Consider the following 114,976-nt stretch of genomic DNA (forward strand, 5'->3'; position numbering starts at 1 on the left):
ATTTGTTTTTTATCTTATATTTTGAAAATGTACATCCAGTTGTTTTTTCCTTTACATTTTTTTGGGCCCCCCAAGAGAGTGGGGCCCTAAGCCAAAGTTTGTTTAGCTTATACGTAAATCCGGCACTGCTCTCCGGGTAAGACAGCCTAGCCAAGCTTTGTGAAGATGTTGTGAAGGAAGATGTTGTGAAGATGAAAGGTGTTGAGGGCTGCAACTTTAGAGCGACAGCAACTCCCATTAGCCAAACTGAACAGGTAGCTTTTCTCTTTGTACCATGGGCAGGTATTGACAAGACTCTTCTCACAGGCCAACGACACAAACTTGCATATGCTAATTTCCATATAAATTCAAGACAAATTTCAGAGGACAGAAAACAAACTTGCAGTTAGCGCTTCCTCTTCACAGGATGTCAGGGTACCAACTGGAGTTTCTGGACTCAGTACATTTTGTGCAGATTAGTTCTCGCTGCCTCTCCCTGCCCCTGTCCCAATCTGCCTGATTACAGACTAAAAGCAAGTCTTGTCTAATACCTAACATTCTCTCTCTCTCTCTCTCTCTCTCTCTCTCTCTCTCTCTCTCTCTCTCACACACACACACACACACACACACACACACACACACAGACAGTGTCTGTCTCCTCTCCTACCAATGGTTACTCATTGGGCAGGGAGCCCACCAGTTGGTGGCGCCAGAGCCAGCTCACCCTGCATTTGTCCCCCTCCTCCTGGTTCTATGGAGGTGTGCTCCCTCCCACCTGAACTGGTTGTAAGTGGAGAGGCAGACAGGTGGGGCAGACACAGGGGAGATGGTAGGGTAGAGCCCCTCTTTCCCCGAAGGGCGAGCCTATTGTACTCAATGCCCACCCTTTACTGCACCAGTGGGGAGAGTGGCTGGTGTTGCACTCACATGGTGCTCAGGGGCTTCCCATGGGGGTGTCTGGTTGGTCTCCGTGGGAACAAGATGCTGAACTATATGGATCAGCAGCTAGGTAGGTATTTGAGCCACACATGGGCAGAGAGAGCTGCACTGCAGGGCTGTGCTGAGGGCTTTGACATTCTGTGGAAGAGGAAGAGCCCCCTTCAGGGTGACTTTCCCCTCCTCCTCCTCTTTGCCTTCCTCTATGAAAAGGATTGCAGGGGGAACTATGCTGGTTGCAGACATGCACATTTCCAAAATCTCTCTTGGCAGCTTCTCTTAAACTCTTCTAGCCACATCGCCTGGCTAGACAGACCTGGAACAATTACCGTAAGTGTGGGAAAAGCAGGGCATCCAAAATGGTAAAGACCCTGGGAACCAAGACATATGAGGTATGGTTGAAGGAGCTGGATATGTTTAGCCTGGAGAAGAAAAGGTGGAGAGCTGAGAGGACAGCCACCTTCAAATACTGTATTTTTCGCTCTATAAGATGCACCAGACCACAAGACGCACCTAGTTTTTGGAGGAGGAAAACAAGAAAAAAAATATTCTGAATCTCAGAAGCCAGAACAGCAAGAGGGATCGCTGTGCAGTGAAAGCAGTAATCCCTCTTGCTGTTCTGGCTTCTGGGATAGCTGTGCAGCCTGCATTCGCTCCATAAGACGTACACACATTTCCCCTTACTTTTTAGGAGGGGGAAAGTGAGTCTTATAGAGCAAAAAATACAGTACCTCAAGGGAGGAAGCTTGTTTTTCCTGCTCCAGAGGGCAGCATTCAAACCAATGCATTCAAATTGCAAGACAGGAGATCCCAGCTAAACATCAGGAATAACTTATTGCCAGTAGCAGCTGTTCAACAGTGGAGCGGACTCCCTCGAAGGAGGTGGACTCTCCTTCGCCAGAGGTTTTAAAGTGGAAATTGATTCACTAGCTGTGATTCCTGCACCGCAGGGGGTTGGACCCTTGGGGCGCCTTCCAACTCTATAATGGTATGAATACAGCAGATAGAGGAGTGGAGAGGAGGAGCAAGAAAGGTGTGACTTGGGAGTTGTCCAGTGTTGATGGAAATGCACTTTGGTGCCCCTGCAGCTGGTGCTGGGCGAGCAGGGGGTGTCTCGCTCTCCTGGGGAGGTGAAGCAAGTGGTGCAGCCAAGGGCAGCTTGGGGCTCCCGGTTGCTCTGGAGTTGGTCCCCTCTGTCCTGCTGGCCTCTCCCTTCAGGGGGCTGTCCGTGCCGTGGATTAGGGGGCTGGTGGCGTGAGCCCAGGCTCCATGGGCTGCTCTTGAGCTCTCTTCTCCGGCCGAAGGCAGACTGCCAGGCGCTGGGTGACCAAGGCAGAGAGACAGACAGTGAGAGGGACAAGCCTGGAAAACACCACTCAAGTGATGGATTTTACTTGATTACAGACATTTCCCATTCCATCTTTATTTTATATAGTTCTTTTACCACTTTAAACTTACTTGTCTAAGCAATTTGCCATAAAAACAATGCGTAAAATAAAAAACAGGTTAACGTACAAAACATGGGTCCCAGTTACAGCAGCCTGGGGAATATATCTTGCAAAGGGAAGAGGGGGAGCTGATGCCAGTGGCGCTGTAGTGGTTAGAGTGCTGGGCTAGGGCCTGGGAGAGACCAGGGTTCGAATCCTCCCCCTCAGCCGTGAAGCTCACTGCCTCTCTCATCCAGCAGGCCATAAGAAGCTCTTCTATCGCTGAGTACCATCACAAGCAAACACTGTATATACATCATGAGGTCATCACCCCCCAGTTCAATTTCCTTTGAATATATTACTCACAAAGAAACACTAAGAAAAAGTATATTTTGGGGGGAGTGGTTCCCAACAATGCGCATGACTGGTTCATAGCTTAGCCTCTTTGCCGTCAGACTCCCTGAGTTGCACAGCAGGTTCACAGGTTCCATGGAGTCAGGTAAGCTCAGAATGGCAGCCTTAGTGCCCCTGAGAAGACCTAGAATTCCACCACTGCTGAGGGAAACCCCCTTTCTTGAACCCCCGCCCAGACACAGGCATCCACACAACCACAGAGTAGAGAGGATTCTAGCTCCCTGACCTGCTTAAGAGATCCCGGGGTCCAGACCAGCTTGTAGACCATGTAGACTGGGATGCAAATGAAGGATGAGGCTCCGATGAGGTAACCCACCAAGATGCTCCAGTCTGGGTACTGGTAGTCGAAGAGAGTGAGGGGAGGCTGGTCCAGGAGGGAGCTGGCAATGATGAACTGACAAGAGGAGACGGGCAAAGTCTGGGTGCCAAGAACCAGCATGGAGAGCCCTGCCCGGAGCTAGCTGGGACACCCATCACCAGTGGCTTAGTGTGTGTGACCAGCAACTGGGGCAAGGCAACCTGTGTGCCCTGATTGGCACAGGCAAGGAGTGCCACGTGCTCCAGCCAGCCGGGTGCTTCCCAGGTGGGAGAAGCAGCTTGGAGATCAGCTGGCAGAGCAGCAAGGGCAGGCAGGAGGGCAATGGGTTCCAGCCCCACCTTGTCTCCTCACACAACACTGCCAGGGGCAGCCATTGAGTGACAGGTACCAGAAATGAGGTTGCTGTGTACACACAAGCACACATACGCAGCACATGCCTGCACACATGCATCTGTGCAAGATGGAAGGCAAGCATGCTGCCCCACCACCCGCCTCAAACTCAGCTTCCAGATGTCTGGGACAGCCATATGACGCTGGGAGCCATAGTCCAAAACATCTGCAGGGTGCTAGGTTGGCAGAGGCTGTTCTACACTAAGTGGTATCAGATCTCCAGTCTCAGGCAAAGAAAGGGCTTCCATGTAACTTGCTACTGAGAATTATAGAACTGAAGACCCCCAAGGGTCATCTAGTTCAACCCCCTGTTTGCCCTGTCCTAGTTTTATTTGAGGATCCATGGGGAGGGGGGATTGAAGCAATTGCCTTGGCTGAGAGGGCTGGAGAATCACATCTGGGGGGGCCAAGCCAAAGAAGGAGAGAGCTTTTCCTCTGAGTCTGAGGAGACAAGGAAAGCCATGTCCCCTGCCTGGATGGTCCTGGAGCAGAAGAAGATGTCTTCCCAATCAACGCCTCCTCCTCCTCCATCTCTGGCATGCCATGTTCTTTGGTCACTGACCAGAGATGTTTTTAACTGGAGATGTCCAGGATGAAACTGAGAACCTTTTGCCAGCAAAGCATACATGCTTGCACTAAGTGGCAACCCTTGCTCTCAAGGGAAGGGGCCCGAGAAAGCCCCTCAGCCTCATCTCAATTCCCCAGTGGCCAGCATTTTGAGAGCCAGCAGGTGTAGTGGTTAGAGTGTTGGACTAGAATCTGGGAGACCAGATCACTGGGTGACCTTGGGCCGGTAGCAGTATTGCAGCCCAATCTCACAGGGTTGTTGTGAGGATCAGGTGAAGAGGAGGAGAACTATGTAAGCCACCTGGAGCCACTTAGAGGAACGGTGGGCTCTATATGCTGCAACAACCACATCCATCCCTTATTAGCTTGGCCTCTCTTTCCCTTCTGCTTCCTCTGTGGTCTCAAGCACATGGAAGCAGGGAAGTGTCTCTTTTCCTGAGCTGGACATTGGGGGTGAATGAGGATGATGAAGATTAGTACTTACTGCTAGAAAGGCTGGACTGACAGCAGCCCAGCAAACCTGCCAATAGATTCCTGGAGCAAACCCCAGCATTGCCTTCACGTCATTGCAAAACTGCTGGATCCCTGGAAAGAAAAGAAGGGGGCCAAGGAGGGTGGAGCTCCTGTTCATGCGGCTGTGGCAGTTGTGGGATCTGCACCACAAAAATTTCAGCCACAGTAAGTGTGTGATCCCTCTCAGCAGGTGCAGAAGTGCCATTTGTGTCACAGTGTTGCTGCAGGCTCAAGACCTTTGTATTCACTTTGATCTTTCCTGATGTCAATTCTTATGAGTTTGACTTTGTTTAAACTACTAATTCATTTGGATTATAATTGTATTGCATATTGTATTTGCATTGTAACATTTCATATCATATTTTGTTTTGCTGTTGTACATTGCCTGGAGATGCTTGCATGACAAGTGGCATATAAATATATTAAAATAAATAGTCTAATTAAAAAAAAAACTCCCCACAGCCCCCACAACAATGGATGAATGGCACAGGAACATTTGGCATATAGGGATAATGATGAAACATCCAGAGCAGCTGTGGTGCAATGGCTGTTGGAAGCAAGGCCTTCTGAGGTGTGGCCCCACCTCTATAGAGTCCTTTCCCTATGGAAACCCACTGGACACAATCCCTCCCCCCGACTTCTAGGCAATAGCATGTACAGGGGGTTGTTTCAGAAGGCAGGGAAGGCTGAGAATCTCTCCGGGGCTCATAGTAAACCTAGTAAATGGGAGATGGTGTTTCTCCCCTTACCGTAAAACCAGGAGACTGCAATGGACTCCAGGAACACCACTGCTAAGATGGAGCAGCCGGCACCAAACTCTTCCAAGAGTTTCACGATGTATGACCCGCCCTAAAATGGGAAGATCCAAGCTTAGTAGCTTTTCAGCTGGGGTGACAGATACGGCCATTGCTTCTCTGTTGAGATCTTGGTCATGTTACCATTATTGCTATGAGTGGTTTAACATGCCAGCCATAGCTGGTCTCTAAGGTGCTACTGGAAGGAATTTTTTTATTTTGTTTCGACTATGGCAGACCAACACGGCTACCTACCTGTAACTATGCCAGCCATATGTTAAACCATGCCAGTGGTTTAACAATGGCTGTGGGAACAGTTGAAAGAGTTGAGAATGTTTTGCTGGGGAAAGAGAAGAAGAAGAGGAGACATGATAGCCGTCTTCAAAAAATCGAAAGGACCATCACACAGAAGTCAGGGCAGGTTTGTTCAGGAAAGGGCAAGCAAAATGATCACTGGGATGGAGTGACTATTTCCTATCAGGAAAGGTTTTTTGGTTTTAGATAAAAGGTGAGTAAGAGGAAACATGACAGAAGCTGATTAAATTATGCATGGCATGGAGAGAGAAGTGGAGAAAGAAGTTTTTCTCCCTCTCTCGTAACCCTCAAAGCTGGATGTTGGAAGATTCATGGAACCCACTCTCAAAGGAGGCAGAGTTGGCCATCAACCTGGATGGCTTTAAAAGGCAATTAGACAAATCCATAGAGGAGGAGAGGGCTAGTCATGACTTCACAATCACAGGCAGCAAGGCTTCTCAATACCAGTTGTTGGAAAGCGCAGGAAGGGAGAAGGCTCTTGGGCACAGGTCCTGCTTACTGGCTTCCCATCTAGTTGGCCACTGCGAGCACAGGATGCTGGACTAGATGGGTCCCTTTGGGCCTGATCCAGCAAGCTCTTCTTATGTCTTTTATGTGCCAGTCCCACCAATGGGGGGAAATGGCTGGGAAGCAGTTTCTGGCTAAACATGAGGAGAGATGTCCAAATGGGAAGGGTGGCTTGGCACTCTGCCTCAGAGGACAGCAGGCACCCCCTTCTGGAGATATTTAAGCCAAGTCTGAATGGGCTTCATTCACAGATGAAGTAGTTGCAAGGACCTGTACTGATCAGGGGGTGGACAAGTTGGCCTCCTGCATCTATGATTCTATTAAAAATGCTGGTGAAAAAACCCCAAACCACAACTCTTTGTCCTGGCTATTCTTCTGTTACTTGCTTCTCTCTCAGTCTTGTGTCTCCACACTTGTAAACCAGGGCATTAACAAGATCCCTTTGATCAGGTCTTTACTGAGCTCTGTTGGCCAGTTTGTTGGGGCTCTGATGTAGATTTGTCCTTGTATACAAAAACTTTCCCAGCTGATGCCCTTGGGGGCAAGAGGCTCTGCCCCTTTTCTCAACATTTTGATTCTAGACACCTATATTTTGCACCTCCCTCAAGATTCTAGCAGAAAATGAAGTGGATCCCGAAAAGTCCACTTGTTGTAGGCTGTTGGACAAGATGCCCCTTGGGATCCCTTCCGACTCTACTGTTCTAGGATTCTGTTATTCTAAGTCTGAAGGCTGTCAACAAGCAAAAGACAACCAAGCCCCCTCCTACCCTCCCACATATGGCTCCACTTTTTGGCAACTCACACTGGTCAGAGTGGCTACAGAGCCCAGGAAGCAGGTTGTGATGAGCCCCAGGACAAACAGCTCCCGTTGCTTGGCCAGGAGGTGGGGGTACTCGTCCATTATTGCTGTGATCATAGCCTCCAGGCCCCCAAACTGCAAATACACCCCCCAAAAGAGTTGTCAGCCTGAGTCAGCAAAAGGACACTCTGTGTGTGTGTGTGTGTGTGTGTGTGTGTGTGTGACAGAGACAAGAGACAAGAGACAAGAGACAAGAGACAAGAGACAAGAGACAAGAGACAGAGAGAGTTATGTGGAAGGCTCAGTCAAAATATGGGATAATTCTTCCACATGGCACTATGGTGGTGCAGCAATGCTTCTGAATGCCAGTTGCTGGAAGCCACAGGAGCAGAGAGTGTTGCTCCTGTGTTGAAATCCTGCTTGGAGGGCTTCCCTTGGGGGCATCTGGGGGCCACTGCAGCGTATCCTCATTTGTTCTTGTCCACTGCTTTTCCCTGAGGAAAACCACTCTTTGGCACTCCGTCGGAGCAAACAGCAATTTGGGTTGATGTTTGCTCTGATTTAGAGCTAAAGTTTTCCCTGGGAAAGGAGCAGGGCAGGGGGCAAAGCACTCAGAAGCACAGGTTAAGTGGAAAGGTGCATCGGTGCCAGCTGCCTGGGCCCTGGGTACTCCATCCCCCACAACATTCCCCATGAAGGCACCCACAAATTTTGCACCAGGGGCATGTGTGCCCAATGTCAGCAGGTACATCAGCATGTGCGTGCAATGTCAGCACACCCACTGACTTGTGCGTGTGGCATCAGACACACGTGTGCCCATGCTTGGGGACCCACAGTCCTGGGGCCAAGCCAGAGGGCCTGGAAGTGTGGACAGGATGCTGGACTAGAGGAGCCCCTTTGGCCTGATCCAGCCAGGCTCTTCTCTGAAGGTGCACACTTGCAGAATTTGGAAATATTTCAATTCGCAGTAGCCTTTTTCTCCAAAGAAACAAATGAAAAAGGAATGATGTGCTACATTGGAGGAGTATCCTCTTGCGGGTGAAATCAAACTAAAAACATGGTGAAAAGAATCCTGTAATCTTCCCTATTGCCTGACCACAAAGCAGGGTCACTGTTAGGGGTGGCTTAGGGGGCCTGAGCCCCAGGGCCCTGGATCCCCTGCTCCAGTTATATGTCGGGGGGGGTACATTTCCATAGCAGTTTCCCTGCCTCACCCTGCATCTATGTTAGCACAAGCAAAGTTTGCCCAGGTTTGTGGAGAGCTATGCCCTGAGCCTTTTAAAATCTAGCAATGCATGATTTGGGGTATAAGGCAGAGTTCTCCCTACCGTGCTGTCCAGTCCCAGTGTTATCATCATGAGGAAGAAGATTATGGCGAAGAAAGTGGAGCCGACCATGTTGGCGATGGCTTCAGGGTAAGTGATGAAGAGGAGGCTGGGCCCTAAAGAAGAGAATATGCCAAAGAGCTGTGGCTCTGTGGGGAGAGCACCTGTCCCAGGTTCCATCCCTGCAGCATCACCAGGTGGGGCTGGGAGAGACTCATGTCTGAAACCTCAGAGAGCCATTGCTGGCAGTCAGTGTAGGCAGTACTGAGCCAGATGGACCAATAGCCGGGCTCAGAATAAGGCAGCTTCCTAGCATACCATGAATGGCCAAGCATTTCCAAAGGCCAAGGTCAAATGGAAGGGATGGGACTGCTGCAATGATTGGAGGATGGCTGGCGGCTAACAGATGGAGGTTGAATCCTGACAAGAGTGAAGTACTGTTTTAGGGGGATGTGGCAGGTGGGTGTGGGGGGCTCCCTGGTCCTGAATGGAGTAACTGTGCCCCTGAAGGACCAGGTGTGCAGCCTCGGAGTCATTTTGGACTCACAGCTGTCCATGGAGGCACAGGTCAAATCTGTATCCAGGGCAGCTGTTTACCAGCTCCATCTGGTACGCAGGATGAGACCCTACCTGCCTGCAGACTGTCTGGCTAGAGTGGTGCATGCTCTGATTATCTCCCGCTTGGACTACTGCAATGCGCTCTACGTGGGGCTACCTTTGAAGGTGACCCGGAAACTGCAATTAATCCAGAATGTGGCAGCTAGACTGGTGACTGGGAGTGGCCGCCGGGACCACATAACACTGCATTGGCTCCCGGTACGTTTCCGAGCACAATTGAAAGTGGTGGTGCTGACATTTAAAGCCCTAAACGGCCTCGGCCCAGTATACCTGAAGGAGCATCTGCACCCCCATCGTTCTGCCCGGACACTGAGGTCCAGCTCCGAGGGCCTTCTGGCGGTTCCCTCATTGCGAGAAGCAAAGTTACAGGGAACCAGACGGAGGGCCTTCTTGGTAGTGGCACCTGCCCTGTGGAACGCCCTCCCATCAGATGTCAACTGACAACTACCTGACATTTAGAAGACATCTGAAGGAAGTTCAGGGAAGTTTTTAATATTTAATGCTGTATGTTTTTAACACTCGATTGGGAGCCGCCCAGAGTGGCTGGGGAAACTTAGCCAGATGGGCGGGGCATAAAGAATAAATTATTATTATTATTATTATTATTATTATTATTATTATTATTATTATTATCATCATCATCATCATCATCATCATCATTATTATTATTATTATTATTCCTCTCTTGTGGGTCTGCAGATTTTGGATTATAAGCCTAAGAGCAACTCACAGCATTTTAAACATCTTGGGGACTCTTGCCTAAATATACATGAAGATGTTCTCTCAGGGTTTCACTAACTGGAACCCCTGAGCTTTGTAAAGGCCAAAATGCCACATTCAAAGAGTGTGTAAATCAAGTGTACTCTCTACGCCTGCATGGCCACAGCTTGCCCTTGTGTTCAACATTGCATGGGCAGAAACCTCCTCTAACTGGATGTGGCAGGGACATAAGCACCAAGCAGGGTATGGAGGGTTGTCCACATCTCAGGTGTCACAGACTAACGGAGGGAGTTTAAGGACTGGGTGAACTCTATGGCAGACTCTCCTTCCTTGGGGGTTTTGAAGCAGAGGTTGGAGGGCCACCCATTAGGGATTCTTCAGTTGTGATTCCTGCATTGCAGGTGATTGGACCCTTGGGGGTCCCTTCCAACTCTACAATGCTAGGATTCTGTGTTATGGAGTGTGGAGCATGAGGCCACAATCAGATGCACCACGTGGAAGAATTTTTAGCACTGCAGTTTTGACGCACATGACACGCAGAACACAAACCTTTGTCTCTTGCCACATCCTCGACTTCCACATCCCTCATTTCTGCCATGTATCCCAAGACGGTGAAAATGACGAATCCTGACAGGAAGCTGGTGAGGCAGTTGACCACGCTGGTGATGATGGCATCCCTGGAAGACAAAATAAATTAGTCTCTGGACAGGCCACAGGCCTCACAACAAGGTGACCTTGACTGTCATTGAGAGGATGCAGCAACAACCTGGTTCTACAGCACCAACTCAGGGCTAGCGGAAGACATTTTGCTCCCTGCAGCAAAAGGACAAGAGGATTTCCTCCCCATCCCAACCTCCAGAAGCCCACTGGGCTGGCAGCTGAATCTTAATTCTACCATGACAATGTGATGGTGTGCCTCTCCTCTCCTCAGGGTAGCCATCCTGGTAGGGCCTCCCGCACTTACCCTCTCTGCTCGCTGCTCTGCCTGGGAATGGCATCCTCCCTGCAAGCTCAAATAAATGCTGCAGTGCACCAGTGGTAGCACCAGCATGCACCATCAAAGGAGAGCAATGTCTGCATGTGCACAAGGCCTTCTGGAGAGGCCAACCCTGTGACCTGTTCCACCAAACAAAAACCAAGTCTATATGGTCAGCCCACATTAAGCCTTGAAATGAGGGAAGACTGTAGGGTTACCAAAGGCATACTCACTCCTTCCCACAGGAGGAATGGCAGTTCCCTGGGAGTTGAGCACAGCTTACTGGCACACCAGCAAGGCGTCACTCAAGGACATGGTGCAGGGAAAGCCATTCAAATCATGGTGCTGCAGAGAGAAGGTTGTTAGCCCTGTCTCACTCATCTGCAGTGGAGGCATGGGGGGAGGGGGCAAAGGGAGAATTTGGATTTGGCCTCAGGCCCTTACCGGTAGCAATTGTTGTGGAATGGATTGTAACTGGACAGAGCGAGGAGGACGCCAAATCCTGGCCCCAGGGAGAAGAAGATCTGGGCGGCAGCATCGACCCAAACCTGCACAGACCCAAATACAACAGGCCTCTGGCTCAGAGGAACAAAATAGAACCCCAGACAGAGGCTAAACCTCCAGAATCATCCCCTCCACCACAGGAAGTCATCCTGTTGTTCAGTTGGGTCACACCATGTTGCTCCTCAGGAAGGAGCAAAGACTCCAGTTGTGGGTGTAGTCAAGCTGTCTAATGTTTGGGAAGAGCTGTTGCCGGGATACATGGTGAGGGACTGAAAAGACGGCATGTGGGGCCATAGAGACAAATCTGCAAATGCAATTTTATATGTGGAGATGTATGTTTGGACTTCAATGTCACAGAAAGGAAGCCAACTCATCTCCCACTCCAAATCACCCCAAATAAGTCCTTCAATGAATGTGTGCCCCACCTCAAGTTCCCCCGCAAATAATTTCCTTTCCAATTAATTTGCCCTCAGTTACCTTCCCAACAGATCTTGCTCCAGAACAATTCAATTTCTCTTCAATTATCCCCATTACTCCTGACACACCACTAGGTGAAATTGTTGGGCCTTTCCTTCTTTCCTGAAATTAATATTGTGCCCAGAAGCCAAGATCACCTCTGTCTTCAGTTCCCCCCATCATTTATTACCCAGCTAGAAGCACTTGGGGGCACCTAGGAAAGGGCTTGAGGCTCACCCTCCCTCCTTGCTCCCTGCAGTGCCCCTGGATGGTTGCCCTCATGGCTGGCAGGTGGTGATGGTGGCAGTGACCACAGGTGAAGCGTTTGGCAAACAGATTGTTGGGCTGGGGGAGTCTTTGGACAGATCCTGGTCCTTATTAGTTCCTCAGAGCAGGAGAACCGAAGTCTTGGCCCACCTGTCTGTAGGGGCCAACCCCCCATGCCCACCTGGATTCCCACAAGGGGAATGTGTGTGACTATAAAGGCGGGGGGGGGGGAGAGAGAGACTATAAAGGCAGCAGCACTTCTTGGTTCTGATTCCTTTGCTTTTTCTCCTCTCCACCTGATTAGCTTTAATCAAAATTCGCCAGGGCAACTCAGTGGTAATTACAGGCAGGAAGTGTATTGTCAGTCCTGCTTTGCAAAGACAGTGAGAGGGAAGCTGGCCAACTAAATCCCCAGCAGATGCAAATGAGATGAGTGATTCAATTAGTGATTTACATTTCCAAGGGCTGCTTTTGATTATTGCTTTCTGAAACAATAATCAACCTAATACTCTCCCTCCTGACAATCCATCCTCTGATCTTCTCTGGAGTGCAAAGGCAGGTGGAGGGATGGTCAGGAACCCCACAGCTAGGCTTTAAAGATAGCCTGCCACTGTGCTCCCCCAACCTCTCCCCTGATTCTGTCCACTGCAAGCCTCTCCTCCCTGTTGCTCCATGGGGTGGGAGTGTGCTGCTAGAGCATCAGATGCAACCTGGGAAAGGGACCAGCCTTGGTGTTGTCACATTCTGGTAATCATTAGCATAACACTGCATTATGCAATGCTCTCATATCAGTATGGAATACTTAAGGCTGGCTTTGAAATGGCAGATGGGACGCCAGCAGCCAGCTTGCTCAGAGGCTCGGGCAGGGCAGCTGGCCTGGCAGTGCAAGGTGCCCCTTGGGATTGCCATAGTAGCTCATTTGCAACCTGCTTCTGGTTATTTAAAGGAAAAGGCTCAGGCCCAGTCATGCCTAGAACAGGCTGAGAGAAACCTCTATGCCGTTTTCCTGGTGCTTGTTCTGGGGTGGGAGGAACACATCTTGGAAAGCTGCCTTAAGGCCCCAAGGAGCTTCAGTACTGCATCAGGTGGGCCACCTCTGCATACAAAGTCACTTTGCTGCTTCTTGCTGATGGCCGACCTGACGCACATCTGGTCAAGGCATAGGAGCCCAGCCAGCAAGCAAAAGTGGCAGCCTTCACTATGTTGTGCAGCTGTGCAAGAAGCATAAGACCATAAGAAGAGCCGGCTGGATCAGGCGCAAAGGGGCGCATCTAGTCAAGCATCCAGTTCTCAAGTGCCTGTGGGAAACCAGCAAGTGGGACCTGAGCACAAGAGCCTTCTCCCCTCCTGTGGCTTCTAGCAACTGGGATTCAGAAGCATTGCTGCCACAAACCATGAGGACAGAGCACAGTCATTCTGGCTAGTAGCCATCAATAGCCCTCTCCTCCTCCATGAATTTGTCTAATCCTCTTTTAAGTCAAGCAGGTTGGTAGCCATCATGGTCTTCTGTGGCAGGGAGTTCCATAGCTTAACTCTGCACTACATGAAGTAAAAAAAGGTAGTAAAGTCCAGTCATGAATGACTCTGGGGTTGCAGCGCTCATCTTGCTTTACTGGCCGAGGAAGCCAACGTTTGTCCAAAGACAGTTTTTCCAGGTCGTGTGGCCTGCACGACTAAGCCGCTTCTGGCGAACCAGAGCAGCGCATGGAAATGCTGTTTACCTTCCCGCCAGAGTGGTACCTATTTATTTACTTGCACTTTGAAGTGCTTTCAAACTGCTAGGTTGGCAGGAGCAGGGACCGAGCAACAGGAGCTCACCCCATTGTCATGGGGATTCAAACAACTGACCTTCCGATCAGCAAGCCCTAGGCTCAGTGGTTTAGACCACAGTGCCATCCTTTGCCTTTTATCTCTCCCCAATCTTCCAGCTTTCAGCTTCATTGGAGGACCCTGGTTCTAGTGCTCTGAGATTGGGAGAAAACCTTTTCTCCATGTTTTGCCTAATTTTATAAACCTCTGTCAGTTGCCCTTTTCTGAACCTTTTCTAGCTCTACAACATCCCTTTGGAGGTGAGGTGACCAGAACTGGACACAGTATTCCAAAGGTGGCTGCACCATCAATTTCTATCATGGCCTTATGAGGCAGCCATCATGCTGGCTTACGGCTGTGCTGGTGAGCTTCTCCCAGTTGGGTCGCAGGTAGAAGACGATCCCTCTCCAGGCTCCTGGCAGAGTCGCTCCACGAATCAGCAGGATGAGCAGGACAGCGTAGGGCAGGGTGGCTGTCACCCAGACCACCTGGAAGGCAGCAAAGGGGCTGCAGTGGGCAGGGCCATGGTGATCAACAGCTCCCCATCCACTTCCCCTCCGGGGTGGGCTGTGCATCCCTTCCTTGTTTCCCCAAAATGTCAAGTTCCCAGATTTTCTAAGTGAATCTCCTGCTCCCTCCCCCTCACTTGTGGTTTATGGCCAATCCATCAGAGTGGTCAAGTTACCATAGCTCTCCCTTGGAGTAATTCCTACATATCTCCCCAGTAGGATGTTTATCATCATAATCATCATTGCAACTATTGTTTTTATTTTGAAAAGGGGGTTTTGGCATCCTGGATCAAGCACAACTGAATGCTGTAATTGGTCAAATTATTCCAATTGGCTTGTTTTGCACCATTTATTTGGATCCCTCCTGCCAATCCAGGAGCCAGGCAGGGCGCCCTGAGTGCCTCCCTCCCTCTTCTCTGGGGATCCTGCTCAGCCCCTTCTCCTTTGGGCTCTGGACTCTTTCATCGGGGGTTATTGCAAATGTTTCAAACTTAAGGGCTAGGAAGCTATTTGTTTGCTTTCAAAATGAAAATGAAGATGCTTAACAGTGCAGAATTTGGTACCCACATGCCCACTGTGGAATTGCAGGAAACACACAGATTCAGGCAGATCTATTGAAATCTGTCCAGCCAATCTCCTCTCTTTGCATGCCCCATGTAACTATCCTTGGAGCAGTGAGCAAATCATTAAAAATAAAACAAAAGATTATTATAAATCAGATTATTATAAATTTTTTAAAGCAAAACAGTTCCTCATAAAACAAGAACTAGCCAGAGAACAAAGCAAAATTGATTCAAAAGCTTGACGGTTGGGGTAGAAGAGGAGGAAAGGTTTGCACTACCTCCTAAATCTCAGCTGGTGGTGAGGTCTTGGCACCTCAGCAAGTGGAAGGTCCCAGAGTTTGGGAGCCGTGAGCACCGTGAAGGCTTTGCTGCTAGCTGCTCCTGTTCCCACTTGGCACATTGCCCCTCTCTAATCCTCACCTCTCCCACCACTGTTGTCAGCCACAGGGGATTGGAGAAACACATCAGAAGTGGTGCAGGTCAGCTGGGGGGTCAAATATTTGCTGCCATGGGGGGGTGCTAATTGCAGGTAGGACAATGTCCCTTCAGAGGCCAGTGCAGAATGTATAGCTGAGACATTTTCCCCTCCTTGATCTGCCCACCTCCAGGAGCCTGGACAGAAGGGAGTCAAAGCATCTGTTACCTTCCCAGAGGTCTTTACCCCTTTCCAAAGGCTGAAGTAGACAATGGTGAAGATGAGGAAGAGGCAGAGGAGCAGCTGCCAACGGATGCCTCCCACGTTGGACAGGCCCTGCGAGTTCTGGAGCTCCAGAACCTTCCTCCTGAGGCAGACAGAAAGAGAGAAACAAGTGGAAACATCAGAGTGCCATCGCCCTGAGCGCCTCACTTGTCACCAGAGCAGGCTCTCCTTGTACACACAATGGTCAAGGGTGCAATCGTAAGCGCCACTGAAGCCAATGGGACTTAGCTCAGAGCAAACATGGTTGCAGAGGCTCTGAAGGAGGAACTGGGAACCCTGGTGGGTGGCCCTCCAGATCTTAAGAGCATCAGAAGAGCCTGCTGGATAAGGCCAATGGCCCACCTAGCCCAGCATCCTGTTCTCAGGGTGGCCAGTCAGATGCCTTCAAGGGAGACAGACAAGCAGGACCTGAGCCCAAGAGTCCTCTCCCCTCCGGTGGCTTTCCACCCAGTGGGTTCCATGTAACTCTGATTCTTGCACTGCAGGGCGTTGGAACAGATGACCCTTAGGGTCCTCTTTGCCTCGACAATGCTATGGTTCTATGTTGTTGGATTCCAGCTCCCATCAGTCCCTTGCGCCAGTCTAACATGGTCAGGGATGATAGGAACTGTGGTCCATTGATACCTGCAAGGCCACAAGCTTGAGAGATGCAAGAGAGGGCAGGCTACTGTGCCTACGGTGCCTTTGATAGCCCTGCAGAGGATATTTTGAAGGGTCATGGAGAGGAAACAAGAGAAGCGTCCTACTATTATTGTACCTTTGCAACATTTCTAACCACTGAAAAGACAAAATAACATTTAATAAAAGCAGGAAAAACTAGTGAATGAGAGATAGGAAGTGAGGGAGGGAGAGGGTTCAGGCAGAATTTGCAAATGTTGACAAAACCACATAAATGCAGGAGATGACACAAACTTACACGTAAAACTCCTCGGCTGGCGACTTGGAGTGGTTGGTCCAGGTGACGTTGCTCTTCCCAAAATAGCTGGTGCAGTTGGGCGTATTCCAGGGGTTGTCACAGCTGGTCCAGGGCAAGGTGTGGGTGAATGATGAATAGAAGTAATACAGGGCCCAGGCAATGATGGTGTTGTAGTAGAATGAGACATACAGGCCAATGATGCAGATGGCAAAACCGATACCTGCGTGGAGAGCAAAACAGCACCTTGGAGGGCAGGGATTGGGGGGACTCCCTGGTTCTGAACGGGGTAACTGTGCCCCTGAAGGACCAAGTGTGCAGCCTGGGGGTCATTCTGGACTCACAGCTGTCCATGGAGGCGCAAGTCAATTCTGTGTCCAGGGCAGCTGTCTACCAGCTCCATCTGGTATTCAAGAGGAGACCCTCCCTGCCTGCAGACTGTCTTGCCAGAGTGGTACATGCTCTGATTATCTCCTGCTTGGACTACTGCAATGCGCTCTACGTGGGGCTACCTTTGAAGGTGACCCGGAAACTACAACTAATGCAGAATGTGGCAGCTAGACTGGTGACTGGGAGCGGCCGCCGAGACCATATAACACTGGTCCTAAAAGATCTTCACTGGCTCCCAGTACATTTCCAAGTACAATTCAAAATGTGTGTCATGGGCCAGTCGGCTTCACCTGCTGAGTAGCAGCCTAAAGGAGCAGAAGGCAAAGTGATTCCACCTGCTGCTGATCATCCCTCTTGCTCCTGACGAGAACTAGCTCGCTCCAGCTTTCTTAAGCATGGTTTCTAGTCTCAGTCATTTGCTGGAAACAACATTTGTCTTCCTGGCCATATCTTGCTGCTTCTTGCTTCTCAAGACCTTGGACCCTCGACTTTCTTGACCCCCGGATTGTCTGACTATGTAAACTGAGATATTCCTGACCTTAGGACTGAACTGAAGCTTGCATATGGACTCTGCCTCCAGGCAAGTACTCCCCTGAGATATGGCTGGTTTCCCCCTCCACTGAGCTCTACTATGACAATGTTGGTGCTTTAAAGTCCTAAATGACATTGTCATTCAGCTTGGACACTGAGGTCCAGCTCCAAGGATCTTCTGGTGGTGATGCCCATCAGATGTTAAGGAGATAAATAGCTATAGAACTTTTAGAAGACATCTGAAGGCAGCCCTGTATCAAGAGGTTTTAATCCTTTGATATTTTATTATGATTTTATATGTGTTGGAAGCTGGACAGGGTATAAAAAACTTGAATGACTTGAATCCCACACCATCCACCCCCCCATGGGGATTGGGTGTGATGTGAATCTAAGATTAGTGTATTACACGTGAAAGCTCATACCTTGAAAGCTTATATTTAGATTATCTTTAAGGTGCCACTGGAATGATTAAAACAGATTTTTTCATCTTTCATCTTGTTATTTATTATGACTAAGATGAGTGGCTAACCACTTTCCTCTGGGACCGAAGGTCAAGAGCTCCCTCTCCTCCTGCAGTTTCCAGCAACTGCTATCCCAAAGCACTTACTGCCCTCCAACAGTGGAACCAGAACAGAGCCATCCTGGCTAGCAGCCATCCATAGCCCCCTCCTTCTCTTTGAAAGCAATTCAAGCTGGTGGACATCACTGCCTCCTGTTGCGAGTTCCATAGTTTAACTATGTGCTGTCCAAAGAAGAGCTTTCTTTTGTCTGTCCTGAATCTTCCAATATTCAGCTTCAATTGATGTCTGAAACTTCTAGTGCCATGAGAGAGGAAGGAAAACCTTTTGCTCTGTTCTTTCCAGGATATGCATCATTCCACATACTTTTGTCGTGTCCCTTTTAGGTAAGTTGCTCCAACCCACTGATCATTTTGGTTACCCTTTTCCAGCTCAACAATATCCTATTCTGAACCAGTGGAATCAGAACTGAACACACTATTCCAAGTGTGAACAGCTGCAAGGAGACATGATAATGGCTGATTTATTTTCAATCTCATTCCTAATGATCACTCAAATGGAAATTTCTTTTCTCGTGCCTCCTGTGGGTTGGGCCCAACATTCTAGGGAAGCATTTAAAGCTTAACATCTTTTTTTTTTAAAGAAATTAATCTTTTTACTGTTTTGAGTAAAAGTAGCCTCTGAATATTGAAAGCTAGATTCTTTTAAGATGTCCTAAGTCTAGAGACATAAACATTGGGTGAGTTGAGGGAGACAGATGGCTCCTTTCTTGAGACATAGATTTTAATTTTAAAACTTAAAGCATTTTTTTACCCCACTCTTTAGCCAAAAAGGCTCCCAGGGCAGCTTCCAAAAACATTAGTAGTAAATAAGGGTGACAGTATTACCCTCATCATTACAATCTAAAAGACACGGCACACAATGAAAGAGGGAAGGGAGGGAGGAGAAAAAAAGGAAGCCCATAGCTCATAGAATCTTATAATTTTCATCCTTGCTTGTTTGGCTGGTTTTTACCTTTAAAGATGGGGCAGATGTGCTTCCAAATGGGTATAGCTCCTACCCGATGAAATTGTCCGAGAGCCAGCTCCATGTAAAAGAGAGGCACTCCTCCGAAAACGGCCATCAAGATGTACGGGATGAGAAAAGCTCCTGTGAGAAGAGAACAGAAAGGCCTCCATTATCCTGCCTGCACATTCAGACTGTTTGAGGGGGTCTGGGCAGGGCAGGGCCTTAACAGGTTTTTCCTCCTGTGCTGCTGGATCCAGGGCCACCAGGAAAGACCTGGCCTCCATCTCCCCACAAGCAAAAAAGTCTTGGCTGCGAGACAGTCAAGTCAGCTGTGGACTGGGTGAAATTATAAAAATGTTGTGAGTGGGTGCAAGGCAGCCAGCACCCCAGGCAAGAATTCCTGCAGCCCAGTGGGGATGGAGGGACAGCTGAGAGGAGAGAGTTTCATGAATATGCTTTGCCCCCTCCCAGTGATATGAATAACTCATGGTCTGAATGAAAGACCCGGGGTGGGCAGTGGGTCTCCTGTGATAAAGCCTCCTCTTCCCTATAAAGGGTGGGTCACTCTGAGACTGCAATCCTAAGGAGCAACATTCACTGCATTGTTGGTACACCAGTGCTTGTGTAGAAAGACATACCTGTTGTGCTGGGGAGAAATGCACACCCCACAACACAGGGGATAGTTGATGGATGCACCCAGAGGAAGCACCATTAGGTGTGACTGTCATGGGCAAGTCGGCTGTGCATGTGTGGGGATGGGTGTCACTCATCTACATCTCTGCGAGGGTAAAGGGCTTAAAAGGTGCCCGGAGAACTCAACCAAATGTTAAAAGACGGCCATCCAACTCTGCTTAGAAACCTCCAAGGAAGGAGAATCCACCACCTTCCAAGGGAGACAGTTCCACGGTCAAGCAGCTCTTACTGTCAGAAAGTTGTTCCTGATGTTTAATTGGAATCTCCTTCCTTGTAAGCTGGAGAAAACAAGCTTCCTCCATCTTCCATGTGATAGCCCTTGAAACATACCACCTCATACTGAGTCAGACCACCATCCATCGAGCTCAGTAGTGTCAACATTGAGTGGCAGATGCTCCCCAGGGTTTCAGAGAGGGAGTCTCTGCCAGTCTTTCCTAGAGATGCTGTTGGGGATTGAACTGGGGACTGTCCGCCTGCATTGCGGATGCTCTGCCACTGAGTCTTGGTCCTTCCCAAGGTTTGCTGACCAGATCATGTTGGTTCCCTCCCCCCGACTCAGTTCCATTTTTTTTTTTTTTGTATTTTAAATAGCTTGATTGCATAAAAAATGGAAGCCATGCTAGGAGGCATTAATAATTAGAGGGATAAGGAGAGAGAGCATGTTCTTTATTGCAAGATCTGTAGCATGAGAATACCTTGTATTAGGCATAAAATGTCACTGAGTCATGAGCAGGTTTACTCACTATCTTGCAACATTTGTGTAGATTTTGGATTATTTTTCTAATTAGCCAACACAGCTTTCTACATTCTTGTGTGCTAGTTATTCCAGGAATGCCTAATACCACTGACAGCTCCTTGGATTTTTTTTTAAAACCACACATTTCTTTAAAAAACAAACAAACTAATCTCCTGCATTATATTGACTTGTAGAACAGCTGCAAAGCCAGGAAGAATGTGGCATTTGGAGCCTGTCATTTGGAGCCCTCCAAAAGACAAAGCCTCAGGCTTCGCAATAAAAGGAGAAAAATTGGCTGCTTTTCAGTGCCTCTGTTTTAACACCATTTTCAACAAAAACTATCCCTATCTGTCAACCAAACCAGTGTATTCTTTGTGTATCTGAATGTTCCAAACAAAGCCATGTATGCCATGTCTGAAGGTCACTTACCTTTTTCCAAGGAGCTCAAGGTGGCATACATGGTCCTTCTTCTCTGCATTTAATCTGTAAAGTAAGCTCGGCTTGGCCAAGTGGGGATTTGAACCCTGGTCTCTCCCAGGTCCTAGTCTGACACTCTATCTATCATACCACACTGGCTCTCAGATATGGTCTCTGACATGGACGCATCAATCTCCTTCCCTGAACCAGTTTTATTATCATGGAATGTCACAGTACCTTTTTGAAACACTTTTCAAAGAAGAAAAAAGTTATAAAGGGTAAGTGGCTGAAATTAGGGAAGTTGGCTTAGAATCATGTAACTGGCACAACCCTAGATGGGCTACTTCAATGTAAACTATGCAATGAAAAGAACTCCGGGGGCAGATTTTATACCCATTTTTTGTAAGAGGTTTTTTTTTAATGCTGCACCCGGCTCCTTAAGAGCGGTTCCTTCCACATTCAGAAACCCGAAACTTCTGATTCAGCCAGGAGTTGCAAGAAGCTGTCAAGCAGGAAAGGATAAAAAAAAATGATGGGGAATCAAGAAGGATTCTGCAAAGTTAAGACAAGTATTGAAACCCTAGTTAAAAACAGAAAATGTGGGATCCCAGGCAAGGCATTAATAAGACTCCCACAATTAAAGTGGAAAGCAGTTAACTGTTTAGAAGGGGATGGGGTAGGAGAGAGCCCAAAATCACACCCCGTCTCCTTACCACCTCCATTCTGGTAGCAGATATAAGGGAACCTCCAGACGTTGCCCAGATCCACGGCAAATCCTATCACTGACAAAAGGAAATCCATCTTTTTCCTCCACTTGTCCCTGGAGTCTGCCTGGGTGAGGAGGAGTGCTGGGCTAGGGTTTGCCAGAGCAGCCTGCCCGGTGATGAGGAACTCAGCTGGAGGAGCAGACATCCTCCTGCTGCGTCTCCTGAACGCCCCTGCAGGATTTCAGCTGAAGAAGTTGGTGAAGGGGAAGGCAGACCCCAGAAGGGGAGGGCCAGATGGGGTGGGCACCCCCCACCTGCCACAGAGCAGCCACTGGGAAGAGATGCGGTGGATCAAAGGAAGGCGGGAGCTGCCTTTCAAAGGAGGCACGTCCGTGGCCACAAGAGCTGGTGTGGCTTCAGTGGCAAAGAGGAAGCCCCAGCCCAAACTGCCTGCGCCACAGACTCCCTCCCAGGCCCTAGGTGCCGCTGCCAACACCATTTCTCCTCATTATTATTATTACATTTATATCCCCTCCTCCCTTCTCTACAAGGAGCTCAAGGCAGCATTCACAGTTCTCCTCCTCCCCATCTTGTCCTCACAACATTCCTGTGAGGTAGGTCAGGCTGAGAGATGGCACTGCCTCTCCAATCCAAACCCAGCCCCATAGCCTCAACCTTTATCTGCAGGGAAGGAATTGCTGGATGTTGTGCAGGAATTGCTGTGTGTGCAAAGTTTCAGACCCAGCTAAGAATTTTAGTGATTACCGGAGAATGAGAGGAAATTGGCATTGCAAGTGTCCTGGTGGCAGAAGCAGGGCGCTCTGCTCTCCCGCCTCCCTTTCTTCCAGGCAGACCTTAACGCAAAGGTTCTGGGCGTCTGGCCTACCAGGGAGTTGCAATCTGTGACGTGGGAGGAGGGAGTTGCAATCTGTGACGTGGGAGGATGGTCCCAGTGAATGGCTGCTGTGAGTTGCAACCAGGGACATACCCTGGAATCTTCCACACTCCTTCAACCTGGGTGAAGTCCTGTTGAACTTTGTGAGGCTCTTCTTGCGCAGGGACTGGATTGTGGGGCCTCTCCATCCACCCTACTGAGAGACCAGCGACTCAGGACACCTTCTCTCCTTGAAATATTTCCATCCATCTGTAATTGCAATAACCCTGCAAGTAAGAAAGAGTGACTGGGTTTTCCTTTTTCCTCCTCCCTCCCAAATCCTTTTCCTTTTGTGATGTGCTTTCCTTCCTTCATTTGCTGTGGTCTGCCTCTTTGGCTCAGACCAGCCCCCTGATTCTGAGGGGCTCTTTGCTCCCACAGAAAGTGGGATGTTACACTGGAAGCTGGGGTTGTCATATTTCAAACAATGAAAATCCTGACAGAAAAGTTGTTTTTTTGCAAAATTTCAAAAATGCTGTTTTTGATCTACTTTTATGGAAAATCAGGGGGGAAATGACACTGCCGACATGGGCTGCTGACTGCAGTATTCCAGGAAATTCCTGAAGTATGGCAACTCTGCCAGAAGCGATACTCCAAGAGACTGATACTGTATCTGAGGGACAGCAGCAAAGATGTACTGCTGGCATATGTGGGAAGGCACTTGAGCCTGGAAGTAAGGAACACAGGAGGCATAATGAGGGCCAACCAGGGCAAGTCCAAAAGGAGCCCTGGTGGGACGGAGACCAGCTCAGGCCCAGTCCCTACAAGGACTGGTTCTTCTTGTGCTTGGGGGTTCATGCTGTGAGCCCTGTATCCTGTGCTCAGGTTGCAGCTATGTGCAAATAACTCAACACCTCCTAAAGACACCACAGTCTTGCCAATCGGAGAATGGCGTGCACACAGCATTATCTTCTGCTCAGCGGTACTGGTCTCAGAAACTCAGCCAGGGAAGCGTAGTCTCTATAGTTGCCTATCTGTTCTGTCAGTGTGATGTTCACATCTCCTGTCATCTTTGGCTCTAGGTTGTCAATCAAAGAAGCAAAGGAATTCGCAAGGTGGAGGTGGAGAACTCGGAGCGAGAGACCAGGCCCTCATGAGCACTGAACCAGTCAGGCATGCTATTGTGGGCCACCTGCAGGCTGGGCTACAGCATCTTCTGCCTCCAGGCATATTGGCCTCAGGTCCCGTCCCCCCCCCCCCAACATCAGGTTAGCGGTGAAAGGTCAACACTGGAAATTTAAAATCATGGCAAAGAGGATCAGGCTGAATGGCAGTGCTGAGTAAGTGGCACAAGCTGCAGAAAGGTATAGACAAATAGTCTGATCCATTCAGAGCTTCTCCTGCAGAAGCCCACTGGCAATGCTTGGAAACAGGAAGATAAGACTACCAGGGGCTCCTACCAGCCATGGTGGGTAGGCTCCTGAAGGCCAGTTGCTGGGAATCACAAGTGCAGAGAATGTTGCTGCCCTGAGGTGCAGCTTCCCAGTGGGCCTCTGGGGACAAGCACAGTTGAACTCTGGAACTCACTCCCACAGGAGGCAGTGATTGCCCCCAGCTTGTTGTTGTTTAGTCGTTTAGTCGTGTCCGACCCTTTGTGACCCCCTGGACCAGAGCACGCCAGGCCCTCCTGTTTTCCACTGCCTCCCACAGTTTGGTCAAACTCATGCTGGTAGCTTCAAGAACACTGTCCAACCATCTCATCCTCTGTCGTCCCCTTCTCCTTGTGCTCTCAAGCTTTCCCAGCATCAGGGTCTTTTCCACCAGCTTGGATGGCTTAAAAAGAGGATTAGAGAGAAGAGGGCTATCGGTGACTACTAGCCACAACGGCTATGCTCTGCCTCCACAGCTGGAGACAGCAGGTACTTCTGAATGCCAGTTGCTGGAAGCCACAGGAGGAGAGAGTTGCTCTTGTGCTTGGATCCTGCTTGTGGGTCTCCCAGAGGCATCTGGTTGGCCACCAGGAGAACAAGATGCGGGACTAGATGGGCTATTGGCCTGATCCAGCAGGCACTTCATATTTTATTATGTTCTTAAAAGAACTTGCAGAACGTCTTCAGGCTGCAGAATTTGGATAGTATTTTTGAAGCCTAGACCAGGAGTTGGCCCTTCAGATGTTGGTGGAACCCCAACACCTGCAATCTCAAACTCTTGGTGGCTTGGGCAGATGGAAGTTTGGGTTCAACAAGATCTGTTGGGCCACAGGTCCTGCCCCAGCCAAATCAGTATTCTTTTCCCAACAGGCGCCAGAGAGATGCCTCTTAGGAGCCCTTGAGCAGGCCATCCAGGCAGTGTGTCTTCTCCAGTTCCTTAATTTCCAGCATCTGGTCTCTGGAGGTAGACCTGCCTCTGAACATGGAGACTTCATAGCTCAACATTTGTTCTAATAACATAAGCAAATGCTTTGCCAGATCAGACAAAATGTTTGTCTAGGTCTGCCTTTACACAGCACCTATCACATTTTCAGGGCATTTCCCGAACTGTTTGTTTGTTTGTTTTTCATACCCCACCCATCTGGCTGGGTTTACCAGCCACTATGGGTGGCTTCCAACAAAATATTAAAATACAATAATTCAATTAAAAACTTCCCTGAACAGGGCTGCCTTCAGATGTCTTCTAAAAGTCAGATAGTTGTTTATTTCTTTGACATCTGGTGGGAGGGCATTCCACAGGGTGGGTGCCACTACCAAGAATGCCCTCTGCCTGGTTCCCTGTAACTTCACTTCTCGCAATGAGGGAACTGCCAGAAGGCCCTCGGAGCTGGACTTCAGTGCCCAGGTTGAACAATGGGGGTGGAGACACTCCTTTAGGTATACTCCTTTAGGCTGAGGCCATTTAGGGCTTTGAGGGTCTGTATTATAATCTGAGTTTTCATTCCACATAAAAGTCTCTTCCAAAGACGTAGTGAAATATAAGTTTAGTGCTTGCTTCTGTGTTATTTGCTTCCAGGAAAAAAATCCATTTGCAAACAACACATTTGCTAAGATTGCACTATATTCCCCAACATTTCTAGCAGTGGCTTTTATGTCATGTGAAAGCTCAAATAAAGCACAGAAATTAACAGTTAGGGAAACATTGTGAACATGGAATAAACTGTCCTATGAAAGCAGTCAGCAGGCTGTTGCAAAAGATAGTGACACCTACCTGCTTCTCTTGCCTGCTCCCCCCGGCTTCTGAAACGCAGAGGTAAATAAATTAATTTAAGATCCATTTATCTAGAAATGATCTAGTGAATCAGAGTTATGAAAAAAAATTCCATCAATTTGGAGCAGGATCCATTGGGAAATCAATAGGCAGTCAATGATTAAATTGCCTTCTGTGATATTCAAATTCTAAATTTGCATATGCACACATGCAATCTGAGCATATTTGCCCAGGGGCCTGCACCCTAGTTCTTTTTGTTACATAGCAACACCCCTGGTCACTGGACATGGAGGTTTTACATCGCTGTTAAACAGTTGTCATGGGCCACCCAAGCAGGGGCCACGTCCTAAGACAGTATGTGCTCAGGCTCAAGGTTGCCTCCCAGGCTGGTCCCTTCCAAGTCAGGAATCCCTGCATCACCTCCATTTGAATGGAAATTATTTGGAAACTGCTGGAGAGTTGCAATTTGGAAGGGTGAAGCTGTCCCCATCTCTTCCCATTGGCATTTCCATGTCAAGAATTTCAACATGCCACTAAATTCTCCTTTTTTCAGTATAGTGCCAATCCTTCAAGAGGGAGAGCGTGTGTGTTTCAGTGTTGCGCCTTCACCTGGTGAGCATTGGGTGGCAGTGGCAGACCATGACAAAGTGGGGCTTTGTGGAAAATGTCAGTGAGACTGCAAAGGATTCTCCATTTTGCATGCCATTTCAAGTTGAGGTAGAATTTTAAACTCCCTTAGCTTTCCTCTTTAAACAAAAGTGTTTGGATCCTAGAATCTCGGGAGTGTGTCTAGTTGTGCTGAGATGTGTATATTCAGAGCCACTTTCATCTTAGAACTTTATATGTCTCTGTGATGAGCCCTGGATTTCTATGCCGATTAAACAGGCTGAGCTCTAGTGAGCGTCAGATATGAAATGAATGCAGCTTTTGCTAATCTGGTACTCTCTGGATGTCTTGGCCTGCAGGTCCCATTGATAGAGCCTGAATTAAGAAGCCCTTGGTTGGGATTTAAACCTTGGAGACAGCTATGTCTATCCATCTAGGCCAGTCATGCCTCTTTGTAGTGGCAGTGGCTCTCCAGAGCCTCAGACAGAGACCTTTCCCAGGTCTGCCCTCTGGCCTCTTCGTTGGGAAATGTCAAGGACTGAACCTGGGACCTTTTGCCCTTGTTAGGAGACTGTGAAGGAGATGGAACCAAAAGGCTGAAGGTGACTCATGTAAAGCTTTGGAAGAAGTTGACCCCCGGGAGGGGGCGAAGTCGTGGCCATGGTCAGGAGGACCCTTGCCTGGGCTGCTCCTCTGCCTTTAAGACCAGCTCAATATGCAGGCAAAGCTTTTCACTGCAGGCAGATGAGCACTAGAAGCCCCCAGATGATGTGTGTAGATCAAGCTACTGGTGAGAGGCATAGGAGCAGGGTTTAGCATGAAAGCTGGCCACCTCAGAAGCAGCATTTGGCGCTCCTCTCAGCTTCATCTTCCCTGGAAAAGAGGCGTGGGACACGGAGAGAAACAACACGGAGCATGTTATTGAGCTGCCAGCCCAGGAAGGTGGTGAGGCCCAGCTCCCTTTTGGGCTCCTGCCCACAGTTCAGAAGTTGCTCTGTGAAGCTGACCTTGATGGGAAGTGACAGGCCAGGCTAAGCTGATGTTCATCTGCCTGCAAGGGGTGCAGGAAGATTGACAGGAGTGGAGATTTCAGTGGGGGGTGGGGAGAAACATCCAAAGCCTTGGTGGGCAAAGGGCAAGGAAGCCTTTATCTCCTTCATCCTGGGGCCTCTCCTGTACCTGGTGCTTTTCCAGCTACATGAGGAAGCGCAGGCAGGGCTCCCTCTGGGAGGAGGGCAACTGCGAGTCAGGAGCCCCCCCAAGAGGGCAGGATGGCCCTTCCCCAAAAAGGACTAAAAAATGAGCTCTAACTACCAGTGAGAGAGGAGGAGTCTTCCCATACTAGGACTGCTTATTGCATATTCATTCCATATCCAAGCATGTGTTTCTTTATTCATTACATTTATATATTGGGGTGTTAGGGTAGAACATCTGGTAGGGGAAACATCATGCTCCTTCTGGGGTAGTTTGTCCACCTTTGCTCCTCCCCGCCTGCCTGCCCACCCGCCGCCCACTGCCCTTCGGCTCTCACCTGTGGCTCCTAGAAGTGTTAGCATGCCACAGCAGCCACAATCTTGGGAACGGCTTTGACTGGCCAGCTAAACCAGGGCAGGAGAGCCGATGGGTCTCAAATCCTTGGGAAGTTAGAGACTTCCCTGCATGCAAAGACAGGCTCTGGCAGATGGATCTGAGGAGAGAGACCAAAAGTAGGTCCAACAGTCAGGAAGGTACCGTATTTTTCGCACCATAGGACGCACTTTTTCCCCTCCAAAAATGAAGGGGAAATGTGTGTGCGTCCTATGGTGCGAATGCAGGCTTTCGCTGAAGCCTGGAGAGTGAGAGGGGTCGGTGCGCTCCGGCTCCTTGCGGGGAGTTGCCAGCATGCCGAAGCCTGCGCGCGCTGAGCTCAGCGCGCCCAGGCTTCGCGGACCTCTCTGCAAGGAGCCGGAGCGCTCCGGCTCCTTGCGGGGAGTTGCCAGCATGCCGAAGCCTGCGCGCGCTGAGCTCAGCGCGCCCAGGCTTCGCGGACCTCTCCGCAAGGAGCCGGAGCGCTCCGGCTCCTTGCGGGGAGTTGCCAGCATGCCGAAGCCTGCACGCGCTGAGCTCAGCGCGCCCAGGCTTCGCGGACCTCTCCGCAAGGAGCCGGAGCGCTCCGGCTCCTTGCGGGGAGTTGCCAGCATGCCGAAGCCTGCGCGCGCTGAGCTCAGCGCGCCCAGGCTTCGCGGACCTCTCCACAAGCAGCGGGAATGCTCCCACGGCTTGCAGAGAACTGCCTGTTTGCGGGCTGGGGTCGGGGGAAGCTCGAGCTTCCCCCGCCCCAGCCCCGCGCCTGGGGGGGGGGAAAATAATTTTTCCCCTTTATTTCCCCCCCAAAAAATGGGTGCGCCCTATGGTCCGGTGCGCCCTATGGTGCGAAAAATACGGTAATTCTAATACTCTTTTGGTACTAGTGTCTGGCTGTTGCAAAGTTAACACTAAGTCATCTGCAAATGCCCTTAACTTGTAATTTTTGACTCCGACCTGAATACCTTTAACCAACTGGTCCCTTCTAATCATATTTAACAAAACCTCCAGGACTGATATAAAAAGCAAAGGGGATATTGGGCATCCCTGTCGTGTACCTTTTTCTATGGGTATTTCCTCCGTTACCACATTGTTTACAATTAATTTTGCTTTTTGTTTAAAGTATATTGCACCTATACCGTTTTCAAAACCTTGGCCTACCCCCATCCCTTGGAGATTCTTCTTCATAAAACTCCAGCAAATGTTGTCAAAGGCTTTCTCCGCATCCACAAAAATCAAAACAGCTTTCCTGTTAATGTCCACCTCTAATAACTCCAAAATGTCTATAATGTTCCTCACATTGTCTGACATCTGTCTCCCTGGGAGAAAGCCTGTCTGGTCCTTGTGAATCTTCCCTAACAGCACTCTCTTGAGTCTTTTTGCCAGAATGTCTGCAAAAATTTTGTAATCCACATTCAGTAAAGATATAGGGCGGTAGTTCCTGACCTGGTTCTTTTCAGTCTCTGTTTTTGGTATAAGTGAGATAAATGCCTCTTCCCACGATTCGGGAGCCTTTTTCCCCTCCAAAATTTCATTGCATACTTCCTTCAGTGGTTGTATTAATAATTTTTCCCAATCATCCATTTGTATGGTGTGTCCTATATCTTGTGCCCATTTAATTGTTACAGATTTGACCTCTTCATCTTTAGTCTCCCATTCTAATAATAAATTACACATTTTCTTTAAGAGTTTATTATTATCATCTACAATTTCTCTTTGAAATCTAGATATGATCTATCCAAATCCTCTCTTACTATCTTCTTTAAAAACCTCATTTAATTGACGATGCTGCAGCCAATCATGAATGTGTTCTCTTATCTCATCATAATCCTTAAGTTTTAATTTCCCTTCTCTTTCTATCTGCAAATCTTTATATGTCGGCCATTTCCCTTCCATATTTATCTTTTTAATTGAAATTGCTTCTGTTGGGGCGACCCACCACAGAGTTTTTTGTTCTAATAAATCTTTATATTTCCCCCATACTTTTATCAATGATTTCCTGATTATATGATTATGAAAAGCTTTATGTACTTTTGCTTAATTATACCATAAGTACACATACCAACCAAATCTATTATCATCTCCTTCCAGATCCAGTAAATCGGTATTTTCTAATTTAATCCAATCCCGGATCCAAGTAGCACAGCTCACTTCATAATAAAGTTTGAAATCTGGAAGGGAGAAACCTCCTCTATCTTTAGTATCTGTTAATATTTTATGTTTTATCCTTGGTTTCTTCCCTTTCCAGATAAATTTAGAAATATATTTGTCACGGCCACCCAGGACGGGTCCCAGCTCACAAGAGACCTCACTCCGTTGCAGTTTATTTACAGGAAAAGTTTATTGAAGATTTCTGCTTCTCGTACAGTTCAGCATCGTGGCCGTACGTCTGTCACGTTAGACCGCTGAAGTCCCCTCTGACTCCTCCCCTCTTCCACACCAACTTAATAGCCTGGCTCTAGACCACCTCTTCCTCTCCTTTCTTTTCCGCAGGGTCTTCCTGCCCCCCTGGGTTCCCTCTCTCCGTGACTCGCCTGAGGCTGAATCCTCTGCCGCCTCTTCCCCCCTCCTTCTGGCTTTAGGGCCGGGCTCCTCCCCTGAGCTCTCTCCACTTCCGCGCGCCTCTACGTTTGAACTTGGCGCGCGTACGTTGCTGCTGACCTTTCTTTCGACCGCTACACCACCCCTTGTTCTGCTCTCCACCCTTTCCGGCTGAACACCTTGCTCCAACCCCCTTTCTCTGTTCTCTCCTAATCCTGCTCCCTCCGAGAGGCTGACGACTCCACCCCCTTTACTCCGTTCCGGCTGAGACGCCTCTTGCTGCGTCTGTCTTCCACTGGGCTCCTCTCCGCTTCTCCCTTCTCCTCCCTTTTGCTTGATTAAGGTAACCCCCTTTTGAGAATCCTCTGACTCGCTGCTCAGACTCGTGGATTCCCTCAGAATTCCGTCATCTTCTTCCTCATCCTTCTGCCCCTCCTCCCACTCGCTCTCCGTCTCCTCTGTCATCTCCTCCTCTCTCCCAGAAACCCTGACATCCATCCCCCCCTCGAAGCCCCCCCTTCCCCCCTCCCGCTCGCCGGGTGCAGGTTGAGGAAAACGTGGTTCTTCCGGGGTCGGTTCAGGATACAAGTTGTCCACTTCAACGTTCTCCTCTGTCATCTCCGTATATGTGTGTTCGAACTCGGGTTCCCCACCCACAGACCTCACAGTCTCTTCCTCCATCACTGCTTCTCCTGGCGCTGCCTGCCAAGGACCTACCATCCATCTCTGACTCCATGCCTCCCTTGGCTGATCCACCCACCAACAAGGGCCTGTCTCCTCCCCCCCCCAGTCTCGGATCCCTGGTCGGGCTTGTTTCGGGCGTATGGCCCTCGGGTGAGGAGAAACCCTCGAACGTGCTGTCTGACAAAGTGGGTGTGAAAAGCCAATCATCAAAATACTCCTCGGGCATGGGCTTGTGCGGAAAAAGTGCATGGAACTCCTCCTTCAACAGGGGTTCGTCCAACGCGTAACCCGGCACCCAGCTATTGGCAGAGGCCGGAGTGCCTTCCCTGGCTAGAAAATATTCAACTCCCTCCTCCCCCCATCTCGAGTCCAGTATCTCTGTGACCTCGTTAAGAGGTTCTGGTCTTGGCGATTCCCCCCCCTCAGGCGCCCTCCTACGTGGCTCTGGGAGTGCTCCTGACTCTTGAAACCTGTGTGGGGTTTTGTAGGGAGTGAGCACCGACCTATGAAAGACCGGGTGCACCCTGGAACCCTCCGGAAGGGCTAGACGAAAAGCCACCGGATTGATCTTAGCCTCAACTTGATATGGCCCTAGCTGCCTGTGTCCTAACTTCTTCTTGGCCAATGACCTGGCCGGCATCGCGTGGGCTGCTAACCACACCCAGTCCCCAATCTGGATGTCCTCTCCCGCCCTCCTGTGCTTATCGGCCTGCACCTTATACGCCTGTTTTGCCAGCTCCAAATGTCTCCGCAGCTCCTCGTGCACCTCTTGCAACTCCGCTGCAAACTGGTCGGCATCTTGAGGCCCCCCCCCTCCTGGTGCCGCAAATCTCGGGAAGGTTCTGGGATGACGGCCATTGTTCGCGAAGAAAGGCGTCACCCCGGTGGATGCGTGTTTCGTGTTGTTGTAGGCGAATTCAGCCATCGGCAGATAGTCCACCCACGCCGCAGGTCGCTGGTTGGCGTAGCACCGCAGGTACTGCTGCATGATCGCGTTGACCCTCTCCGCTTGACCGTTGGTTTGTGGATGTCTCGCCGATGTCAGGTTGATTTTGACGTGCAAGATGCCCAGAAGCTTTCGCCAGAAAGTGGAAACAAACTGGCGCCCCCTGTCGGACAAGACGGACTGCGGAAGTCCATGCACTCTGAAGACGTGATCGATGAAGAGCTTTGCGGTCTGTTCTGCCGTCGCCACCTTGGCACAAGGGATGAAATGCGCCATCTTGGTGAACAAGTCCACCACCACTAACACCGCCGTCTTACCTCTGGAGCTGGGCAGGTCCGTAACAAAGTCCAACGCTACCCTCTCCCACGGTTGCTGCGGTGTCTCCAGCGGTTCTAGCAATCCCGCCTGCTTCTGGTGCACTGGTTTGGACCTCTGGCAGATATCACACCTGGCGACGTAGTCCGCCACCTCTCCTCTCATCTGGGGCCACCAAAAGTCTCTAGCCACCAACTCCATCGTCTTCTCTTTGCCGAAATGGCCTGCACTAGGGGCGTCATGCAATTGTTGCAGAACCTTGGCTCGAAGATCGTCGGTGGGCACGTAAAGGGCACCCTTACGAGTCAAAAGTCCATCTTGCAATTGGAACTCATCGTTGTCTCGCGACCCTCCGCGTAGCTCCTCCATCTTGGACTGTGCAAACTGATCCCTTTGCAACGCGCGTCGCACCGCGTCCAGGTCGACTGCGATGGTAGCGCACGTCCACGCCTGCGGTGCGAAAATGTGCTTTGCTGCGATTGGAGCTGCTTCCTCCAAGTATTGCGGCTTTCGGGACAGCGCGTCTGCAATAACATTGGAGTCTCCTGGGATGTATTCTATTTTGAAGTCGAAATCCGCAAAGAACTCCGCCCAGCGCATGTGTCGCTGGGTCTGTAACTTAGCCGTCCGCCAATACTCTAAGTTCTTGTGATCCGTGCGGACTTGCACCGTGTGCTTGGCTCCTATTAAGAAGTGTCGCCACGCTTTGAAAGCTGCATGAATGGCCAACAACTCCCTGTCCCATATGGTATAATTGCGCTCCGTCTTGCTGAGCTTCCGGGAGTAGAACGCACCCGGTCTCCAGTTGCCTTGTGAATCCTCTTGCAAAAGAACGGCCCCAACCGCTCTGTCTGACGCATCGGTCTCTACCCGCATGGGTCTGCCGGGATTCACGTGGAGCAGCTGCTCTTCGGAGGCGAAAAGACCTTTAAGCGTCCGGAAGGACCGCTCCGCTTGTTCGGTCCAGACGAACTTCTTCTTCTTGGAACTGAGGGTGTCAGTGATAGCCGCCGTCGCGTTCGCAAAACCTTTAATAAACTTGCGGTAAAAATTGGCAAAGCCGATGAACCTCTGGACCTCTTTCCGATTTCGAGGGCTCTTCCAGTCCAACAGCGCTTGAACCTTAGCCCTGTCCATGGCCAGTCCCTCGTCGGACAACTTGTAGCCAAGGAAATCAACCTCTCTGACATCAAACTGGCATTTTTCCAACTTGGCGTACAGCCTGTGGTCCTTCAGCCTCTGCAGGACCTCCCTCACGTCCTTATCGTGATCCTCCGGCGATTCCGAGAAAATCAGGATATCGTCGAGAAAGCAGACACACTTCTTGTAGAGGAGACCTGCTAGCACGTGGTGCATAAATGCTTGAAAAACGTGGCTGCCATTTTGGAGACCGAAAGGCATGACTCTGTATTCGTATGTGCCCAGAGGGGTGAACATGGCGGTCTTCCACTCATCTCCTTTCCGGATGCGGATGAGATTGTAAGCTCCACGTAGGTCCAGCTTGGTGAAAATCTTGCCCCTCCTGACGGTCGCTAAAAGGTCGTCAATCTTGGGCATGGGGAAAGCTTTGGGCTTAGTCAAGCTGTTTATGAACCTGTAATCCACTATAAGCCTTTTTTGGGGCGTGTTTTTCTTCTTCACAAAGAACACAGGGCTGCCACCCGCTGCTTTAGATTCCTGGATGAAACCTCGCTTGAGGTTATGGTCTATGAACTCCCGAAGCTCTTGCATCTCGTCTTCCAACATGGAGTACAGCTTGGCAGCAGGCAGTTGCGCCCCTGGCACTAAATCAATCGCGCAGTCGTAAGGTCTGTGAGGCGGCAACTTGTCAGCTTCCTTCTCACAGAAAACCTCCAAGAAGTCCTGGTACTTGTGAGGCACTGTTTGCACCATACCCAGATGCAACTGCTGCTCGGCTTCTCCTCCTTGATCGGTCTGAAAGCAATGCTGAGCACAATACGATGAACAAAAGGTGATCTGCCGCTGGTACCACGCAACCGCGGGACTGTGCCTCTCCAGCCAACTCATGCCTAACACGATGGGTGTGTCCGATAAGTGGGTGACATTGAAACTAATAAGTTCTCGATGGTTGCCAATCTGCATCATCATGGGAGGGGTTTGCTGCACCACTTGCCCCCCCAGCAACTTCCTGCCGTCTACCGTGACCACGTTTAGAGGCGTCGTTGCAGGCAGGAGCGCCATGTTGTGCTGCTTAACGAACTGCAGTCCCACGAAGTCGGCGTTGCTTCCCGAATCGATCGTTATTGGAACCTCGAGGAGTCTCCCATCAGGCAACTGGAGTGTTGCTGTGAGCAGAACTGCCGGTCTGGGAGGCAAAGGGTCCACGCTCTGCAGTGATGCTGGGGGCTTGTCTACAGATCCGCCTGGCTGAGCCCCAGTAGCTCTGCTTCCAGCCAGGCACTGTCGTTTCCCTGAAGCTGCTCCCCTGGTTGCACCTCTGCTGTTACAGTTGCCAGTGCTGCAGTGTGCTTCTGGAGCCTCTGGGGGCACTCTTTCGCCATATGGTGCGCACTGTCACAGATGTAACACTTCCTGGTTCCTCTAGGAGGCTTCGCTTTGGCTGCACCAGGGACAGGGCTCTGGGATGGCTTCTGAGCCCTAGCACCACCAATCTCCATTGGCTCCTCGCTGTCCTTCCCCATTGGCGAGGGGTGCGCACGGCTGAAATCCCTGTGCACAAAAGGGAGAGTCCTCGCTTGCGCACGCGCTTGGGGCCCGTCCTCCTCGTGCCACGGACGTCCCTCATGTCGAATTCCAATAGCTAAAGCCCGTTGCACCACGTCTTCTAGGGTCTGGGGTCTGTCCCCCCTAGCGATCTCATCCTTGATGGGGGGGCTCAATCCCTCCCAAAAAAGATCTCTGACCGGCTTACTGTCCTTTGGCCAATCTAAGGCGGTGAGCAATGCAAAAAATTTAGAGTGGTATTGGCGCACAGTCGCTTTCCCCTGCCTCAGCCCGTGCATTTGACGGCGCGCAATGTCCACATCCACAGAGGATTGAAAACAAGAATCCATCGCTTTGATGAGCGCAGTTGAATTGCGACGGGCCGGTCCATCTTCGCGCCACAGATTGCGTAGCCAAGCCCTGGCCTCCCCATGCAGGTGCGAAACAATGAACCCCACTTTCTCCTCCTCATCTTTAAAATCGTGACGGAGTAAATGCAGTGCATATACGACGTCCGCTCTGAAATTGGGATAGTCTTGCAAGTTGCCATTAAAATGCGGAACCAGGGCACCCCCCCTCCGTCCAAGCGCAATGCCCTCCGCTCTGGAACCTGGGGCCCCCGCCCTGTCCGCGTGTTCCCACCTTGCCTGCAAATCCTGGCACGTCTTCTCCAAGTCGTCATTCTTCTTCTGCGAAGCAATGACTGCCGATGTGAGAGCGGTAACCTGATCCCGCAGTGCAACCAGCTGCTCCTCAGCGCTCATGGCTGCTCCCGTTCGTGAGCTTCGCAAAAAAAATTTTTTGCTTTCTGAGAGGGGACTTACTGTCACGGCCACCCAGGACGGGTCCCAGCTCACAAGAGACCTCACTCCGTTGCAGTTTATTTACAGGAAAAGTTTATTGAAGATTTCTGCTTCTCGTACAGTTCAGCATCGTGGCCGTACGTCTGTCACGTTAGACCGCTGAAGTCCCCTCTGACTCCTCCCCTCTTCCACACCAACTTAATAGCCTGGCTCTAGACCACCTCTTCCTCTCCTTTCTTTTCCGCAGGGTCTTCCTGCCCCCCTGGGTTCCCTCTCTCCGTGACTCGCCTGAGGCTGAATCCTCTGCCGCCTCTTCCCCCCTCCTTCTGGCTTTAGGGCCGGGCTCCTCCCCTGAGCTCTCTCCACTTCCGCGCGCCTCTACGTTTGAACTTGGCGCGCGTACGTTGCTGCTGACCTTTCTTTCGACCGCTACACCACCCCTTGTTCTGCTCTCCACCCTTTCCGGCTGAACACCTTGCTCCAACCCCCTTTCTCTGTTCTCTCCTAATCCTGCTCCCTCCGAGAGGCTGACGACTCCACCCCCTTTACTCCGTTCCGGCTGAGACGCCTCTTGCTGCGTCTGTCTTCCACTGGGCTCCTCTCCGCTTCTCCCTTCTCCTCCCTTTTGCTTGATTAAGGTAACCCCCTTTTGAGAATCCTCTGACTCGCTGCTCAGACTCGTGGATTCCCTCAGAATTCCGTCATCTTCTTCCTCATCCTTCTGCCCCTCCTCCCACTCGCTCTCCGTCTCCTCTGTCATCTCCTCCTCTCTCCCAGAAACCCTGACAATATTTTTGCCATTTCTTGAAGTAGACTGTGTTGCTTATTACCAGTATTGTCTGGAATAAAAACAACATTTTTGGCAATGTGTTCATTTTAATTGCTGCAATTATTCCTAATAATGATAAATTCATTCTGCCCCATATTTATAGATTCCTTTTTAACTCATTCCAACATTTTCATAATTATAAATATTGATACTTCTGGTTGTTAGCCAAATTCCTAAATATTTAAGCTTTTTATGGGTTTCTATTTCTATGGTTTGAGATAATTCCTTTTTATCTGCTTCTGTTAGATTTTTAACTAATAATTTGGTCTTACTTTTGTTTAATGTAAATCCTGCTACTTGCCCAAACTCTTGAATTCTTTCTAACACTGTCAGAAGAGTGTTTTGGGGATCTTCAACTGTAATTACCAGATCGTCTGCATAGGCTTTCAATTTATATGACTTTTCCCCTACTTTAATTCCTTTAATGTTTTCATCTGCCCTTATGTTTCTCGCCAGGACTTCCAGGACTAAAATAAATAATAAAAGTGATAGCAGACATCCTTGTCTTGTTCCTTTTTGTATTTTACATTCTTCTGTTACCACCTGATTGACAATTAATTTCGCTTTTTGATCTGAATACAGTGGTACCTCGGGTTAAGTACTTAATTTGTTCCGGAGGTCCGTGCTTAACCTGAAACTGTTCTTAACCTGAAGCACCACTTTAGCTAATGGGGCCTCCTGCTGCTGCTGCCGCCGCGCTGCCAGAGCACAATTTCTGTTCTCATCCTGAAGCAAAGTTCTTAACCTGAAGCACTATTTCTGGGTTAGCAGAGTCTGTAACCTGAAGCGTATGTAACCTGAGGTACCACTGTATATAGCTTGGATTCCTTTTCTAAAATTTTCTCTGAAATTCATTTCTTCAAGTACTTTTTTTCATAAATTCCCAAGAGACATTGTCAAATGCTTTTTCAGTGTCACAGGTACGACACTTCTGCAGGTATGCACACGAAAGCTCATACCAATAACAAACTTACCGTAGTTGGTCTCTAACGTGTTACTGGAAGGATTTTAAAAATTTTGTTATAAACATCAATGCTGCTTGTTTTTCATTTCTCATTTCCAGGTATTCTATAATATCTATAATATTTCTTATATTATCCTTAATTTGTCTACCTGGAAGAAATCCTGCCTGATCATGGTGTATGTACTCTTCCAATACTGTTTTCACTCTATTGGCCATTATGTTAGCAAACAATTTATAATCATTATTTAATAATGAAATCGGTCTATAATTTTTTTATGGAAGCCACATCAGTATCTTGTTTTGGAATTAATGTTATATATGCCTCTTTCCAAGTCTCTGAGACTATTAACATTTCATTCATTATATCCTGTAGGTAAATGTTTTAGCAGTTGATTATTGAATTTCATATCATTTCGCGTTTCCTGGCTGGGTGGAGGCGCCAGCGGAGCCCCTCCCCTTCGCGGTGCCAAGCGGCTAGTCCGCTGGAAGGCGGCCGGCGGAGGCCGTAGGCGGAGGCGGCTGGGGAGCTGGGAGGGGCGGCGCGTCGGGCTCGCCCAGCCCCGCGCAGCGCAGCGCAGCCACCCGCCCTCGGCGGCCAGCGGCTCCCTGCGCTCGGGCAGAAGGAGGAAGCGCGCGATGGCGGCGGCGGCGGCGACCTCCTCCTCGTCTCCGGCCGGGGGCCGGCGGGGGCCGGGCGCGTCGGGGGGCGGCAGCCGGGGGGCGTCGGGGGGCTCGGCGGCCGCCCTGCGCGCCTTGACGCCCTCGTCGCTGCTGCTGCTGCCCGCCGAGGCCGAGACGCGGCAGCGCCTCCTGCGCAGCGCCAAGAAGGAGGTGGGTGCGCGCTGCTGGGACAGCGGGGGGGGGGACACCACGGGGGGGGCCGGGCTCGTTCGGTAGCTTTGCATTTGCGCGCTGGGGGGGGATGTTGGGGCTTGGGGGGGGTGCGACTTAAGAGTCTCCTGCCTTTGGCTCCATGCGCTTGACTCATCCTATTCAAGGCGGGGGGGCGGGGGAGAGTAAAGCACCGTTTCCCATGTCCCACCTTTTTGGGGGCTCTAGACTGAGCGAGGAGATTTCCTCCCTCCTCTCAGGAAGAAGAGACCTGACCAGCTGCAAATGGACATGGGGAGGGGGTTGTTACCCCAAACAGCAGATCAGTTTGTTTAAAAAAGGAAAGCGAGGCAATGCAGGAAGGGATGCAAAACTCTCCAGATTTTGAGGGGGGGCATGTCACTCCTTCCCCATTTTGTCCTGCATGTGCAGGGTTACCCTGTCATAGTGGTCCTTGCAGTCTTCACATGCTCAGAGACCTTGCTCCTGTCTCCCATGCTCCCCTTATTTGGGGCAGGCCATGGCAGCAAGGTCACCATGGAGGTGCACAGATGAGAGGTGGCGTGGAGAGGCGACCAGTTGTTGGGCATCGCAGGCGGTGCTGGGGCCCGTGGGGGGCTTCCTGCAGGTATCTGGCTGGCCACTGTTAAAGTCGGGTGCTGGACATCTCTTCCTGATCCAACAGGACTTAAGTTTAAGACGACACTAGTCCCTGGGGCAAGATGAGATAGTAGAGGTTATTGGAACATGAAGAATTTCTCAAGGTCTCTGGCAGCATGACATCTGGACCTGTCTGCCTAGCTGATGAACATCCCTAAGGGTTCAAGACCCTTTCATCCTCCCCCTCATCCCTCCCCCAAGGATCAGAACTGAGATGGCTCTGATTTTGATCCCCGCCCCCCTGCTCCTCCAATCTTTCCCATGTGGTGCTAAAAGAGTTGCTGCTTATGTAAGTCTAGTTCTGGATTGTGCAGCGGCCACAGCCTGGGAGGTGTGTGTGGCTGGTACTGGGCTACCCCTTTGCAGCTCCCTCTCACTGCACATTCACTTGCGCTGCTCTTGGGAGGGGAGCTGCAGGCTGGCTGGCGTGACCCCATGGGGAAGTTTGGCTCCGTTGCGCCCATTAATTGAATTCTGGCATCATCTGTTGCTGCGTCCTGACAGACCCATCAAGGGCAAGATGAACAAGAAGAGGTCACTGCATTCGTTTGCCAAGGCCTGATGCTTCTCCACTTCAAAGCCTCTCCTGTGTTTTCTTTTGTCACGGACTGGAGCAAAGCCAGGGGGCTAGAGAGACCAGGGGCTCCTGCTGCCTCTCATCAGAATCCAGAGAGCCCACTGGTCCATCTAGCTCAGGACGGTCCATGCCAGGGATGGGGAACCTCTGCATGAGGTCTACCTGGCCAACCCTCTTTGCAGGCTGTGCCCCTCACCAGCCCGGCTCCATGCCCACCATCCTTTGGCCCGATTGGGATGTGTCCCCTTCAACTGGGAGCCTGGATGGAGAGGTGCGTGTAGGGAAACCTCCGTGCAGATCCACATGAGGCACATTTTAAAAAGTGACTTCCCCCAAAGAATTCTGGGACCTGTAGTTTGTTAAGAGTACTGGGAATTGTAGCTCTGGTGGGGAGACACAGCACTTTCCAGGATACTTTGCAAGGAAGTCATGTGCTTTAAATATATACTGTGGATTTGTCCTTAGATTTTGGCTTGGCTGGGATGAAATCTCCTGTGTAAAGGTGAGGCCCATGTCAACTACTAGGCCCATTTTTCTTTCTGGCCTCTGCTCAACATGGTGGTCTCCCATGGGGCAGGGTGGTCTTTGGGGCTGCTCCACCCTTTCCAGCTGACACAAGGAGCAGCTGCTCTCCAGGCTCTGAGGCAGGGATTGAACCTGGGACCTTTTGCTTGTGAGGCAGGCACTCTGTCCCTGAGCCACAATGCTGCCTGCTCCTTCTACAGCCTCCCCCTCCAGCCATGTACCAAGCCATAGGTGCTGTGCGCCTCTTCCTGTGAGCCTGGGAGAGCTGGAGTCTGCATAGGGCTTTTAATCAGCAAGCCACCGTGATGATGGTTATGTAAGTTCCAGAGATGAGTTTCATTCAGGCTGCCTCACAGGGAGGGACCAGGATGTGAAAGGCAAATTGGGCTGGGATGTAAACTGTGGCACGTGTCACAAACCTTGGATGGTGATGTTCTCCAGGCTGGACTGCTTTGTATCTCCTGTGTTGGGGTGTAAGTTGTGCAAGAAATAAGAAATATGAGCACGTGTCCTCATTGGCCTGGGAGTTTTATTTCTGTTTGCAGTTGTGAGCTGGCAATTCCTCTGTTAGTCAAATAAATTGTGCTTCTCTGCTTGCATGTAATTTGCAAGAGAGAGAGAGAGAGAGAGAGAGAGAGAGAGAGAGAGCATGCCTGCCCACTTTATGATCTCTGGGATGAAGGAGTTAGATGGCCCGAAAAAACGTTCCTCCTCCTTCTCTGAGCTCCTCTCAAGGAATCTGGTGGTGGTGGGGGCTAATATGAAAGTGCCCCCCACTGTAAATGTAAAACACTAGCAAGCCACTTTAAACTATCATAGCCTTTCCCCCAAAGAATCCTGGGAACTGTAGTTTGTTCTTTGGTGCTGAGAGGCCCTAACAGAACTATTTGTCTCACAAAACTTCAATTCTCAGTGTGGTTTAATGGTCAGTCCCTCTTCTCAGGGAACTGTAGCTCTGTGAGGGGGATAGGGGGTCTCCCAACAATGCTCCCCACACTTAACACTACAATTCCCAGGATTCTTTGGGGAAAGCCATGGCTGCTTAAAGTGGTGCGATACCACTTTACATCTAGAGTGCAGATGGGGCCCATCGTCTTGTGAGATAGTTTTATAGTGACAAGTGCTGGGGAAATGATGCTTTGCCAAAAAGCATCACATTCACACGCACACACACACAGACGAATTGTGTCCCAAAGGTGAAACACACTGAAAAAACACCCATGGTTTGAGTGAAGAGGGGTGCGAAGCAAGCAAAAAATTATGTCAGCATCTTTTTCTCTTTCTGGCTGACTCTAAATGCTCTCAAGGAATAGAAAGGGAACCAGTTCATGCAGTCCCAATTTATTTATTGATGGTGAGAAAGCAGAATGAAGTTCTTTTGGTTGCCTTGGCAACCCCACCAATATTGGAGGGATGGTGGTTACTTAACCCGGGTTGGGGGGGGCACAGTGGCAGCGAGGGTAGCATCCTGCTGACCCAGAAGGCATCCTCCTCAGCTGTGTGTCTTCCCTTTGATTTTTAAATGGGGCTCCCAGGGCACAAGGTGGAGGTCTTCCCTTTGATTTTTAAATGGGGCTCCCAGGGCACAAGGTGGAGGTCGTCTCCAGCACCTTTTAATTGCTCTGCCGGCAATGAGCTTAAGATGTACTGTTTTGGGGGGACAGGAGGCGGGCAGGTGTGGAGGATTCCCTGGTCCTGAATGGGGTAACTGTGCCCCTGAAGGACCAGGTGCGCAGCCTCAGAGTCATTTTGGACTCACAGCTGTCCATGGAGGCACAGGTCAAATCTGTATCCAGGGCAGCTGTTTACCAGCTCCATCTGGTACGTAGGCTGAGACCCTATCTGCCTGCAGACTGTCTCGCCAGAGTGGTGCATGCTCTGGTTATCTCCCGCTTGGACTACTGCAATGCGCTCTACGTGGGGCAACCTTTGAAGGTGACCCGGAAACTACAACTAATCCAGAATGCGGCAGCTAGACTGGTGACTGGGAGCGGCCGCCGAGACCATATAACACCGGTCTTGAAAGACCTACATTGGCTCCCAGTATGTTCCCGAGCACAATTCAAAGTGTTGGTGCTGACCTTTAAAGCCCTAAACGGCCTCGGTCCAGTATATCTGAAGGAGTGTCTCTTCCCCCATCGTTCTGCCCGGACACTGAGGTCCAGCTCCGAGGGCCTTCTGGCGGTTCCCTCACTGTGAGAGGCCAAGTTACAGGGAACCAGGCAGAGGGCCTTCTCGGTAGTGGCGCCCGCCCTGTGGAACGCCCTCCCATCAGATGTCAAAGAAATAAACATCTACCTGACATTCAGAAGACATCTCAAGGCAGCCCTGTTCAGGGAAGTTTTTAATATGTGACATTTTAGTGTATCTTTCATCTTTGTTGGAAGCCGCCCAGAGTGGCTGGGGAGACCCAGCCAGATGGGCGGGGTACAAATAATAAATTATTATTATTATTATTATTATTATTATTATTATTATTATTATTATTATTATTATTATTATTTCCTTAGTGCTGAACACTCTTAAGGTCTATTCTTGGATAGCTTTTTCTGGAGAGTTATTGATTGTGTGGCGTTGGTGGTGGTTCTCAGAATGGCCTGCAATCAGTGAGAGCCGTTTCCTCATGGACATCCAATGAACTGAACGTTGGAGGATTCAGGACAGAAAGGCCTTCCTTGTGCAGTGCATAGTGGAACTCGCTCCCACCAGAGGCAGTGATGGCCCCCAACTAGGAGGGCCTTAAAAGAGGATCGGCCACATGGGCTGTCCTCTGTCTCCACACTCTGAATGCCAGTTGCTTCCACAAGGCCCCTGGCTGCCCACGGTGAGAACAGGAGGCTGGACGGCATGGATCCCACAGCCAAGCACTTCCTATGTTCTGCCTCCACTGGTGGAGCCAGGATACCTCTGAAGACCACTTACTGGGAATTGCAATTGGGGAGTCCTAATGGTGGGCTTCCCATGGGGGCCTCTGGGTGGCTGGACTACAGGGGCCCCCATTTGGCTTGATCCCACAGCCAGTCTTCTTACCCTCTCCCTCTCCTGTTAAAGAAGGCATGCATACCCCTGAATACCCCTTGCAGGGAATTGCACGTGGGAGAGCGCTGGTGTGCCCTGGCCTTGCTTGTGGGCCTCTGGGTGGCTGCTGTGAGAACAGGATGCTGGACTAGGTGGGCCATTGACTCCGCCACCTCCTCACTTAATTTTTGTAAAAGCAGAGCCCCCTCCTGCAACCTGGTGCCTCCGCATGGTGCTGGGTTACGACTCCTACCTTCCCACCACCCAGCGACACAAGTTGGGGCATTACAACTTGTGGGGGTGTTACAAGCCATTTCCTCTGTTGGATGGTCCACAGAACACAGAATTGTTGGTGAAGCTGATGCGAATCTACATCTCTTCTGATTAGGAGAATTGCAGTATCTTATTCTGTAAATAGGTTAGAAATTGTTTGATCAACTAAAAACTTCCATTGGAAGGCAGGTTGAGAAAACACACTTATATATACTATGAGTTGCTCTTTTTTAAAAAAATGTAGAGGGCAAACATGTCTGTGAGAAGGGAGCCAATGTGGTGCAAGGTTAGAGTGTGGGACTGGCGCCTGGGATTCATAGCCCGGCTTGGACATGAAGCGCACTGGGCCTGTCACTGCTTTTCTCAGCCTTACCTGCCTCGCAGGGTTGTTGTGAAGACAAAAGAGGGAGAAAGTTGCGTATGCCACTTTGAGCTTCTTAAAGAAGGCTGCTCCCTGCAAGGCCCTTTCCACCGGGCCTAGGGGGGCAGGGCCAGACTCCCCCAGCCCTACTGTGCTAAGTATGCATTCTGTAGTTGACCTCCTTTGTAATGCTTTATTTTGAAATCTTTAAGATAATATTTTAGTTTTCTGCTATGTTGCTTTGACTGTATACTCTATATTTGACTTTCTTCAGATTGCTTTAATTATGTTTTATTGATTTAATATGTTGTAAACTGCTTTGAGATTTTACTTAAAAATATAAAGCAGTATAGAAATTAATAAAATAAATGAATAAAATAAATATTAAGTTAAATAAATAAACAAAAATAAGTAAAAATATGTGAGAGTTCGGAGAATGTATCTTTTAAGATGAACCATCCTTTAAGAGCTGGATACATGAACCATCCTTTAAGAGCTGGAGTTATTTTATTTCTGCTCATATGTGGGTTTGGGACCAAACTAGCCATGGGCTCAATTAGCAATTGTGTGTTTCATTTTATTTTAAAGTCAGTTGCTGGTGCCCCCCCCCGAAATACCTGGGAGGGGGGAGCTTTCTGCTGTGAGTTGGCTGAGGAAGAGTCTCCTCGGCCATTTCCTTTCTCTTTGAAGGTCATAGCCTCTGCTTTCTCCTGCTCAAGGTGCTTTTTGTGCCCCCTCCCCCAGGAGCTCCCTTCCTCTGCCTCTGCTGCTTTGAAAATGTTCCAGGGAAAGATCCATGCCCCCCCCCCCCCCGCTCTTTGGAGCTGACTCTCCCGCTCCTCTCCCAGCTTTGCCAGCTCATCTTCCAGCATTGATTACTTCAGTTTGTTTCCGTGGCAACAGCTGCTGCCATGATTTTAAAATCTTCAGTGGCTTTGGGAGTGAAGCAGTTAGAAGGGGATGGAATTTGGAAATGTGCGTCAGCTCAGCATCACCTTTCTTTCTTTCTCTTTGTAGCATCATATGATCTGAAAGGGCTTCCTGGGGGCACATTTTACAGCTCCCCACTGATTATGGCAGAAACAGATGGCACCCCTGTTGTTGTGCACACTACGTTTTCCAAGGGTGCAAAAGCATAGGAACATGGGGGGAGGGCTGCCTTATCTGCTCTTGGTCCATGTATCTCAGTATTGTCTACACTGACTGGAAGCAGCTCTCCAGAGTTTCAAACAGGGTGACGCTGCCAGGGATTGAACCAGGGACCTTTTGAATGCCAAGCAGGCAGACCTGGAACCAGCTAGGCATTCCTGCATTGCAGGGGTTTGGACTAGATGACCTGTGGGGGTCCCTTTCAACTCCACAATTCTATGATTCTGTTCAACTATTTGTATACGGGTCTGCAGAAAAGCATTTTGGCAGGAGGAGGGTTACCAACAATAAAGGCAGAAATAAGAGTTTTTGCACCTGGTTGGTATGAAGAAACCTTACATGGCTGTAGGAACTTGTATGCTTTAGCGGGGAAATGGATTTAGCTTTCAAGATGCACACTACCTTCCAGGTCTCTGCTTGCCTTCCCCCACCTCCATCTCAACAGAAACAGTGCAATTCTCCAGTTCTTTCCTTGTTGGGAAATGTAGCTCTGCAGAAGGCTCCCTTGTGGCATTTCCTTTGGTTCTGGGAAGTGTGGAGCCCAAACTGAATTCTGCATATGGTGAAGGTGGGAAAGGCTGCACCTGGCTCTACAGATGTGTTGCAACCCTGGTGCTTAGGAGCGGTACCTGGGTGCAATGTGTGTGTGATCCGAGAAACATTTTGATCCCTACCTTCTTAAGATTGAAGGCTAACGCCAGGCACCTAAAGTCATTGTCCCACTTTGCACCCTCAGGTATCTGTTGAAAATCAGTTCTTGCCATGATTGTTTTTTGTCTCCCTAAATGAAACTTTGTGTGTGTGCAGGGGGTGGAGAGAGAACAGTTGTGCTTCTTCCATGCGTATCAGACTTCTCAGCTATGTTATCATCTGTATAACCCAAAGCAAACAGTCATTGAACGCACAGGAATAATGCAAGCAGTGTGTTTTTCTTCTTCATTATTAGGATGTTGCTTTATCTGCAGGATAGTTTTTTCCACTTGTCCCTGCGGGATATTGGAATTACAGGCTGGTGACAGCAGGTGGACAAATTGGAGGGGGGTACAGGGTGGGAGGGAGTTGTGTTTTGTTAAGACGATAGTCAATGTGCAAACCAAAAGGCTCTCCTGGTTTACACCTGTGCAAATTCAAAATGAGAGAACATGTTTTTCAGTGCTGACACGGCCAAGGTCAGGCCAGCCTTCCCTGGTTTACTTTTAATGTGGATGGGTACTGGCACTGCTGTCTAAAAACTTCTCTCTGAGCCTTGATTTGCAAAGCAGTGAGGAGGCAGTTTGACTGCTGGGGAAAATGTGTGTTGTTGGAGCCTTAAGAGTTGAGTGTAGCAAGCTGCCTTGGACTCTACTAAAAACATCAGAAGCACCAGCTGGATCAGGCCCATGGGAGGCCACCGAGTCCAGCATCCTGCTCTCACAGTGGCTGACCAGATGCCCATTATGGGAAACCTACAAGCGGGATCCAAGCACTCCAGCGCTCTCCCCTCCTACAACTCTCCCTTCCAGCAACTGGTATTCAGCAGCATTTCTGTCTCCAACCGCGGAACTAGAGCAAAGGCAGCAGAGCCACCATGGCCATTGATGGCGTCTCCTCCATGAAAAGAGCCTTAATGCAGGGCTGGGTGGAGACGCCCAGGTCAGTGCCCTTTGGAGGATGTCATCCCGGTCTCTCCCTTGAAGGTGTGGTCAGCTGTGGTGGTGTGTGCACACCTACGTGTGGAAGTGTGCTGGGTGACACGCACTGCTGACAGGCATGCCCCTTGCAAGGCAGGCCAAGCGCAATGCCAGCCTGGGGCCTGCTGTAAAAGAAAAGTGAAGTGGGATAAAAAGGGGAGTTCTCCCCACAGGCTTGTATTTATTTCATTTATAAATGGCTGCCCTTGAGGCATCCCAAAGCAATTTAGAATGTAAAAACATTTATAAATCAGTTACATACAGTATATAAAAACAGATAAAACAATGGCCACCCCCCACTCTTTTTGCTCCCACTGAAAACATTTTCATTTAGGCAAGCCAGTCTGGATATGTAGAACGTTGACAGTGCACTTTTGTTGATTGCTGATCTTATCTTTTGAATGTTTTGAAGAGTTGTTTTTACAGTTTTTTCTGATACTTTTATTGCTTCCTTCTCTCTGAGCATTTACCATCACACAGTGTGTAAATTTTATGAAGTAAATAACAATAGTTTTAAACAACAATTATAAATACAGAAACAGTTTAAAACAACAACAATACATACGTAAAAGGAATTCCGATCTGAGACTGTGGTCAACTGTGACAAAGACATTTTGAAAGAGGCCTTGATGCAAGAAAGGAGTGCTTTGGGGTGGGGTGGGGGGAGAGAGAGAGAGGAAGTCCCAGTGCCCCAAAGAAGTCTCAGAGAGCTCCCATAGGAATCATTGCCTGTGCTTCCTGGATATGCCTTTGGGGACTGAGCTGGGAGCTCTTCCACCAAGCTATGGGCCTCCCATGATTCTTTTTAAATGGAAGAGGACTGGCAAATGTCAGATACCAGAGAGGGGAGGGGCAGAAAGCACAGTCTGGCAGCCTGCCTCAGGTCTCGTCTTGAGGGTTGCCCTCCTCCAGCTGCAGAACCAGGTGGAAAATGCAGCTCAACCAGTTTGCCTTCTGTGGGGTTGGGTTTGCAGGGGTCATTGCTGTTCTGGAGGGACAGCCAGCAGTCCACTTGCTCTCTTGTTGTGGATAGCAGTCCCCTCCCCCACTTTCTAGCCGGAAACATCTGAGCTTCTTGGGAGGGAAAGGCAAGTTGATGGTTCCCAAAAGCAAAGCTTTGTTTGTACAGAGCAGCATTGGGGGCGGGGGGCGGGGGGGGGGCTGCTGCTCTGTGAAGGAATGCAAGGACACTTCTGTTATGGGCTCAGCACTCAAGAGGGTTGAAATCCCCCCCACACAAACCTCAAAGATAACTGGCTACTTGCTAAAAGGCCATCCTGTTCATCCTGGCATTGAGTCGACTCCACGGCCAGGTTTTTGCCATTGTGAATTCCCTCCAGCTCTGAGAGCCCCAACAAAGATCTCCTATTCACCAACACCCAGTGAGGAGTTGAACCAGTTCCTGGACTGAACCACTGCAGGCTTCACAGGTGGGTTGGGTTTATCCCTGCCAAGAAGAAAAAGCAAACTCCCTGCACTTTGAAAACCAGCATAGAAGTGTGAGGCTGGGCTAGCACCATTCTCCCTGAGCTGCTGATTTTCTGTGTGCAGGGATTTAATTATTCTTTCCTGTGAGCTCCCTATCTTCCACCTGGAATGGTGCCATGCAGAAATAGGCTTCCCTCCTCGTCTGCTGTTTGGGGGAATTGAGCACAGGATCCCCTCTGCAATCAGGTCCTATTTCACTGCTTGAACAGACTCAGTTGGGGAATTTATGCATGCTGAGGAATGGGGTGGGGGAGCAGGCAAATCCCACCTTGGATGTGTGGCAGAGGGCCATGGGTACTAATTTAGTGCCAGCTGAGAGGCACTCTGCACATGGTTAGAGGCCCCTTCTGCTTCTTCATTTCTCAATCTGTTTGCAATACAAACACTCACTGGACTGATCTCTGCTTCAGCTTCAAACCCCGCTTCCTGTCCCACAGCAAGGCAAGGATAGGGAAAGCACCAACCCTGCACAGGAAATTGTGACTCTGAATGCCATTATTTTATTATCATCCTAAGGACACATTGGGGGCAGGAAGCGCAGCTGGCAGGTGAGGCTGCAGAAAGGAGCTGGGAGGGATTGTCGGCTGAATGGGGTTAGTCATTGGCCTGGTGCATCCGCTGTAAAGCTCACACTGTCCTGTGAAAAGAGGCAGCAGCTGCACACCGGGAACGGAGCACAGCGGCAGGAGCAAAGCCTGGGCTTGTCAGCACTGCAGAGACAAACAGAGCTGGATGTTGGCAATGCAAGTGAGGAGGAGGCCAGCCTGGTCACTTCCTGTTTCATGTGCTTTCAAAGGATAAGCCAGTTCCATGTTTGTAAGGCAGCACAAGCTTTTCAAGAGCTCAGCTGTTAGATCTGCATTACCCTCGCCTGAGAGGTCACATCCCACACTTCTCTACTAGCTAACTAGCAACTAGCCAGCTAGCCAAAAATTCCCCCTTAAAAGCAGCTTTTAATTTTTCTTTTTAAAGAAATCATGTGGCAGTTCAGCCAGTAAGTCCACAAAAGCCTAGCTCTGCAAGCAAAACGGAACACAAATTACAGAGGATATAAATATTCTAAAATCTGACTCTTTGAGTTTTACCAACTTGGGATTTTCTTCCAAGTGTGTGATACCTTGCAGGTGCATAATAGAACATGCACGGCTCTCCCAAGTGCACAAGAAGACACATTTAAGACATTTAAAAAAGCAAGTCTATGCTCAGAGCTGCTTGAGCTGGAGCTCTTCAGCTGCCATCACCTTTTCGATTTCCTTCTTCTCATAAGAGGACAGAGATCACAACTGTTTTTCTCTCAGGGCAGCTTTCTCTAAGGGCTGCTTGCCATCACATTCCCTGCAGAACATAGGAAGCTCATTAAAAGCAGTTTTCTTCAGGAAAGGATTGGTGCAGATGCAGGACCTCTCCTGATTCCTGGGAAAGGAACAATCCCTGCTTGTTGGGCCCCTTTGCCTCCCAGAATGGCTGGCTGGTTGCCAGGAATCTTCTGACATGAGAGGGGTGACTAAGTTAGTTTTCCCCATCCTATCCTCCCTATCAGACCCTTGATCTGATCCAGCAGGGGTGCTTCTTAGGTTCTTGGATTTCATCGAATCAAAGAATTGCAGAGTTGGAAGGGATCCTCAAGGGTAATTTAGTTGTCTTCTTCTTTGGCGATCCCTCATAGCCGAGTAAGATTGTCTACCCTCAATATGGTCTTAACAGGGAGGCTATAACTGACTGTGGGGGCCAATTCTGGATCCACACGTCCTTCCACAGTGGGGACATGGGTTTCCGGGTGGGAGTTGATCCCAGTGAGAGTTTGCCAGGCCTGCCTTCCTCTTAGCTCGTTTCTCCCTTTCGTCCTGAGTTCAAGCATCTTCAAAGTCCATGACACCTTTGGTAAAGGCTGTTCTCCAATTGGAGCGCTTGCAGGCTGGTACAACCCCCTCCAGTGCAGAAATCTTAGCTAAAGAATGACAGAGATGTTCCTGGAAGGAGCAGCTGCCACCCCAAGACAGATTTACAATCTCTCCCTTTCCCACCTGTCTGCTCTCAACACCATTATTTTAAAATCCTGGGGAGTTGTGCACAGGCATCTGCTGTGTGCAAGTAAAACCTTTCTTTCATAATGTGCAGCAGGAGGAAGGGGAGGATGGCTGATGGGATGGTGGAGGGGGAAGCTTCATCCTCTCCTCACCTTCTCAGACAGCTGCTCTTGCAAGGTGCCCACTCATTTTGTGCCTCACTTTTCATGTTGCTCCAGCTGGAATAGGGGTGAATAAGCGGAGCTTTGTGGGTGGGGCAGCAGCCCCAGGGGAGAATCCATAGCCCAGGGACTGGGAGGAGCACCTTCTGTAACCCACTGATCTTCACTTGCCCGGTGACCCCTTGTACCCTTCCATCACATTCCTGTTGCCATTACAGGAACAAAGCACTCAGTGTGGCCTGTGTGCTTCATTCCTTTAAGAGCAATTTTTAAAACTGCTGTAAATGGATTTCATTTTGATGCAGGCACTTTTAATCCAACTGCTCTCTACTCTCCAGGGCTTAATTTTCAGCCTTTTGCTCTACTTGCATCTGAGTTCAGCTTCTAGGCATAGTCACAAAAATCCTTCTACTTCTTGTGTGTGTGTTTTGGAGGGGCTCTCAGGAGCTCTTTGAACTTGGTCCCTGCAGCCTCAAAGCTTCAAACTCTGGAATGATCTCTGTCCTGGGAGCAATCCAGTCTGCTAGCAAGGGGACTGGAACCTAATACTTTAATTTTACCTTCACAAACTAAAAAACTCACCTTTCTTTTGTTTTGTCTCTACTGTTTTGCAGGTGAAACAGATAATGGAGGAATCCGTCACCAGGAAGTTTGTACATGAAGACAGCAGCCACATCATTTCCTTTTGTGGTAAGTCTGCCAGCCGGACATCTCCCGTCTGGTGTGCAGTTTCCCCTTTGTGCTCCATCGGTCATGCCTGGCCACCAATATCTGAGCTGTGAGCCTCAGTAGCTTCTTAAAGGCAGTTGCACACTGCCCTTTCGGATGACATCTAGTCAGGGATGAGGTGGGGCTTAAGAATAAACATGGAAAATTGATCCGAACTGGAAATAGACTGTTCCATCTATCTGTTTTGCCTTACCAACTTTGGATTTTTTTCCTGATCCCATACCAAGACTCCTTGGAGGCTGCAGCAGCCCCAAGGTGGAGAAGGATCTGGCCCTGGTTCATCCTGTATGGGTCCATGGAGCTCACCTTCCCTTCTCTGAGCCCCAAAATATCAGTTCCACTGCTAGGCCTTCTTATTGGACTCATTGGAGAATCAGGAGATCCCAGAGGAGAGATCCCAAGAGCTGTAAACCCCGTTACCTTGAAGAAGGTACTTAGCTGCAGAAGACGGCACCAGTCCTTTAGTTAGGAGGCAGTTCGGGGGGGGTCAAGCATCTACTCAGTGGCCACACAACCCTGCTATAAAACTCGGTGGTTGCTGAGACATCATTAGTGGTTGGGCTCAGCTGCAGAAACACTGGTCGCCGATCTGAACTCAGCCTTTACCTCTCTCCAAGGTGCTGACTCTTGCTTTGCGCACATCAGCTTGGCTGTCTTGCTAGCCTGGGGAAAACTGGAGCTACTGACCTTCCCTTGCTCGGGCCATCATCCATCTTCAAGGGTGGCTCTCTCCATGGACCAAATTTATGGAGGAGAGGGCTATCAATGGCAATAAGACATTGCCGCCATGCTCTGTTGCTGGAAACCACAGGAGGAGAGAGGGCTCTTGGGCTTGAATTGAGCTTGTGAGTTTCCCACAGCCACCTGGTTGGCCACTTTGAGAACAGAATACAGTGATACCTCGGGTTACAGATGCTTCAGGTTACGGAGGCTTCAGGTTACAGACTCTGCTAATCCAGAAATAATACCTCGGGTTAAGAACGTTGCTTCAGGATGAGAAAAGAAATCGTGCAGTGGCAGCACAGTGGCAGCAGGAGGCTCCATTAGCTAAAGTGGTACCTCAGGTTAAGAACAGTTTCAGGTTAAGAATGGACCTCCAGAACAAATTAAGTTCTTAACCCGAGGTACCACTGTAGTGGACTAGATGGGCCATTGGCCTGATCCAGCACAATCTTTTTATGATCTTAGGTTCTTATCAGAACAGCTTCAATACGTCTTACAATACAAAGTTTTCAAAAGTGTCCCTAAATTTGTATGCTTCCATGGAACTGCCCCCCTCTCTACTTGCCACCTAACTTCTGATATAGGGGGGATGTAGTGAAGAGCCTTTGAATCATTCTCAACTGGTGGGCAGGATCGTGTCAGAGAAGCTGGTCTGTCATGGAAGATGAGGCTATCAATGGCTGCTAGTCACAATGGCCATGCTCTGCATCCAAGCCATGCTTCTGAATGTCAGTTGCTGGAAGCCACAGGAGGGGAGAGTATTGCTTTTGTGCCCAAAAATTGCTTGTGGCTTTCCACTGGAGCATCTGGTTGGCCACTGTGGGGACAGGAGACTGGACTAGATGGGCCATTAGCCTCATCCAGCAGGCCCTTCTTATGTCCTTTGGCTAAGCCATCCATTTACAAGTGATGCCTGTTGACCATTACCTCAACCTGACTCTTTGGTTAAGGTAGGCCAGCTGTGTGAGTGGGGAGAGAATTAAGATAGGGTGATCCAGACACCACCTCCTCTTCCTTGGAGCAGCTGTAGCCTGAATCACCAAATGAACAGAGCAAATCTGGAGCTGGCTGGCTCCCTATGGGCTTCACATTGTTTATAGCGCTGTTCCTCACCACCCACAAGGCAGGGCAGGCAGGAGTGCTTGGCAATTCTCATCCCAGCCTCTTAAGTCTGCTGTTGCATTTCTCCTTGGCCTCAGGGCAGCTCTGGAGCACCATCTGGGGATGATGGGAATTTAATTTGAGTTGCCTGCCTGCCTCCCTCAGCCTCCATGGGGAGGATCAGGCTCTTAAATAACCCTTATTAGCATGATAAGTGGCAGAGGAGGGGGAAGGGAGAATGGCGCCAGGATAGGGCAGCTTTCAGTTCCATCCCTCTGCCTTGTTCTCCTCCAGGCCTTTAAGAAGCCAAGGCTGCAACCTTTCTGCTTTGTTCTTCCTTTAATGCAGACACGTCCAACAGGTAGATCGTGAACGTCTGGTAGATCATTGGCTCCCCCCAAAGAAGCTCAACCCCCCCAAAATAGGTCTTTCCTTCCTTAAAAAAGCTCAACAAGTTTGATCACTGTCTCTTGGGAGTTGGCCACTCCTGCTTTAATGGAAAGGTTGCAGCGGATTCCACTCAAAGGACTTCTCCAATGTGGGTGCCTGAAGTTTGGCGGGATTGACTGCATGGGGGTTAGGGTTAGGGGGTTGAATAACTCAGAGAAGCTATGAGCTATGCCGTGCAGGGCCACCCAAGATGGACAGGTCATAGTGGAGAGTTTTGACGAAACGTGATCCACCTGGAGCAGGAACCGGCAAGCCACTCCAGTATCCCTGCCAAGAAAACTCCATGGACAAAGACAACAGGCATATAAAAGTTATGGCGCTGGAAGATGAGCCCCTCAGGTCGGAAGGCGTCCAACATGCTACTGAGGAAGAGCGGAGGACAAGTACAAGTAGATTCAGAGCTGATGAAGCGGCTGGGCCAAAGCCGAAAGGACACTCAGTTGCGGTTATGCCTGGAAGCGAAAGGAAAGTCCAATGCTGTAAAGAAAAATATTGCATAGGAACCTGGAATGTAAGAACCATGAACCTTGGTAAGTTGGATGTAGTCAAAAATGAGAAGGCAAGAATAAATATTGACATCCTGGGCATCAGTGAAGTAAAATGGACGGGAATGGGTGAATTCAGTTCGGATGACCATCATATCTACTACTGTGGGCAAGAAACCCGTAAAAGAAATGGAGTGGCCCTCATAGTCAACAAAAGAGTGGAGAAAGCTGTACTGGGATGCAATCTCAAAAATGACAGAATGATCTCGATACGAATCCAAGACAGACCGTTAAACATCACAGTAATCCAAGTTTATGCACCAACCACTGGTGCTGAAGAAACTGAAATTGACCAATTCTATGAAGCCTTACAACACCTTCTAGAAATGACACCAAAGAAGGATGTTCTTCTCATTATAGGGGATTGTAGGGAGTCAAGAGATAAAAGGAACAACTGGCAAGTTTGGCCTTGGAGTTCAAAACGATGCAGGGCAAAGGCTAATATTTTTTTTAAAAAAAGATTTTTATTAAGTTTTCAAAAGTTGTATAAAAACAAAACAAAACAATAATAAAAACAGACAAAAATAAAAAACAAGTATAATTTCAATCCCTTTTTTTCTTATAACTTACTTTCCCGACTTCCTCATACCTCCCCTCTCTGTATTCCAATTTCTAATTTATTAATTCAGCAAATCCTTTCCCTTGTTTTTCATTTAATTTTTAGCCTTTCTTTTCATTTTACTTATCCATTACCGCTGGAAACCACGTAATTTCTAAACCAACGTCATTCTAACATTAATTTTACAATGTTTCTTAAGATAGTCCTTAAATTTCTTCCAATCTTCTTCCTCTGTCTCTCTCCCCTGGTCTCGGATTCTGCCAGTCATTTCTGCCAGTCCCATATAATCTATCACCTTCATCTGCCATTCTTCCAAGGTGGGTAGATCTTGTGTCTTCCAATACTTTGCGATGAGTATTCTTGCTGCTGTTGTGGCGTACATAAAGAATGTTCTATCCTTCTTTGGCACCAATTGACCGACAATACCCAAGAGAAAGGCCTCTGGTTTCTTAGGAAAGGTATATTTAAATACCTTTTTCAGTTCATTATATATCATTTCCCAGAACGCCTTAATCTTTGGACACGTCCACCACAGGTGAAAGAACGTACCTTCATTTTCTTTACATTTCCAACATTTATTATCAGGCAAGTGGTAAGTTTTTGCAAGCTTGACTGGGGTCATGTACCACCTATAAATCATTTTCATAATATTCTCTATTAGGGCATTACATGCCGTAAATTTCATTCCGGTGGTCCACAACTTTTCCCAGTCAGCAAACATAATGTTATGACCAATGTCTTGTGCCCACTTAATCATGACTGATTTCACCGTTTCATCCTGCGTATTCCATTTCAACAGCAAGTTATACATTTTTGACAATTTTTTTGTATTGGATTCTAACAATTCTGTTTCCAATTTTGATTTTTCCACCTGGAAGCCAATTTTCCTGTCCAACTTGTAGACCTCTATTATTTGATGAAGCCAGCCTCGCACTTTATCTTTTAATTTCTCAAAACTCTGCAATTTCAGTTTGTCCCCTTCTTGTTCCAAAAATTCCCAATATTTTGGCCATTTGGACTCCATATTAAGCTTTTTCACAGCCTTCGCCTCCATTGGCGACAACCACCTTGGGGTTTTATTTTCCAACAAGTTTTTATATCTAATCCAGACATTATACAGTGCTTTCCTGACAATATGATTTTTAAAGGCTTTGTGTGCTTTAACCTTGTCATACCACAGATATGCATGCCACCCAAAAGTATTATTAAACCCTTCTAAATCCAAAATGTCTGTGTTCTCAAGAAGCAGCCAGTCTTTCAACCAGCAGAAAGCTGCCGATTCATAGTATAGTTTAAAGTCTGGCAGGGCAAATCCCCCCCTTTCCTTTGCATCAGTTAAAATCTTAAATTTAATTCTGGGTTTCTTGCCCTGCCAGACAAATTTCGAAATATCTTTCTGCCACTTCTTGAAACATTCCATTTTGTCCACAATTTGCAATGTTTGGAACAAAAACAACATTCTGGGCAATACATTCATCTTTATAACCGCAATTCGACCAGACAAGGAAAGCTTCAAATTAGACCAAATTTCTAAATCTTTTTTTCACTTCTGTCCAAGATTCTCATAATTATCTTTAAATAAATTCACACTTTTAGCTGTCATATTAATCCCCAAATATTTCACATTCTTAACCACAGTTAAACCTGTCTCATTCTCGAAGCAGGGTAAAGGCTAATAGAGTTCTGCCAAGAGAACAAGCTGGTCATCACAAACACTCTTTTCCAACAACACAAGAGACGACTCTACACATGGACATCACCAGATGGGCAGCATCGAAATCAGATTGAGAAAGTGAGGAGGAATTAAAGAACCTTTTAATGAGGGTGAAAGAGGAGAGCGCAAAATATGGTCTGAAGCTCAACATCAAAAAAACGAAGATCATGGCCACTGTTCCCTTCACCTCCTGGCAAATAGAAGGGGAAGAAATGGAGGCAGTAAGAGATTTTACTTTCTTGGGCTCCATGATCACTACAGATGGTGATAGCAGTCACGAAATTAAAAGATGCCTGCTCCTTGGGAGAAAGGCGATGGCAAACCTAGACAGCATCTTAAAAAGCAGAGACATCACCTTGCCAACAAAGGTCCGTATAGTTAAAGCCATGGTTTTCCCAGTAGTGATGTATGGAAGTGAGAGCTGGACCATAAAGAAGGCTGATCGCCGAAGAATTGATGCTTTTGAATTATGATGCTGGAGGAGACTCTTGAGAGTCTCATGGACTGCAAGAAGATCAAACGCATCCATTCTTAAGGAAATTAGCCCTGAGTGCTCACTGGAAGGATAGATCGTGAAGCTGAGGCTCCAATACTTTGGCTACCTCATGAGAAGAGAAGACTCCCTGGAAAAGACCCTGATGTTGGGAAAGATTGAGGGCACAAGGAGAATGGGACGGCAGAGGACGAGATAGTGGGACAGTGTTCTCGAAGCTACTAGCATGAGTTTGACCAAACCGCGGGAGGCAGTGGAAGACAGGAGTGCCTGGCGTGCTCTGGTCCAGGGGGGGTCACGAAGAGTTGGACACGACTAAACGACTAAACGACTAAACAACAAGAATGCTCTAGCCTTTTTGCACGTCCACCAAATGTGGTAGAACATGCCTTCATTCTCTTTACACTTCCAACATATGTTGGTAGTGTGCTTGTACATTTTTGCTAATCTTGTAGGAGTCAAATACCATCGGTACATCATTTTCATATAATTTTCTTTTTTTTCTTTTTTTAAATGATATTTATTCAAAATTTCAAAAGTACATATATAAAAGAAAACAGAAAAATACAACAGAAAAAACAAAAAGATAGTACAAAAAAGAAAAAGAAAACACAAATCTCAAATTACATCTTTTCATCTGCTTGTTTCTTGACCTCCTCACACCTCCCTTTTTGTATTCTAACTTAATTCATTGTTTCAGCAAATTCTTCCCATATTTCTCAATTCTCATTTAAATCTTTTGTCTTAACAGTCTGTGTTATTTAATTAACTCAACAAATCCTTTCCATCATTTACCATATTCTGTTATTCAGTTCACTTTAATTTGTTTAACTTTATCTTACCTTAAAAACTTTAAAATTCAAAATTTAAACCATATTTATACATAACTCCTTAAATCCTTAAATCCTTTTTACTAAAGCCAAATAATTCCTTTCCAACATTTTCCCTAATATTTCATTAGTATTACACTAATTCCAAAAATAAAAAGAAATTCCCTTTTTATAAACTCCCCCCCCCCCCCAGTTTTTGTCCAACGTCCCTTCTTCCTGGTCTCGGGTTATGTCAGTCCTTTCTGTCCACATCCACTCCATCAACCTGGTGACCTTATGTCCGAGGCCCTTAAGTCTCTTCTATGCCCCTTCTGCAGATTTTCTTCTTGTTGTTTGTACTTACACTCTTCCTTGCCCTTTGTTGGTTTCTTTCTTAATTTCTTCCCTTTCTCCTTGAAGAGTAGGTCTCTGGGGAGTTCCAACCGGTAATAATCTCCATTTTCCTTCATCAAACTAGCCCATTTCCCACAGTCCCACTCCCCATCATCGTCGTTATAATCCAAAAGGTAGTCATCCAAAAAATAATTGTCAACATGTTTCATAGTCCCACCAGAGTTAGGAGCCTCCTTAACTCCAGGCACTTCCAAGCCCACTCCAAGTTCAATCTTCCAATACAGCGGCTTTTGCTCCTGCAGGGCTTCAGCTCTCTCCATTTGTGTTGCTTGGGATACGGTCACAGCCTCCTCCATCTTCAACTGCCCTTGGACTTGCCCAGTCGAACCAGTTTCCTGAATTGGTCCCTGTATAATTTCTTTATCCTTATTTCCCGTTAATTCACTGGCTACGGCAGTCATCAAGTCCAACTTCTCATTCATCAGATTTATCCTCTCATGCAACTGCTCCAGCGAAGCATTTGTCTTGCCAAGAGCAAACACCAAAACTTCCTCCCAGCACATTTCTATTCAAGGTCAACCGAATGGTCCCACAATCTCAATCTCGCAGCTGTAAGGTCTCCAAATAAACTGCAGCAACAAACTGACAAGTTCCCTCTAGGGGACACAATTTCTATTTGTATCCATCTTTGAAACGTATCCAACAAAGGAAAGTTACTTTCGATTTTCAAATACTTTGTTTCTTTAAAATGCAGAAAGCAGCGTTGAAGTTAATTTGTTTCTCTTTCTTGACTGTCTGTCAAAATGCTCCACTTTCAATCAATGGACGTCTCCATAAGTTTCTGTCCTGACACCCCGTTCCCAGGTTTGGGGCGATGGAAACTTATTTTCCTTTACTCTCTCTCCTGCAGGCTTAAACAGTCAAATTTTCCCCCTGCCTTTTCTCCTGCTTCCTGGGGGGTTTTATTAGTTGTAAATGCAGGAAATTTCAATCTTTAAAACAGCTTTCCCAGCTATTAGATTGCAAGGTTTTTGCTTCAGTCTATTTACAGAAAGCGGAAGGCGGACTTCCTGTTTAGACCTTCCCGCTTCGGTGCCTAATTCAAGAATTTCTTGGTCCAATTTTCCGTTTTTACTCACGGGTACTTGTTTAAAGTCCAATTGTCAACAGGAAAAAGTCAGCGCTCTCCGGCGATGGCTGTGCGGCTTCCCTCCGTGGAAGGAGCAATCAGTTCGCAGCACCGCGCTGCTCACCCCACTTTGCTCCGGGACCCCAAAATGGGTTTCCCCGTGAGTAGGAGAGGCGCTTTTGGTGCTCTGCCGAACCCCACGTTCCCAGGCTCCTCCGCCTGGGATTTCTAGCGGGCCCCCGCCTTCGCCGCGGCGGGAAGACCCAAATTCCACGGAGCCCGTTCCTCCGATCAGAGGAACTCCGCCATTCGCCGATGGCGCTAACCCGGAAGTCCCATTTTCATATAATTTTCTGTCAGCGAACAGCATGTGGTGAACTTCAAATCCTCCCTCCATAATCTTTCGCAATCGGCAAGTTGTATATTATACCAACATCTTTTGCCCAATGAATCATTACTGCTTTTACCTCTTCATCTTTAGTTTCCCATTCCAACAGCAATTTATACATATTTGACAATAGTTTCTCATTATTTCCCAACAACTCTCTTGCAAACCTTGACAGTTCTTTACTGAAACCCAATCCTTTGTCCAACCTAAATAGATCATTTAGTTGGTGGTATTGTAACCAATCTGTTAGTAATTGTCTTATATCCTCAAATTTTTCACCTTTAATTGGTTTCCTACAGTTAAGAGCTCTTTGTAAGTTGCGCATTCACCTTCCATGTTGTTTTTTTCAACTGATATTGCTTCTAATGGTGATAACCACCATGGAGTGGGAATTTTTATAATTTTCCCATACAGCATGTATTGATTTTCTTACAACATGGTTCAGGAATCCCTTATGTACTTATGTTTTCCATACCAAAGATATGCATGACATCCAAATATGTTATCATAACCTTCCAGATCTAATATATCTGAATTCTTTAATGTTATACCTTCATGAAGCCAGCAGAGGCAGGACACCTCATAATATAACTTTAAATCTGGCAAGGAGAATCTTTAGTAACTTATATTTACCGTAATCCTTGGCTCCCCCCCCCCCCGCCAGTTAGTTTTAGATATGTCCTTTTGCCATTGTTTGAAGTGTCCTGCTCCACTAACTATCGGTATGGATTGGAATAAAAATAACATTCTAGGCAATACATTCATTTTTATTACCGAGATCCTTCCCCATTAGCATAATTTTTTTCTTCCCCATACCTCCATATTCCTTTTTATTTCATTCCAAACTTGTCCCTGCCACAGACTGGTTTTCCAAGTTCCACCATTGGTGTCCTGGGTCTAAGTCGTCTTCTTCTGTGTCATCTCTGGGGGGTTCTTGGGCAAGTGCCTCCCACCACTCTTCATCATCCAGCCAGGCCCCTGAAACGAACTTCGAACATGCCTGAACAGTGGTACCTCGGGTTACATACGCTTCAGGTTACAGACTCTGCTAGCCCAGAAATATTACCTCGTGTTAAGAACTTTGCTTCAGGATGAGAACAGAAATCATGCTCTGGCGGCGCGGTGGCAGCGGGAGGCCCCATTAGCTAAAGTGGTGCTTCAGGTTAAGTGCGGACCTGAAACTGTTCTTAATCTGAAGCACCACTTTAGCTAATGGGGCCTCCTGCTGCTGCCGCGCTGCTGGAGCACGATTTCTGTTCTCATCCTGAAGCAAAGTTCTTAACCTGAAGCACTATTTCTGGGTTAGCGGAGTCTGTAACCTGAAGCGTATGTGTAATGGTTCTAGGGGTTGCTCATGCATAAGCCGGTGCAAACACCTGGCTGGGTTGCCTGAGTGAACCTTTTCTGTCCGGACAGCCACTCACCCGTGGCTGTCTCAATCGCTGGCAGAATCCGTCAGTGGGCGTTTCTTAAACTTATTCCAGCAAAGAAGCTCTTTGATGCCTAGTCTCCTCCTACCCTCTCTGCGCGAAAGCCTTCTGCGCAAGGAGGCCGTAGGCAGCGGAGGACCCCTACTTTCCCCGCTGGTCCCCGGCAAGGAGTCATGGAACCGCCTCGCCCCCCTTCTCCACTGGTGCTACGCTGATTCTCTTCCCCAGAAGATGGGCTGCCTCTCCCAATCCCGGGACGCTCTCTGGAATCCCTCTGGATTTTGCTCTCTCCCTCCGGCACTGATGGCAGTTCCCTAACAGTATGTAACCTGAAGCGTATGTAACCCAAGGTACCACTGTACTAGATATTTTGGGAAGGGGTTTGTCTGTCTGTTCCACCCACCTATCAAACTTGACCTGTGAGTGGTGGGTCAGGGAGCTCCACCCCAGACTTGTCACCAAAACAGCAATGTCAGTGCCCCCTTTTTAGATAACTAACAATGACTTTTCCTTGTTTGAAGAAGCACTCTCTTTGAGCACTAACCCCTTGAATATGTTCTCGTTCATTCCCAACTGACAGTAACACACCAGAAGCAAAGTAGCCTAAGAAAATGAACCAGTGTTCCCTGAGTTTGCAAGTTGCCCTCACAAATTTTACTGAGCTTCTGTCAGTTAATCAGCAAAAATTATTTGATTTGTCATTTTGAAGCCTTATGAAATGGGCTGTAACAGAGGAAGCATGTTTTTTCTTCAGAGGAGGGTAAGTGGGGGTTGGGCCGGATGGCCTTTGGGGTTCCCTTCCAAGTCTACAATTCTATGATTCTAGGTAGCTTCTGCCGTTTCTTCCCCCCGCTATGCTGTGGGCTGCCATGCCGTCTGCTGATAAGGGAGCTTGCTGGCAGCTGAGTGGGTTGGAAACACTGCAGCCTGCCAAAGCTGAAAATAATTCAGACCCAAAATGCTAATTTACTCTGTCTGGCTCCCCCTGCCCCCCCCCATTGGACTCCAGAGAGACGGAGCCGCACTGTCACCCACAGCAGGGAAGGCAAATGAATTCACAACAGCATTGGAAAGACTTGGGGGCCTGCAAGGCAAGTGCTCTTCCTGGCTCACGCTGTGGACCTCTGCTACCCAAGGGCAAGAGTGCTAGTAGGGAAGATGCCTCTGTCCTGGTTCTGGGCAATGTCAGCCTTGGGTGATAATTGGAGACATCAGCATCTCCTTCACTCATGGACATCCAAGGAAGCTGGGTGTTGGAAGATTCAGAACAGACAAATGGACAGACTTCTTCACCCTGCGCGTAGTTAAACTATGGAACTCACTCCCACAGGAGGCAGTGATGGCCGCCGACTTAGATGTCTTTAAAGGAGGATGAGACAAATTCATGGAGGAGGAGAGGGCTATCGATGGCTACCAGCCACAACGGCCATGCTCTGACCGCCACAGTTGGAGGTAGCAATGCTTCTGAATCCCAGTTGCTGGAAGCTACAGGAGGAGAGGGTATTACTTTTGTGTCCCAAAACTGCTTGTGGCTTCCTACTGGGGCATCTGCTTGGCCACTGTGAGAACTGGATGCTGGGCTGTAGGCCTGTTAGAGCCGGCTCTTCCCAAGTTCTTATGTTCTGAGAAGGATCAAAGTGGAGTTAGAGTCCCCCCAGCAGCAGGTGGTAAATGGTCTTTGGGTACCTGGTTGAGGTCACAGGTAGAAGAAGAGTTTGGATTTGATATCCCTCCTTTCACTCCCCTTCAGGAGTCTCAAAGCGGCTGACATTCTCCTTTCCCTTCCCCCTCACAACAAACACTTTGTGAGGTGAGTGGGGCTGAGAGACTTCAAATGTGACTGGCCCAAGGTCACCCAGCAGCTGCATGTGGAGGAGCGGAGACGCGAACCCGGTTCCCCAGATTACCTGACTACCGCTCTTAACCACTATACCACACTGGCACAGGTTGCGCCAAGCTGGTGGGTCCAAGCTGGCATTGGTATCCGGGGACTGACAATGTTGTGGCAAAGATGGGCTTGGACAGCTTAGGGAGGAGCTTTTCTGAACTTCCAATTGTTGAAGTCAATCTCTAGAGCGTTGCTGTTTATTTTACTTTTTTACAGTGTTTGCTCTTTGCACTTCAGCCAAAACAGCTACCAGAGCAGCTTGCGTACAATTGCTCAGAAACATGGCAATCCCAGCGGTCAGACTCAAAGATTAAAGACAGGACACAAAAGAAGAAAGGGGCAGGGAGGGAAGAGGAGGGAAATCTCAACTCTGGCACCAAACGCTAAAGTGGAATAGTGCTTTCTTATAAGGATAATCTGGAATGGAGGTCATTTCAGGGCATCAGGAGGTGTTTGTTGGAGCTGATCTCTCTGCAGAACTGATAAGAGTGCGAACAGGTGGTAAGATGAACATAGGATGGACCACTTCCGCCACAGCCGCCATGGCGACCAGCTGTTCCCGCAGTAATGGATGCCAGCCATGCAGTTAGTTAAGGATAATTTGGGAGTAATTATCCTTGCAAACCCCGCCCCCCAGGTTGGGGGGAGAGCTTTCCCTCGTGGATCGTCCGATAACTGCTTCTCGCTCCGATGGAATGCAGGGGCAGGGACGCAGAGTGCATAGCACTGCACGTATTGGAAACTCCCCAAGGCAGTTGCCATGAACGGCGGTATCTCTGTTTTTTGTAAAATGTATCTGATTTTGGACATAAGAAACATTGTTTTGGAAGAAGAAGAAAGATAACCTGCTAAATGAATCAGCCACTGGGTGCCAAGGTTTTGATCTGGAGAGGACTTTCGTTATCATAATTGGAATGCTATGTAAGTGAGGAGGAGCCTTTGTTCTCTTTGTGTATTTGTTGTGCTATGATCTGGCAAGTCTTCACTGAAGAAGAGTCAATTATTAATGGAATGAAATTATTAATGAATTACAACTATATATGGAATGCTAGAGGGATTCAACAAGAACCTATAATTTTCTTCGTTGTTGTTTAGTAGAGTAGTCGTGCCCGACTCTTCATGACCCCATGGACCAGAGCACACCAGGCACTCCTGTTTTCCACTGCCTCCCACAGTTTCGTCAAATTCATGTTGGTTGTTTCTATAACACTGTCCAACCATCTCTTCCTCCGTTGTTCCTTCTCCTTGTGCCCTCAATCTTACCCAACATCAGAGTTTTTTCCAGAGAGTCTTCTCTTCTCATGAGGTGGCCAGAGCCTCAGCTTCACGATCTGCCCTTCCAGTGAGCACTCAGGGTCGATTTCCTTCAGAATGGATAGGTTTAAGCTTTTTGCAGTCCATGGGACTCTTTTCTTTATGGAGTACTTAAAAGAATAGACTGTGTGAAATACTGTGATGATTTGTGACATTGCCCGTTGAAGAGAGCTCTGATTCTGATTTATTATGGTTTTGGCAAGGCACCAGCTTGTTAGAAGGAACAGGGAGATAAACACTGGAAGTAGGCCAGGCCAGAAGCCGTGGCCGGGCTCTGGAATGCTTTCGGATGGGACAAAATGGAGACGTGTCGCACGTAGAAATCAGTTCTCGAAGGAGGGGCAATGTTGAAGAAAACTGACTGATTACAACAGGAGGGGGGGGGAAAGAAGGTAAATAAATATTTTACACAGCTACAGGATATAAAACTCCCTCTGCAATTGAATGGATATGGATTTATTAAATACGTTTGAAAGTGGTCACATCAATGGCTGCAAAAATCCCCACAAAGGATTAAGATCGGAATTGTGGAACTTGGACTAATTAAGAGAATTGGCGCAGGATCAAGGAATAACATCGATAACGTCAACTCCTGATAGCCAGAACATGGGAAGCCATCCAAAAATGTTGATTTCGGAACTGATTAATTGGTTCTTTTGATTGTATTGTGATTTGGCATGATTTGGTATTGTATTAATGTGGCCTCCATTGGATTGTTATTAATGAAAAATTAATAAAAATTATCATAATAAAAGAACATAAGAAGGATCTTGTGGATTTTGTCCCGCATCCTGTTCTCACAGTGGCCTGTGGTATGAGAGAGGGAGAAACAGTTTTCTCTGTCCACTTTCTGTTCATCATTTTATGAACTTCAATCCTGTCTCCTCTTACTCGCCTTTTCTCTCAACTAAAAAGTCCCAAACTCTGCAACCTTTATTTATAGAGGAGTCCTTCTTTTCCTTGGATCATTCTGGTTGCCTTTTTCTGAACCTTTTCCAACAATGTCCTTTTTGAGGCAAGGTGACCAGAACTGGACACAGGATTCAAAGTTGCAGTTGCACCACAGTTTTCAGCATTATGATGCCAGCAGTTTTATTTTCAATTCCTTTCCTAATGATCCCTAGCATGGAATTTGCCTTTTTCACAGCCATTGCACTTTGGAGTGACATCTTCATTGAGACCCAAGGTCTCGCTCCTGGTCAGTCATCGCTAGTTCAGACCCCATGCACATGTACGGGCAATTAAGACATTTTGGTCCCACATGTATCACTTTACACATTTCACTGAATATCATTTGCCAGTTTTACCACCCATTTTCTCACTTTGGAAGCATTCTTTTGGAGCTCTTTGCAATCTCTTTTTTAACAACTTCCCATCATCAGTGAACTTGACTGCCTCACTGCTCCCTCCTAATGCACCACCTGGCCCCTCTCTCTTGTCTCCTTCCAGCTGCCGTTGAAGCCTGTGTCCTCCATGGCCTCAAGCGGCGGGCGGCGGGCTTCCTGCGCAGCAACAAGATTGCCGCCCTGTTCATGAAGGTGGGGAAGAGCTTTCCTCCTGCTGAGGAATTGTCCCGGAAGGTGCAGGACCTGGAGCAGCTCATTGAGAATGTGTAAGTCTATGCTCTGAGCCTGGGTGTGCGCATGGGGCTGAGACATGGCCAGACATCAGCTGGAATGGGGCTTCAAGCAGCAGAAGGAGAGCTTTGGCCCTTGCATCTAATCCCCAGCGTCAGGCCCCTGGAGAAGTCTGGAGGGCCATTGGACCTGGGTTGCTAGTGCAAGACTTATGTGATTTTATGGTGGTATTTTTATTTACTGTAAGAGGATTGTTTGATTTTATTCATTATTTCTTCATGGGTGTTCTCATTAATTGTTCATTGTTTAAATTTTGTTATATTTTGTAACTTGGTAAATTATGTAATTATTTTTTTATTTGTGAGCCTCCTTGAACATAGTTTGTTCTGGAATGGCAGCATCCAAATAAACAATGACGATGCTGAGACTCCTGGACCAATAATTTTTGTGACATGAAAAAGTAGCCTCTGATTTAGCCCCAAACTGGTCTGTGCAGATTAGGCCTTCTTTTGCTGCAATTTTCCTTCCACATTCTTAAAAACCCGGGTTATATCCTTTTGTAAGCAAATATGTCCAGTAAATAGATGAGTGCATCAACTTTGTGCATGTCTTTCTGGGAGATTTTGGCCGGCCACAGATGTGGGTGAATGTGGAACTTGTTCTCCCTTCTCCCCTAAGGCGAAACCAGAGCCCGGGTGTCCAGGAGAGCACACGCAAGGCTTCCAAGCTCCCCAGCCTCTCCCCGCAGGCCATTAAGCACCTCTGGATCCGGACGGCACTTTTCGAAAAGGTCCTGGACAAAATAGTGCTCCACTTGGTGGAAAACAGCAGGTAAAGAGAGACAATGAGTGGCAGCAGTTTCCTTTGCCTACCTCCGCTCCTGAGGGAGACATCCGTAAGGTTCGTTTGCACAGTGAAACTTTGGTCTTTTCAGCATCTGGGTTCATTGGACTTCACATGGGAAGTAGGTGTTGTGATGAATTCCCCATGTGCCTGATCAATTTGTGGAGATCCAGAGGTTGTTTTAGGCCATTTGGAAAGCATGTCTGAAACTGTGTTCTGTTGAACAAGAAGAGCCTGCAGCAAAATGTTGCAGTGGCCTCCCCCCCCCTGCAAAGCAGGAATGTTTTTTGAGGTTATGATATTATAAGTTGCTGGAGGTTTGAGTAGTTTTCAATTTTTACTTCCCAACTGATGCACAACATTTTGTTTCTGAGCATGTCCGGTTGAGCTGGGGAGAGATACTTTAGCCCCTTAGGTTTTAAAATATAAAAATAAATAAAATAAGTCACCTTGGAATCTCTCTGGCTTAGAAGGTGGAGTAGAAATCAAATAAACAAACAAATTAATAAATAAATAAAGGGCAAAACTTTAATAGTATCTAGTGATATTCAAAACCATTATGAACATAGCTATAAACTATACAATGTACAGAAGCCAACACAATTCTATTAAGGATAAAAATATGTCTCTGTGTGGTTAACACCAGACTGCAAGTACTGCAGAACAGCTTGTTGCCCTTGGGCTGAAGGCAATTTGCCTAAATTTTAGGTGCTGCAATTGAGTATTGTATCATGTCTTCTGATGGGGGCTCAACATTCTCAGCTGCTGGTCAAAGCTAGCCAGCAAGGGATATGGTCTAGTGGGGTGCTGGATTCTCCCTGGCTGGGGCCAGGTGGGTGGAGCTCTGTCTCTGGGTCTCCTTGGGCAAACACAGATCAGGAGGAGAATTGGGCAGCGCAAGATAATTTGTGATTTTGGAAGCGAGTGGAGTGGGCTTCTTGTAGTGGGAAAGCTTCTTAGCTTTCTGTTGTGATGTGGGGTTTGTGATTTCAGCTCTCTTGACATAATATGCTGGAGACAGTTCTCTAGTAACACTTCTTTATTAAAGCAAACAAGACTCAGACCTGAGGAGGGGAGAGCTACATTTATAGGGACAGGGAACTAACTAGAAAGGATACATTTTGGAGGGAACAATATCAGGCAATCACAGTCCTGCCTTTTGGAGGAAACCAATAAGACAGAGGATCCAAATACAGCAGCTTAAATGAACCAATAGCAGCTGTACCCTCTGGAACCAAAAGGCAAATGCAAATACAGACAATAATAATACAGATATAAAATCCTTTGACTCAATACACACACCCCTCTCCCCCTAGTGAGCACAGCAGACATAATCTCTCAGGTACTGTGGGGTCCTACAACTTCTACTTGATCTCCTGACAACAGGTGTTGCCGGTTCTGGATTGGGTGTCACCTGTGGTAGGGGGGCTGCTATAGGGGTTTCGTCAGGAACAGATGGAGTCCCAGACATCTCAGGGTCCCCTACCTGTACCTCGTCATCCTGAGGACTAGCAGACCCTGGTTCATTTGCTGAACCCCCTGGTGACTGCACCTCTGGGCCATTTTCACTCTGGTCTTGCAGGTCTGCGTCGTTAGCCAGGGATGAATTATCAGACTCCTCCCTGCTGAGCGCCCGGCGCCTCAGCTGATCTATATGTCTCTTCCAAACTTGCCCATTTTCCAAGGTCACATAATAGGACACAGGTCCACTAGTCCGGGTGACCACACCAGCCACCCACCGCGAACCTCGTGAATAGTTCCTCACCCAGACCAGATCTTCAGGGGCGAGATACCTTGTTGTGTCAGTCTCAGCCTGGGGGGGCTGCTCTTGAATTACGGTTTGGCATTTTATCCGGGTGGACATAATCCAGCACCGTTACCAGTCTTCTACCCAAGAGCAGCTCAGCTGGCGACTTGCCCGTCGCAGTACACGGTGTCGCATGCTGCAAAAATAACATTCGCGCGATGCGAGCTGACCAGTTACCCTCCATTAAGTGCGCAATGGATTCTTTGGCTGTTCTTACCATGCGCTCAGCCTGCCCATTGGAGGATGGGTGAAAGGGCGCGGATGTGACCCCTCTTATGAAGTTATCAGCCAAGAATGCCCTGAATTCTTGGGATACAAAAGCTGCCCCATTATCTGATACAATGGTCTCAGGTAACCCGTGGGTTGCAAACAGCTGCCTCAACACCTTGATTACAGCAGCTGATGCCATGCTAGGGACCATCGCCACTTCTAACCATTTGGAATATGCATCGGCGATAACCAAAAAGACCTTCCCCTGGAATGGCCCAGCAAAATCTAAGTGCAGCCGGCTCCAGGGAGATCTGGACTGCTCCCACCAGTGAACTGGTGCTCTGGCCACTTCTGGCCACACTTCTTGGCATGCCTTGCATGTTCGTACCCATTGTTCTATGTTCTGGTCCATTCCAGGCCACCACACATAACATCGGGCTAGCGACTTCATCCTGACCATTCCCGGGTGTCCCATGTGAAGCGTCTCAAGAACCCTGTTTCTAAGTGGTGCTGGGATGATCACCCTATCTCCCCACAGGAGACAACCCTTATGCATGGACAACTCGTGCTGCCTTGTCGCATAAGGCCTGAATTTGTCTTCATGCGGACCACCTGGCCACCCCCTCCCCACCCAAGTGAGCACATGGGAGAGAACAGCATCTTTCCTCGTTTTCTCAGCTATATCAGTAGCCGTTACAGGAGCCCCCGGAAGTGTTTCCAGCATCATTATGTGCTCCGCTGGAGCAGGATCGTCATTGCTCCCGCCAGGAAGGGGCAATAGACTCAGCGCATCAGCGTGGCACAACCGTTTCCCCGGCACATGGGTCAAGGTGTACTGGAACCCATTCAGGAATATAGACCAACGCAACATTCTGGGGGAGAGAATTTGTGGCGTTTGTTTGTTCGGGTTGAACAACCCTAACAGTGGTTTGTGGTCCGTTTCAATGGAGAATTGGCGACCGTACACATAATCATGGAACTTTTTGATTCCTGCCACAATTGCAAGCGCCTCTTTGTCAATTTGAGCATAGTTGCGCTCCGTGGGCGACAACGTACGGGAATAGAAAGAGATGGGCTTTTCCGACCCATCCGGTTCCCTATGACTCAGCACCGCCCCCAGGCCGTATTGAGAGGCATCACATGCCAGGACCAGCGGCTTCGACTCATCATAATGAGCAAGGACGCTCTTGCTACTCAGCATTCCTCGCAAGGAGTCAAAAGCCTTCTGCTGCCCCTGCCCCCATCGCCACACATTCTTTTTCTGCAACAGTCTATGTAATGGTTCAGCTACCATGGAGATTCTTCTTCAAAAAGGTCCAAGAAATGTTGTCAAAGGCTTTCTCCGCATCCACAAATATCAGAACAGCTTTTGTATTTATATTTACTTCTAGCATTTCCAAAATGTCTATTATACTCCTTACATTATCTGATAGATGCCTTCTCGGGAGAAAGCCCGATTGATCCTTATGAATCTCCCCCATCAAAACTTTTTTCAGTCTCTTAGCTAAAATGTCAGCAAATATTTTGTAAACCACATTTAATAGGGAAATTGGGCGGTAGTTTTTAAGTTGAGTCTTTTCAGTCTCTGTCTTTGGTATAAGCGTGATAAAAGCCTCTTTCCACGTTTCAGGTGCTTCTTTCCCCTCCAAAATTTCATTACAGACCTCCTTCAAAGGTTGTATTAACCAGTCTTTTAAAGTCTTATAATATTTGGAAGTCAACCCATCAGGCCCCGGAGATTTGCCTATTTCTTGTTCCGTTATTTTCTGATTTAAAATTGCTTTATTTTCACTTGAAATTTCCTTCATCCCTTTTTTCTCCAGAAATTGTTCTATATCGGTGTCTTTTTGTGGCCCCTGTGCATATAATTGTTTAAAGTATCTCTGGAAGCAACTTCTAATTTCAGCTGGGTTGTTAATGTTCTTTCCATCCACTTCTAAGTTTGTCACTGTATTTAATTTCTGTCTTTTCTTCAGTTGCCAAGCCAACAGTTTCCCACATTTATCCGCTGATTCAAATGTTTTCTGTCTCATTTGTTTGATTTTCCATTCTATTTCTTGATTCATCAATTCCATATATTGGGTTTGATATAATTTAATTTCTCTCAAAATCTCCTGAGACTTCGGTTTGGATCTTAATTTCTTTTCTCCTTCTTTGTTTTTTTTCCAAAATTTTATCTTTTTTCTCATTTTGGCTTCTCTTTTTTATTGCATTTTGCTGTATCAAGAAACCTCTCATAACGGCTTTACTTGCGTCCCAGATTACTCTTTTTTCCACATTGGTCCTCATGTTTATCTCAAAATAGCCTTTTAGTGTTTTTTGGGCCTTTTTACAAAATTCTTTATCTCTAAATAGTGTGTCATTCATCCTCCATCTAAAGGTGCCAGCAGTTGTTTGGTTCATCTCCATCTTCACGGCGTTGTGGTCGGAGCAAGTTTTTGGGCAGATTTCCACTTTTTTTATCTTTGATGCCAGTCCTCTAGTAACCCAAATTTGGTCGATTCTAGTCCAGGTCATTTTAGCTTCAGAAAAAAAGGTTCCTTGTCTTTCTAGAGGGTTTTTTACTCTCCAAATGTCCACCAAGTCCATATTGTCAGTCATTTCAAAAAAGGTTTTTGGCAATCTTCCATCTTTAGTAATCACTTGTCTTTGTGCTTTGTCCATATTTGTAGAGACAACTCCATTCATATCTCCCATTAAGATTACATTAATGTCCAAATAATCCAAGAGGATCTCGTGTAGCTTCTTAAAGAATTCAGATTTGCCTTCATTCGGCGCATAAATTCCTAGAATCAAAAATTTCTGTCCTTGAATTTGAATTTCAATTGCCAAATATCTTCCTTGCTCATCTTTAAATATTTGTTTCGGTGACAATTTATCCTTTGCATATATAACCATTCCTCTTTTTTTCACTCTGTCTGATGAAATAAATGCCTGTCCTAATTTTTTATTAATAAGCAGCTTTCTATGTTTTCTTGTCACATGTGTCTCTTGCAGGCAAATCAGATCCAATTGTTGTTTCTGTAAAATATGAAAAACATTCTTCCTCTTTCGAGGGATGTTCAAGCCATTACAGTTCCAACTCAATAATCGCAAGGCCATGATGGGGTTATTTACTTGTTCCTCCTACTGCTCCCAGTCGTTGTTCTTCATCCGTTGGTGGCTGTAATCCAAAAGATAAATTTGCTAAGTCCAGTATTCCCTTTCCTAAAGATGTTGGCTCCTCTCCAGTTTCAGCTTCCTTAACCAGATTTTCTTCATGGTCTCTCAGAAATTTGTCTTTATCGGTCAATGTCTTAATTCTGATTTTCTTTCCTCTGTACTTGAAGGATAGGCCTTGGGGGAATTCCCACCTGAAGAAGATTTTGTTATTTTTCAATAATAAAACCAGGTCCTTGTAATCCCCTCTTGCATCTAAAATAGGCTTCAGGATATCTTTAAAGATCTCCACAAAAGAATCTTCAATTTGTAGTGTATTTTGATAGTGCAAATTCAAAATTTTGTCTCTTTCCTCCTTTGAACCCAGAGTGATCAAACGGTCTCTTGCCTTGTTCTTTTTTTGTCTTATTCCAAGTCTGATTGCACTCACAATCTTAATCTCCTCCCCCTGAAGGCCTTCCTGCCAAAATTCAGAAAATTCTTTTATAAGAAAGTCCACCAAGTTGTCTTGTTCCCTTTCCGGCACAAATCTCAGTCTCAAGTTACGTTCCCTCCGTTGCAGGTCTATCAGAGCAAAAGATAGGTCATGATCCACCAGTTTCCTCTCAACCGGAGGTATTTTTCCTTGTGCTTCAATTGCAATCTCCTTAGCCTCCTTTGCAATCTTTCGTGTAGTAGCTGATTCTTCAAGAAGTTTTCCAATATTCTGAGCATTTGCGTTGACTTGAGATCCCAATTCTTTTAGGCTAGAAGTGTTCAAATCCAGTTTTTTTGAGATCTCAGCTACTTGTTTACTTGTGTCCGTTCCTTGTTTCGTTAGGAGTTCTAGAGATTCATTTATTTTTCCAAGAGCTTTAGCCAAAGCATCTTCTGTAGACATAGTTTTACTTTTTGTTTGCGAGACCACAGCTGTTCCTGTCACTGAAACCCTTCTTTGTTTTGTAGTACTATAGGTTTTGCCAGATCTAAGATTTTTCTCCTGAGCCGGCTCTATTTTCCCTTTGCCATCTGCCATGCCACTATCATACCAAGCCAAGGTCAGTCTCACACTCCAGGATTTGTTTTTGCTAGTAAGTTTCCAGTGGCTCAGCTTCCAGCTATTTAGTTATTTTCCACAAAGTAACAAAGTCTCCTCTAGGGGGGAAACTTCCCAACTTAGTTTCAGAGCTTTGCAACAAATATAGGGTTTCAAAGTCCCCCCCATCTCCAAGTCCTGAACTCCAGGTCTCAGCTCTTTTTCCAAGTGGTTACAAATGTATAACAGTTCTAAATAGATATCTTTCAAAACTGTATCCTTCAAAATCTTTCAAAACTGTATCTTTCAAAGTTGTTCTCAGTTTCTCTCTTTAGCCGTTCAAAATTCTATCTCCTTACTTATAGGGCAGCCCGTCTCCAGGACGTCAAAGACAGTGGGTAAAATTCAATCCTTTCCTTTCATGCAGGATATTTAATTCATTAACAGTTCTCCCCCACCGCCCCTGCCAGCAAAGTGGGGGGGGGGGTTCAGTCTTGCTTTAAACAAAGGGGTTATTATTCCAAAAGCAGTCTTCAAAGGTTTCAGTTTATAAGTTTCTTTGCTTTCTTCTATATACAAACGCGGGGAGGCAGACTTCCTTTTTATGCCTTTCCCGTGGGGATAAATCTTTTATCAATTTAGAGTCCAAATTTAAATCTTTGTTCCTACTCACGAGTAGATGCTTTCAGTTCCAATTCACCAGAAGAAATAAGCGCTCTCCGATAATGGCGACGCGGCTTCACTCCACGGACTGGGTAACAGCTCTCAGCACCACGTTCTCCCCGACACCGCTCCGGAGCCTTTAAAAAGGCTCTTTCGCAGTTCGGGGGGGCCTCAAAGGTGCCCGCCGAGCCTCCTTGCTTACAGGCTTCCGCGCCTGCAATTTTAAAGGGTCCCCGCTTCGCCGTAGCGACAGGACCCGAACCCGTGGAGCAGGCTTCTCCCGGAGCTCCAGGAAAAGTCCGCCATTAATCGCTGGCGCCGACCGGAAGTCGGCTACCTATCTGTATTTGAGAGATGTCTCACTTAGCTTCGCTGGAGCAAGCAATGCCTTGGCCAGCTTGAAGATCTCAGGCCCACAGTAGCTCAGGAATGTGGCCCTTCTTTTGCTGGCATCGGTGATCCCTTGAGCCACTGCAAAGAACTCGAAGCGTTCGACGTAGTCTTCCCACGTGTGGGGCTCTGATGGCTGGAAGGGCTCCAATACCCTTGGACTCTCCATGGTCCTGTGGGCAGGGTCGTCTTCTCAGCTGGCCAGTGAGTCTTGTGAGTCTCTGAGGCAGGGCTGCGTTTAACCGCTCCTCAGCATTCCGGATCCCATCCTCGTCGCCAGTTGTTGTGACGTGGGGTTTGTGATTTCAGCTCTCTTGACATAATATGCTGGAGACAGTTCTCTAGTAACACTTCTTTATTCAAGCAAACAAGACTGAGACTGAGGAGGGGAAAGCTACATTTATAGGGACAGGGAACTAACCAGAAAGGATACATTTTGGAGGGAACAATATCAGGCAATCACAGTCCTGCCTTTTGGAGGAAACCAATAAGACAGAGGATCCAAATACAGCAGCTTAAATGAACCAATAGTAGCTGTACCCTCTGGAACCAAAAGGCAAATGCAAATACAGACAATAATAATACAGATATAAAATCCTTTGACTCAATACACAACACTTTCCCCCTTTTTTTCTCTCTCTTTAACTTCTTAAAAGGTGCTGTCATTTAAAAAGAATATAAAAAGGAAGAAGGCGTTGGGTGGTGGGGAAGGAGATAGAGAAAAGTCAGAAGCTCCCACTTCTGTCATGGTAGCCTCTAAAACTGCCCCCATCCCAAACTGTGTCAGGGCCTGCATGATCACTGAAAAAGTCTCCTCCGATTAGCGCCCTTCAAATAAGGTGGTGTATTCAGGACAGCCATTTAGATCTACCTCTGCAAAGAAATCTATGCCTTCCTTTTGGGCATGGATGTGGTAGAGAAGGACATCACTGCCTTTAACCTGTGTGCTTTAAAAGCATTATAGCTACAGGGAAAGGCAGGAGGGAGCCTCACTGATGTTGCATCATGCTGAATTTTAGTCCCCTGCAGGCCAGACTGAAAGGAGGCTCTGGAAACAGCATAATTTAAATCCTGTCATTTGTGTTAATTCAAGCCTGTTTCCTTCTCAGTTTCTTTTCCAACAGACTGATAAAATGGTATCCTAGCTTAAGCCAAGCTCATAATTTTTCAGTGAGCAGATTAATGGTCATACAATAGCCTAGTTCAGTGCTGGAGAATTTTCACTTTTACTGGCATACAGTGGCAACTGGAGGATTACCCAGTGGTATGTTAAATGCAGTGCTGTGCTAAAAAAAAAGCCCTCACCCCATTATTTCCCTCCAACCATGCTCCATCAATTAATGAGAGAAATTACATTTGGAAGTTAACAAGGGGGAGAGGAAATTTTGGTGAGATTCTCATGGGTTTTGGGGGTGCTGACCTTATTGGTAAATTGGCCCAGGGGTGGCTGTGAGGGTCCTTACCCTTATCCTGCAGCTGGCAGCCTTACTGGGTGCCCCCAATGAAAGTGATGATGTCATTGGGTCCCTCCTCCCACAGGGCATTTTTGGACGGGGAGGTGTGGGCAGCCAGGGAAGCTGTAGAGCGCTGGAGAAATGTTTCCTGGGAGGAACATGCACACACCATACCCTTCCTGGGGTTATTAAAGCCTTTCTCTCTCTCGCCTTGTTTTCTGTCTGTACAGCAAATACTATGAGAAGGAAGCCCTGCTGATGGATCCAGTTGATGGGCCAATCCTTGCCTCTTTGCTGGGTAATGTGGCTTCACTTGCTTCTGCGCTGACACCCTATGTGCTTTTCTGAAGTGCTGTTGAGTGGTAAAACCTGACTGTTTTGGAGCAATACTTTGCTTGTGTTCGAGATGCTGGGAGTGAATTTTCAAGTTATACAGATAAAGTCTTTTAGAGTAGGTACTTGCAGTTGGGCAGGACCAGAGGTAGAAGTGCATGGGGCACAGAGCCAAGGGTGAAACTCCTGCCTGGCTACATTTCAGCAAAAGTCAGAGGTTTCCATGCAAGCAAACAGAATAATTATTGCAGTTCCAGGATACCTTCCAGTGGAGCAGGAACACCTGAGAAGGGGGTGGAGATGGGGTGGGGCATTCGTTGTCTGGAGTGGGAGCATGGTCTGGGGAGAGTCTCAGGTCCCCTGCCCTTGCTCTAGATCAGTTGGAGACTCAGGTTTGGGAAACCCTGCTCTAGGCAATAAGAGCCCCTACTCCTCAGTATATCTTATTGGAGGGAGGGGAACCTGTATCAGCTAGGTTTCCCCCTTGGCTGTTTTCTGCTTCCTCTAATGAATGGAGAGAAGAGATGGGGATGCCTTCAGGGAAATGGGGGGGGCATACCTGCCCCCCAGTGCCCCCAACTGGAACCCTGGAGAAAGTGGGTAGAGAAAAGTTTTTCTTCCTGTCTCATAACACTAGAACATGTGGACATCCCTTGAAGATGAATGTGGGGAGATTGAGGAGAGATGCAAGAAAGTCCTTCTTCACGCAGCGCGTGGTTAAACTATGGAACTCCCTCCCACAGGAGGCAGTGATGGCCACCAACTGGGATTGGGCAGATTCATGGAGACAAGGGCTATCAGTGGCTCCTAGCCGCAATGGCTCTGCTCTGCCTTCACAGCTGGAGGCAGTAAATGCATCTGAATCCCAGTTGCTGGAAGCTGCAGGAGGGAGAGAGAACTTGTGCTCAGGCACTGCTTGTGGGTTTCACTTTGGGGCGTCTGGCCTATGGCGAACAGAATGCTGAGCTCAGTGGGCCATTGGCTTGATTCAGCAGGCTCTCCTTGTGTTCTCATGTTCTTCATTATGGTGTCTCAAGGTTTGGGGTTCTTGCATCAAGGGCATGCTGCACACACTGGTACTCCGACCTTCTGGGATTCTCCTGATTAATTCAGTGCTCTGGAATTTGGTCCAGCTGTTGAGCTGGACCAAAGCGGGGGGGAGGGGTTGTATGTTTGGGGAGCAGCGGCAAATGGGGGACGGCCGCCTACCAGCTTGCTCTCCTTGTTTCCTCTGCCTGCCCTGCCTATTGCCTCCTTCCACAGTGGGACCTTGTGCACTGGAGTACACCAAGATGAAGACCGCCGACCATTTCTGGACCGACCCCTCGGCTGACGAGCTGGTCCAGCGCCACCGAATCCACAGCTCTCACTGCCGCCAAGACTCGCCCACCAAACGCCCAGCTCTCTGTGTAGGTTTCAGAAGCTTCAGGGAAGCAGCTAGGAGTGTGGGGCATGTGTGCACATGCACATGGGAGGTTATTGATGTCTTTGTGTCATGCATGTTGTGGGGAAGGTTCATGACCAAGACATTAAAATCATCATTAAAGACAGCACTCTAAAACATTCAAAAGATAAAATCAGCAACCAGCTAAAACCCGATTAAAACATCCATCAACATTCTACATGTCTGGGTAGCCTTGTCTAAACAAAAACATTTTTAGCATGCGCTGAAAAGAGTACGGTGGAGGTGCCTGCCTGATGTCAATAGGCATGGACTTCCAAAGGGTTCGGGTGCTGCCGTACTAAAATATTGATTCTTACAAAAGCAGAACAAGTATTACGTGGTGCCAGTCGCAGTGCCAGTTCTGCAGATCAAAGTGGTTACGTGGGTGCATATGGCAGGTAAGGCAACCTAACAGGTAAACTGGTTCCAAGTTGATTTCCTGGCTGGATTCTCCTAGATTCAGAAGAGGCATTCCAGCGGAAGCATGGACGACCGGCTGTCTCTCTCAGCCAGAGACTACGTTGAGTCGCTGCACCAGAACTCCAGAGCCACACTCTTGTACGGCAAAAATAATGTCTTGGTGCAGCCGGTGAGTAGAGCAAAGCCAGTAGCCTCTCTGGGTCAGAAAGGGCTTGCTTTGAAACCAAATCTAGTAGCCACTAGCAAAGGGGGGGAGCACCATAAATCTTTTACCATGGTCAAATGATCACTGCTGAAACACTGAGCATGCATACAGTTATGCTAGCTGTGAGGAGAACTCAGGAAATTTGCAGAATGCTGGCAATTTCTCTCCCCACCCCCAACCATGGAGTGAGTAGAAATCTCTCTTTGTAACCCTCTGGGCTCTGTAATGTCATGGCCCCTCAGTCATACGAGCTGGAAACTGGCCTCTTAATTTTTTAACAGAGATTTTCAAGATGCAGAACAGACCCCCAGAGGGTGTTTGACTCTTGGCTATAACAGTATAACATTAGCTAGGCTGTCACAGGTTCCCCTGTACACATCTAGCAGATCCTGGAATGGGCATGTCTAGTAGGATTGTGCTGTAAGCCATTCAGCTTGAGTTGACTCCCAGAGTGCGGTCCGGGGGGCACTTTCCCGAAGCTAAGCAGGGCCAGGTCTCGCCCGTGCCTGGATGGGAGGCTTGCCTGGCAATGACATTGCTAGGTACTTAAAGAACGGCACATAGGTCAAATTTGCATAAAATCTACATATGTTAAGCTTTGTGTACAGAAGTCCCAGATTCAATCCCCAGCATCTCCAGGTTCAGCTGGGAGATCCCCTGCTAGTCAGTGTAGACCAAGCTTCCTCAAACTTGGCCCTCCAGATGCTTTTGGCCTACAACTCCCATGATCCCTAGCTAGCAGGGCCAGTGGTCAGGGATGATGGGAATTGTAGTCTCTGGAGGGCCGAGGTTGCGGAAGCCTGGTGTAGACAATACTGAGCTAGATGGACCCAGGGTCACCTGGCAGCAGCTGTTCCATCAGGTGGCAGGAGAGGAGCGGAGAGAAGGGCCAGGGCCGTCAGACCAGCCTTGTTGGGCATGTCCTTCCATGGCATTTTTCTGGCCCAGCTGCCCATTAGAAGAATTCATAAATAAGCACGTCTACCTGAATTAGCTGATTTCCTCCTCCCTCCTGTTCCATTTTCTTTTTGTTCCATGTCTTTATAGATTATCAGGCTCTGGGAATCAGGATGGGCTGTAACTCAGTGGCAGAGCATCTGCTTTGCATACAGAAGGTCCCAAGTTCAAATCTCGGTATCTCCAGGCAGGGCTGGGAGAGAAGGACCCCCGTCTGAAACACGGAGGAGCTGCTGCCAGTCAGTGCAGACAGTACTGAGCTAGACGGACCAAGGGACTGACTCCGTAGATGGCTGCTTGCTTTGCTAATCCTTTCTTTGCCGTATGGCAGAATAATTAAAGAAAAAGCACCAAATAGATATTTAAATAATAAAGTAATTAAAAAGCAAACAACTCTTCTTCCTTTTCCTCTTTTCTTAGCGGGACGATATGGAGTCCATCCCAGGATATTTGTCCCTTCACCAGACTGCTGACGTCATGACTCTCAAGTGGACCCCAAACCAACTGATGAATGGCTCTGTGGGTGATCTGGACTATGAGAAAAGGTGAGCAGCACAGAGAATAGATTATCCTAATGCACATAACAGGATAAAAAAGCAGCATAAAAAGAAACTAAAGTAAGCAGCAACATTATAAGCTCAGTCAGTAGAGCATGAGCATCTCAGGGTTGTGGGCTTGAGCCCCATGTTGGGCAAAAGGGGTTGGACTGGATGACCCTCATGGTCCCTTCCAACACTTCAGTTCTATGATTCCATGAAAAAGTATAGTCATGTCACCCACTCCAAAAGAAGAAAATTAACAAAAGGCTAGTCCCTGCAGCGGTTAAGTTGCTGCAGCACAGAATTTATCCACGTTGAAAACAATTGATCAGCCTCCCTCAACCTGATGCCTTGCAGATGCTGTGGACAGCAACCCCCATTAGCGCTAGCTGGGGCTGATGGGAGTTGTAGTTGAAAACACCTGGAAGGCACCAGGCTGGGGGAGGCTGCAATGGCTGCATTTTGACCTGACAGGAGTATTTTGACCTGAAAGGATGTCATATGCTTTGGAGCTTCCTGGCAGATTTAATTAGAGGAGTTTGATAAAGATTTCTGTGTAGATCTTGGCAAAAGGAGCCCTACAGGGGAGCCCAGAACAGCTGTGGGCACCTGGAGGAAGGAGGCTGGACTACATAGGGGTGGGAGGGTGGGGGAGCTTTCTTTGCTTCTTGGACAAATTCATCGCTAGGAGAGAGCTCCTGGCCACCATGGCTCTGCTCTGCCTCCACAGTCAGAGGCAGCTGTGCTTCTGAATCCCAGCTGCTCCAAACTGAAGGTGAGGAGACGACTCTAGTGCACAGGTCCTGCACAGACATCTGGTTGGCCCCTGTGAGAACAGGATGCTGGCTGAGATGGGCCCCTGGCCGGATCCAGCAGGCTTTGCTTATCAGCAGCTGTGCTTGTCCAGATTCCTGCTGGCTCCTCCTTCCGCTGTGTGGGGCTCCGTATTCTGGCCTCAAGCACGTTGTCCCCGCTGCTGCATTTCCCCAAAGGTCAAGGGAAAAACGCCTGCTTTCCTGTGTTTGCTTTTGCAAGGCCTCAGGTAGCATGGCTGCACTTTTTTAAGCCTGGGCAAAGAGAAGTGAAAGGCAAATGAAACCCCAAAAGGTTCAGTCACCGCCTTTTGAAGAAGGATATGAAGGGTCAGAGCTTTTCCTGCCCACTCAGGCTCCTCCAGTGGTACCTCGGGTTAAGTACTTAATTTGTTCCGGAGGTCCGTTCTTAACCTGAAACTGTTCTTAAACTGAAGCACCACTTTAGCTAGTGGGGCCTCCTGCTGCTGCTGCGCCGCCGGAGCCCAATTTCTGTTCTTATCCTGAAGCAAAGTTCTTAACCTGAAGCACTATTTCTGGGTTAGTGGAGTGTGTAACCTGAAGCGTATGTAATCCGAGGTACCACTGTACAACTCAACTTGAAAGAATCATGGCGTACCCCCAAAGAATTCTGGGAAGTGTAGTTTGGGAAGGGTGCTGAGAGTTGCAGAGGGTCTCCTCTTCCCCTCCCAGAGTTACAATTTTCAGAGTGGCTTAACAGTCAATCCCTTTTCAGCAGAAACTGAAAGAGGAATGTGGGGTGTCTGTCTCCTAATATCTCTCAGGGGCCTTAACATTTGGAATAATTGTGTGAATGAGGATTCTAACATTTAAGTCACTTAAACGTTCCAATAAAGCTGAAACGCAACAAACAGCAATTCAGGTTTTATGCAGATTTCTATTCACTGTGATTTAACACTCAGGAGCACTTTTCACGGAGGGGGCGGAGGAAGAAAGAGCACTCGGACACAGAGCTTTCAAGTGCGAATCATGCCTGGGAAGGGAGGAGGAAAAGGCGAATAAGTCCTTAGTTGTGCTGGTCAAGGGTTAGGAGGAGAGGAGGGCTGCCCAGTGGCAGAGCCAGTGCACCCTCTGCTGGGTTGAGGCAGAATGGCCGGCACTCTTCATACTGCTTTGTGCCAGTTGTCAGCAGGGATTTTCTGAGCGAAAGCCTGGACCTTCCGCCAAAGCCAAACACACACAGAGGGAGAGAGAGAAAGTGCCATCCTTGCTCATGTTGCTTGTCAACCTCCCCCCCACCCCACTCCTTCTACTCCCCGGCCGCCACCCTCCTCCCCATTGGGCAGGTGCTGCCTAGCTAGCCTCTAAGTTTGTCATCACACTTTTTTTCACAGTGCTACCTGCTGGTGGTTGCGTGAACTGCAGAGCATGACAACAGCCTTAGATGTTTATGTATACAGTGGTACCTTGGGTTACAGACGCTTCAGGTTACAGACTCCGCTAACCCAGAAATATTACCTCGGGTTAAGAACTTTGCCTCAGGAGGAGAACAGAAATCACGCGGCCGCAGCGATTAACCTCAGGTTAAAAACAGTTTCAGGTTAAGAACGGACCTCCAGAACGAATTAAGTTCTTAACCTGAGGTACCACTGTATAAGAAGATATATCTAGATAATGGTCAATGGTGGTGTCTTAACAGGTTTAGAATCCTAGAACTGTAGTGTTCGAAGGGACCACGAGGGTCATCTAGTCCACTCCTCTGCAATGCAGGAATCTTTCACCCAATGTGGTGCTTGAACCCACAACCCTGAGATTAAAAGTCTCCTGCTCTACAGACTGAGTTATCCCAGGTTTCCTGCTGAAATGTAATTGTGCAGAGCTGCACCAGCCATACTGGTAGCTTAAATGATAGCTTCAGCTGCCAATCAGCAATGCTGCCATCATCTCTACAGGTGAGCTAAATTTTCATAACCAGCTCTTGCAATTTCAGTGGTCCAACAAGTGGGAGCCAGTCTGAAAGATGATGCGTCAATTGCATGTTAACTCAGTATTATTGCATGTTAACTTCAGTATTATTCACTAAATTGGTACAAAAACTGGTAGCATAGATGTAGTGAAAATTGCAGCTTCATTTTTTAAAGTGAGAGAACTCACTGTGGAAGTATTCTCTAATATTGTGGAACTTACTGCCACAGAATTTGGGATGGGTCTCTTTTTTCGTTGAGCATTTGCCAGGAGTTTAGTTTTGCTTATTCCCACTCCATTTTCTTCCTGTTAGAGGTGGATGTGGGGCTGACCCTTCAGGGAGTTTTCTGAGGGTGACCCCGATGGGCTTTGTTCTTCCCTCTCACAGCATCTACTGGGACTACGCCATGACCATCCGCCTGGAGGACATTGTTTACCTCCACTGCCACCAGCAAGGTAAGAGAGGGGCTGGTTCCGCTACAGAATCTGCTTTGGTCGCCCTGTCTGGTGGTCAGTCCACTTTGGGCTCTGGCTCCACCCACGACTGACCTAGAGGGGAAGCAGGAGAGACGCACCCCCTTCTCTGGAAAGAGAATAGAAGCTTCTCCACATCAAAACCAGAAACCTCTTGTATGTACGAGGGGCTTTGCGCACGAGGGGTGCCTTGTCGACATTAAGCAGAGGTGTGGGCGGCCCTAGGCCATTTGGGGGTGGGGGCAAGAAAATGCTTCTGGCTCCCCCTGGAGCCCAGTGGGGTTTCTTTGGACAGAATCTGGTTCTCACCTCTTCCCTCTTTTCCGTCTCTCTCCCCCCACCCGCTTTCTCTTGCCAATAGTAGACAGTGGGGGCACAGTTGTCCTGGTAAGCCAAGACGGCATCCAGCGCCCACCACTGCGATTCCCGAAAGGTGGGCACCTCCTGCAGTTCCTCTCCTGCCTAGAAAATGGGCTCCTGCCCCATGGCCAGCTGGACCCCCCTCTGTGGTCACAGAGGGGGAAGGTAAGGCTGGCTGCAGCCGGGGGGGGGGGTTGAGGGTGGCCTCTCATGGGTTGGCCTCTCACAGCTTGGGACTGGTAATCTCCACTCAAAAATGACTTTGTAGAGCTGGAAAAGGACAACTGAGGTGATCAAGGGGGGTGGAGAACCCTCCTACAAGGAAAGGCAGCAGGGCTTTGGACATTATAGTTTAGAGAAAAGGCAAATCATGGCTTATCGACACCCTTTTGCCCTGATCTTTGCAGCCGCAGTCCACGCTTAAAAGCTCCATGTCCAAACATTTATTCTTCTTTCTTTGGCTCCAAGCTGTCCCCACAAAAACCCATTCTTTAAAGCTCAATCGGAGCAAACGTCAATTTGGGTTTTCTGCCGAATGACATTTGCTCTGATTGAGCTTCAAAGAATGGGGTTTTGTGGGAAAAGCTCTGAGCAAAAAAAGCACAACCCCAACCCCTGCTCAGACCTGGAGCTTTTAAGTGCAGTCTGTGTCTGGAGACAGTGGAGGAAAGGCAAATGTGCATAAGGCCTAAGAGGAAACCTGATGGAAGTTTATGAAGTCATGCATGGCATGGAGAAAGTGGAGAGGGAAATGTTTTTCTCCTTCTGTCATTACATTAGAACTCATGGGCATCCAATGAAGTTGAAGATTTTAAGGTATATAGACAACAGAAAGGCCTTCTTCACATAGTAAAACTCTGGAACTCCCTCCCACAGGAGGCAGTAATGGCCTCCAACTGAGATGGCTTTAAAAGAGGACTAGACAAATTCATATAGGACGAGAGGCCTATCGATGGCTACTGGCTATGATGGCTGCACTCTGCCTACAAGGTCAAAGGCAGCAGTGCTTCTGAATGCCAGTTGCTGGAAACCACTGGAAGGGAGAGGACTCTTGCGTTTGATTCCTGCTTGTGGGCTTGGCAGAAGAGGCATCTGGTTGGCCACTCTCTGGACAGGATGCTGGACCAGATGGGCCTCACTGGATGGATCCAGCAGGCTCTTCTGAGGTTCTTATGAACTGTTCATGGGCTCTGGAAGTGGCAGGCGCAAGAAGGGCTTTGTGGGTCTTCTGTTCTTCTGCTTTGCTTTTAGAGGGGCTGAGGAAGGTATAGGCCTCAGGAGCCCATCAAGGGCACCTGCTGAAGCTCAAGGTCTGTCAAAGAGCTCCTGCTTTGCATGGGGAAGCCCCTCGGCTCAGACTCCAGTGGCATCTCCAGGGAGGACTGAGCATGAGGCTCTGGGTGTATTCTATCTGGAGTCAAATCGTGTGGTTCTAATCCTGCATATAGGTTTTTAAAAATATTAATATTCTTCTGAATATCAGTACTGTAGCTAGAAATCACAGGAGGAGAACGTGATCTTGTGCATGGGTCCTGCTTGTGGGTTTCCCATTGGAGCATCTGGTTGGCCACTGTGAGAACAGGATTCTGGACTGGACAGGCGCTGGCCTGATCCAGAGGCTCTTCTGATGTTCTTTCCGGAATGAACCCTTGTGGTGAAATATTGTTTTAATCAAATTTAAAAACTGTTGGAAGAAAATCAGACTTGAAAAGCAACGAGGGAAAGCTGTGCTAGGGAGGGAAACCTCTGTGATAAGGGGAGACTGTTCTCACCCCCACCCCTTCTCCCCCATGGAAATGTGAGCTTGGCCTTAGACATTCAGGAAGTTGTGTTAGATTGAGTCAAATAGTAGATCCATCAAGTTTCGTATTGGTTTCACAGACTGGCAGTGGTTCTCCACAGTTTCAGACGGGATAGTTCCTCACATTGGATGGGAATGCTATGGAAGTCTGAGCCTGGGACTGAGCCTGCTCTAGCCTTGGCTCGGTCGTTGTTCTGCACTAAATGAGGCAGCCGCATTTCTGAAGATCTTTGTTTCCTCCAAGTCTGGTCCTGACTGAAAGGATGCTGGAATCAACAAGGCAGACCCACATGACCTGAAGGTGCTGCTGTGCAATGCCCGGTCAATGATCCACAAGACCACCGCCATGCATGACTTGATTGTGGATGGAGAAATGAGGTTGGATGAAGCAGTTGGGCCTGTCCTTGCCGCTGCTTGTCCACCAGGTTTCTCTTACGCACAGCAGCCCAGGTTATTTGGGTGGGGAGGGGGGTTGCAGTGATCTTTAGAAAGTCATTAGCCTGCACCAGGTGTCCTATTGGGACACCAGTTTTCTGAGTGCATGTTCTGGAGCTTGGGCAATAAAGGCAGTGCAGGATTCCTATTACTGTACTAACATCCCTACTACATCAAGGATTCCTTGCCTCAGCTGCTTCAGGTTGTGGTGGATTTTAACATCCACGCTGACACAACCTTACAAGGAACCGCTTGGGACTTCATGGAAAGCATGGCCTCCATGGGGCCGTTCCTGAATAAGTTTGGCCCAACTCATAGTCACGGACATGCCTTAGACCTGGTGTTCACCTCCATGGACTGGGGTGATCTGACAATTAAGTAAAACTGAAACAAAAGAAGTGCCATGGTCAGATCACTTCCTGGTGCAACTGGACTTCTCTGCGACTCTTCCTCTCTGCAGGGAGGTGGGACCGATTCAGATGGTCTGCCCCCACCACTTAATGAATCCAAATAGTTTCCAGAGAGTGGTAGGGGATGTTTTATCCCATGTTGATGGCCTTTCAGCTGATTCCTTGGTGGCCCCCTGGAATGTGGAGTTAACCAGGGCTATCAACTGTCTGGATCTGAAGCGCCCTCTCCGATTGCATGGAGCCTGGACAACCCCATGGTTTTCCCTGGAGCTGAGGGCGATGAAACAATCGCTGAGATGGCTAGAGCACCAGTGGCAGAAAACTCGTTCTGAATCTGACCAGAAACGGGTTACAGCTCAACGTCGAGCCTACCAAGTGGCGATAGCAATGGCGAAGAGAACCTTCTTCACCACCTCTATTGCATCTGCAGAAAACAGCAGCAGGAGACTCTTTCAGGTGGTTCACAATCTAATGGAACCACCTTCACCATGGGGGCCTGGTGACAACCCAATATCTTCTGCAATGGTTTTGCAAAGTCTTTTGCAGATGAAAGTCACTCAGACACCACCGTAGGAGCAGGGCCAGGGCAGGAGAGTGCTAGAGTCCTGTCTCGACAAGTTGCATAGGATCAGTTCCAATCTGTTACCTCTGAGGATGTGGACAGGCTGCTTGGACAAGTGAAACTGACCAAAACATCCTCAGTCGCACTGGTCAAGGATCTCCAGTGTGCCGGGGATTGAGGTGATAGCTGTTTCCTAGTTCTGCTGGATCTCTCAGTGGCTTTGATACCATCGAACCATGACATCCTTCTGGACCATCTAGAGGAGCTGGGAGCTGGGGGCATTGTCAAACAGTGGTTCCACTCCTGGGTTGTGTCCAGAAAGTGGTGTTGGGGGATGAGTGTTCAGACCCCTGGGCTCTCACTTGTGGGGTGCCTCAGGGTTCTGTCCTCTCTCCCATGCTCATATAGAAGCCACTGGGAGAGATCATCAGGGGGGGGGGTTTGAGTGCGGATGATACCCAGCTCTATCTCTCCTTTCATTCAGAACCAATGAAGGCAGGGAAGGTCCTGTGTGAGTGTCTGGAGGCAGTTGGAGGATGGATGGCGGCTAATGGATTGAAGTTGAATCCTGACAAGACAGAAGTACTGTTTTTAGGGGACGGGACAGGCAGGTGTGGGGGACTTCCCGATCCTGAATGGGGTAACTGTGCCCCTGAAGGACCAGGTGTGCAGCCTGGGAGTCATTTTGGACTCGCAGCTGTCCATGGAGGCGCAGGTCAATTCTGTGTCCAGGGCAGCTGTTTACCAGCTTCATCTAGTACGCAGGCTGAGACCCTACCTGCCCACAGACTGTCTCGCCAGAGTGGTGCATGCTCTAGTTATCTCCCGCTTGGACTACTGCAATGCACTCTATGTGGGGCTACCTTTGAAGGGACCTGGAAATTACAACTAATCCAGAATGCGGCAACTAGACTGGTGACTGGGAGTGGCTCCGAGACCATATAAAGCAGGCTTCTTCAACCTTGGCCCTCCAGATCTTTTGAGACTACAATTCCCATCATCCCTAGCTAGGTATCATGGGAGTTGAGTTTCTGAGCACAGTTCAAAGTGTTGGTACTGACCTTTAAAGCCCTAAACTGCCTCAGCCCTACATACCTGAAGGAGCTTTTTTCGTTCCCATCGTTCAGCCCGGACACTGAGATCCTCCTCCAAGGGTCTTCCGCTGGTTCCCTCACTGTAAGAAGCGAGGTTACAGGGAACCTGGCACAGGGCCTTCTCAGTAGTGGCACCCTCCCTGTGGAACACCCTCCCTTCAGATGTCAAGGAAATAAACAACTATCTGACTTTTAGAAGAAATCTGAAGGCAACCCTATTCAGGGAAGTTTTAAATGTTTGATGTTTTAGTATGTTCTGATATATGCTGTGAGCCGCCCAGGGAAACCCAGCCAGATGGGGGGGTATAAATAATAAAATTATTATTAATAATAATAATTTTGTTTTACTCCTCAAAGGGGAAGGTGTTTCCAAAGCTGAAGAAGCGAAGCCCCCAGGGGTCCTCAGAGTCGGCATCAGACAAGGAGGAGGAGGAGGCAACCGATTATGTTTTCCGGATTCTCTATCCTGGCCTTCAGTCAGAGTTTGGTAAGGTTGCTCGCCTGGTAGAAACTGAGAAAGCTGACATAGTTATCTTAAATAAGATTTTTTTCCACCTTAGGCTAACTTTTAATTTTACTACATGTTATAAACATATAGGAGTGTATTCCATTCATATTTCATAAGCCATATTTATTATGCCATTGTAGCCTGCCTTCCATGCCCTGAGGAATATCAAGGAATGCTCAGAGGTGTGCGTGATCCAGTTTGGATACATTAAAATTCTACACCAAGGAATGTTCATGTCCACCACCAGTATAAATTATGGAACTTTGCTTACTTTGTGTCAGGAATGGAGAGTCCTCCCCTCCCTTTGGTAACTTCACAGATAAGAATTAATGAGCAGCTGATAGATCTATAGTCCTTTTTTTAAAAGCATCATGTTGCAAGCACAAATACACAGCTCTCCACAAGGAAGACAGTTGGCTAGTCTAATCCTCCTTCCGGCTTCCGCAGCATTTTGGGCGCCAACGGGAAGTTCCTCCCTCTGACTCCTTTGTTCCCTGATACGTTTGGACCTCCAAGTCCGAGGGGAGGTCCCTCACGCTTTCAAGTGACGAGACAACTAGCTGCCCCCTCCCTTCTGGTTCTGTCATCATTATCTCATAACTGAGTAACTCCCCCAAGCTGTTCAGCTTCTGCCTGTCTCTGCTTCTGAACACGCTGTGGGCAAGGGGGGGCGACTCTTCCCCCTCCAGCACTCCATCGGAGAGAAGCTGGTCTGCCATAGAATGCATTCCCCAGTCCTCGTCTTCAAGCCATTCCCTGACAACTTTGCATAATGTATTATACAGTCCTTACCTTTTTAACATCTACATGAAGCCACTGGGAGATCATCAGGAGGTTTGGGCAGGGTGTCCATCAATATGCGGATGATACCCAGCTCTACTTCTCTTTCAAATCAGAACCAGTGAAGGCGGTGAAGGTCCTGTGTGAGTGTCTGGAGGGGGTTGGAGGATGGATGGCGGCTAATGGATTGAGGTTGAATCCTGACAAGACGGAAGTACTGTTCTTGGGGGACGAGGGACGCGTGGGTGTGGGGGACTCCCTGGTCCTGAATGGGGTAACTGTGCCCCTGAAGGACCACGTGCGCAGCCTTGGAGTCATTTTGGACTCACAGCTGTCTATGGAGGCGCAGGTCAATTCTGTGTCCAGGGCAGCTGTTTACCAACTCCATCTGGTACGCAGGCCTATCTGCCCGCAGACTGTCTCGCCAGAGTGGTGCATGCTCTAGTTATCTCCCCCTTGGACTACTGCAATGCGCTCTACATGGGGCTACCTTTGAAGGTGACTCAGAAACTACAACTAATCCAGAATGCGGCAGCTAGACTGGTGACTGGGGGCAGCCGCCAAGACCATATAACACCGGTCCTGAAAGATCTACTGGTACATTGGTTCCCAGTACATTTCTGAGCACAATTCAAAGTGTTGGTGCTGACCTTTAAAGCCCTAAATGGCCTCGGCCCAGTATACCTGAAGGAGCGTCTCCACCCCCATCGTTCTGCCTGGATGCTGAGGTCCAGCACCGAGGGCCTTCTGGCGGTTCCCTCACTGCGAGAAGCAAAGCTACAGGGAACCAGGCAGAGGGCCTTCTCGGTGGTGGCACCCGCCCTGTGGAATGCCCTCCCATCAGATGTCAAAGAGAAAAACACTACCTGACATTTAGAAGACATCTGAAGGCAGCCCTGTTCAGGGAAGTTTTTAATGTGTGACATTTTAATGTATTTTTAATCTTTGTTGGAAGCTGCCCAGAGTGGCTGGGGAAACCCAGGCAGATGGGCGGGGTACAAATAATAAATTACTATTACTACTATTACTATTACTGATTTGCATATTTTATTCATGGTTTGCTCACTTGGAGCTGTGTAAGGTGCTGGCGTCCCAGCCAGTCTCTGGCTTCTGAAGTTTCAGCCAGTGTCGCCCACACTTTGGGAGCTTGCTTTCATAAGGATTAGAAATCTGTACTTGTATTTAAATATATTAATAAATGAAAGCTGGGGAAACTGAATCCTCCATCAAACATCAAAGGGTGTGTATTTGCTCTGCTCTCTCTAGATGTTGACTGACTCCCAACTCCTATCGTGTTAGTGATCTTAATTATTGTTCTTTTCATTTATATCCAACCTTTTCATCCAAGGAGCTCAAGTTGGCATACATAATTCTCCTCCCCGTTTTATCCTCACAACACCCCTGGGAGGTAGGTTAGGCTGAGAGGCAGTGACTGGCACCCAAGGCCACTCATTGAACTTCATGGCTGAGTGAGGATTTGAATCCTTTCCTCCCAAGTCCTAAGCCCAACACTCTAACCACTAGGCCACACTGGCTCTCTTTTGCTTTCCCATAGGGGGATTTCTGGCCAATGATGGATTTTTCTACTGTTCCTAGAATCGTAGAGTTGGAACCAACCCTCAGCAATGTGGGAATCACAGCTAGTGAGTTCCTAGTGTGTTTTTCCTGTTTCCAGGCTTGAGGAAGCGGCATGGACTGTGCCCGCCTTCATGTTTTGCCCTTTCTCTCCCTTCCTCTTTAGTGGTTGTTAACCACCCTTCTTGCCTTCCCTCCACCTCGACTGCCGCTGGGAAAGAAAAGGCCTGGATGCGTCGGACCTCTGGCAGAGTGGTGGTGATGCCCAAATGGTCTCTGAGTCTTCCTGAGGCAACGCCTCCCCTTCTGGTCACGTTGGGGTCCAGCCCACACCTGTGTAATGTTGTTGTTGGCCCATGGAGGGTGCTTCTTGCTTTTGGCTTGGCAGCTGGGGCAGATGCTGGCATTTATGAATCTGGGCAGGGCAGACAGCTGGGATCCTCCTCTTCCCCATCTTTTTCCTTGGCTCATTCCCTTGGGCTGCTTTGCCTGGAGGCACACAAGCAGAAGAAGCAAGTTCATTTAATTCATAACATTTATATACACCTTGGTTGTGAGGAAAAAAAGTGGTTTACAAGAAGAATAAAACAATAAAATTATTTTTTAAAAACCCTATGTAAAACATTTTTTAAAAATTGACGTTAATGAGCTAAAAACAGATTTAAACATACATCAATTGTCTGCATGTCTGGACAGGCTTGTCTAAATTTTTTTTAGCAGGTACCGAAAATGGTACAGCAATTCCACCTGCCTGATGTCAACAGGCAAGGAGTTCCAAAGTGTGCAGGTGCTGCCAAACTAAAACATTGCTTTCTTACAAATGCAGAACAGTATTATGTGGCACCTGTAAGAGTGACTGTGATTAGGGCTGCTGCCCAGTTTAAAGAAATCTTAATAGATTGATCATACAATGCTTTTTAAACCAATGAACTGATTAGACCTGCATGTCCATAAAATACTCACAGCTGTGAAGGAAAAGCGGCCTATTTCTTCCCTCTGTAATGGTGTGCTGCATGTGTCGCAGCTGCTATAACAATTAACATTTTAAAAAATGAAAACTGTGAAATCTATTGTCCAATTAAATCAGAGGCATGTTTTAATGGATCTAATCGCTTTTAGTAGTGATATAATGTTGCTGTCATACTTCTTGTTGGTTATAATCTGAGGCAGATGAAAGGAAGGAGGCAACGGAGCTCAAATGAAAAATGTCCTTTAACAGATCAGCAGCTGCAGCCACCTCTGCAGAGATGGAGCCATCCCTCTTGCTGCCCTCTTGATGATCTGGGGAAGACTTTGTCCTCTCCAGGTTCCTGTTGGGTCAGCCCCTCTCCCTTTTGGATCTCAGGCTGGAGGGGACAAGGGCTGGGTTGGCTTTGCTCTGCACCCAAGAATTGGCCCAGCAGACCTCAGCCTGACTTTCCCCAGTGTCACTACGGGGACATTATTGTTGTTAATGCTTGGGTCCTTCCTTTCCACCAAATGATACGTGAGGCATCTGATAGTAACATGGAAAACTGTCAATCAGCTGACCTTTGAAAAACATGGTACCGTTTTTTCATTTCTCCTAGAAAGCAATAGAATCTGCTTTGTGCCTTCATTTTTAAATTGATTAGTTAAAAGCCCAGGCAGTTCACCTGCTAAATACCTGAACAGGTTGGTTGATGTAGGATTTAGCAAATGCCAGCAGACACAAAGCCTGCTTCTCTGTGCAGAGTGACCTTCCTGCTGTGATCTGAATCAAAATGCTCCTCCCACCCTCCTTGAATTCACATTCCCCATTTCCCCTGCATAGAGTTTAGAGAGCAAGATTTGGCTTTTGCGTCCTCCTGTGGTCCAGTTCTTGTTTGGTGGAGGAAGGCTCCATTGCCCCGTCCCTCAAGAACAATCTGCTCCAGGGATGCTCTTTCTTCTTGTATCAAAGCATTTGGCATCCTTTCCAAAACTCATTTAGCCCATGGTGCTCCAGTGGGACATGTAGGGGTGATTCATGGAAATTTCCCTTCAATCATTTTGGTGTGGTAAAATTGTTTCAAAGTGACTCTGCTGCAGATTTGGAGTCAGCATGTCATTGCAGGGCTCTTGCAAGCCAGTTAGAGGAGAGCTTGTGATTGGAAGGCACACCAGAGCCTTTGCTCTGATGTGAAACCAGCCAGGGATTATTTTGAAAGTTTTGCTGTGAATTGTAACTTAGCTGCCTCACAGCTCTTAAGTGCTTAGCCAGTTCTCCATGAAGTTTACTGTGAGATGGTGAGCACTTAAGGTTAGTTGTTTCTGGGATAGCCAACATGGCCGCCGGATGTTGCTGGACTACAACCTCCCAACACGCACACCCAGTTTAGCCCAATGGTCCTGGACAATGGGAGTTGTAGTCCAACATCATCTGGGCAGCACAAGGTTGGCTACCCTGAGAAAGGGTTTGTATCTTTCCCTGCATCAAAGATCCCACAGTGATTTGCAAGATTTCAAAAATACAACATATATTTTATAACAAGACAGAAAATATGAACTGGATTCTGGAAAAAGTACCATATTTTTTGCTCTATAAGACTCACTTTCCCCCTCCTAAATAGTAAGGGGAAATGTGTGTGCATCTTATGGAGCGAATGCAGGCTGTGCAACTATCCCAGAAGCCAGAACAGCAAGAGGGATTGCTGCTTTCACTGCACAGTGATCCCTCTTGCTGTTCTGACTTCTGAGATTCAGAATATTTTTTTTCTTGTTTTCCACCTCCAAAAACTAGGTGCGTCTTGTGGTCTGGTGCGTCTTATAGAGCGAAAAATACGGTATATAGATAGGTAAAAGGTAAAGGTAAAGTTAAGTCCAGTCGTGAACAACTCTGGGGTTGCGGCGCTCATCTCGCTTTATTGGCTGAGGGAGCCAGCGTACAGCTTCCGGGTCATGTGGCCAGCATGACTAAGCCGCTTCTGGCAAACCAGAGCAGCGCACGGAAATGCCGTTTACCTTCCCACCGGAGCAGTACCTATTTATCTACTTTGACGTGCTTTCGAACTGCTAGGTTGGCAGGAGCAGGGACCAAGCAACGGGAGCTCACCCCGTCATGGGGATTCGAACCGCCAACCTTCTGATCAGCAAGCCCTAGACTCTGTGGTTTAACCCACAGCGCCACCCACATCCCTTATATAGATAAGTAGAGGGTTTTAAAAGAGGATTGGACAAATTCATGGAGAATAAGGCTATCAATGGATTCTAGCCCTTGAACTCTAGTTTTTGAACTCTGAACAGCATCCTCTGTACTCAGCCCAGCTCCTGCTTTACCTACACATCCAGAGGAGGTAAAAGCTGTGGCTAAAAATAACTGAGACTTGGCCAGCTCCAGAGAATGCTTCTGAGGCTGCCTAGAGACAAGCAAAAGCCCAGGTATCTCTGCTGTCCTACTATGTATGGAGGACCCAAGAAAGTTAAAGGCTAGGTGAGAGGATCCTGTTTTCCTGCCTCAGCTCATCCGGATGACCCTGTCTCACTGGTGGGGGTGGGGGCTTTCCAGAGGACTCCCCTCCACTCCAAACATCTTGGATGGAACCATTCTTCCCAGCAATAGAGCTCTTGATTCTTTTCCCTTTCATCACAGGAAAAGGGACCCTGCAAACACCAGAGGCAAGGTTTCTCTCTCCTCTGACCGCAGGGTTCCCAGTTCCCTTGAGGCACACAGTCCCTTGCAAATGACCCCAAGTTAGTCAGCAAGGAATAGGAGGTGCACAGCTTGATGGCTGAGCACCTGTGCTGCATGCAAGGGGTCCCTGGTTCAATCTCCAGCACCTCTGGGGAGGGCTGGGAAAGTCTCACTGCCTGAGACTGCTGCCATCCAATGCTGACAGTACTAGCTAGATGGGCTGGGTACAAGGCAGCTTCCCTTGTGCTCCCTGCAAATTCATGCATTTTCCTTGGAGACTGGGGTGGTTATCTTGAGAAAAGCCTCCTTAGGTGCCGCCTTTGGTTGTGCCAATGAGCCCAGTTTGTGGATGCTGGTGCAGTTGACCTTTTCTCTCTTTTTAATTGATAGCCTTCCTGTGATTGGGTGAAGATCATGCAATTGGTTTAATCGATGTAGCCCTCCAAATATTGTGTGTCTGATTTTTCCCATCTAGCTTTCCCTCTCTCTCTGCTCCTGGGGTAAGCTGCTTCAAACCTTATCCTGATGTTGTGCTATTCTCTTTCTGCATTTCTAGCCCCGCAGGATCTGGTCGACACCCAGACGAGCACTCTCCCTTCCATGTGGCAGCCAGGCACCCGCAAGTCCTCCTGCTCGTCCTGCTCTCAGAGCGGATCCACGGAGAGTGGCCCCTCCAATGGCTGCAACCATGAAAGGCAAGGCGACAGAGGCTGGCTTGGGGGTGAGATGGGGCTGCTCTCTGCCAGGGAGCCCAGGTGGCCTCACAGAGGCAAAAGGGCTGACTTGAGGGCTGGCGGGGTGAGGTCTGGAAGGACAATTAAAGCACGTGACTCTCCCCAGAGAATCCTGGGAGCTGTAGTTCAGGAACATAGGGAGTCAGACCCATCTAGGGCAGTACTGTCCACACCAACTGGCAGAGGCTCTCTGGGCTCTGTAGCCCTGACTAGAGAGGCGGTTGGGGATTGGCTCTTGGAGCTTCTTTGTGCAAGGCAGATGCTCTGCCTGTGAGCTACGACCCTTCTCTCCCAAGGGCTACTAGCCACGAGGGCTGTACTCTGTCTCCACGGCTGGAGGCCATCCTGCTTCGCTAGAGCAGTTGCTGGAAACCTCAGGAGGCGAGGGAGCTCTTGAGCTCAAATCCTGCTTCAGTGTTTCTCAACATCTGGGTGGCCACAGTGAGACCAGGCTGTTGGGCTAGAGGGGCCGTTAGCCTCATGCAGCAGGATCTCTTTGTGTTCTTAATTCCCAGCACCCTTAACAAACTACAGCTCCTATGATTCTTTGGGGGGAGGCTCTCACTGTACGGTGTGGCTCAGCCCACAGCCAGGTGCAGTAGCACATACATTCTTCATTATTATTAGCATTTTGAGTTTTATTGTGTTATTATCTTGTGTTATTATTATGCTATTTTGTATAATGCCTTTTATAGACTGGGGGCTCTGGGCATGAGTTTATGGAACCAAGGGGGCGGGAGTCTGGAAAAGTTCAGGAACCCCTGGGTGGGACGCTTTTAAATTGCTTTTAATCTTGTGAGTCACTAAGGAGGGAAATGCTATGCTTTGAATGGCAGCTAATGTGTTTTTGAAAAGTACATCTTGAAAAATTGGATTATTGCTTGTGGTGTATCCATTTGCAACAATCCATCTGGTTCCTTAAGGACTGTAGCTATACCCCCCTTCCCTCTCTCTTCCCAGGGCTCCTCTGAAGCTGCTGTGTGATAACATGAAGTACCAGATACTATCGCGAGCGTTTTATGGCTGTGAGTTTTCACTTCATCCCATTTTTAGTCACCACTTGGGAGCCAGGGGAACAGCCTGCTTAACCCTTCCCCCACCATTTCTTTGAAATTTGCTCCCCACCCCCCATCTGCTGCATCTCCTGATGAAAAAGCATTTGGGGGCAGGAGATGGAATTACGATTTTGGGTGTAGAAATAACCATGGGGGAGAAAGGGTTAAGCAGCCTTTTCTGTCTTCTGCTGCTTTTCATTTTAAAAGGTCATGACAAAGAAGTACTTTTATATCCCCTATGGCCTTGCAATTAAGTGTGATGTGGAGTTTGCCCCAGTATTGTGAACTGAAGGGCAGAACTACCTTGGTTCTACTACTGTGACACCAAAACTGCAAGAATGTTTTGTTTATCCCAGACTTCCCCTGGCTCTTAAGCCAAAAAGACTTGCAGCTCAATAAAGATCAAGATGATCTTGGCCCTCAGGATTATGATCTATCAGACATGGCATTAAAGAAAAGAGATGGGAAGGGAGAAGGAAAAATCAAAGTCTGGCACCGGTTCTTAAAAGTGACAACGTTCTTAATAAGGAACAGGTGGGATAGAACTGGTGCAGGTAGCCTGTGGAATGGCTGCCAGTTGGTGATGGCTGATGGAGGCAGCTGGCCTCTCATCCCCTTGCCAGGGGACTAGCTCTGCTTCCCTTCTCTCCCTCTGCCATCAGTCTATAGCAGATCTTTGGAACTACAACTCCATCACCCCAGTGAGCATGGTCATTTGGACTACAGCGCATTGAATCGTAGAATAGTCGAGGTGAAAGGGACCGCCGGGCTCATCTAGTCCAACCCCTTGCAATGCAGGAATGTTTTGCTCAACATGGGGCTTGAACTGCGGCCTTGAGATTAAGAGGCTCATGCTCTACCAACTGAGTCGGCACAGTTGGGTTGACTGGGATTTGCAGTTTAGAGCGCCTGGAGGGCACCCAGTTCAGATTTTCTTTCCTCTAAGTGACACCATGGGTCAGTGGACATGGAATCACAGAACTGTAGAGTTGGAAGGGGACCGAAGGGGCTCCTTGGGTCCTGACATGGTCCTACAGTCCCTCCTCCAAGTCAGGCGGGTGGTGGGGGTCCTTCTTGTGCCAGTATTGCCCCTCCCTGGGGGAGCAATCGGCAGTGGTGCTTTAGCCGCCTCCCTTACCTGCCCTTCCCGCTGTTGAGGGCTGGTCTCTCTGGGATTGCCCGCTGTGCAGCCTCTTTCTCTCTGCTTTCCATGGCTTAGGGCTGGCCTACTGCCGGCACCTCTCCACGGTGAGAACCCACCTCTCGGCGCTGGTGAACCACGACATTGTGTCACCCAGCGTGCCCTGCAGCGCCAGCCAGGGGCTGACCGCTGAGGTCTGGGAGATGTTCCTGCAAGACAGTACGGTAAGGGGGACCCCCAATTTGCCCTGGCCAGCCCTGGGGCACCGTCGGCTCTGGCCCTGCTTTTGAAGGCGGGTGGTTGAGGGCTGGCGGGGGAGGAAAAGTCATTTTCTCTTTACTTGGCCTCAGTTTTCAGTGAACTTTCCCCACAGAGCTATGAGGAGAAAGAGCTTTTGCGGCTAGTTTACTTCGGAGGGGTCCAACACGAGATCCGGAAAGCAGTCTGGCCTTTCCTGCTGGGACATTACCGGTTTGGGATGTCAGAAGCTGAGAGAAAGCAGGTGAGATAAGTAAAATTGCTCATCAGTATGCCATGAAGTCTGCAGTGCTTGTGTTACTGAATCTGTATTTAAATGCTAAACAAGACGAACGATTAGTGGATAAACCACTAATTGGATTTCTCTTAGTGGCAGAGCACATGTGGTTACAGTCACATTCTGGAAGGGCTTAAAAGGTACAGAATTGAACGCATGGTACAAAAGAGGGTGAATCATTGCCTAAACGGCCTCGGCCCAGTATACCTGAAGGAGCGTCTCCACCCCATCATTCAGTCCGGACACTGAGGTCCAGCTCCGAGGACCTTCTGGTGGTTCCCTAACTGCGAGAAGCCAAGTTACAGGGAACCAGGCAGAGGGCCTTCTCGGTGGTGGCGCCCGCCCTGTGGAACGCCCTCCCATCAGCTGTCAAGGAAATTAACAACTATCTGATGTTTAGAAGACATCTGAAGGCAGCCCTGTTTAGGGAAGTTTTTAAATGACTGATGTTTTAATGTATTTTTAATCTCCCTTTGGAAGCTGTCCAGAGTGGCTGGGGAAACCCAGCCAGATGGACGGGATATAAATATATTTTATTATTATTATTATTATTATTATTATTATTATTATTATTATTATTATTACCTTATGGAAAAATTGACCCACACATGAAGACACCTTTGCTGACCTCTTCCTGACCTCTTCCTGACAAGAGGAAGGGAGCACAAAGACACCTTTGCAGGAGAATGGTGGAGCTTCATTCCATTCAAAAATTATCCAGAAAACCAAAAGTTTATACTAACTAGTGGATCACTTAATAAGAATGTGTTTTATAGATATACGTACCTCTTTGCTGCTATTTTAGTATTATGTTGGGCTGATTAAAACTTCCATTTGCTCTCTTTGCATAAGTCCTGCCTCAAAAATTGACTTTGCCCAGTGGAAGAGGGCTCCATTTTTCTGCCTCATACTCAGGGCACTTTAGAGCTTCCAGAAGGACTTCCAGAACTACTCCTTGGCCACCTTAAAAATAAGGCAGGCAGGACAAAATCCTGCACCCCACTCATGAGAAGCTCACTGAATTTTTCTTGATAATATTCAAATCAATTGATGGCAAATGATTTTGCGGGATGGGGGGATTGAGGAAGAGCCGTGGATCAGGTTCAAACTCTGTAGAAAGTGGTCAGGCCTGGTATTGTTCTGTGCTGTGCAGTCTAAGGTATCACACTGCTTAAGGCAGCGCTGCGAGTGGTTTTAGGTTCTGGATTTAGGCTCAAATCTCTCCGGAGGCACGGGTTCAAATTCCCCTGCTGCCAAGTGTTCTTTTCCCTTGCTATCCTTTTCAAACTATCTGCACCACTTATCCTCTCTTGTGTGAGAGTCAGTGTGCTTTAGTGCTTTAGTGGTTAGAGTGTCAGACAAGGACCTTGGGAGACCAGGATTCAAATCCCCACTCGGCCATGAAGCTCACGGAGTGGCTGCCTTCTCGCAACCTAACCTCCCTCACAGGGTAGCTTCGGGGATTAAATGAAGAGGGAGGGAAACCATGTTTGTTGTTTTGTTTATTACATCTATATACCATCTTTTTCTTCCAAGAAGCTCAAGGTACATGGTTCTCTCCCTCCTCATTTAATCCCCACAACAACCCTGTGGGGTAAGTTAGGCTGAGGGGCAGTGACTGGCCCAAGGTCACCCAGGGAGCTTCATGGCTGGATGGGGATTCGAATCCTGGTCTCCCAGGTTCTAGTCTGACACTCTGACCATTATGCCACTTTTGAGCTACTTGGAGGAAAAGGTGTGACATAAATCCAGCAAACGAATAAATGAAACTGGGTTCAATTCTGCTCCAGGGTGCTGTGGGGGATGCAAGGGCCTCTCCTAGCTTCTCTCTTGGCTTCAGGTCGACAGCCAGACTCGCGCCTGCTATGAGCAAACCATGGCAGAGTGGCTGGGCTGCGAGGCGATTGTCCGACAACGGGAGAAGGAGTCTCACGCGGCCGCCCTGGCCAAGTGCTCCTCAGGGGCCAGCCTGGACTCCCACATGGAACACGTGATGCACCGAGATTCGACCATCAGCAACGAGGTGAGTGGGGGGGGGGGAGATCAAGGTCCATTGGAATTGAGTCAGTTCCCAGATGGCTTCAGAATGCGTAAAAATAATTTAAATCTCTCAATTTCTCCCCTCCACTGCTCCCTTTCCTGCAGCACTCCCTGGAGCATGTTCGCATTAAAGGCACTAGGATACCACTTGGAACAGCCATGACCCCCTCCATAGAATCCTGGGAGCTGTAGTTTCTTCAGGGTTATGAGAGGAGAGTCTCCCTAGTCCCCCCCCCCAACTGATTGTTAAATCACCTTGTGAGTGGAAGGGGGCGAGCAATTTAAAAAGAGGGGGCACTGTTGGTTCTTGCCCCCCCCAAGCTGGCCTCCTCCCATGATTCCTGGCATCAGCGCATTCTGCCCCCACTGCAGACACCTTGACTTGTCCCCCTGGCCTGGTTCTCCCATGCGCCTCCTCTCTTCCCACAGTCTTCCCAGAGTGGCAGTTCCGGCCCACAGAACCTGACACGGCTTCAGAGCGACTCCAGTGGCAGTACCCAGGTGAGGTGTCCAGCCTGTTGGATCCTCGGGGGGGGGACGGGGGACTCCAAATTCTGAGCTGCTGTGCAAGCCTGAGAGACAGCACTGTGTAATGGTTAGAGTGTTGGCTGAGGGCCTGGGGAACCAAAGTTCAAATCTCCACTCAGCCATGCAGCTCACTGGGTGGCCTTGGCTGCCAGTCACTGCCTTCTCACAGCCTAGCCTACCTCACAGGGTTGTTGCGGGGATTAAAGGAGGGTGGGGGAGAAGCACGTGCACCAAACTGAGCTCCTTGGAGGAAAGGACAGGATAAAAATGTGATTGTATGTTTTTAATAGATTGTCTAGATAGATGGATCGTTTTAATTCTATTAATGCTACCTTGTTTTTTAATCACTGTTCCCCCCGTCATGTTTTTAGTTGTTCTTATTTTACCTGTAAGCTACCTGGAGTGCAGTTCAATCCTCACTGGTCTCCCCAGCCGAAGGCAGGCTGGGAAAGACCCCCAAGGCAGAGATTCAGGAGAGGCCCTGGCGAAGCTGGGTGAGCCAGTAGTCAGATCTGGCAGGTAGATAAAGTTTGCTGTAGATCAGTGGTCCCCAAACTTTTGGGGGCCACTGCTCCCTGGGCTCCATCATTCCATCTCTAGAGAGAGCATTGTTCAGAACTGCTTTTGGCCTGGCCCACTACAGTAAGAAAGATAACAACACAACAACTAATTGCACCTTTATTCAGAATCCAATTTAAACTATTTAGTTTAATTAATTCAAGAAAACTGATTAACTTGATCCAGTAATACCAGCTTTTCAAAGTCTGATAGTCATTTATACCTCCAGTGCCCCCTGCTTCCCCCTAGGTAATCCCACCCCTCGGGGTGCTTCCACCCACTTGGGAACACAGCTTCAGATCTTTGCAGAATGCTACATTTTTATATTTTAATGTTCCATTATTTTAATGTTGTATTTTATTGTTGTTTTTAAGTTGTAATCATTCATCTTGTTTTTATTATTGCTTGTAAGCCGCTCTGAGCCTGGCCTTGGCTGGGGAGGGCGGGGTATAAATAAAAAAATATTATTATTATTATTATATAATAAATTAATCTTTGTTTTATGACTCACTGTAAAATATCTGCCTATCTTTATAAACTCATTTTGGTATTTGTGTGGTGCCTTTCAGGGCTAGGCAGCCCACTCAATTCACACACAAATTTCACAGTAACGATCAAAATTTACATAACAAAAAATCAGCAGTGAAATGATAAAATAGGGTAGAAAAATAGTTGCAGCATTTTAAAATTGCACTTAAAAGCTTAGACCAGCCTTGAATGAATTGGATAAAAGCAGGTTTGAAAAGAGAGATCTTCAGAGCCAGTTCAGAAACCGTCAAAGGGGCCAAGTGCAGTTCCAAGGTGGGGGACCCACCACTGCAAAGGACCTGCCTCACTAGACTGGTGCACCTTCCTGATGGGAACCTCTACAGCCAATCTTAAGAGCCAGGCAGCTTTGTGTGGGTGCTGGAAATCCTTGGAATAACCTGGCTCCAAGCAGTTTGTGGCTTTCAAGATGGCAGCCAGCACTTTTAATTGGGCTGGCAACCAATGCTGTGATCACTTGGCCAGAAAAAGCAACAGAGCATTTTGCACTGGCTGAGGCTCCTCGGTGGACTCAGTCATACAGCTGCAAATAAAACGTTTTAAATGTGTTGTAAAGTGCCATATACAAATGTGACTCTAGAAGGCGACAGTGAGCTATGCAAAATTCAATGTATTTTTCAAAACTTTTAACAAAGGTTTTTCACAGCATTTTTTATACGTGTGTAGATTCCACCGATATCTTGAAAGGCAGCTCCATGCAGAGGCCATTGCAGTAGTCAGACAATCTGATCCATTCCTGTTCTCTTTTGGCCTCTCCTTCTTTGCCCAGGTGTTTGAGTCGGTCGATGAGGTAGAACAGCCCGAGGCAGATGCTAAACCTGAAGACGGCAAACGGCCCAAACTCTCCAACGGGATGATCCCTGATGGCGCCTCCTCCCCCGACCCTTGCTATCCCTCTTCCCAGAACTTTTTGGTCACCTCCCCATGCTCAGAGCAGATCTTCAGCACGAAGGACAGTATGGTGGAGACCGCAAAAGCCGCGGTGTGCCACTCTGCCCAGGCGAGCATGGCTGTCGGCCAGGGACCTCTCAGTGTGGACAATGCCCTTGTGGGTGGCACACAAACAGGGGAAGGTTTGCAGGGCCAGGACAGCCTGGAGGAGCCCCCCACCACCAGCAGCTTAGAGGAGTTTATCCTCATGGGCAAGGAGCACCCTGATAAAGAGGGGGCATCTCTGTCTATAGTGGATGTGACAGGCAGCTGGCCAGACCACAGTGTGGGGCAGCAGAACTCCATGGGGAGTGAAGATGACCTCTCAGAAGAGCCAGAGATGGAGAGCCTGTACCCACAGCTGGATTCACACTCCCTGGCTGTCACTGACTTGACCATTAGCGAAGTCTCGCCTGTCTCCTCGTCGGGGGTCACCTACTCTGTGAGTGTGTGTCAGGGTCCCTGGTCCCTGGTTCCTCCTGATCTTTGGGAACGGTACTTTGTTTTGCTTTAAAACCCAAAAGGGGCAAACATTTTAGGCAGGGTGAATTTTTTGCTTTGATTGCACTAGAGCATTTATCTATTCACTTGCTAACTGTTACTAACTACTACAGTGGTACCTCTGGTTATGTACTTAATTCGTTCCGGAGGTCCGTTCTTAACCTGAAACTAACCTGAAGCACCACTTTAGCTAATGGGGCCTCCCACTGCCACCATGCCGCCGGAGCACGATTTCTGTTCTCATCCTGAAGCAAAGTTCTTAACTCAAGGTAATATTTCTGGGTTAGCGGAGTCTGTAACCTGAAGCGTATGTAACCTGAAGCGTATGTAACCCAAGGTACCACTGTACAGCTAATTTACTTGCTAGCTACTACTAATGTACTACAGCCTTGCCTTTCTGGCAGTGTTCTCAAGACAGTTTAGTTTTTTAAATGATGGCCCACAGTTGTTGTTGGTGTTAAAATTTCTATACTGCCCTTCTTCTGAGGATCACAGGATGGTTTACAATATTAAAAAAACCGAGTTTGTTTTGGGTTCCACACACCAAGCAGGCCACACGCTGGATTTGATTTTTGCTGTGGGTATAGATGTGATCATGTCCTCCCTTGTGAGAGTGCCATGGACTGAAAGCCAGGTTTGACTCCCTCCTCCTTCCCGGGTGGCGAGCCGATTTGGGCTCACCCGTGAAGGCTGATGGATCCTGATGGATTTCGTCAAGACTTGCGGGACCCTGCTTCCCCTGGCGGCTCACTAGATGAGCTTGTCAAGAACTGGAATAACCAGCTCTTGGCGGCCACCAATGAGATCACACTGAAGCGCCCTCTGCGACCCCACCAAAACTGGGCCCCCTGGTTTACCGAGGAGCTCCGGGAAATGAAGCGGGACCTCAGATGGCTAGAGCGAGTATGGCGGCGTGCTCGTGGTGGAGCCTCAAGAACATCTTATAGGACGTTTATGAAAGCCTATGAGATGGCAGTGAAAATGTAAAGAAGTTTTACTTCTCAGCTCCTATTGCTTCCGCTAGCTCTCGCCCAGCGCAACTTTTAAGAATAATTAGGTCTTTAACAACTCTAGAGGAACAGCCAAATTTAAATATGAATTTGACCCATAGCTGTGAGGCATTTGCTAGCTTTTTTGCGGAGAAAGTCTTGCTGCTCTGCTGTGACCTCCCTGCCAGTTTGGATACAGTAACAGAACTGGAGGCCCCTTGACTCTCCTTGGGTCCAGTATTGGACCACTTCGATCGGATACTCCCTGCCAATGTAGACAGATTCCTCCAAGCTGGAAGGCCCACCACTTGCCCCCTTGACCCGTGCCCGTCTTGGCTGATTAGAGCATGTGCAGACGAGGTGTGGGCCACCCTGGGTGAGATCATCAATCACTCCCTTGGCACGGGGACTTTCCCAGGGGAGTTGAAGGAAGCAGTGTTGCATCCGCTCTTAAAGAAAACATCCTTAGATCCTTTAGATCTATCCAATTACCACCTGGTTTCGAATCTTCCGTACCTGGGTAAGGTAACTGAGAGAGTGATTGCCAAACAGCTTGGTAGGTTTCTGGATGAAACATCGGCTTTGGATCCATTCCAGTCCGGCTTTCGCCCTGGTTACGGGACCGAGACGCCTTTGGTCGCCCTAACAGATGATCTCCGTAGACAGCTGGATCAAGGCGAGTTGGGACTGCTGATTCTTTTAGATCTGTCAGCAGCCTTCGACATGGTCGATCACGAACTTTTGTACCACTGCCTTGCCGACATGGAGATTCAGGGCACAGTCCGACAATGGCTGCGCTCCTTTATCGCAGGTTGGGGACAGAGGATAGCACTAATGAGGGAGCTACCGTGGCACTCCTTGGTGGGTGGCGTGCCACAGGGTGCAATCCTTTCCCCAATACTTTTCAATATCTTTATGTGCCCCCTTGCCCAGATTGTCTGGTGCTTTGGGCTGGGTTGTCATCAATATGCTGATGACACCCAGCTTTATCTGTTGATGGACGGCCGTCCTGACTCGGCCCCAGACACATTGACCATATGCTTGGAAGCTGTGGCTGGATGGCTGCGTGGGAGCCGGTTGAAGTTAAATCCTTCCAAGACAGAGGTCCTCTGTCTGGGTCAGGATGACATGGGGTTGGGGCGCCAACTCCCATCTTTTGCGGGGGCTCAATTAGTGCCAGCGCCTTCTGTCAGGATCTTGGGTGTAACGTTCAATGTCTCCCTTTCCATGGAGGCGCAGGTTGCAGCCACAGCAAAGGTGGCATTTTTCCATCTTCGCCGTATTAAGCAGTTGGTCCCTTACCTTTCTTGCCCTGATCTGGCCACAGTGATGCGATGATCACCTCCAGGGTTGATTATTGTAACTCGCTCTATGCGGGGCTGCCCTTGAAACTGACCCAGAAACTCCAGCGGGTGCAGAATGCCGCGGCGAGGCTCCTTACAGGGTCCTTGCCGTGGGATCACATTCATCCAGTGCTTTACCAACTGCACTGGCTCCCGGTGGAGTATAGGGTCAGGTTTAAAGTGCTGGTTTTAACCTTTAAAGCCCTATGTGGCCTAGGACCCACGTACCTACGGGACTGCCTCTCCTGGTATGCCCCGTGGAGGACCTTAAGGTCCACAAATGACAACACTTTGGAGGTCACAAGGTGGTTAGATTGGTCTCAACTAGGGCCTGGGCCTTTTCAGTACTGGCCCCGACTTGGTGGAATGCTCTGTCACAAGAGACTAGGGCCCTGAGGGACTTGACATCTTTCCGCAGGGCCTGCAAGACAGAGCTGTTCTGCCTGGCCTTTGGTTTGGACTTAGTCTGACCCTTATGTTTCCCTCCCCTTATGGTTTTGATCTATGGGCTACTATTAAAATGAGGCTGCATTTTAAATTGTATTTTAACCTGTATTTTAAATTGGTTGGTTTTTTCCTTCCCCGACGTTTTTATTGTGATTTTACTGGTGTTAGCTGCCCTGAACCCATCTCTGGCTGGGGAGGGCGGGGTATAAATAAAAAATTATTATTATTAAAAAATATCATAGTAACAAAGTCAATACCCCCCAGTTTTAAGGCCAGAGATTATGGGATAGATTGAGAGGAAGTAATCATATTTTAGTCCCCTTGACATCAATGGGATGTTAAAATTGATTTACTAATATCAACAGCTCAGTTTTGAGTTTGTGTGAATAGTTTTGTAAATAACGAAACTATCACCACATGTACTTTTCTACATTTCATTCCTTTATTGCCCCATTTGAGGCAGGACTGGCCCACCTGCCTCGGGCAGCAGGATCCGCCTGTCATTTTGCTGTGATCCAGATGGCCCTCTGGGTCCCTTCTAACTCTGCACTTCTATGACTTTTAAAACCAGCTGTTAAGTTTGTGGCATGGACAGGCCCTTGCATGTACCTTAGCAGAAGTTGTGCTGAAAGTTAACTGGGATGTGTTTCCTTGCCCTTTCTGCTTCCGCAGCCAGAGCTGCTTGACATGTACACTGTGAACCTGCACCGCATTGAGAAGGATGTCCAGAGGTGCGACCGGAACTACTGGTATTTCTCACCAGCCAACCTGGAGAAGCTGCGCAACATCATGTGCAGGTAGCTGCCCAGTGGGATGGGGGCGGGACTGGCTGTGTCGTTCCTTGCAGGCGACTCTGTCACTCTTTGGGCCAGGAACCATGGGAGCAGAGGATGCTTGGCGCAAGGAGCAGCCCATGTACTGACCACAGAGGGCCCTTTGCAGGCTGAGCGAAGGCTGGAACCCTGGCCCTTCCCGTGAAAAATAAAGTGAGATTCCAGTCTTCATAATTCAGAATAAAGGATCTCCCTTATACCACGTCAGGCCATTGGCACACCCAGCTCAGTACTGGTTAGAGGAAGCTGGTTATCCCACAGACCCAATGAAGCCTCAGCTTATTAAACAGAGGATTTGCCACTGATTGATTTATTAAGCCAACATTTTTAGAGGGGAACCAACCACCCCCAAAGGCTATTTGGGGCTTTGAGATTATGCATTTCTGCATTGCAGCAGCCCCCCCCCCCAATCTTAGAAGAGGCATTCTGCATTCCCTGTCTTGCTGGTGCCTCTTCTAAGACAGCACATGCCATCTTAAAAAAAAGAAAAGAAAAGAATCTGGGTGGTTTAATCAATGACACCATTTTTGTTGATCAAATTGCTTTTGTTTGTTTAAAATTATTTATTGATTAATTGGTTTAATCAGCTGTGGTTTCATTACCTATGGGTTAATTAGCAGTGATCCCTGCATTGCAAGCGCTTGGACTAGATGACCCTTGGGTCTCTTCCAGCTCTATGATTGTATGGTCAAATGTTGCAATCCTCCTATACGAAAGCAAAATGAACTGGCAGCTGAAATACAGTGGTGCCCCGCAAGACGAACACCTCGCAAGACGAAAAACCCGCTAGACGAAAGGGTTTTCCGTTTTGGAGGCGTTTCGCAAAACCAATTCCCCTATGGGGTTGCTTCGCAAGACGAAAAAAATCTTGCATCCCCCCCGCGGGGTTTTTTCGCTTTTTTCGCCCTTTTCCTAAGCCGCTAAGCCGCTTATCAGCTGTTCCGCTGATAAGCCGCTTAACAGCTGGTCGCTGGAAGCCGCTTGACAGCTGTAGCGCTAATCCGCTAAGCTGTCAATGGGCTTGCTTCGCAAGACGAAAAAACCGCTATACAAAGAGCCTCACGGAACGGATTAATTTCGTCTTGCGAGGCACCACTGTATAGGTCTGCAGACATGCATGGTTTATGGGAGGGACACAGGTTTGGGATGTTTCCACACAGATTTTGCTCCTTTTTTCTGCTGGGTCTGCTGCTGACCCCTTGAAATCAGGGCCTTGGCAGCTGTTTTGCAGGACCTCTGGCACCTCACCCAGCCTCCTGTCTCTCTGCAGCTACGTCTGGCACCACATTGACATTGGCTATGTCCAGGGGATGTGTGACTTGCTGGCTCCTTTGCTTGTGATTCTGGATGATGGTGAGTTCTCTCTATTTGCCACTATGCCAGCCTTAACAGTCTGGGGAATTCTGGCTCTGATGGATCCCCTCGCTGGACTATTCATTTATTGGTTCATTTATAACATTTTTGCCCTGACTCTATGGTGCAAAAGCACCATTCATGATAGTTTACAGACAGAATGGACTACCTGGGGAGGTGATGGGCTCTCCTTTGTTGGAGGTTTTTAAACACAGATTGGATTGCCTCTGTCAGGGACTCTTTAACTATGATTCCTGCATTCCTTGGGGTCACTTCTGACTCTACAGTTCTGTGATTCATAAAAAGACCCAATGGAATAAGTCCACCAACCAAGGAAACAGGATCAGCAAATGTAAAAACATGATCAGCCATGTGCAAGGAGAGCCTGCTTGAATGAAATGGCTCTGAGCAACTGATGTGGGCTTCTCATAGGCATCTGCTTGTTCATAGTGAGAACAGAATGGATGGGCCTGTTGGTCTGATCCAACTCTTCATGTGCAGGAGGGGGCCAAGTGCACTTCCCAAGGCAAGGTGCTCTCTCATCCCACTCAGATGTGCTTCCATTGTGGGTGGGAGATTGTAGAATATGGGCCTCACCCTCTTGCACCTCTCCAAATCCAGATGAGACAGGCTTGCCCACTCATATTTCACAGCTTGAAGCAGGGACATGTCTGATGTTTAAAAAAACAAATTCAGAGCCAGCTCCATGGCACATGGGAGGCAGCTGGATCATCAGGATGCAGAAAGCTCTGATGTGTGCTGATCCCCAAAGATCCACATGACTGTCAGACCAATGTGAACAGCCTAATTGGTGTGGCTTCCAGGCCATGGCTGGAATGTGGGTCTGCAGTTGGAGGAGGAGTATCCTGCGCAGGAGAAGAAATAGCACTTTTGCGATTTTCCCCAAGCCAGGATGTGTAAAACTGTCACCTGGACATGCATGCCTTTGGCAGCCAACACACAGAGAGCTCCTGGTTGTGTCCTTGGGTGGCCTGGGTCCTCTTCCTTCTGGGCAAAAGCAGGTGAGATCCAGGTTTACAGGGCACTGATTCCCCCGTTCTCTCTCTCTCACCCCCCCCGCCCCGCCCTTGTTCAGAGGCCATTGCCTTCAGTTGTTTCACAGAGCTTATGAAGCGGATGAACCAGAACTTCCCCCATGGAGGCGCCATGGACACTCACTTTGCCAACATGAGATCCCTCATCCAGGTAAAGAACAGGAACTCTTCCAGTTCACCCTTTCCATGGAGTGTTCACCATGATCTGCTTGTCAGAGGCTTATGCAGAGGTTAGATCAGTGGTTCCCAAATTAGGAGGCAACCTCCCACCCATCTGGCCTAGGGAATCCCCCACTAACAGAGCCTCCATATTATCTGGATTGAGCTTCAGTTTGTTGACTCTCATCCAGTCCATGACCGAGGCAAGACACTGGTCCAGCACTTCCACTGCCTCACCTGCAGATGTAATGGAGAAGTAGAGTTGTGTGTCGCCAGCATACTCCATAACGCCGGAAAACCCAACTCAGTAGTTTCACCTTCCCGTTAGTCATTCATTTACCCCACACTTTCCAGTCCATTTCCACACAGCTTTCTAAACCAGAAAATTCCATAACATGAAATTGTTGGGCCACGCTGACAGCTCATTTTCTGACTTCTACAGTGTCTCACATCGTCTTTGGATAGACACTTCTTCACAGTCTCTCCATCGCTTTCTGTTGTTTGCTTCCTGCATCCACATGAGTCCTACTGTTAGTTTTAGATTGTCCATTCACCGCACAGGTGGTCTTCTGAAATTGTATGGCCTCTGTGTTTGCTTTATTCCATTTTCCTGAGCCATCTCTTGCTACATGTCCAGTGCATGTGCATTTTAACTGCAACATTTCCTCCCATATCCATAAATTTGGATCTTTGCTGTATCCTGTTTTTAGTTTTTCTGGCTTTTAAAAATATTTCTAACTTTGCACATTCCATGGCATGTTGAACACTTTCAAATCCAAGGAAATATTTTCATTTTTCACTATGAAGCTCTTCTTAGTCTACTTTAATTATGCAAACCTCAATTTGCACTGGAATCCCACCCTTGGTTACTGTTTGGGGTAACAAGCTCCTTGGTTTTTGCCTTGGGGCCCTAAGGAGGGGTGCCATGCCCTCCACATGCACACCCCTGGAAAGAACCCAGTGCCTTTAATCAGTAGAAATTCAGTTGTTGAAAGCTCCTCTCAGAGACACATTCTGCCTGCTGTTAGGCACAATACCTGTGCAAGGAAAAGAAAGGGTGGCAGTGTTGCTTAGGTTCTCTGCTTGATACTTCCATGTCCTGTGAAGCTCTTTGAAAAGAGGTCAAGGGAGTATTGAGCACCTTGCTGCATGTAGGATGTGGGGGTTTTGTGGCGGAGGGGGGGGCAAATGTGGTTTTCTTGCAGAAACAAGATCCTGAAGCTTTTGCTTTTCTGGTAGATTTTAGACTCTGAGCTGTTTGAGCTGATGCATCAAAATGGCGATTACACGCATTTTTACTTCTGCTACCGCTGGTTTCTCCTGGATTTTAAGCGAGGTGCGTTGGGGGTATGGGGTCTGCATCTGCATTTTGACTTAAACACATCTTTTAACACTAGCTGGAGCAGCATGAGTTGCCCTGGTAGCATCCTGAGGACAGGAGTTGGGAGAAGGTAAAATATAATTGCCCTTCTTTGTCCCTCCCCCCAATTTTTTCCTGGTGTCCTCTTTGAGGTTTGCTGCACAACACTGTTTGCTGCAGAGAATTCTGGGATGGGGGTCACTTCTGCATTTTAGGGTTGCCATATTTTAAAGAGGAAAAAAGAGGACACATTTGCTGACTTCTACTTTTAACTATGGATCATTATGATGACTCTCATTTTACATACCCATGAAAAAGAGGACGTGTCCTGGAAAAAGAGGGCATATGACAACCCTAGCTTTGGTCGCTTCAGATGGCTTCAATGACTGTTCTTTTTTTGTTCCTGTTTTCTAACAGAGCTAGTTTACAATGATGTCTTCTCTGTCTGGGAAACGATCTGGGCAGCAGCACAGATCTCCTCGTCTCATTATGTCCTCTTCATTGCTCTTGCCTTGGTGGAGGTTTATCGGGACATCATCCTGGAGAACAACATGGACTTCACAGATATCATCAAGTTCTTCAACGGTACAGATTGTAATGGGCTAGGGCTGAAGTTGAGGACACTTTTCTGTCCCAAATGACTGCACTGCAAAATCTGTGCCCCTCAGGAATAGGCACCAAGCCAGCCTCCAGGAGTCCTGAGCCAGGGACTTTGAGGTTGAGCTGCCTTCTGACCTCTGTGCAGGCAGAGAGAAATGTTGGCTTGTTCTCTGCTGCACTGCAGTACCACCACCAAAGCAGCCCAAAAGGTACTCTTTAGGGATCCGTTGCTGCCGGGAGGGACTTCCATCAAGCTGTAGACTTTGGCCTTAGTCTGAGCAATCTTTCACTTACATGCAGACTGAGCTACAGTGGTACCTCGGGTTAAGTACTTAATTCGTTCCAGAGGTCCGTACTTAACCTGAAACTGTTCTTAACCTGAAGCACCACTTTAGCTAATGGGGCCTCCTGCTGCTGCCGCGCCGCCAGAGCCCAATTTGTGTTCTCATCCTGAAGCAAAGTTCTTAACCTGAAGCACTATTTCTGGGTTAGCGGAGTCTGTAACCTGAAGCGTATGTAACCCGAGGTACCACTGTATTTGACTTCTTGCTGAGCTCTTTTTTGCACCATCTTCTTGCTTTCCTGCCCAACTGATATGCATGTGTGTTGTGAATGTCCTCTGTATCTTGCACATGACATACAGATCCTTTTTTTTTAACTAGAGATGCTGGGGATGGAACTTGCGGTGTGCTGAGCATGGCCTCTCCCACATAGTTGTGGTCCCTTCCCAAAGGTGTCCCTGCAGGATGCCTGAGTGTGGGGATAGAGACAAGGGCAGAGACCTCACCTTGTTTTCTTTGAACCTACCCTCTCTTCTTCCTCCATTTTGCTTGACCCTTCCTTCCTTCCATTCCAGAAATGGCAGAGCGGCACAACACTCAACAGGTCCTGAAGCTGGCGCGGGACCTTGTCTACAAAGTCCAGACACTCATTGAGAACAAGTGATTTGAGAGAACATCTGCCCTGGAGGAGGAAGGGAGACTGAAGCAACCCTTGTGTACATTTGGAGGCTGGACTAGCGCATAAGGCAGAGTGCTAGAGAGGGAGCATGCCTCTCCCCATCAACGTGAGCCAGTCCCTGGAGAGGCAGTCTCCCAGCCAGTCATTCCACCGTTTGCATGGGCTGGGTGTTTTCAGCCACTGCCTGCTGGCTCTTCTGTTTCCGTGATGACAATTAACCAAAGAACTCACAAGCTCTGCCTCCTTTCTCATTCAGGTAGGATGGAGCTTGACTGGCACAAACCTTGCCTTGAGGACAGAGGTCAGTTGTTAGGTGGGTGGAAAGGGTGTGGCTGTTTATTGGGATGTTTGGTTTTATTACCTTCTGTTCCTGTTTGGAAAGGTCAAGGTGACAGCTTTGAAAAGGGGTGGCTGGGATCTGTCAAGATCTTCCTTCAGAGAGAATATTTTAAACAGCCAGCATTTTTCCTTCCCCTATCACCTCCAAAATGTGCAGGTCGGGATCTAACTCTTGGCCCTTTAATCAAAAGGTGAGGCTTTGCCGAGGTCATCCTTTTATGGGGAAGCTTTCTCACCTTCTGAAGGGTGCCAGTTGAGGCCATCTCGCCACTGAGGTTTCTGTTCTCTTCCTGATTTTCCTGAAATTTTCTGTAGTGCCCCAGATCGCTGTCACCATATTTCTTTAGGAAACCGTATAGCAGACTGAGACCAGGCTGGCCTATTCCATCCTGCTCTGTGGGGATGCTTGCCATTCTTTGGCCTTGACCAGGGCCTGACAAAAAAAACATGTTCTCCAACCCAGCACATTTTTTGCTGGACTGAGGACTTAAGCATCCTGCTTTTCTATCATGAGGTTGCAAAGCCATCATGTATGTCCAGGGCCTTGATGGCATCTCGTTGAAATTTTTCTCTCGCTTCTCTCTTTCTGCCCTAGATGGCTCCTTTGTTTCAAAGCAGAAAGCACCCGATGGTTGCTCTGGTCCAGCCTCAGGAGTTTCCTCTCTTCAACACTGAACCTTGGAGGTTGGGCTCGGCCTATTAACACACACACATACACACACACACACACACACACACACACACTTTGCACCTCTCCTTCACATTGTCCTTCTGAATGATGTGGTAGTACAGGATACAGGATACTTCTTGGAGAAAGTCTATAAACACTTACTAGAGGAGGTAAGCCATCCTTCCCCAACCTAGTGCCCTCCAGATGCTGTTGCGCTCCAACTTCCAATATCCCCCGTCTGCCTGGCCAATGGTCAAGGATGATGGGAGTTGTAGTCCAACACCACTTGGTGAGCCCCATGTTGGGAAAGGCTGATGGAAATGGCAGTCCATGGAGCTGATCCTGTGACTCCTCTGAAGTTCTGCCTCTGTGTTGTCTCTGCTCAGCACCAGATTAACCAGTCTTCTTAGCACTCTAGTGTGAAGTAACAGTGAGGACAAATATTTGAATTGGTCTGTGTTAAAAATTCAGGTGTTCTTTTTAAAAGAGAAGGAGAAAGAAACAGAGTGAAATTAAATGGGTTTCCTGATTTTAAAAAATCTCCTGAAAAGGTTGCCATCATCTCTAAGTGAGTGGCTATATTTTGTTTGGTTGTTGTTGTCATGAAAAGGCCTTCCTCGTAGCCAGTAAATGCTCCTCCCTCTCACTCCAGAGGACTAGTCTCTTAAACAGTGCTGCAAAATCCATCCCACCCACCCTGCTGGGTCTCTGTGCTGGCTACTCGTACTTCCATGCTAAGCCCTTCCTATTCTTCTTTCAGGAGAGTGTGGTCAAAGAGCACCGCTTCCAAAGTGAGTAACCCTTAATGACCTCCATCCTTAAATTGGGAACGGGGGTTCAGTCCTTGGCAGCTGCACTTCAAAGCAGGGAGCTCTGTCTCAACAGTACACTCAAACTGGTTTAACTGTCCTGGCTTCCCTATGCAAAGCCCTGGGGATTTGAGTTTGGAGAGGGAGCTGCTGACCTCGCCCAAGCCCATTAATTTTGCCCTTCCCATTTGGCGCCCAAGCTGTAAGTCCCATGCTTCCATCACTGGCTGTGCAAGGAGGCCATGCCAAGTGGACCAGTAGTGCAAACTGGATTCCTTGCCCCAAACAAGTTCAGCTTGGAGTTCCCATGGCCTTTGGTGGCTGGTTGGACTTCCACAAAGTGGTAGGGCACTCCCTTTTTCTGGCAAGTGTTAAAGAATCAGGCACCGCCCTCCAAAGCAGACATAGGCACATCCCAGGCTCAGCCAGATACTAAAGCACAAGAGAATCGTGCCCCTGGGCAGTGGTGCCAAGTGGGCTTTTGCCCCTTTGTCCCCATAAGGAAGGGGAACAGTTACAAAACAAGTTACTTCCTCCTGTTCTGGAGCTGATCTGCCTTACTACTTCTACCCCCTGAGCTTTTTCTGGGAGATGGCAGGGCAATGTGGTATTTTAAGGATAAAGTTTGGGACTGAAGGATCCATGCAGTCCATGGGGTGGGTGGGTGTACGTACATGTTGCTTGTGCTGGGCTTTTTGACTGTGGATGCTAGTGTTTCCACCCTCCTTTCTTAAAAGCACAAACTTGATCTAGTGACCTGTTTCTGAAAGATAAACCTTTCCACTTTGGAAAACTCCAAACAAGAGAATTAAGCAGGCTGACTAGCCCTTTTCTACAGGGCAGTGTCCTTGCCAAGCAAGTTGTGAGGAGCCAGCTGCCCTGGAGATGGCAGCGAGAAATGGTATGATGCAGTGGAAAGAGCATGGGACCTTGACTTGCTTTGAATTTTCGCTCACCCTTGAAGCTGTTGGTTGGTCACTTCCTGCCCCTCCAGCCTACTTCACAGAGTGACCGTGAGGACAACATGGTCCATCTTCTCTATTTATTGGAGGAAGGGTGAGATGCAGTGCGTAGGCTGCATCTGCAGGGGATTTTTGATGTTGTCTTTGTTTTTGACACTATGAGAAGCTGTATCTAAATTTTGAGAAGTAGTTTCTAGTATATAACTTTGCAATTGTTAGCACAAGGGTTTTCCACTCCCATGTCACACTCTTGTTTTCAGAGCAATGCTACATCACCATGAACTCATTGCACTCACCCCTTGGGGTGACCTTTTAGTTTTTCTGAAATCCCTTTTAAAAAATGGTTTTGTTTTAAAAGCTAGCCGAGTAATCAAGCCAAGCACTTTCTGCCTATGCTATCAGAGAGAGCATATTTTGGCCATTTGATAGCAGTCTTGCTTTGTGTGTGTGTGTGTGTGTGTGTGCGCGCGCGCATGTGTTTTAAGGGGAGCACTTTTAAATGCAAAGAAAATGTTATTTATTTACAGGTCTTTATTGATTCTCTCTGTGCGTCCTGAACTCTGTGTACGTGAAGCATTATGCAAACAAATACATTATTTTCTCAATGTCGCCAAACATATCTTTTAAATGTTGATCAGGAAATTGTTTGTGTGTGTGTGTCTATATCTATATATTATAAAGATACAAATATTATATGTACAGTATAGAAAATATATATGTGAGTTAGGCAGGGCACTAAGAAATCATTGCTTTTAAGAAAAGCGTTTTGCTGCTCCTCAGATGCCAAAATTCTTTGAGTGTATTGGGAGTAGTAGTGGAGGTTTGTTGCTGTTCTGTTGCACGTCAGAGGATAAAGACAGATAATAGTTTGCAAGAAAAAGTGGCTTCATTTCCTATGGGGTGTAAAGTGATATGTCTCTCTCATCCCATCACCTTGCCAAAGAGACTTGGCAGGTTTCTGAATCCCTATGAAAAAAATTGTCTAGTAGCATCTTAAGGTAAAGGTAAAGGGACTCCTGACCATTAGGTCCAGTCGTGGCCGACTCTGGGGTTGCAGCGCTCGTCTTGCTTTACTGGCGGAGGGAGCCGGCGTACAGTTTCCGGGTCATGTGGCCAGCATGACTAAGCCGCTTCTGGCAAACCAGAGCAGCGCACAGAAACGCTGTTTACCTTCCTGCTGGAGTGGTACCTATTTATCTACTTGCACTTTGACGTGCTTTCGAACTGCTAGGTTGGCAGGAGCAGAAGGGTCGGCAGTTCGAATACCCGTGACGGGGTGAGCTCCCGTTGCTCGGTCCCTGCTCCTGTACCTACCACAGCACCACCCACATCCCTTATATAGATAAGTAGAGGGTTTTAAAGGAGGATTGGACAAATTCATGGAGAATAAGGCTATCAATGGTGTTTGCATAGTTCCTATATGTCCCTCCTTTTCAACTGGGACTTAA

The 114,976-nt window shown here is 48.2% G+C and overlaps 2 protein-coding genes across 2 annotated transcripts; one reads left to right on the plus strand and one right to left on the minus strand.

Moving 5' to 3' along the window:
• Positions 1 to 2,050: 2,050 nt before the first annotated feature.
• Positions 2,051 to 21,525, minus strand: LOC309354906 (sodium-dependent serotonin transporter-like; the record flags this gene model as incomplete). The annotated part of the gene is given in 13 exon segments (XM_081885187.1): positions 2,051 to 2,234; positions 2,983 to 3,150; positions 4,517 to 4,617; positions 5,295 to 5,394; positions 6,964 to 7,095; positions 8,289 to 8,401; positions 10,173 to 10,300; positions 11,044 to 11,147; positions 13,989 to 14,123; positions 15,351 to 15,489; positions 16,324 to 16,543; positions 18,774 to 18,906; positions 21,313 to 21,525. Coding segments are annotated over 13 exon segments (1,767 nt in total). The 3' UTR covers positions 2,051 to 2,153.
• Positions 21,526 to 38,054: 16,529 nt separating this feature from the next.
• On the plus strand, positions 38,055 to 114,498 carry SGSM1 (small G protein signaling modulator 1). Its single transcript, XM_081884584.1, has 25 exons — positions 38,055 to 38,162; positions 50,686 to 50,761; positions 65,147 to 65,309; positions 65,953 to 66,105; positions 75,046 to 75,113; positions 76,412 to 76,557; positions 77,050 to 77,181; positions 78,595 to 78,719; positions 81,840 to 81,907; positions 82,287 to 82,450; positions 86,945 to 87,074; positions 89,617 to 89,787; positions 93,638 to 93,776; positions 94,776 to 94,840; positions 96,090 to 96,235; positions 96,385 to 96,513; positions 98,387 to 98,569; positions 99,016 to 99,087; positions 100,988 to 101,590; positions 105,101 to 105,225; positions 106,532 to 106,614; positions 107,711 to 107,820; positions 109,068 to 109,164; positions 109,606 to 109,773; positions 110,645 to 114,498. The coding sequence occupies exons 2-25, from the start codon at positions 50,698 to 50,700 to the stop codon at positions 110,731 to 110,733; spliced, it is 3,393 nt and encodes a 1,130-aa protein (XP_081740710.1). The 5' UTR covers positions 38,055 to 38,162; positions 50,686 to 50,697; the 3' UTR covers positions 110,734 to 114,498.
• Positions 114,499 to 114,976: the final 478 nt, after the last annotated feature.

Source organism: Podarcis melisellensis (genome assembly GCF_964234715.1).
Source record: "Podarcis melisellensis genome assembly, chromosome: 13".
NCBI lineage: Eukaryota > Metazoa > Chordata > Lepidosauria > Squamata > Lacertidae > Podarcis > Podarcis melisellensis.

Excerpts from the sequence above, each read along its gene's own strand:
- SGSM1 (XM_081884584.1), top strand. The coding sequence starts at position 50,698 with ATGGAGGAATCCGTCACCAGGAAGTTTGTACATGAAGACAGCAGCCAC. Across the intron at positions 81,908-82,286 it reads CCTCCACTGCCACCAGCAAG|TAGACAGTGGGGGCACAGTT; the intron begins GTAAGAGAGGGG and ends TCTTGCCAATAG. Across the intron at positions 87,075-89,616 it reads TGGCCTTCAGTCAGAGTTTG|TGGTTGTTAACCACCCTTCT; the intron begins GTAAGGTTGCTC and ends CTTCCTCTTTAG.